Genomic DNA, 123,034 nt, shown 5'->3' with positions numbered 1-123,034 from the left:
CAAAGAGATCCTGTCTCTAAATAAAATTTTTTAAAAAGGCTGGGGATGTGGCTCAGTAGTTAAGCGTCTCTGGATTCAATCTCTGGTACAAAAAAAATATTTTTGTTTAAATATTTTATTCATTTATTTATATGTGGTGCTCACACATGCTAGGCAAGTGCTCTACCACTGAGCCACAACTATAGCCCCTGTGATTCATTCTTTTTGGTGCATGCAGTGGTAAAAATTCTCATTGCAGCATAATATTCCATTGTCCAAATATGTCTATTATGCTATATCAATGAGTATGCACTATTTTCCTATTGCTACTACAAAAAGTTACCCCAAATTTAGTGGCTTAAAATAATACAAGCTAATCTTTTTTCTTTCTTTTTTTTTTAAAGAAAGAGAGAGAATTTCAATATTTATTTTTTTAGTTTTCGGCGGACACACATCTTTGTATGTGGTGCTGAGGATCAAACCCAGGCTGCACGCACCCCAGGTGAGCGCGCTACCGCTTGAGCCACATCCCCAGCCCTAATACAAGCTAATCTTACTAAAGGATGTCAGCAGTCCAAAATGAGTCTCACTAAGTTAAGATGTCAGCAGGGTTCATTTCTTTTAGAGGCTCCAAAGAAGCATCTGTTTCCTTTCTTCCCAGCTTCCAGAGGCAGCCTGTATTCCATAGTTCTCGGCCCCTTCTCCATCTTCAAAGCCAGCAATAATTTTTGGAGGGTGCAGGGGGTACTGGAGATTGAACCCTCTTAGGACTGGGATTGGTCACACAGAGCCTCTAGCAATTCATCAGTTATGTTCAAATGTCTTATTCCTGTGCTGGTTCCCATCAAGGCCTCTGCCTTGGAGTGTCTTTGGTAAATTGTGATTGTGTACCTGTCTCTGATTGGGAGGACTGTACTTGTGATTTCTTTGACAGACCTAAGAAGAGTTGTTTGTGTCCTTCCTGTTTGTTGAGCTCCATACTTGTTAAGGTGGACCGATTATCTCTACCTCTCAAAATCCTTCATCACATTTGCAAAGTCCCTTGGTTTTAAGTCAGGTAACAGACAAAGGTTTTAGGATGTGGATAGCTTTGGGGATCTGTTTCTCAGCCTACCACAGGATGTTTGGGTAATTTTCAGTTTTTAAGTTGCTATTAAGAGTAGTGCGGGCTGGTTGTGGCTCAGTGGTAGAGTGCTTGCTCCGTGGTATAAGGCACTTGGTTCGATCCTCAGCACCACATAAAAATAAAGACATTTCATCCATTTACAACTAAAAATATTTTTTAAAAAGAATAAGAAAAAAGAGTAGTGCTATTGTGAATGCTCTTAAATATATCTTGTGAAAAATGTGTTTTCATTTCTTTTGGGTGCACAGGTTGAGCATCCTTAATCTGAAAATCCAAAATCTGAAGTGCTGCCAAATCTGAATTTTTTTGCATACTAATAAGACACTACAAGTGGAAAATTCCACACCCTGAAACTTTATTTTATGAACAAATATATTCAAATACTGTATAAGATTACCTTCAGGCCAGTGTAGTGGTGCACATCTAGAATCCCAGCAACTTGGGAGGCTGAGGCAGGAGAATCACAAGTTCAAAGCTAACCTCAGCTACTTAAGCAACTTAGCAAAACCCTGTCTTAGGGGCTGGGGTTGTGGCTCAGTGGTAGAGTCGCTTACCATGCATGAAGCACTGGATTCGATTCTTAGCACCACATAAATGTAAAATAAAAATATTGTGTCCACCTAAAACTAAAAAAATATTTTTTTAAAAAAATCCTTGTCTTGTAGCTCAATGGTACAGTGCTCGCCTAACATGGGTTGAGGCACTGGGTTAAGACTTCAGCATCACATAAAAAAAAATAAATAAAGGTATTATATCTATCTGCAACTCAAAATTTAAAAAAACAAACCATGTTTGTATAAGTATGACAAAATAGACTACTGTCGTGTACAACTAAAAAGAACAACAACAACAACAAAAAACGGGGCTGGGGTTGTGGCTTAGAGGTAGAGTGCTCGCCTACCATGCGTGGAACACCAGGTTCGATCCTCAGCACCACATAAAAATAAAGATATTGTGTCCACCTATAACTAAAAAATATTTTTTTTAAAAAACGGGCTGGGAATATAGCTTAGTTGGTAGAGTGCTTGCATGCACAAGTCTGTGAGTTCAATCCCCAGCACCAATAAATAAATAAATAAATAGATAGATAGATAGATAAATAAATAAATAAATAGAAAAATAAATAAAAAATAAAAAGTGTTGGCCAAAAAAAAATTCAGGTTTTGTGTATAATGTATATATGAGAAACAAATGAATTTTATGTTTAAACTTGGTCCTACCCCAAAGATATTTCATTACTGTATTTGTAAACATTTTTAAAATATCTGAAATCTCAAATGCTTCTGGTCCCAAGAATTTTGGATAAAAGATACTCAACCAGTATATGGTAGAGTGGATTGTTGGGTCAACAGGGTATATGTGTATTCAGCTTTAGCAGATAAAGCTAAAAGGTTTTTCCAGAGTGGTTATGAGAATTCACATTCTTGAGAAAACATTTCCAAGTAACATATCTGATAAGGCCTACTATACAGAATACTTTTAAAAACTCTTAAGAGTATAACAATAAGACAAATAACCCAAATTAGAAATGGGCAAAGGCAGGCTGGGGTGGCATGGGTGAGGCACTGGTTCGATTCTCACCACCACATACAAATAAATGAATAAAATAAAGGTTCATCAACAACTGAAAAATTTTTTTAAGTGGGCAAAGGATTTGAAGAAATATTTTTTTTCAAAGAAATTATGTAAGTGGTAAACAAGAACATGAAGTCTGACAGTTTTAGTCATTGGGTTTATGTAAATAAAACCCACGAAGAGTTACCAATTAATAGCCACTAGTATTGCTAAAATTACAAATGGGAAGTTTGGTGAGGATATGGAGAAATTAGATCCCCATATATTGCTGATGGGAATGCAAAATGGTACAACTGCTTTGGAAAACAATTTGATGTCAAGCATCCATAGCACATGCCTGTAATCCCAGCAATTCAGGAGGCTGAGGCAAAAGGATCCCAAGTTCAAGGCCAGCCTTAAAAACTTAGCAAAGGGTCTAAGCCATTTAGCCAGGTCTGTCTCCAAAGATAAAGATAAAAAGGGCTGGGATGTGGTTCAGTGGTAAAGCACCCCTGGGTTCAATTTATTGATACTGGGGATTGAACCCAGTATTTATTCATACTGGGTTCAATCCCCAGTATCAATCAATAAATAAGCAAAAGCAAACAGAATTTCCATCACTACCAGTAACATATGAAGGTTCCAACATCATAGTTCATCTGTAATTTATTTTGGATTTTTCTACATATAAGTTGTGTCATATGCAAATAATGAGTTTTACCTCTTTCTAATGCTTTGCTTTATTATGCCTGTACTCCAGTACAGAAAAGTATAGAACTGGTAAGAAGAAACATGGTTAATTATTCCCATCTCAGAGGGAAAACTTTTAATATTTCACCATTAAGTATGACTCATCTACAGTCATCTGATTATAAGTGGAACACTGTGTGTGTGAGTGTGTGTGTGTGAGTGTGTGTGTGTGTAGGAAGGGGGAGAGAGAGAGAGAGAAATATAAACACATATGTTTGGGGCAGAGTAGTGCCCTGTCCCATTGTATCACCACAATCTTTTTAAAATTAATTCGTGATTTCCCAAGTTTCATCATCTTCACTGTGCTGAAGATAACCTGCACACGTGTAGAGGATAAATGAGGATAAGTGAGATGGAGGATGCGGGGGCGCTTCTTAAACTATAAAGTGTTATGCAAATGCAAGCTTTTATAGCTACCACAGAAGGAATCTTAATTTTCATAAGTTTTTTAAATACTCATGCCATGAAGAAATTATTTCAGCACACATGTTTATTTATCTACTCTAAATGTTTTGTTGTAATCAGGCCACTTCTGAAAAGCCTATTACCCTGAATTCTTATTTCTGGAAAGAAAAATTGTATCTGGGCATGGTGGTGCCTGCCTATAATGCCAGCAACTTGGGAGGCTGAGGCAGGAGGATTGCAAATTCAAGGCCAGCCTTACCAACTTAGCAAACTCCTAAACAACTGAGACCCTGTGTCAAGATAAAAAATTTAAAAAAGGGTTGAGGATGGTTCAGGGGTTAAGAAACCCTGGGTTCAATCCTTAGTACCAAAAAAAAAAAAAAAATAGAGAAAAAGTTATATTTACATTATTATTATACCGATTGCTAGCTATTTGTACAGATAAAACTGGATCTGTACCTGACAAAAATCACAAGAATAAACTTCAAATATATCAGAACTAAATGTAAAATATGAAATCATACAAGTACTAAAAACAAAGTAAATTATTTTATACCTTAACAAGAAAGACTTTCTGAATTTAATTCAATCCACATGCAACAAAAGAAAAAATTTAAATTCAACTACCAGCCAGGGATATGACTGAGTGATAGAGCACTTGCCTAGCATGCGCAAAGCCCTGAGTTCAATCCCCAGCAAATCCAACTAACAAAAATAGTTGAAACTGGGGGTGCCCACTGTGATCCCAGCTACTCCAAAGGCTGCGGCAATAGGATCACAAGTTCCAAATTAGCCTCTGCAAGTTAGCAAGATCCTGTTTCAAAAGCAAATGAAAAAGAATTTGGGGTATAGTTCAGCGGTACCTCTACCACTTGCCTAGTATGTATGAGGCCCTTGGCTCAATTCCTACTACCCAACCACCCCAAAGTTGAAAGAAACATGATGGCAAAAGGCACCAAAAGCAAAGTCAAAAGACAACTATAAGATATTACAGATAAAGGGCTAATGTTCTTAATATATGAAGAATGCTCAAAAATAGAAAAGTAGAAAACCCAAGACCCTTATAAAGAATATAGATAAATAAGCAAAAGATGTATATAGGTAAAAAATACTATAGACGGCTGAAATATATTCAGCTTTCCTCCCAAAACAAATGCAAATTACTACTGTATTGAAATACAAAATAAAAAAAATTCAAAAGCTTGACAAAAAAAAAATTCAAAAGCTTGTTGGATAGGTGATGGAGAAATAGGGGCATTTATTCACAGCTCCTGGGATTGTATGAGAATACAACCTCTAGTGAGGGAATTTTGCCATGTTTAACAAAACTGCACCCACAAACTCGCATACCATGTATCTTTACCCTAAAGATACATACGTTCTCTCTGCTTCTTGATGGTCATTTCCTGAGCTGCTTCCTTTAACCGTGTCCTTCTGCCCTGATGCTCTGCCTCACCTGGGGCCCAGAACTATGGAGTTGGCCATCTATGGACTGAGACCTCTGACACCTGAGACCCCAGATAAACTTGTCCCCCTCTAAAACAAAGATACACATGCATCTGAGAATCTGAAAATAAGAGACACACAGTTGTACATTGTGGCATTATTTTGTAATTGCAAAATATTGAGAACAAACTTAAATGCCTGTATGCAGAAAATTGAATAAACTGCAGCTACACAATGTAGTACTATCCAATTTTTTTTCAAATATTTTTTAGTTGCCAATGGATTTTTCACTTTATTTGTTTATTTATATACGGTGCTGAGGATCGAACCCAGGGCCTCACACATACCAGGCAAGTGCTCTAACACTGAGCCACAAACCCCAGTCCCCTATGCAATTTTTTAAAAAATGAAATTGATTTTTATGAACTGATATGTGTATTTTCTAGGATATGTTGATAAATGCAAATAAAAAGTACTAGAATATATATGTGTGCACATGTATGTGTGTGTGTATATATATATATGCATTATATATATACATGTATATATACACACAAATATATAATACACTCTGACACACACACATATGCATTTGTCTCCACTGAAGATGCACAAGTAAGATAACCAGAAACTATCAAAATCTGTCACCCATAAAAAGGAGGGTTGGGCAGGAATGAGGTGGAACAAATAGAGACTGACTGACACTTGTCTAATGGACCTTTTTGAAGGCTTTTATTTCTGGAATCTTAATCAGTGGTTCACATTTTAAAAAATAAAATTTAAGCAGTAATAAGGAAAAACTCTAAGACTGATTTCTGTCTATAATAACACTCAGTTGGAGGCAAGACCTTGGGTTGCCTGGCAATGACAGGCGCTCCCTCAAATCCAAATCCAAATTCCAAACTGAACGCTCCTCTCCCTTTCCCCATACTCAGAAGCTTCCACCTCTATTGCATCTCCCACTCACAGGGTCAAACTGTCCAGGACTAAAGTTGCCCCAAAGGTCATGGGGGCAAGGAGGCTGAGTGACACACAGTGACACCCCTCAAGCCCCCCAAATCACGTAGGATTTAGCTTCCCGCACTGGTGAGTGTAGAAGCCTTAAAACAAAGGCATAATTAGCATTCCCGTGCCTTTGTGGCCCTCTGCTGGTGTAGATGAAACATGGCAGTTGAGGATGTCGCATATTTATCCTCTAGTCTGGTTATTTTAGGAGAGCTTTGATAATGCTATCATCTCTCAAGATCTCAGATTCAAGTTTTTTTGCCTATTTGAATTCCTTGTCCAGGCTGTGGAATTGTCAAATATTAGTTAAATGTCAGACTTTACCTTTCACGCCGCCTCTTCCTATGTTTTTATCCTGGTCCCTAATCGCTCCTTTATTTCCCTGGCTCCTCTTTACCTTCTCTTCCTCCAAAACTCTTTCTATAGGTTCATCCTTTTAACATTTTTATGGCTCTACTATTTAGTTCTATGGGCATTCCTCATATTGTTTATTTCCTCTAATGCTCCAGATTCATATTTGAAACTACTACAAATTCCATTTGATGCCCTCTGGCACCTCCATCTCAGTGCACCCTAATCTGAATTTCTCATCCTCCCTTCATTGAAACAGAGGACTCTCTCCTGAAAATAAGTCAAAAGGATTACTGAGTATATTTTCAATGTCACACTAGAACAGTTGTCCTCAAAGTTAAAGTTCCTAGATGAGCAGCAGCAGCAGCATGGGGGAACTTGTTAGAAATGTAGATAGATTCTCAGGTTCCACCCAAGCTCTGCTAAGTCAGCAACTTGGGGGTGTGGGACAGAAATCTGTGGTGTAATAAGACTTCCAGGTGATTCTGATGATCATTCATGTTTGAAAACTACTGAACCCAGAGCAGGGAGTGGTCAGCAAAGTATGGTTTGTCAATCCAGCCCACTGCCCATTTTTTATAAAGTTTTATTGGGTTGGGAGAACACCTGTAATCCCAGCAGCTCCGAGGCCTGAGGCAGGAGGATTGTGAGTTCAAAGCCAACCTCAGCAATTTAGTGAGGCCCTAAGCAATTCAGAGAGACCCTGTCTTTAAAGAAAATATTTAAAAAGGGTTGGGGATGTAGCTCAATGGTTAAGCACCCCTGGGTTTAATCCCTGGTACCAAAAACTAAATAAATAAATAAAGTTTTATTGGAACACAACCACAAACATTTGTTTATGTATTAACTATGGCTGCTTTCCTCAACACAAATGAGAAATTACAACAGAGACCATATGATTCTCATAGCCTAAAGTATTTAAAAATGATATCTGGCCCTTTACAGAAAGAGTTTTCAGGCCCCTGAACTACAGTATAGTCTACCAAACCTTTCTTAAGGTCCTCTGATGATTCAGGGAATGGTAATTTTATGGGAGTTACTATTTATTATCAAGTCGAGCCTAGATTCTATAGTTATTAATTATAGAAGACTGATAAATTGCAAATGAGTTTTGTTTAATAAATTAAAAAAATGATTTCTTTTGAAAGATAACAATTTCATTGTCCTGTAGACCATTAACCAGCTTTGGATTTAACATAACACTCTTATTCTGTCACACACATAAGCATGCAGGCATGCACACATATACCATGTTCTCTCATATCCTTCTTTTTTAAAAAAATATTTATTTTTTAGTGTAGTTGGACACAATATGTCTATTTTATTTATTTATATGTGGTGCTCAGGTTTGAACCCAGGGCCTCAGATGTGCCAGGCGAGTGCTCTACCACTGAGCCACAACCCCAGCCCTGTCTCTCATATCCTTCTTTAAATCAGTTTTATATTCCCTTTACTAATAAGTTAGATAAAACATTGAAGCATGCTTATTATATACTTGTATGAAAGTCATCTAATTTTTTTCTCCCTTTTAAAAAATTTGTGCATTATAGTTGAAAATAATGATGGAATTTGTTGTTACACATTTGTGCATGCATACAAGATAACAATATAATTTGGCCAATATCATTCCCCAGCATTTGCCCTTTCCTTCCCCTCCTCCCTCCCCCTGTGTCTTTCTCTACACTATAGATCTCTCTTCAGTTTTCATGAGAGCCCCCCCCCCACCACACACACCTTTCTTTTCCTTTTTCCTCTCTAACTTCCACATGTGAGAGAAAACATATGATCCTTAATTTTCTGAGTTTGGCTTATTTCATCCAGCATAATGTTCTCAAGTTCCATTTATTTTCCTGAAAATGACATTATTTCATTTTTTTTAATGGCTGAATAAAACTCCATTGTGTATATATACCACATTTTCTTTATCCATTCATCCATTCATAGATACCTGGGCTAATTCCATAGTTTGGCTATTGTGAATTGTGCTGCTATAAACATGGGTAAGCATGTGTCACTATAGTATGCTGACTTTAATTCTTTAGAATAAATACCAAGGAGTGGTATAGCTGAGTCATATGGTGGTTCCATGCCTAGTCTTTTGAGGAACTTCCATGCTGATTTCCATTGTAGTTATACTAATTTATGACCCCACCAATAGTATAATAGTGTGCCCTTTTCTCCACATTCTCTCTAGCATTCATTATTGTTTATACTCTTAATAGCTGCCATTCTAACTGAAGTGAGATGAAATCTCAGTGTAGTTTTTTTTTTTTTTTTTTTAACCACACACTGAACCCAGGGGCACTTTACCACTGAGCCACATCTCTAGCCCTTTTTATTTTTAAGACAGGTTGCTTAGGACTTTGCTAAGTTGCTGACACTGGCCTCTGATGAATGCAGCCTAATTCCATTTTAAGATTGGGAGCCATCTAGTCACAAAGTCATGAAAAGTTCATTTCTGTTTTATTATAAAATACTGCGATTTCTAAACTTGTTTGGAATTCCTGCCGGTGCTCTGAACTCACCCTTGACTGGCTCCCCCTGACCAGATAACAACCCTCTCTGAAACCTCAGCAGCACCTCATAAATTCTGATGTTGGGATCTGAATTTATTCCCTACCTGGAAATATCATGCCATATAGATTGTTAATCTGCTTTCTGACCTTGTATTACATTTGCCCAGAACCCTCTTAGCTATAAGTTCCCAAGATACCCCCGTTTGTAACTTTTTGTGCTATATAAACCTTTTCTTCCCTGAAAACTGGATTGTCCTCAGGCCCTGAAGTTTTGGGTGAGGAAGTCGCTGGCTAGCTCTGTTTGTGTAGACAATATAAGCTTGCTTTAATTTGGTTTAAAATTTGAGTTGGTGATCTTTGCTTTGTGGTTCAACAGCCTCAAACTTGTAATCCTCCTGCCTCAGCCTTCTGAATTGCTGGGACCACAAGCATGCGCCACTGTGCCCAGCTCAGTGTAGTTTTTTTTTTTAAAATATTTATTTTTTAGTTTTAAGTGGACACAGTATCTTTATTTTACATTGATGTGGTGCTGAGGATTGAACTCAGTGCCTCAAGCATGCTAGGCAAGCACTCTACCACTGAGCCACAACCCCAGCCCACCTATCAGTGTAGTTTTGATTTGCATTTCTCTAATTGCTAATGAAGTCATCTAATTTTCTAAAATTTTTATTTGACACAAACAAGAGTTAGTTCCTTCTACATTCCCTGTCTCTACCTTTACCCTCCTTCTATCTCCTAGTTTCATGAGCTTAAAACCTTAGCATTTGTTCCAAATCTTATTTTCCAAACAAAATTGTCTCCAAATGTCCCTGGTTTCATCTCCTCCATTCTCTTGGAGCCATCCACTCTAAGATTTCCATGACTACCACTAGAGTTAAAGTCCCTGTCCCCTCTGTTTTGAATGTGTACAATCGCCCCTACCAGATCTTCATAACCAATCTAATCTTCTCAAGGCAACTAGAAAAATATCCCCAAAGACAAGCTTCAGCCATTTCACTCCCCTATCCAAAATCTTTTTGTGGGTCCTCATTGCCCAGAGAAGTGGCCAAATGGGAAGGCCCAGTTGTGTGGCCAAATTTGACCTCAACTGTATCTTCCCTGACGGAGTCTTTCTCCCTGCCCAATCATGGTGGCTATGTGCACTTTCTTTGCTGTCTTCCATGTCACTGGTGTCCCATGTTTTCACCTCAAGGTTGTCTGACCCCAGTTTGAAGCTCCACTGTACTGGTTCTGTTAGTTGAAGTTCACTTCTTTCTGCTCCAAATTCCCAACATGTTTACTTTTTATCTTTTTTTTTTTTTATGGCACATACTGAATTCTTATTTTGTTACTTGGCCCTTTATGGACATTTATTTCTATGGCCTCATTTTAGGAAAAATCTGTTATTCAACTTTGTATCCATGGGATTGCCTAACTGCTACGAGAAATGAAAGAGCTGGTGACATTTTTTTGAGTAGGAGCTGTGGGAAAAAAAAAATCTCAAGTAGAAAAGTAATACCAAATTAGTTTTTGAGTGTCTAGCATTCCTTCAAATCATGTTTCCTCAATCTATCTCTTCTTGTGAATGGTTTCCTTTCATTAAAAAAAAAAAAAATACTGAAACTGGGTGTGGTGGCTCACGTCTATAGTCCTGGCTCCTTGAGAGGCTGAGGCAGATCACTGGAGACGAGCCTGGGAGACAGAGAAAGACATCATTTCCTTCCTCTTCAAAAAAAATCTGCCAAAAATTTTTAGTAAATATTTAATATTAAATTAAAGAGAAAATTGAATATTCTTCAGCACTTAAATGATTCTTCAGTTCTTTTTTTTTTTTTTGGTACCAGGGATTGAACTCAGGGGCACTGAGCCACATCCCCAGCCTTATTTTGTATTTTATTTAGAGACAGGGTCTCACTGAGTTGCTTTTGCTGAGGCTGGCTTTGAACTTGTGATCCTCCTGCTTCAGCCTCCCAGGCTGCTGGGATTATAGGCATGGGCTGCTGCAACCAGTCTTCTTCTTCTTTTTTTTTTTTAAAGAGAGAGTGAAAGAGAGAGAGGGGGAAAGATAGAGAGAGAGAGAATTTTTTTTAAATATTTATTTCTTTTTTTTTTTTTTAGTTTTCAGCGGACACAACATCTTTGTTGGTATGTGGTGCTGAGGATCGAACCCGGGCCACACGCATGCCAGGCGAGCGCGCTACCGCTTGAGCCACATCCCCAGCCCAACCAGTCTTCTTTTTCTATTTTTTTTATGGTGTATTGTTTCATCATGAATAATTTTTTCTCACTTTAGTTGTGGTGAGTCCTATCATTTGACTGTTCAGTGTTTATTTATTAATTAATGATGGAGTTTTTTTGTGTGGATGCACCCATCAAAAAAGTATGACCCCAAATAGAATTTGCTCATGAAACTCTAAAATGTTCATTGGTCTCTAATTCATTAAGAAAACAAAGGATCAGGCATAGTGGTATGTGCCTTTAATCCTAGCTACTTCAGAGGCTGAGGCAGGAAGATTACAAATTTGAGGTCAGCCTCAGCAACTTAGGGAGAATATGTCTCAAAATAAAAAAATAAAAATAAAAATAAAAAGACCAGAGAGGTAGCTCAGTGGTAGAGCACCCATGGGTTTTTTTAGGGAAAAAAAAAAAAAAAGACACACACCTCTAACTGGGAGGGATATTAGTCTCTAAACCATGGGAATCTCCCCAAATCAGGGCAAAGTTACCTACTGTAGTACATAATGGCTTTCACTCTTTCATACAGAAGAGTGTTCCTCCACGTGGGCAGATTTCCTCCCAGATTTGCATGAAGAGCTTGTTACAAACGTATACTTCCAAGTTCCACTCAAACTCAGAATCTTTGGTTCCGGATCTCCAATATTATTATTTTAGATTAACTTTATAGATGTTTCTTATGCACCCTGAAATTTACTAATCACAGGCTAAATTCTTATTTTCTAAATGCAAAGAGATCCCTAGAGAACTGCCCAAGTACATTCTAACCAATCCAATAGAATAAAAGACAGTCTGTCCTTGTTTCTTTGTAACTCCCCCACCACCAGTATTTTATTTAGAAAATGTTCATATGTACAAAAAAGTTGAAATCACTGGAGGGTGGATACCAGAACACTTTACTTAGATTCTATCATTAACATGTTACAGCAATTGCTTTAAGACAAGTCTGTCCTTTTGCATCTCTCTTGAGTCATCAACCCATATCATTTATTGGATGAATTTCAAAGGAAATTTCAGATATCAATAGGGTACAATTTGGGATAATTGAGACTTAAGACTAACAGGGCTATGAATCCTTTTAGCACTGGTGAGAATACAGTGGCCTACTTTTATTGGATAGAATTAGCGGCTATGGGCTGGTGGCGCAATTCAGGGGTACAGCACATACTTAGTAGCATCCCTGAAGCTCTGTATTCAATACCAGCACCAAAGGGGGAAAAAATAACTGGTGATTGGTTGGGAGAATAGATTTAATCAAAGACGTTAAGAATAGTTTTTTTTGCTGGCTAGACAAGGCCTTGGGAGAATACATTTAATCAAAGACGGAAGAATAGCTTTTTGCTGACAATCCCCGCACAGTCCTATCTACGTGTCTCTATTCATCTGAATGAGAGCTTTTGTTTTATTACTGTAAGGAGAAAGGAGGTTTGGGTCATGGATAAGAGATAAGTGTGGAAGCTGATGGCAGCAGAACCCTCCTCTCATCTGTGGGCTTTGAGACTTTAATGGGGAGATGAAGTAGAGGCTGTGGTTTGCTGGATTAGTGATGAGCAGCTAGGTTTTAAGTCAGAATGGTCAGAACTGCATTTCAGCTGCTCCTGGCTACTTAGCCTTGGATTTGATACACAGCCTCTTGACCTCAGCTTTTTTGTTTGTAAAATGAAGGTAATCGTAGTAACTACTTTATATTGTTGTGGAGAAAGTATGTGAGCTTGACATGTAACAATCAACTTTCGTTGCTAAAATATAATTATGTTTCTTGGTATTTTACACAAAACTGAACTAAACTAAACTACAGCAGTTGGTGCATAAGAAAGACACAAAATGTTTCTGTTGAAATTTTGAATTCTGAAGTGGGAATTCAGAGAAAAGTAAGAAGGGAAAATCCTGAAAGTCTTTCCAGGGAACCCATTCTATTTAAATAGAAATCCAAAACTTTGCCAGGTACAGTGGCACATGACTATTTTTGTTGTCATTGTTGTTGTTTGTTTGGTCACGATTGAACCCAGGGGCACTTAAACACTGAACTACATCCCCAGCCCTTTTTTGCATTTTATTTTGATATAGGGTCTGGCTAAGTTGTCAGAGGCTGGCTTTGAACTCATGATCCTCCTGCCTCAGTGTCCCCAGCCACTGGGATTACAGACATGTGCCACCACACCTGACTAATACTATTACTTTTTTTTTTGTTTTTTGCAGTTGGTGATTGAACCCAGGGCCACATGCATGCTAGGCAAGTACTCTCTTACTGAGCTACATCCCTAGCCCCATGGCACATACCTGTAATCTCAGCTACTCGGGAGGTTGAGGCAGGAGCATCATAAGTTCCAGGTTAGCCTCAGCAATTTATTCACACCCTGTCTCAAAAGATACACAGATAGATAGACAGATAGATAAATAGGGTTGGGGATGCAGTTCAGTGGTAAAGCTCTAATCCCTGAAAGAAAGAAAAAAGGAAGGAAGGAAGGAAGGGAGGGAAATCCAAATTCTTCTAAGATCTACAAGGTCCCTAAATTATCTAGTCTCTGTCTCCATCTCTTCTCCTATTCCCTTACTTGCTTCTAGTCACACCAACTACAAATCTAGCCAAGCTCATTTGATCCTCAGGACACTTGTATTTGCTGTTCCCTCTGCATGAAAGTCTCGCCCCAGATCTTGACCTGGCTCCTTCTCAACCATTGGGTCTCATTCAGCACAAACATTAAGGTTCTCAGAAATGCCTTCCCTGACCACTTATTTAAGTTCTGGACTGGTTAGTACCCAAACCTCACACGACAGTTTCTCCTCAATTTACAATGGGGTTATGTTCCAATGAACCCATTTTAGGCTGAAGATATCACAAGTTGCAATTTAGTACAGTACACCTAACCCACCAGACATCATACCTTAGCCTAGCTTAGCTTAAACGTGCTTAGAACACTTCCATTAGTTCACATTCAGGCAATATCATTTAACACAAAGCCTATTTTACAATAAAGTGTCGAATATCTCATATAATTTATTGAAAAGATCAAAACTCAAAATAAAAGTATGGTTTCTACTGAGAACTATCCATTTTGCACCACTGTAAATATCCTAAATTGAACTTTCATATTAAGTTAGGATTATCAGTATTTTCACATCATTTATCACTATCTGAAATTCGTATTGTTTACTTGTTTACTGGCTTTTGTACTAGAACAGGGCAGGGATCTTGCATCTTCCGTTGATACATGGCTGTAATCCCAACACCTAAAACCAAGTTCGTTGCACACTCAAAACGTATTGATGGAAGGAACAAATGAACGAGTGTCTGGAAGATAGAGGGAAATGAAAAATGTATTAAAATCTACGGTAGGTACATGTGACACATGCCTGTAATCGCAACTACTCCAAGTTTGAGGTCAGCCTCGTCAATTTAGCCAGACCATGTCTCAAACAATCAAAAGGGCTGGGGATGTAGCTTAGTGGTAAGGCACTAGTCTAGTACCTGCGAGGTCCCCTTCAGTTCCTCCCCAACACCTAAAAAAAAAAAAGTTCATTGAAAGTAACCAGTTCCAGCCCGCGCGGTGGCGCAGGCCTGTCATCCCAGAGGCTGGGGAGACTGAGGCAGGAGGATCAGGAGTTCAAAGCCACCCTCAGCAAAAGTGAGGTGCTAAGCAACTCAGTGAGACCCTGTCTCTAAATAAAATACAAAATAGGGCTGGGGATGTGGCTCAGTGGTTGAGTGCCCCTGAGTGCAAAAAAAGAAAGAAAGAAAGGAAGAAGGAAGGAAGGAAGAAAAAGAAAGTAACCAAATTCTTGGTCAAAAGCCAGAATCACAAACAATAACCAAGTTTGCGAAAGGTTAGGCCTGGGGCGGGAGGGGGCGTGGAGGGAAGGGGGCGTGACGAGGGCTGAGTCGCGGCGGGGCGGAGTCGGCCCGGAAGCGGGGGTGGAGGTCCAGGAAGTGACGCCCCTTGCTGCTCGGGGACTTTTACTGGACCCGGCCGAGTCAGACGCAACTCCCCCGGCTCCCGCGATCTTGACTCTGGGCGATGGAGAACGGAGCAGTGTACAGCCCCACCACTGAGGAGGATCCGGGTCCCGCCAGGGGCGCCCGGAGCGGCCTCGCTGCCTACTTCTCCCTGGCCCGGCTCCCTTGGTATCGGCGGGTTCTCAAAGGCTTGCAGCTGGTGAGTGCGCTGCCGGCGGAGGGCGAGCCGGGGCTGGGGGCTGGGGACTGGGGGCTGGCCGGGGGGTCGATGGCCTGCGGGCGCGGGAGGCTGCCAGGCGGCCACTGCTCAGTCTGGTTGTTCAGGAAGCAGCCGTTTCCACACCCTCAGTTCCTTCCCTCTCCACCTGGCGGAGGGGGCGTTGCCCCCTGCTTCTCGCTGCTGTCTCCGGGGCCATCCTTCATCCCCAAGTCTCTCTCCATTCGGGCCCGGAATGGTTCCGCGCGCCCAGGAAATGCGTCGTGGGAGACCCAAGTCAGCCACTTCGACGTCTTTCACTTGCCCTCTGTGGTGGCCTTTCTCTCTCCTCCCAGCTGCTACTCTCCATGGACACCCCATTTACTTGTGATTAGACTACGTAGTACTGCTTATCTTTCTCTGGTTCCTGTGGTTTTCCTGGTGCTAGACCATGGGGGCAAGTTGAACTTGTTGAACACAGTCGGACGGCACCGCGCGTGGCACTGAGATGTGTGTGTCTCCAGTAAATTGTCTCCCAGAAGTTGTTATTTATTTATTTAGTACTGGGGAGTGAATTCAGATGCTCTTCTTTACTGCTGAGCTACATCCCTAGCCATTTTTACATGTTTTTTTGAGACAGGGTCTCGCTAAGTGGCGGAGGCCGATCTCAAACTTGGGATCCCTTTGCCTCAGCCTCTCTAGTTGCTGGAATTACAGGCATTTGCCTCCCTGCCAGGCTCCCAGAAATTTTGTATTGACTGGAAAATAATTATTTCTGAATGAGCAATGTGTGTGTTCAAGGTAGGAGGTCAAAAGTATATGCAGATAGCAGAACTGGGAGGTGGGATGCTTTGTTTTTCATTGAGTATTTTAGGCAGTTAAAGTGTCATAAATCTATTAGTGAAAATATCAAAGCATCTTTGAAGTTTAAATTATAATTCAGTTAACACTCATAATGAGCTCCCCTGTGCTGTTTCAACCACTAATAGCATTATTTTTCCTGCACCAGGACCATTTTGGGAAAAATCAGAATGCTTAGAATGTTTATGGGTTTTGTTTTATTTATTTTTATTTTTAACTGTTCCAAGTAAAAAGAACTCATTGGTTTCCTTGGTGGGGGGTTATAACGCAGATGACCAGAATTTAAATTCTTAGAACTCAGATGACCTACTTTTGTTGAATAGAAAAACAGCAGTTAGGAAACTGGCAGGGCTTCTTCCCCACCCACCCCCAGCGCCTCTCTGTGTTTGTGTCTTTGTCTCTGTGTGTCTGTCTGCCCCCCTTCCTTCTTCCTCCGACTGGGGATTGAACCCAGGAGTGCTCTACCACTTAGCTACATTCCCCATCCCTTTTTATTTTTTATTTTGAGGTAGGCTCTTACTATGTTACCTAAGCAGAGTGTGGACTTAAGCATTCTCTTCTGGCACTGCTTTTATAAAGAACCAAAATAAACTATCTGTGGATGATTAGGAAATCACTTGAAGACAAGTGATAATGTTGCCCTATGGAACTCAAGATGTTGTGATCCTGTTTCTCTGGCCTCCCTTTAGGTAGTCCCACAGGGCCACTTTTAAGTTCTTACCAGGTATTAGAGGCTCCCTTTTGCCACTGTTCCTTTTCATTTGGTGTTCCTGCTGCCTAGAAGTGCTTCCTCCTGTTCTTTCTCTTATCTGCTCTCATGGGATTTTAAAATATTATCTATGCTTCTCTGCAGTAGAGCATAAATGTTTCTATGTGAATGGAACTCTTCAGAAGAGGATGATATTCATCTGAAGCATTCTTGCTGCTCAAAAGAAATAATGTATATTAATTTGCTGCCCGTTAAATCTTTTTCATTTGCCTTTAGTTTTTCTTTTTAATCAGAACTGGCAGAGCTAAAGTAGAATTTCTCATTACCTTATTACAGTTTAGTAAACTGTTATCCATATCTTCAGAATAGAACACAACTTGAAATTTTGCTAGTGGTAGACTTTTTACTTGGATGAGAGAAGAGTAGGTCAGTTTGCCTTCAAAGAATTGTTAGACTATTCCTGTTTGTTCTCCATTGTTCATAAGGAGAAATGAGGAAAGGTAAAAACTAATACCTTTTCATGAATTTATTTATTTGTTTATGGGGAACTTGTAATATTACAGAATGCTTTCTTTAGTATGGGGTGTTAAAAATATTGTTTCATTATTGCCTTTCACTTTGATGGTTGTTTTCTTGTTCTTGCTTTGTCTGTTTCAGTAATGTTTTATTTCTTCATAATTGCAGTGTATTACAGGAGTTACCCAGAAAGTCCCAGGGAAGTTATAGATGGAGTCAGTAGAAATTGTCACCTAGCCTGGGGCAGTAGACAAGATCTTCTTTGCCTTCACTCAAACTCTGCCTTTAGATTGTCTTATTTTGATGATTTATTAAAAAAAAAAGAAAAGAAAGAAAGAAATGCAGAGCTCCCATAAGGAAACAGTTGTAATGGAGAAACCCATAATCAGAAGAGGAAGTACAGTATTTTTAAAAGGAAACTTAAAAATGATGTCCATTTATGTATTTGAGTACATTTTTCTGGACCCATAAATCTTATCAGTTTTTGAAAGACCCCAAGAGAGAAAGGAAGCCTGTTCTAAAATTAAAAACTAGACATTGTGTACTTGGGAAATGCTTACATTGGGGTGCTAGGGATGTTGAGTTCGATTACCTCTGAGATTCTTTGCACATTTAAGATTTCTTCAAATCTCTTAGCCTCCATGGAGTTTTCTGTTACAGAACTGAGCTCTGAAGGGCAGAGGGTGGAGCCTACACACATGTAGGAGGAGATTAGAGATAAAAGAGCATACCTTTTCTAGCTTTTGGAGTCATATAACTAGCTATGTTTGTCATTCAGATATGACCTGAATTTTGTCAAAGGATTGTCCAAAGCATAAGCATCCTCTAACTGCCACACACCCTTCCAGAGATAATTAGAAATTCATTGAGATATCAAGGTGAGGAGTTACTGGAATCTTAAATTTATGCATACATTTGTTCTTATGCTCATATTTTGTGAGTTTTTTATTTTACTTTTTGAGGGAGTTGTTTTTTTTTTTTTTTTTTTTAGGGGAGAATCGACTTTGGCAACCTACTTACTTGCTAATTAGCTGGTGCAGTGACCTAAATATATATAATTTTCTCTCTTCAACAAGCTCCACATTGTGTCTGTGGTACCAGTTGAACATCCTGATGGCTGCACAGTACTGGGATTATAGTCATTCTTCAGGCAAGCAATTTGTCTTAGGATTCACCAGTAATTTCAGCTTATTAAATTATAATGTTATTCTGTCAGTACCAAGAAGCAAATCACTCACAAGCAATTTCTTATATTGATGTTCTTTTCATTATTTAAATGTGAAAATTGATATGTATTAAATTGGAATACTCTATTTTTATCTCAAGGAAGATCTATAATGTCAGCAATTATCTCATTAAGCTTTTGTAAGTAAATATTTCTTAAGGCAAGAGAGACCTGACAGTATTTCTTATTGGAACCTTAAGGTTTTTAGTAACATGTTTGTTAATTCATAAATTCATAGAATTTTATACATGATGTCTTATGATTAATGAAAAACATTCAAAAGTTCTTTAAAGCCAGGCCAGTGGTACACGCTTTTAATCCCAGTGGCTTGGGAGGTTGAGACAGGAGGATTGCAAGTTCAAAGCCAGCTTCAGCAAAAGCAAAGTGCTAAGCAACTCAGTGAGACCCTGTCTCTAAATAAAATACAAAATAGGACTGGGAATGTGGCTCAGTGGTGAGTTCAATCCCTGATACCGCCACCCCCTCCCCCCAAAAAAAATTTTTTAGAAAAAAATTTTTAGTAGACTGTTAAAGATAAATAATAGGGGTTAAAGATAAATGATAGGAGCTGAGGTTGTAGCTCAGTAGTAGAGTGCTTGCCTAGCATGTGTAAAGCCCTGGGTTCGATCCTCAGCACCACATAAAAATAAAAAATAAAATACAGGTATTATATCCATCTATAACTAAAAAAATTTTAAAGATAAATGATAGAGAATTAGTGTTAAACATAATAACAGAGTTTTAAGGAAGATTCGGTTTCAGAAAAGATGGTGAAATTGAATTGGAGATATAGGGTAGTCATTTTCTGAATGTTTAAATCACCAGAGCTGTGTTAATACCATCTTTTAGTCAGTGAGTGAAACTTCCCAAATGACTAGTCAATTTTTTTTTTGGTGGGGGGGTACTGGGAATTGAACCCAGGGCTAATTTACCACTGAGCTATATCCCTAGCCCTTTTTATTTTTTATTTAGAGATAGGGTCTCCCTATATTGTTTAGGGCCTACTAAATTGCTGAAGCTGGCCTCAAACTTGCAGTCCTCTTGCCTCAGCCTCCTGAATTGCTAGGATTATTGTTGTGTGCCACCACACTTGGCCAATTGTTTTTAATATAAGATTTAATAGCAAAAAAGGAAATATACAAAGCTGGCGGTTGTAACTTCAAAACCCTAGTCTTACAGGGTTGGGCATATAGCTGCAATGGTAAAGTGCTTGCCTAGACTACTTGAGGCCACATGTTCAATCCCCAGCACTGCAAAAAGCAAAAAACCCAATCTTCCAGAGAAAACCTATGCAAACATACATCATCATAAAATAAACTTTATAGATTTCTTTTTTGCAGGGGAGGCAGTAGGGGACAAGTATAAAGTGAGAGCCAAGGGACCTGGGTTCTTGTCTGTGCCTGGCTAACACAGAAGCTTGGTTTCATCTGTAAATTTGAGGTTGAGGGACTATATGTTCTCCAGAGGCCCTCCCAACTCTAAAAGCTTGATAATTCCTGTATTTATATTTGTGTAAAATTTTATCATTAAAAGGAACTATATTGGGCATAATTGTTAGATTCCTAATTTAATATTCACTCAGCATTATGATTTCATGCTATTAGGAGCAAGACTGTATACCATGAAATAGCAATTAAGCCTTTTTACTTATGGGTTATGTTCATCATTAACTACTTTTTTTTTTTCATCATTAACTTCTTGTCTATATGAGTGATATTATCTGTTTTCTAGTCCTTGACAATTGATATTTAATGCTGTTGACCAACCATTTCTTGAAATTATTCCTTCTCTAAACCATTACACTTTCTTCTTCATTTTTTAATACAAAAAGGGACCACTTATTCAAAAAATCAACTAAAAATATGATTAAAATAAAAATAATCCACATCCTAACCCCTCACCCCTCACACTCATAGGCATCTCTGTTTGATTAACAGTGTGGAGGATGTTTACTTGCTATGTAAGTTTTTGTTTTGTTTTGAACACTTCTTGATTTGCTTATCCTGTGCTAGTTGCTCTTTTCCTTCCTATTCTTTTTTTTTTTTTTTGGCAGTGCTGTATTCCCTCCTACTTTTTTTTTTTTTCTTAATTTTTTTTTGGTTGTTGATGGACCTTTATTTTATTCACTTATTTATATGTGGTGCTGAGAATCAAACCCAGTGCCTCACACATGTTAGGCATGCGCTGTACCACTGAGCCACAACTCCAGCCCTCCCTCCTACTCTTGAACTGTCAAGTTCCTTCAGGCCCCACCCAGTGCCCTCCTGTCCTGTCTACTAACCTACAAAACCAGGCAGGCGTTCCCTGGTTCCTGTAAAGGGTAGTTCTTCCCTGGTGCCTTCATCCATATTCCCTTGCACAGTCATAACACGACCGCACCCAACGTGCCTTCACCATTTTCCTCATCATCCACATCCAGTTAGGTCAGTTGCCTTATTAGCCTTTTGGATTTACCATGCAAATTCTTGCCTTCATGAATCTGTTCTTTTTTATTCTCTAACCTGGAATATCCTCTTCCTGTTCACAATCTGTGTCTCTCAACCTTGGTTTTGAGTCCTTCTCCTGCTATTCTGAACTCACATATAATGAATGCCCAATTATGTCGCATAAAACATTGTTTTCTTATTATTTCTTATACATTGATTTTATCACTCCATCATTTCATCTTCATGTATATGTTACAGTATTGGATACATAATCCTCATTCACACTTTGTACAGGAAACTGAATAGTGCTATGGTGATTCTAAAGGAAGATTAATGGTAGCAGCTGCCTTAGCCTCCTGAGCTGTTGGCATTACAGGGGTGGGTGCACCACCCTGCCTGGCTCCTGCCCCCTTCCCTTTTTTTTTTTTTAACCAAGAGTAGATAAGAACTGTATATCTATGCTAAAGGTAAGATTTTATTATCATGTAGCCTTCACAGATGAGTGGTCCTGATAATCTAATTTTTACAATAAGAATGATTCAAAAGCAACTGTTGGGGCTGGGACTGGGGCTCAGTGGCAGAGTGCTTGCCTAGCATGTGTGAGGCACTAGATTCGATCCTTAGCACTGCATATAAAAATAAGCAAATAAAGGCATGCTGTCCATCAAATAAATAAATAAATGCAACTATTTTTGAACAGTTACTTTTTAGGCTGGCGTCTTCTAATAGTTAACTTTTAAACACTTGAGTCATATTTTGCAAATTTCTCATAACATTTTTTTTTTTCCTTGTACTGGGGATTGAACCCAAGGGCACTTAACCACTGAGCCACATCCCCAATTCTTTTTTATATATATTTTTTAAACTTAGAGACAGGGTCTTGCTAAGTTGCTGAGGCTGGTTTTGAACTCACAATCCTCCTGCCTCAGTCTTCCCAGCCACTGAGATTACAGGCACGTGCCACCACTCCCAGTTTAAACTCTTAAAACTTGGAAAAAAGTTAACATAGAGGCAAGAATAAAGCAAATAAAACATTAGACATTTAGAATATTGTTATACTATAGACCTGTAAAAATTCATTGTAATTATACATACAGGAGATTAAGGCACTAACATTCATGATGACCTGGAATTTACCTTGTGCCATTTGATTTTTTTTTTTTTTTCTTTTGATACTGGGTTTGAGCCCAGGGCCCTTTACCACTGAGCTATATCCTCAGTCCCTTTTTTATTTTTTATTTTGAGACATGGTCTCACTAAATTGCTTAAGGTCTCACTCAGTTTCCCAGGCTGGCCTTGAACTTGCCATTCTCCTGCCTCAGCCTCCCAAATTGCTGGGATTACAGGCGTGTGCCACTGTGTATCCTTGTGTGTCACTTTAAATCCTGTTGTATGATAACTGAGAATGCCTTACTGTCCAAGGAAGTTGTTTGCGATGGGACTATTTCATGCCTTGCTAATTTACAGTAAATTCGAACAATGAGAGCTATTTGTGTCCTTATATAAGTTCTTTTTAGTTGTGGGGATATATAAATTTTGTATTGCCAGTAAAGGGGGGGAGGATCCTGTGGAGGCTTACATACTAATTTAGGTTGGACCCCTTTTTTTATTTTCAATTTTTATTTTGAAATACTTATACATTCATAAGAAATTACAAAATAAATTTAGAGAGGTCCCATGTACTTGTTTATGTGTGGGTGTGAATGTGTATGGGGGTGTTCTGTGCTATGTTGTCACATGTATAGCTTCCCATAGTCATCAACCTAGTCGAGATGCAAAACTGGTCATCACAGGCCTTCTTCCAGGCTATCCTGTTATAGCCATGCCTTCCCCCTTTTCTTGGCCACCACTAATTTATTCTGCCTCTCGATAATTTTTATTGTTTAAAGAATGTTATGTAAATAGTGTGTATAACCTTTTGAGACTAGTTTTTTTTTTTTTTTACTTTGCATTATTCTCTGGAGATACATCAGGTCATTTTGTATATTGTTTGTTCCTTTTTATTAATAATGGATTTACCACAGTTTAACTATTGACAACATCTGGATTGGTTCTAGTTTGGTGCTATTGTGAATAAAATTGTCATGAAAATTCATGTAGTGGTTTTTGCACAAACAAATTTTCATTTCTCTAGAATAAATCCCAAGAATACAGTTGCTGGGTTGTAAGAGATTCATGGATAGTTTTTGAAGAAATGGCTAAACTGTTTTTCAGAGTGGCTGCACCATTGACTTCTTTTTAATGAAAATGTAAGATAAGATGTTTATTATGTACTGTGAAATGTATCTGTTGATTTTTGGTAGCAATCTTATTGCCATTAGTATATCTGGTTGTTTCTGCTGGCCTCACTGAAGTCAGGTGGCATTTCCCTTTAGCCTTTGACTTGGGTGAGCCCAGTCAAATGCTCAACTCTGATGAGTCTTTTGGATGGTTTTGGCACTCAGAAAGAAACTCCCTCAGCTTCCACAAAACCCACATAAACTGCCCAAATGAACTTCTCTTTACTTTCTTCCCTCCAGTTTCTTGAGGATTGGCCCTGATGTGAGCCCTGAATCCTATCTTGAAAGAATTTCTTCATCACCCTTATTTATTTATTTTTTTAAAAATTTGGTTGTAGTTGGGCACAATGCCTTTATTTATTTGTTTGTTTGGTGCTGAGGATCGAACCCAGCACCTTGCTTATGCTAGGCAAGTACTCTACTGCTGAGCCACAACCCTAGCCCCCTTTCTTATTTTTTGATACTGGGGATTGAACCCAGGGATGCTTAACCTCTGAGCCATATCCCCATCCTTTTTATATTTTGAGACAAGGCCTTGCTTGAGTTGCTTAGGGCCTCACTAAGTTGCTGAGACTGGCTTTGAACTTTCAATCTTCCTGCCTCAGCCTTCCAAGCTGGCTGGGATTATAGGCATGCACTATTAAGCCCAGTTTCACTACCTGTTCAGACTCATATAATTGTTTTCTAAGCATTAAAATATGCACAGTGTGCTCCCTCCCATCTTGAAAATACTCTTCCTTTTACCTCATCCATTGAATCCCTATCTGGCCACTCTTTCCCAGCCATACTTCTTGACTGCAGTCTCTATTCCGCTGCCTTGTCTTCTGTTTACTTCCTAATGACCATGCTACAACCTAGCTTCTTTATTTGGCTAGACTTCCTAACTGGGATTTCCTTGCTGATGTCACCAGCAACCTTCTGGTACTCATTCTAATGAAGGCGTTTCAATGTTGTTCTCTCTTGGACTCTAAGTAGGTTTTAGTGCTCATGATTACTGTCTGTGGAAATACTTTTCTCTTGCCTGCTGTCTCTTGGGCTGCTGCTTCTAGTTCTTGTTGGGGTCTTCCCTTTGCAACTCCCTTAAATCTTGAGATTTCTCAGGGTTCTGCATAAGGCCATCTTCCCTCATCCTGGGTGATCTCATCCTTTCACTTGGCAGCCTCCACATCTTGATCTGCATCTGGACCTTTCCTCTGAGTTCCAGATGCATATATCCATTTGCTTCCAAACTATATCTCCACCTAACTCTTACAGACTTCACCAGTCACAACACATTTAAAATGGAATTCTCTCCCCAGCACCTTTGCCTCTTAAAAAGAAAAACCCTGATTCTTTCTGCAGGGAGGTACCAGAGTGTTAATACCACAAATCCAACAGTGGGAGTGCCATTAAAATCCACCTGCACTTAATTGAGTTGCTGGGTCAGTCAGAATTACCCATTCTCCATTCACTGTGCCAGGCATTCTAGCCCCACGATTGTTACCCACAGTCTTAGTGAATAAATGTGCCTTTTTAAAAATATTTATTTTTTAGTTGTACATAAACCCCTTTATTTTATTTATTTTTATGTGGTGCTGAGTAAGGGAACCCAGGACCTTGCATGTGCTAGGCGAGCGCTCTACTGCTGAGTTACAACTCCAGCCCGTAAATGTGCCGTTTTATTTTAACTAAAAATAATGTGTACATATGTATCATCTTGTGCCTACTTTTTATACACATACATACACACACACACACACACACAATTTTTATTTTTTGGCACTGGGAATCAAACCCAGAGATACTTAACCACTGAGCCACATCCTTAGCCCTTTTAAATATTTTATTTAGAGTTGTTTAGGGCCTCACTAAGTTGCTGAGGCTGGATTTGAACTCTCAATCCTCTCGCCTCAGCCTCCTGAGCTGCTGGGATTACAGGAGTGCACCACTGTGCCTGTCATTTCCTTCGCGTTATTTGTACTCGCCCTGTCTGATAAGGACTTCTATTGCATCCCTCAGTGATTAGCCGCTTTTCTCCATTACTGCTACCTCTGGTCACCATGTTCTCTGATTTCCTACTTCAGCTTCCCAGCTGGATGTCTGCTCCGAGTTTTGCACTAGCTCCAGTCCCTTCTCCATGGAGCTAGCAAGAACCACTGAAAGTACAAACTTGATCATTTTACCCTTTTGCTATAAACCCAATAAAATCCAGATCCCTTAAACTACTTGATAAGGAAACTTATATCTGGTTTCTGCTTATATCTCTAGTCCCATATAATTTTGTTCTGTCATTTCCTTCTCTCAAACTACACTGTAGTTATGTTGACAGGCTTTCGCAGTTCATTTGGGGTGGTGAGATATGTGTATGTGTTGGTGGGGGCAGCGCCATGCTTTCTCATCTCTGTGTCTTTATGTAGTGTTCCTCTGCCAGGAACTTCAGTTCCTATCTTTTACCCAGAATTGAACTTATTTTTTCCTGAATCCCTTCCTGTGTGTTTTTATAAAAACAATATCCTGATTTCCTTGTTCTAACATTTAGCTCAGTGTAGTTAATTGCCTGTATTACCTTTAAGACAAGTAGGCCGTAAGTTCTGTATAGATGAGGTTCACTCAGTAGTCTTGTTTACCATAGTCTCTATAAATACTTGAGTAAACAGATGGTATTTTTTGACTAGCAGTGGGCTCTCTGAAAAACAAGTAGAATGTTTTGCTTTTTTTGTAGTTGCTGTCTCTGCTGGCATTCATCTGTGAAGAAGTTGTATCACAATGCACATTGTGTGGAGGACTTTACTTTTTTGAATTTGTAAGCTGCAGTGCCTTCCTTCTGAGTCTCCTTCTGCTGATTGTGTATTGTACTCCAGTGTATGACAGAGTTGATAACACAAAAGTAAAATCATCGGTAAGTGTGAAAAAATAAAATCCCTGTATTAAGAGCTTAGCTGTTTTGATCTTGGTTTTGTTGTTCAAAGTAGGTGTACTTTTAAAACTCAGCACCATGAAAAGACACTGTGTGGGGCTGAGGGTGTGGCTCAGTGGTAGAGTGCTTGCCTAGCATGCATGAGGCACTGGGTTTGATCCTCAGAACCACATAAATGTAAAATAAAGATATTGTGTCCACCTAAAACTTAAAAAATAAATATTAAAAAAAAAGAAAAGACACTATGCATTATTCCAACTCTCTGTCTCTAAAGCAACTCAATTTTTCATGTTAGTGAAAGTGGGATTAGAGGGATTAGAATGACAGTGACAAACATTGCCAGTATTTTATAGTTATTGGTGGTTTAATCTAATTTACAGTAGACTTTTTTTGTCTGTGTGTACCAGGGATTGAGCCCAGGTGCGCTTAACCACTGAGCCACATCCCCAGCCCTTTTTGTTTTTTATTTGGAGCCAGGGTCTCTAAGTTGTTTAGAGCTTCGCTAAGTTGCTGAGGCTGGCTTTGAATTCATGATCCTCCTGCCTTAGCTTCCCGAGTCGTTGGGATTATAGGCATGCGCCACCACACCTGGCAGCCTTTTTTTTAAAAAAACTAGATTTGTCACTCTTTATTTTCCACATTTCAGAGTGTCACTCATTTGTTTACAGTTATGAATTGTGTGCCTGTTATGTTCCAGACATACGCTAACATTGGAGATAGAGTTATGAACTGATTTATTTCTTGAGCTTTTAAATAAAGTAAAATTTTATTTAAAACTGTCATTCTAATGTATAATCCTGTTTATATTTTGCTTTCATTTTATTATGAAGAAAATTGTAAGTGAATTTAAGAATGAGTTTGTTAGGTGGGTGTTGTGGCACACGCCTGTAATCCCAGTGATTTAGGAGGCTGAGGCAGGAGGTTCACAGGTTTGAGGCCAGCTTGGGCAACTTAATGAGAGTCTGTCTCAACATGTAGCTTAGTGGTAGAGCACCCCTGAGTTTAATCTCTAGTATGCTAGAGATGGGGGTGAATTTACTGATTCATTATTCAGAAATTACCCTTACAATAAAATTATAGTGGGAAAGTCTTGTTTTCCAATATTGGAAGTGCTTAACTTTCTAGACAGTCTACTATCCTTTGTTTTTATTTGAGTATAGTTTGGATTTGTGGGATGACAGATGAAATAGTTTACAGAAAGTACTGAATTTAAGAAAGAAATCATTGATAAATTTATTTCTTCAGTATGTTTGGGTTTGTGAAGAATTGTGCATGTCAGGGTTGAGGTATAAAAGGATATATATCTCTGAGGATAAAGATAAAAATTATGGTATATTTTAAATTATTAAGGCCAAGAGATAATGGTGTAAAAAGAAAGCAGCAAGATTCTATTGTTTTAAATTAATGAGAAGCAAGCACAGGGTCATGTATTGGTTATCTTAAGATATTTACCTTTTTTTTTTTTTTTTTCCTTTTTTGTTTTGCAGTGCTGGGGTTTTTGCTTTAGGAATCTGTTACCTTTTTTAAAAAATTTTTTCTCTTTTTTTAGTTGTAGATGGACCATGTGCCGTTATTTTATGTTTATTTTTATGTGGTGCTGTGGATTGAGCCCCATGCTTACACATGGTAGGCAAGTGTTCTGCCATAGAGCTACAGCCCCAGCCCAGGAATTCATTACCTTTTAAAAAAAAATTAAGTTAAAAAATTAGAAAAAGTTGATGTCAAACAGTTAAATATAACTTTGAATCAAGTTTTTGATTAACCCATACTTAACAGTTCTTGATATGACCAATATATGACTGTTCTATAATCATGTCCAGCACTTGACGTGCTATGATTTAGAATTCTTCTATTTGATGCTCCATTTTTATGTTGAGGATATTTATGTTCAGAGTGGTTAAGTAACTGTCTAAAGTTAACACAGCTAGAGTGAAGTGAATTTGAACTCAGGGAAAGCCCTTATGTTGTATATTCTCTCATGTGATCTAAGCAGAATCCTATTAGAACCAAGGTCCTGATAACTTCAGGGCTGTCATGGCAAATGCCATCACTGTAGGAATCTCTGTGTAACAATGGCAACAGACCCACTTTTAAATGAAATACATATTAAGAAAAATTTCGGACAAAATCTTAGGATTTTTGTTAATTGTATTCATTATAATTAATTGTATTAATTATATTATTTTAAAAGTTTTTATAGTTGTAGATGGACAGCATGTCTTTATTTTTTCATTTTTATGTGGTGCTAAAGATTGAACCCCCATTCCTCACACATGCTAGGCAAGTTCTCTGCCACTGGGCTTTGGCCCCAGCCCTAATTGTATTCTTTTTTATTTTTTTAGTTGTGGTTGGATTCAATACCTTTATTTTTATGTGGTGCTGAGGATTGAACCCAGGGCCTTGCACGTGCTAGGCGAGCGCTCTACCGCTGAGCCACAACCCCAGCCCCTAATTGTAGTCTTACAATTAAGAATTTCCTTTGAAAATTCTTCCTTTTCACAGAAAAGTATGCCTTTGGAGTGACTATCATATTACCAGTTTTCCTCTCTGTCAAGCACTGTTCTCAGTTGGCAAGTGAGAGCTTTCCTAGGCAGTGCCATAAAGAGCACTCTGCAACCCATGAAGCACCTCATGGTTCTAAGCGGTGTTATGATGAAATATGGAAGCTCTTAGGTGGAAGATAAGCTCATCACACACACTTTATTTTGGATTACCCACTTGGAACAGTTAAGGATAATATGTTATTCCAAAAAGCTCCAGTGTCTAAAACACTATTGACATAAATCTAATTAATGATAGATGGTTCTTTTGATTTTTCTCTTTTCCAGAGTGTTATTGAAGTACTTTGAGAGATGTCATTCTAGCATAGAATACTTTAAAAGGAAGGATTTTTTTTTTTCTTCTGGAAATGAAATGAAATTGCAACAAATTCTTTGATTGTGATAATTGTTTTTGGAGGAACTTTCTAATAAAGGATTATGTTGGGGGGACTTTCTGTTAAAAGATTATCTTTTGGGGGGACTTTCTATTAAAAGATTATCTGTACTCTTTCAGTATGACCAGTTCAAAGTGTGGGTGGTGTTTTGAATGCCAGGCTTATTGGAAAGTTATAAGTTAGGGTATGTAAATTGGGTCGTGTCAAGAAAAAAGTAAGTCATTCAGGTTTTTGAAAATTAAAATTTAGGAACTTTGTTTTTACGAATCTAATTATGTTGTCTTCCTTATGTGTTTTATATTTATGCATAGGATTTTTACATTACATTGGGAACAGGATGTGTATTTTTGTTGGCATCTATCATTTTTGTTTCTACCCATGACAGAACCTCAGCTGAAATTGCTGCAATTGTAAGTATTTAGTATTTTTTAACTTTGCTTTTTTTTTGTTTCCTTAAAAATATAGAAGTTTGAAAAAATACTTGACAGGTTTTACAATATGTGAGAGTAATTTGTCCTTTATTTTTTAATGTAATTTTGAATAGAAGATCTAAAATTAAATAAACATGATAGCCCTAAAAACCTAGAATTTAATTGAGTCTTGTTAAAAAAATTCCATCTACTCCACATATGAATATATTATGCTAATGGAAGTGGTAAAATTGATTTTATCATATTTTACCTCTCTTTAGTTCTTCAGAAGCGTAAATGAATTGGGGGGCTAAGGCAGGAGGATTGCAAGTCTGAGGTCAGACTTAGACCCTGTCTCAAAATACAAAATAAAAAAGGACTGGGGGTGTAGCCCAGTGGTAGAGTACTCCTGGGTTAAATCCCTAGTATCACAAAAAATAATCAAAATTAAAATTAAAAAAAGCATAACTACATTCCAGATGCTGTTCTAGGTGTAGAAAAATACTCAGGAGAAATGACTTAAAGGTTCAGCCTAATAAACGAAATAGAAAGGGAAACAAATTGTGACAGAATATGTTAAATGAACCAATAGAAGTTTGTCTAGACAGTACTCTTCAGTGGACTATGCCTGTACTTAAAATTTTAGCAAAACTTTCTGAGGAGTACTAGTTAGGAATAGTTTTTGAGGAAATCAGTTACTAGGATTTTAACCTTTACATGTAATTTTTCTTAAAACTAATATGTATAAGAATTCATCTCTGGAAGAGACTAGCCAGTTCTTTTCTACCTTCCCTTCTACAGTTACCATCCCCACTCCAAAAGAAAAATGTACTTGTCCCCAATGTTTCTATGGTACATTGCCCTGAGTTGTAAAACAAGCAAAAAATAAATAAATAAATAAAAAACCTTTGTGAACAACAAAGGGATGATTGAAAATAAAGATCTAGTATTGTTGTTGTTTTTTTTTTTTTTTTTCGGTACTAGGAATTGAACCCAGGGATGCTTAACCACTGAACCACAACCCCAGCCCTTTTTTTACATTTTATTATTATAATTGTTATAAGATAGAGTCTCATTAAATTGCCTAGGGCTTCTCTAAGTTTCTGAAGCTGGCTTTGAACTTATGATCCTCCTGCCTCAGCCTTCCAAGCTGCTGGGATTACAGGCAGGTATCACTGCACCTGGCAAGGTTCAGTTTTTATCTGAAATCATTGGGAGTAGGTTTGTTTTAAGAATTCAGAATATTCTGGATTTTGGAAAGTTAATACTCCTCCTGTACTATGTTACCCTTTAGAGGGCCTAGTACAGCACTCTATAATCCAACATTAGTATTTCTGAAGCAAAATATGAATATTTACAATAAAAGGAGTAAGAAAGACTGTAAATAATCTTATTATGTGTCAATTTTGAGTCAAGTGAATCGTGAAAGCTTTGAGTTTTTGTAGCTTTTGGGGTTTCAGAATTGCAAATCAAGGATCATGGACCTGAATTGGTACCAGTGTTGTGCATGTGAACGACTAATGATGGGATAATACATCCTCTTGCAAGCCATCTAGTTTCTAGTTAGTACTTTGTTTTTAATGAAATTGAAGTTGCAATTAGTAGTTGTCAGCTAATAGATCATTAAAACCACTTTTTATGACAGAACAGTAGAAGAGGATTTCAAAGAATTGTATGGCTATATCTACCTATTCATGTGATCATAATTTCTTAGCTCTTTACACCTATAAAAACAAAACAGATAAAATTATTGCTGAACCTTGACTCATTCTAGCAATTAATAATATCTATCCAAGGATACACAAACCATTTGGAGAGAAAAACCAAAGTTTTAATAGGGTCTTATGGTTAATTTTAGTTTGTATACATATTGTCATTGCAGAGAAGTGTGATAGGGTGATTAATAATATACTTATGAGTATAAAAATATATTATCGGGGGCTGGGGATGTGGCTCAAGCGGTAGCGCACTCACCTGGCATGCGTGCGGCCCGGGTTCAATTCTCAGCCCCACATACAAAGATGTTGTGTCCGCCGAAAACTAAAAAATAAATACTAAAAATTAAAAAAAAAATTAAAAAAAAAAAAAAAAAAAAAATATATATATATATATATATATATATATATATATATATTATCGCCTAGCAAGTGTGAGGCCCTGGGTTCGATCCTCAGAACCACATAAATAAATAAAACAAAGGTATTGTGTCCAACTAAAACTAAAAAATAAATATTTTTTAAAAATATATATATAAATTCATAAAATTCTGTGGGGTAAGTGAAATGAAGTTGAGGAATACTTGAGTTCTAAGGGAATATTAAAAAAGCATGACATAAAATCCTCAGCTGTTAAAAAAAGTTTATTTTTTATTTAGATAATGCATTAGAATGTTACAGTAGTTAGATTTCACTGGGCATATTTAATAGTTACTCGTGGTTTAAAAAGTCAGTATTTATAGTAAACTGAAGTTACCTTTTGCAATTATTTTGGGGAGGGGTTACTGAGGATTGAACCCAGGGATGCTTTACCACTGAACTACATCTCCAGTTCTTTTTGATTTCTTTCAAGGCAGGGTCTGGTTCAGTTAACCGAGACTGGCCTTGAATTTGCGATTCTCCTGCCTCAGCTTCCTAAGTCATTAAGATTATAGGTGTGCGTAGTCACTCCTATAATCTCCTGGCCCTTCTGCAACAATTCATGTTATGAATAGACTTAAATGAGTGAGAGAGACATTAAAAATAAAAAAGGGAACTATGTGAACAAAGGAGCTGGCAGATCACTTGTCTGGATTACATAATATAGAGGCCCCTCTGTGGACTAGAGCTTTCTGAGGTGGTCAGAGATAGTTTGACAGACAAGGGGACATCCTTTATGCATTTGAAATATTCAAAAAGTTTCCTAAGCAAGTAAGGGAATAGATGTTATCAAATAAAAATAAAGACTTCAGAGTGAGAAAGACTTGGGATTGAGGGTTGGGTTGGGTTGATAATTTTTTTTTGTACTGGGAATTGAAAATAGAGGGGCTTAACCATTGAGCTACATCCCTTTTTTTTTTTTTTTTTTGGATACTGGGTCTTGCTAAGTTGTTTAGGGCCTCACTAAGTTTTTGAGACTGGCCTCAAACACATGAATCTCCTGCTTCAGCCTTCTGAGTTGCTGGGATTACAGGCTTGCACCACCATGCCTGGCTTTGATCAATAGATTTAGGTTGAATATGTTGGCTATATCCAGGTGAATTAATTTGGAGTTTAATAATTTGCTATATGGTGAAATGGGACAGAATGCATATTCATTTAAAAAAAATTTTTTTTAGTTATACATGGACACAATCTATTTATTTATTTTTTATTTTTATGTGGTGCTATGGATAGAACCCAGTGCCTCACATGTGTGAGGCATTCGATCTGCACTGAGCCACAATCCCAGCCCAGAATGCATATTCTTTAGAGTGGAGAGGGGTTGAGGATGGTGAGGGTCAGGAGATGGCAACATATAGTTAACAGAATGTTAAGAATTACTGAGGTGGAATGTTAGAGTTGCAGGAGACATTAACCATCACCCAATGCAATTTCTCTTTTACTTTTAGGCCCCTGTTTCCATAAGGGTTTTGCTAGGGAAGAAGCGAAATTTGAGCATGGTCTGACTCTTGACAGAATTCTCAGAATGTTTGATCATATGTTAGAAGAGTACAATGAGGAAGTGATTTTAAGGAAGAGGAAGTAGGTAGTGGCATCATGTGTTGTTGTCATTTTAAGATGGGACAATTAACTGGAAGTTAGATAATTTAATCTCATATCTTCAAAATGAAATTTGTTTTAATATTAATTACTTTATCCATTTTTACCTAGGTTGAGTTGTCTACTCACATATTTCCCTAATCATGAATGTGGGTTAGTCTAAACACTGTTAATAATCCTTTATTTTGTATCATTTTATGGGTTCCTCTACTCACCTTAGTTTCATAGATTGTTGCCCCACCCATATACATACATATATAAGACATGCATTTGTATTTTGTGGGACTTTATCTAATAGCTGTTATTCTGGAAATTCTTCTTTTGTAACTTCTTTCCTTTTTTTTTTTTTTTCCTTTTTTTGGTACCTGGGATTGATTGAACCAAGGACACTTAACCACTGAACCACATCCCCAGCCCTTTTTATGTTTTATTTAGAGGTAGGGTCTCATTGAGTTACTTAGACTTTTGCTAAATTGCTGATGCTGGCTTTGAACTCATGATCCTCCTGTCAGCCTCCCAAGCTGCTGGGATTACAGGTGTGCACCACCATGCCTGGATTCTTTCCATTTTTTGTTAGTTTTAAAAAGTTATTTTATCATTAAAAAGTAGTAGGTATAAGAAAAAATTGAAAAAAAAAGATAAAATTGATAAATCATCTTGCTTATATGAAGCACTCTCAGAATCATGTGGGAAATGTGAAATTGTATTCCACAAGTTCTTATTATAACCTTTTCTCCTTTTTTCTCCTCAGGCGTTTGGATTTCTAGCAAGTTTTATGTTTCTGTTTGACTTTGGTGCTATGCTTTTTGAAAAGCTACAGGAGTCCCAGCTAAGAAAACCTGAGAATACCACTCGAGCAGAAGCCCTCACTGAACCCCTTAATGCCTAAAGACTCTGGGGAGCAGGTGTTACACAAGATGGTGACTCTTGGTGGTGATGCCTGAGCTCTGGCAGAAGGTCCTGTAGAATTTGTGTAATTGCTTAAACCACTTCTTTGGAGAATTGGGGGAATAGCAGGAAGGCAGGTTTATCAATATTAGGCTGTGTTTTCAGTCACCACAGTCTAGAGTAGAGGGTTTTTTATTTTTAATTGTAAAAAAAAACCAAAAACCTTAAAACTTGTTGTTATGGAGTTTGTCTTTTTTTTGAGGAGAAGGACCGTTGTTTAAATCACACAGCTCAACTGAAGATAAATGATTCTGTCCTTGTGTTACAGGGCATTCTCTTATTAGTCTTAGCTTCCAAATTATGCTTTATAGCTGTATAAACAGCATGATTATATTCATTTATTTAGAAATTATTTCATTCTTAAATTAATTTGCTTAGATATTAATATTTTTATTAGATTATGTTCTGTTAATGGAAATTTAATGTATATTTTAATAGACCAATATTTTAAATGTTGGTCTAGGTTTTTTCTTTACTATGTGATACTTGGCTTTACTGTATCTCACTCAGCCTTAAAATTATATGGTAACATTTTAGGATAATTATTAACTCTTTCTGAGACCTTTGTATAGCTTAATATAAAATATCTGGGAGCTGTTGGTATTTTATGTGTAAAAGCAGCAGCAACCTCATGTTTAAACTGCACTTTGTTGAGATCAGGTTTAAAAAAAAATGATTGTTATATAACACAGAAAAATTGAAGAAACTGATATTATACCTAAGGACCAAAGAAAAGAAAGGTAGATTTTTTACTTAGTACAATAATTATAAAAACAGGCTTCAACCACTTCCCATGTATGTGAAGAAGTGAATTTATACTATGGGTTAGAAAAAAGGGCTGTTACCCTGTTGGCATGTGATCATTTCTATTTAATGCAGCTCTGTGGGTCCTTTTAAGATCACTTTGAGCAAGTTTTCTTTTTAAAACCCCAGTCTTTGATTTTTCATCTGTTTGAGATGCTTCCTTTTCTGTCTTATCAGAATGGTCCACATGCTGCTTCATCATCTGACAGAGGTGGGCCTCTTCCTTGTTAGTTTTCTTTAGGTGTGAAAGTGTGTAGCGGGAGCCTTAGGGTCCTCGTTCCCACATTGGCATTGCTCTAGCTTCTTGTAGAAGAAGATATCCTAAGAAAGTGAATGTCCAGGAACTTGACCAGGTGAATACTGTCGATGATGTAAGGGAGTAGTCAAACCATTCTCAAGAGATTTCGGTTCTGATAATTTGAAAGAATTGTCTTTTGCTCGCTGTCTTATAGTCATACACACAGGGCACTTGAGATAGGACTTTGTTGAGATCAGTCCTTTCTGCCCAAGTCATACAGAGTAGACCTTTCTTGTTCTCGACCAGAGACTCCAGTATTAAGGTCATGAACCCAGAAGTCACATCCTTTCGTATTTTGGTGGAGGATTCCTAGGCTAGGTTTTCTCTCTACAGCAGTGGAATCTTATTTCCAGTGATTCAGTTAATGACCACATTCTTTTTAGTTTCTCAGCTGCCATTTGAATGTTGTAGATAGGTTTTAGTTGCATGCACGTGGCTATTGTGGTTCTCAAAAATTGGTCAGACTGGGCAGATACAGCCTCTGCTCTGTTATAAGGTCAGTTTCTTATTCATCTGTATCCTATTTTAGATGCTAGTGTTAGTGATGATATCACTACTACCTACTTGGGAGATAATGAAATCAATCATAGATTCTGTTTTTATTGGGTATGTCATCTAAAAGAGGAGAAATAGCTGGGTCTTAGGTCCAAGAATGATGACTGATTCAAAGATAAAAAATTTATGGTAGGCAGTTGTAGAATTTCAGATCACACTGTGTACTCTTGTCATTTTAAATGTCATCTATACCCATATAGAATTCACAGCAAATTGACTGGGCTACCTCAGTTTTACCACCTGTGTTAGTCATCTTTCTGTTGCTATAAGAAAATACCTGAGAAAATAAACTGAAAAAGAAGAAATGGTTATTTGGGATTACAGTTTTGGAGGTTTCAGTCCATGTTGCTTGGTTTGGAGGTTTGGAGGTTTCAGTTCAGTTGACCCTGTTGCTTTGGGGTCTCTGGTGAGGCAGAACATCGCACTGAGGAATGTATGGTAGAACAAGCTGCTCACCTTATGGCAGCTGGGAAGCAAAAAGGAAAAAAGAGAGCAGCAAAGACAGAAGTCCTATAGTCCCCTTCAAGGGCACGCCCCCCCCCCCCCCAAATCTCCCATTAGGCCCAACCTCTAAAATTTCCAGCACTTCTTAAATAGTGCCATTCTAGAGAACAAGCCAGCAATGCCTGAGCCTTTGGGGAACATTCTGGGTATAAATTATGGCACCAACCATGCTTTGGGCTTAGTTAGAATTGACAGACTTATTCCCAGTTGGCTTCACTCATTCAGCATGTTGGGATTGATTATAACTCTGCTTATTCTGAAGTTTTACCTCCATTGTTTCATTGGTGCAGAAGTGGGCTGCTTAGTAGGCCACTTAATCTTTTCTTTTTCAGAAAGATAATTTGTTCACTTGTATTTTTGGCCACTCTTAGAATCTTCTTTCACATTATTTTTTTTTATGGAACCCATTATTAGTTAGCTTCTCTCACCTGGAAGGAAACGAGTAAAAAGATCATGGTAGTAAATAAGTTCAAGGAGAATTTGGGACCAGAAACTGCTGTTATGTATAGAAAAGGGCAACCTCAGTAAATTCAAATTTAAAATAATTTTATATTAACAGCTATGGCAAATTTGTATTTTATAAAAACTGTTTAAAATGGTTTTTAAGAATTATAAGGGAAAGGTACTTATAGTGCAAAAATTTTGTAATTATTAAATTATGCTTTATTTGGGGACTGGGAAATGTATTTTTACATTGTTTATAGCCAATCATTTTTGTATTTGTCAATGTAAATCCTGTGGGTCTTTTTTATCTCTCTCAATGTCAAATTTTATAGTCTTCTTTTTAAATAAATCCATTTAATTAAAATGTTCACACCTTTGTAGTTGTTCATTATAGGAGCATGATAGTTTGTCGAACGGTTTCTCCCTAGTTGTGGGAGTTGGCTCAAACCTTGTTGAGTACCTGTGTAGAATACTAGAGTGTGCGCTATCCAGGGGCAAGAGGTGAGGCTAGGAAAGAAGCCAGTCCATTTCCTATACCTGAACTGTTCCTCTTGATGAAAAGTTAAAATACACATTTAAACATTTTTAGGGGTGAAAAGTTATAAAATAGTGTTACAGATTAAATGCCTTTATAGAAGCAAATTTGGGCCCTATATCACATTTCTAGATGTGGCTAACAGTGCTTAAAAAAACAGGCATATTCTGTTTGTGACTGTTTAACAATTGGGAAAGTGCAAAGGAAAAGTAGGGTGGTTCTGGTAAATCTACAGCTATTTGTGTAGTTTGCAAAATTCCTGCCTCCAGTCTGTATGAGAATAACAAGGTCTTTATAGTCATCAAGAACTCACTGGAATTCATACATTCTTCAAAGTTTATTGTTTGGTTTTGATAAAGAGCATTCTATCAATATGCTGTAAGCTGCAAGGAGAAGAAAATATAATCAAATGTGTCTTAAATGGTAAGAAAAACTTTACAAGAAAGTTGGGTAGGTCTTGGTGGTGCAGGCCTGTAGGTAGCCTGCAGGCTCAGCTACCTACACAGGAGGGACAGGTAGGAGGATCACTTGAGCACAGGAGTTTGAGACCAGCCTTGTAAATTCAGTATTTCAGCTGTGTCGTCATGGACCCAAGTCCTTTTCTGTGATTTTCTGACCATCCATCTTGTGCTGTGAGTTTTGTCCTTAAAGTTGAACCTTGGGGGAGGAGGGCAGTGCTGGGGGTTGAAATCAGGGCTTTGCAAACACTAAGTGTTCTATTACTGAGTTACATTCCCTACCACTACCCATTTTATTTAATTTTGAGATGGGGTCTTGCTAAATTGACCAGGCTGACCTTGAACTTGAGATCCTCCTCCCTCAGCTTCCCTAGTTGTTGGGAGTACAGGCCTGGCTCAGGGTTGAGCCTTTATGGTGTAACAAGACATCTACACAGTGGTATCTAAGAAGAAAAGGAATTATTTATTCTCCTGTATCTCTCAAGATGTTTCTTTTCAGCTGGGTGTGGTGGTACATGCCCTACTTTATAGTTTTTTTTTTTTCTTTTTTCAGTCACTAAAATGTACAGAGAATAACACTTGGAGACAATACCCAGCTTAAGTAGATTTTTAACATTTTGCTATATCTGCACTAAGATCCTTTGTTGAAACAAAAAAGAATTTTAGCCAGGCATGGTGGTGCACACTGAATCTCAGTGACTCCAGAGCTGAGGCAGGAGGATTGCAAATCCAAGGGCAGCTTAGTTTGACCTTGTCTCAAAACAACAACTAAGGAGTTGGTGATGTAGCTCAGTGGAAGAGTGTTTGCCTAGCATGCAAGAGTTCATTTCCTAGTACTGCCAAAAAAAAAGGAAAAGTTTTTTTTTTTTTTTGGAGTGTGTGTGTGTGTGTGTGTGTGTGCTTTTTGTTACTGTGTTTTGTTGTTGTTTGTTTTTGTTTTTAGTATCAGGAATTGAACCTAGCTAGAGGTGCTTAACTACCAAGTCACATCCCTATCCCTTTTTTTATTTCTTATTTTGAGAGAGGGTCTCACTGAGTTGCTGAGGCTGTTCTCAACTTGTGATTCTCCTGCCTCAGCCTCCTGAGCCACTGGAATTGCAGGCCTATGCCACCATGCCCAGTGAAAAAGTTGTAAAGTACTACTACGTTGAAGCCCATTATTATATATAATTAAAATGTACTACCTCTAATCATATTCTTCCTTTTTGTTTTTGAAATATTTATTTTTTAGATTTAGATGGACACAGTATCTTTATTTTATTTTTATGTGATGCTGAGGATGGAACCCAGTGCTTCAGGCATACTAGGCGAGGACTTTACCACTGAGCCACAGCCCAGCCCCTCTTCTTCCTTTTTTTAAGGGTAAACATTATATTAAATTTGGTAGATCTCCATCCTTCTCTGTTTTTATTGTCTGTACCAAATATGCATAGGAATATGCATTGGAATAACATGGATATAGAAAAATAGCCCAAGAAAGCCAGCATCAGACCCATATAAACATTTGGTAAACAAGAGAGGTAATCTTGTGTACCAAAGAAAAGGTTTCTCATTTAAATAAACGAGATCACAAAAATCAATGTAGAATCAGTATAAAATATAAAAGGCAAATCTTTAAACATTTTAGAAACAAAGGAGAACATTCATGACTTTGAGGTTACCACAGAAACAAAATATAAACCATAGACTGTAAGAAAATATTTGCAAGACAGATTTTTTTCAAAAAAATTATTTTTTTAGTTGTAGGTGGACACAATACCTTTATTCTATTTAATTATTTATTTTTATGTGGTGCTGATCGAACCCAGGGTCTCGTATGTGCTAGGCGTGCTAGGCAAGCTCTCTACTGCTGAGCCACAACCCCAGTCCTCCAAGGCAGATTTTTAACTAAGGATAATATTCAAGTATGTCAAGAACTCTGAAATGAAGGAAAAAACTCAAAGGGAAGACACAGGATGTAAACAAACAACTCACAGAAATGTGGAACCCAAAACAAATGAAAATGATGATCAAATTCATTGGAAATATGAGATAGGAAGAGGCATCATCTCAGTCCCGGACCAGCAAAAATGTTAGTTCAACAAACATCAAGTTCAGAATAAGAGTAGGGAAACAGCGCCCTTAGCCCTGCTGATGGGGGACCCACTTGAAAATATTTAGCCATGTTAAAATGATGCATCTTTTTTTTTTTTTTTGAAATGGGGTTCGAACCCAGGGATTTGCAAATGCAAGACAAGAGCTTTGCCACTGAGCTATATCCCAGTTCCCCAAATGATGTATACTTTTGACCCCAGCGATTTAGCTTCTAAGTCCTTGCCCCCACATATAAACTCACATGGAGACATTCATGTATGTTTGTTCATTGTAATATTGAAATGGTCAAAAGCTGAAAACCACGTTAAAAGTTTTCTTTCATCTGGGTTTGGCTCAGGAGGCTGAGGCAGGAGGTTTATGAGTTCAAAGCCAGCCTCAGCAAAAGCGAGGCACTAAGCAACTCAGTGAGACCCTGTCTCTAAATAAAATACAAAATAGGGCTGGGGATGTGGCTCAGTGGTTGAGTGCCCCTAAGTTCAATCCCTGGTAGGAGAAAAAGAAAAAAAGTTGCAACAGAGGGTATGTAAATTGTTTCATTATCATACAAAATAATATCAAATAGCATTTTCAAAATGAACCAGGGCTGGGGATAAGACTCAGTGATAGAGCATTTGTGAGGCCCTGAGATGTTTCCCCAGCATGCAAAAAATATAAAAGAACTGTAGTTTTATGTATCAGATAAACTTAAAATACTATTAATTTGATAAAATCTTAATAGCTGAGAGGGCAAGTTCAAAATTGTTCTGTTCTTTTTTTTAATATTTATTTTTTAGTTATAGGTGGACACATATCTTTATTTTTATGTGGTGCTGAGAATCGAACCCAGTGTCCCACAGATACTAGCTAGGCGAGTGCTCTACCTCTGAGCCATGACCCCAGCCCAAAATTGTTCTGTTCTATTCTACTTTACTTTTTGTTATAATTTTAAGGATGGATTTGATAAGTTCCCATCTTTAAAGAATTTTCTTTAAGAATTGCCTTGAATTTAAAGATTAATTTGGGGAAGAAAATGACATCTGACTGCTTGAACTTCACTTTCACGAACATAGAATGTTGATTTAATTAACTTATTATTTTTCAGGAAGATTTTATGGGTTTCTTCATAAAGGTCTTATTCATCTGTTGGATTTATTCTGGATACCTTATTTTTAAAGCTACTCCAAATGTAATCTTAATTTAAAAAATTAACATGTTCTGATTAGTATATTGGAGTAGGAATGCAGTTGAATTTTGATCATTGAATTGTTTTCCATAACGCTGCTGACATCTTCTGTGTTACTGTGATAGTTTTTCTGTGTCTTCTTGTCAGAATCCTCACATTCTGGGTTTATCTGTTTATGTTACATGGTGACTTATCTTGTTCCTCTATCCCCAGTATTTCCTGTAAACTAAAAGATAGCTCTGAAGACCTCCTTGAACTCTGGGTAGTCAGTTCATTTTTCAAGTCTTTCCTGTATGTGATTCGGCATCCTTCATCAGCAGGTGTGTGCTCTGGTCATACCACACTTAATACCCATGTGTTCAGCAGATTTGGGGACTGCAATCTGATCCTCCCACTGTAAAGTTCCCACTTTTTAACTCAAAAAGCTTCCATCCATAGCTCTTACCTAAATCTGTTATTTTGTTAGGGATCCTGATTGGCAACTTCATAATTCTCTTACTCCTACCACTCTTTTTCTTGGGGGGGAGGGGTTACCTGGGATTGAACTCAGGGGCACTCAACCACTGAGTCACATCCCCAGACCTATTTTATATTTTATTTAGAGACAGGGTCTCACCGAGTTGCTTAGTGCCTCGATTTTGCAGAGGCTGGCTTTGAACTCGCGATCCTCCTGTCTCAGCCTCCCAAGCCACTGGGATTATAGGCATGCGCCACCGTGCCCGGCCCTACCACCTTTGTTTAGCTAGAATTCTTCAATATTGCTCTTATGATTTAGCATGCATACTTGACTTTATAAAGATTATTAAAGTTAATCAGCATCTACCCATCTCTTGGACAATATTAAGACCCTACAAATTAATGGCCCATCAGTTTTCCCATCTACTGTTATTACTGCCCACTATTTTAAATCTGTCTTAATACCTTCCTCAGAAGATCTATTGGTGTGGTTCTTTTATGCAGTCATTGCTGTTTTTGATTTACCAGCATGTTTTCATTTTCATTCACCATTGCTTCTTTCCAGCCTACTCCTTATTTTGGGATTGTTTTCTTCTAACTCAAGTGTGGGTCGTTCTTTCAGCAAGAGTTTGGAAAGGAGTTTAATTTGCCTGGATTCTTAAAAGCAGCTAAGGGTATAGAATTCTAGATTAATATTATTTTTCCTTATAACTTCAAAGATATTATTCCATTGTCATCTGGCCTCTGATGTTGCTGTCTATTTACATTTATAGTAGGTAATATGTTTATTTCAGGTTTTATCTTTGTATTTGGTGTTGAGTTTCACTGGAAATATCTAGGTGAATTTATTTTAAGTTGCCAAGGATGTGGAATGCTGTTTTAGTTTGAGGATTGATGTTCTTAATATCTGGAAAATTCTCATCTGTTTGCATCTTTTTTTTTTTTTAAAGAGGGGGGGAGAGAGAGAGAGAGAGAATTTTAATATTTATTTTTTAGTTTTCGGCGGACACAACATCTTTGTTTGTATGTGGTGCTGAGGATTGAACCCGGGCCGCACGCATGCCAGGCAAGTGCGCTACTGCTTGAGCCACATCCCCAGCATCTGTTTGCGTCTTGAGATTGTGTTTCCTTATTATCTCTCTGGTTCTAGATCCCCTAATAGATGTATGTGGGACCTTCTCATTTCATCTTCTGTAAGATTTAACCTCTACTTACTTACTTTCTTTTTTCCTTTCTTCCTTCTTCCCTCCCTTCCTTCCTTCCTTCCTTTGAACTGGAGGTGAACCCAGGGATGCTTAACCACTGAGCTACCTCCCAGCCCTTTTAAAATATTTTTTATTTAGAGATGGGCTCTCTTTGAGTTACTGAGGCTTGCTTTGAACTCTAGATCCTCCTGCCTCAGCCTCCCAAACTGCTGGAATTACAGGTGTGTACCACCATGCCCAACTTGGCTTTGAACTGTTAACCTCTATATTCTGTCTCTTGGTGCTACATTCTAGATGGTAGGCACTAATTTTTCTTAAGACATATTTAACCAATTTATTGAATTTTAACCCTTTTTTACTGTTTAGCAGGTCCATTGAGTTTCTAACTTCATTTACTCATTTTCTTTCCAAATATTCTATTAAAATCTTAAGTCCTTTGGGTGCCAATTTCCTGTGGAGATTCACAGAATTTGCATTTATTGAATCCTCTTCATGGTGATTCTGTCTTATCATTTGTGAGCGTGAGCTCTAAGTTTCCAATGGCTCGGTCTTTTTTATTTGGTCTTGTGTCTGGACGCCTCACCCAGCCACCTATTCCCTCCTCTCATCTGTATTCGGAGCATTTATCTGTATTTAGCACCTGCAGGAGGATCGCTCTCCCGGAAGCAGTTTGGGACCTGCTGTTTGCACCAGACAAACCAATGTTAACCCATTGCTCCTGTCTTTGGAATCATCTTAAATTGGATTGAACCGAAAGTCTATATGGGCAGTAGGAGAAGAAACCAGCTTTTAGTAAAAACAGCCTCTGTACAGTAGGTGATGGACGGTGTTTTAAGCCATTCTTGGTGCCTTGGTGCCTCCTGTGTTGGTCATCATAAACAATGATGCCTAAGTCACCCCCAAACTCAGTGGCTTAAATGAAAGCTATTTATTTAGCTCTCGAACCTAAAGGTCAGAGTTCAGGCCACAGGGCTCTTCTGCTCTTAGCAGGCCTAGCATATATTTACGGGCACAGGCTTGCCAAGGCCTGGAAGCTCTTAGTCATTAGGAAAATTGGTCCTCTTCCTCTCTCCTCTCTCTCAGACGGGCCTGGGCATTTTTTTTTTTTTTTTTTTTTTTTTTGCAGTGGCAAAGGAGGAAGACAGACAAGCCCCCAAAGTCTAAGTGTTTGTCAGGCTTCTTTGATCCCCCTTGCTAGCATTCTCACACCCAGAGTCAGGTGGAAGGAGAACGGCGGTGCCTCTGCTGGGCCAAGAGCAGGGTAAAGGGCAGGGGGAAGAATTGGGGCCAGCCATGCACTCATTCTTACATCCTCTCCACCCCTCAACCTCCTTGAGCACATGTCATAATCAAGAGTGGTAGCTCCTGCCATCGGTGGGCATCTTCTAATTGATTCAAGTTATGAATCAACAGGGGAATCTAGAAGTTTTCTGTTGATATGGAAATCTGTCCAACTCAATAGGACTTTGTGGGGCTGGGGATGTGGCTCAAGTGGTAAAGTGCTCGCATGGCATGCACAGGGCGCTGGGTTCGATCCTCAGCACCACATAAAATAAAAATAAAGATGTTGTGTTGGGCTGGGGATGTGGCTCAAGCAGTATCGCGTTCGCCTGACATGCATGCGGCCCGGGTTCTATCCTCAGCACCACATACAAACAAAGATGTTGTGTCCACCAATAACTAAAAAAAAATAAATAAATATTAAAAAAAAAAAGATGTTGTGTCTGCAGAAAACTGAAAAATAAATATATAAATATATATATATTTATATATATATATTTTAATATATTTATTTTATATATGTGTCTTCATGGTACAGATGAAAAACTTAATGGGGAGAAACAAGCAGAGGCCCCTAAGCCCAGGTCCCTAAGCTTTCAACACCCTGTAATTTGTGCTGGATGTGAAAGGACTACAAGCAGAGAGGGAACGAAGGCCCAGGATACTACACTTGTTTTATGGGGAAGTTGGAGGAAGCCGTACAGTAATTATGCAACTTTATAAAAATGAAAGTGCACTGGTAGGGGAAGTGACCTTATTTAAAAAAAAAAAAAGAGGGGGCATTTGGGGCCACTTGTCCATATCTATAATAAAACAAAAGAGTTATTCACTTCCCCTTGGCCTCCATGCACTCCTCAGGGTCAGACATGTTCATACCTGACCAGTTGAGATCTGCCATCCCCTCTTAGTAATGAGCTAGATTATCCTTTTTTTTTTTTTTCCTGGACCCAGGAGTTGACATTTTGTTATCCTAAGGAGATCACAGGCAAAGAAATGTGTCCAGAGAACATCCATCCTAAATAGTGTTCAAGTTTATCTATGTAGATCTGAACAAAATCAACCATCCATCTGTTAATCTGTTGATATCAAAGCAGGTATAAAAGCCAAGGAGCTCAGGTAAGCAGAGGGGATTATCAGCTTGTGCAATCTGTAAATAGATGAAGATAAACCAACTGGCCCTGTAGAAGTCACCATTAAAGAGCCTGACATCTGGCAGATGATAACAATCTTTGCAGTTAAGAGTGGCTTCCATGGGACTGGGGATGTGGCTCAAGTGGTAGCGGGCTCGCCTAGTGTGCGTGAGGCACTGGGTTCTATTCTCAGCACCATGTAAAAATAAAATAAAGATATTGTATCCATCTAAAACTAAAAATAAATATTAAAAAAAGTCGCTTCCATAATTTCTCATTGGACATCTCAATCCTTTATGGTGGTTCCATACATATGGTGAATTTGAGCATGGGTTCATTTGTCTGTAGTAGAGATAATCAGGTCATATATGTTTGATTGAATTTTTAGTTTAAATACTTTTATCTATTGAGGTTGCTTCATATTTCCATATATATAACAGATACTGAGTTTATAATTAAATAGTTAAGTGTTCCCATATTGAGGGACACCTAATAGATGGTATGTCTCTTCTAGTCCAGTCCTGGTTGGCCCAAAGAGCTGACCATAAAGCTAGGTAATTAGTGACAACTCATATTTTTCAGTAGATATTAGGGCAGTGCATTCTTTGGCTAGGGATCCTATGTGAAGCTCAGCCTGCATACAGAGTGTCCATTTACCATTACTGGATGACTAGAGCCTTCCAAAGAACATTCTCATCTTGGAGGTAAGTGGGCTTTTTCATTGATAGTTTCTTGTCAGATGGTTTATTTTGCAGATAAGATCTTTATTAAACCAATAGTTTGGGTAAAACAATGGGAAGGACACTTTTTCTGCCTAATGCATGGGCAACTAACTACCTGTTTGTGAAGAAGGTTAAACTCACAGGGGCTGAGTTTAACCCATCATTGGAAGATCCATTTCCTGTCATGATGAGACTTCCTGGAACTTGTCTCATCTGTGGAATTCAGTTTCGAATTGCAGGAGAAATGGCATATCCTGAAAGAAGTCAGGACAAGAAGATGTCAAGTTAAATTGTTTAGATTTGGACTCAGTATTGTTAGCAATTGCCTCTCAGGACAGGAGAGGCAATGGCTCAAGGACCCAGAAAGACCTTCTGCCAGACCCTAATGAGCTATGCAACCAGTCACAGACACTTGAAGGAAATAGAAGGTCTAGAGCAAGGCTGTTTATGCTGCCTGGACTACTGATAAGATAATTTATGATTATGGCCCTCACTCAGGTTGACCATGTCTGATTAGTTGGGGTGGAGGCTGTATGGATAGTCCTAGGTTTGGGGTATACTATGTTCAGTAAGCAGCCAGTTTTGCTGTGGGACCACGTTTTCTATAGTTGATGGTACTACCAAGTTTTACCTCATTTGATTATGAAATATCTCTGAGCTGTGGCATAGCTCCCAAGATGGTCACTTGGAAGGCAGAACACTTAGATTTTGTCCTTGTTCAAGGTCATCTGTCATTAGCTATGCTTGAGTGACAAGTGACACAGTGGAGGCTGCATTCTCGGTGCAACTATTGTGTAAATGCCAGCACTTCCACCAATAGTTCACCTTGTGCTATGTTTGCCCTGCCCATTGATGCTGTGTCACTGGAGAATTTAGGATAATAAGAGTGTACTTAGTAGGCTGTGCCAAACTAATTTCTCATCCCCAGGGTGATTTAAAAAAAAAAAAGCACAAAGATATTACAGCAATATCTTAGACTGCAAACCCGGTACCAGATATGATGGTGTAGCCATCATATGTTTTGTAGAATTGAAGCCAGACAGGCTATAGATAGACAAGGGTCAGATCCAGAGAATGGAAGAATTGCAATGTTAATTCCTTCTGAGCCTTTCCTCCACCCTTATCAAGATAACCTGTCCCTGCTCCAATCTGTTGCTAAGGTAACCTGTCCCAGGGATTGTCCCTCCCTACAGGAAGTTGTTAGTCACGTCCCTTCCTACCCCTTCCTGCGTGGATCAGTCCTCCCAGGGCCCCTCCAACCTACTTGTTTCCCACCTTTTGGCCATCCCACTGAGCATTTCCTGGGCAGGAAGGAGAGATAAGGGGGAAGAGAGCAAGAGAACAAAGGAAGCCTAGGACATGTAAAAAGGCAGAACACCTTCACTTCCTGGGATATCAGGATACCAGCTTTGGCCCCCTTCTCCCTCCCAGGAGAAGTCTATGTTATCCCTTTTTAAATAAACCTTGCTTTATATGCTTGCCTCAGCGAGTTTCTCTAATGTTATATTTCAACATGTGAGGGAGCAGGACACATGACCTGCTGGGTCACATTCATTCCTTTGCAGAAACATTCATTCACTTTATGATGTCAGTCACTATCAAAATGTAGCTAAAAGTTTGGCCCCTGTCCCCAATGCCAATTTAATAATGAGGACACAGTTTTGAGAAAAAAGAAAAAGAAGGTTTATTGCTTTGCTAGCAAAGGAGAAACACAGGGGACTCCTGTCCCAAAGACTGACTCTCCCCATCAAGGGGGTGGGGGTGGGCAGGAGGGAGTAGGGATGGTGTTGTGGCGTTAAAGGAACTGTTCAAGGGTTACATGCCAGGTGTGCTCTGGTGGGGGGGTCGCAGTGTGTCCTGTTGGTGTTAGGATTCACTTATTAATTTGGGAAGTGAATTTGTTAATTCACTTCCTAGATTCTCAGCAGGCATCTGCTTCCTGTAGTGGGTGTGTTCCAGGGCAATTAACTAGGGAAAGAAAAGATAACACTGGCTCCATAAGCTTGTTAGGGAGGGTGAGAGGGGAGAAGAGAGAAAAAAACATTAAAAAAAAAAAAAACTTAGAGCAATGAGGGCTTATATTCAGAAGATGAAGGTACCCCTGTTACAAAAACAAAGGTCACCATGTTATTTATGCTTCTGCAATGGACAGTAGAGCTCCCAGAATTCATTGGCCAGACAGGATGTTCAACTTAAAGGAAGTTTTGCAGAGCATCTGTGTCAGTTTAATGCCTCACCAGTACTTGTTTTTCTCCCAGGAAGAGGCATTGTTTAAATTTTTATGCTTGGCAAGCTTTATGGGTAAACACTAGCCTTGTCTATGCATCTGACCCCTATATAGAGAGCCACCAATAAGGGTCACGATGAATGTGAGCAGATTCTGTTCAGTGAGCAGATTCTTGTCAAACAGCAGCAAGTACAACCCAGGCGACAAAACCCTCACAAAACCACAGCCTATATCTTGTGAGTTTAGGAATGTTTGGGACTTCCTCCTGTGTGGGATTGAATTCAGGATCCAGTCCCATACCTAGTTCCTTTTTTGGGAGGGGAGGGAAACTAGGGATTGAACTCAGGGGCACTCAATCACTGAGCCACATCCCCAGCCCTATTTTGTATTTTATTTAGAGTTGCTTAGCCCCTCACTTTTGATGAGGCTGGCTTGAATCCACAATCCTCTGGTCTCAGCTTCCGGAGCTGCTGGGATTACAGACTTGTGCCACCAGGCCCAGCCCATACCTAGTTCTTATTCTTCTGCTGTAATTTGTCCTAGTCTGCATTGTGTCATTTCAGATTCAGGTCTTTGCTCCAGTAGGGCTGTGGAATCCTGTCCAGGTTTTGCATCAGCTCCATTCAGAGCTCCTCTCCTAGAGTGTAGTCTGCCCTCCATATCTACCTCCATATTTGCAGCTTCTGCATCCATGGGTTCAGCCAATTGTGAAGGGAAATTATTTGAGGGAAAAAAAAAAAAAGACTTGTGTCTGTACAGAAGGTGTATGGATTTTTCGTTCTTATTTTTCCTAGAACAATACAGCATGATAACTATTTGTGTAACATTTACACATTGTATTAGGTAGTATAAGTAATCTAGAAATGATTTAAAGAATACTGGAGAGGTGCTTTAGCTATATGTAAATACCACAGCATTTTACATAAGGGACTTGAGCATCTGTGGGCTTGGGGACATTACAGGGGGATCTTGGAACCAATTCCTTACAGATGTAACCAAAAGCTCAGTCCTTGTCCCTAATGCTAATTAATGCCAACTTAATAATGAGGAAACAGTTTTGAGAAAAAGGAAAAAGAAGACTTATTGCTTTGCTAGCAAAGGAGAAACACAGGGGACTCCTGTGACTCTCCCCATCAGGAGGGACAGGGGGGTTTTAAAGGAACTCTTCAAGGGTTACATTCCATGTGTGCTCTGGTTAGGGGGTCCCAACTTGGGAGATATTCACTTCCTAGATCCTTAGAAGGCACTTCTTTCCTGTAGTGGGCATGTTCAAGGGCAGTTAACTAGGGGAAGGAAAGATAACACTGTCTCCCTAATCTTGTTAGGAAGGGGGGAGGAGAAGAGAGAAAAACTATGTTCTTTTAAACAATAGCCTTAGAGGGTTGGGGATATAGCTCAGTTGGTAGAGTGCTTGCCTCTCATGCACAAGGCCCTGGGTTCAATGTAACCAAAAGGTGAAGGTGAAGGGACCACTGTCCACTGTTCCATGAATACTGAGGGGATGCTGTTGTCAGGGTGATACCACCAGTTATCAGTGACAAGTCCTGCTTCCCCACATGTTGAAGTTTGAAGCACGCTGAGGCAAGCATATAAAGCAGAATTATTTAAAAAGGGTAACATAGACTTCTCCCAGGGGGCCATAGCTAGTACCATGGTATCCCAAGAAGCGAGGTGTTCTGCCCTTTTTATATGTCCTAGGCTTCCTTTGTTCTCCTGCTCTCTTCCCCTCATCTTTCACCTTCCTACTTATGTGACTAGGCCCAGGAATGCTTGGTGGGACGGCCCAAAGGTGAGAAACAGGTGGGCTGAAGGGGGAAGGGCAGGATGGTGCAACCCAGGGCACTTTATCAATCTTATAGCTTCCTATAGGGAGGGGCAAATCCTGCCATAGGTTACCTTAGCCACAGGTTGGAGCAGGGGCAGGTTCTTGGTAAGGGTGGAGGAAGGGCTCTGAAGGAATTAACATTTCATTCCCTCAGGGGACAGTCTCCAACTGTGGACACACTCAAAATTGGCCTCCTGGATCCAACCTGACTCGATTTACCTATCTATACTGACTGCCTGTCTAATTCTGGCTTCAAGGGGACACAAAATTCTGCCTGGGAGATAACTCTCAAGCTCCAGAAACATTCAAATTGGTAGGAAAACAGGTTTTGTTCAAAGCAAGCTTTGAAGGAAAATGGAAGAAACTTCATTGTTTGCAAAGTTTTATCTCTCAAATCCCTGAATGGAAACAGAACTTTTAAAGGAGAAAAGGCCAGGAAGTGAAATACACGTAGCTTTAGCTGGCCTGTGGAAGGCCTGAGGCCCTGGGCCATCTCCTCCCAGCTGTTTCCACACCTCTGGGTGGGGGTTTGCAGGCCTTTAGCTTCCCTCTGAGTCTGTATACCCCAAAGGAATTTTTACAGGTTCAGCCTCTTCCTGGACCCTCCTTATCATTCTCAAAGAAGCCTGGACTTCTGGAGCCAGAATCTGCATCAACCTATTTTTAGAGGTGCTACGCTTTCAAATTCATTCTGTTTCCGTGACTGTATTTCTCTTCCTTACTGTCTTTGAAGGCCACCCCTGACTAAGACTATCAGTGCAGCCACTATTTTCAGCTTGTACCCATGCATCCAATTGAACCTTCCTTGTCAGGAGTGAAAGCAGGGAAGAGGGGAGAGCTGATGAGAGGATGTGCCGCAGTCTGGTAGGGCACAATTCAGGAGCCACTTGTCAAAAGAAACGAACTTTATTTTTAGAACCACACACGGCCAAACAAAACAGCTCCTCAGGAAAAACCTTCAGAGCCCAACTGCCACCACCGGCTTCCCACAAGCCTCTCCACCTCCCCCACTCCTCCTGCTCTTGAGGCCCATTGGCTGGGTCGCGTGGGCGGAGCCAAAAAAGTCCCCCAATGAGCAGCTCCATGGTCTGAAAGGGCGGGGAAACAGCCTAATGAGCATCACCACAGAGGAGCCAATCAGTTGGCAGCTAGAAGTTGCTGGGGCCGCTGTGAGCCAATCATCAGCTGGCAGCTGGAAGTTTGCTGGCAGCTTGGAGTTTGCTGGCAGCTGGAAGTTTGCTGGGGCCCCTTTGGCTGTGGCTCTCAACATCTCCCCCTCTCTGTTTAAACAACAAGCATGTGGCTTAGGGACCGTGCCTGCCTTAGGTTGTCCAATAGTACATATGGTTCTTACCCGTTATGGGATGAGCTGACCTCAAGGCGTCAGTCTCCTGTCTTAGGTTGGTACCATCGCAATTGGATCTTACCCATCACTGACTACCGGTCTAGTATACAGACACACCTGTGGATAGGTCTTTGTATCAGCGGGGGTGGGGGGGTGGGGGGTGGGTGAGGTTCTTTGCCTCACCTCTGTTGGCCCCCAAATTTTAGCTGAACGACCATGACAAGCAGAAGGGAGGAAGATACACCAAGCCAATTGACAGCTCCTTTTGGAAAAATTGTACCACCAATGACATCATCAGCAAAAATACTCCAACACTACCACAAGTCGCTGCACCAACAGATAGTTCACAATGCATTCAGGTGAGTTCACAATGCATACAAGTGATACATAGTCCAGGCAAGTTCTGCAAGCAGTTCAGTGATGGCTATTGCAGAAGCTGTAGATTGGTTTTATTTTTGTCTTCACCAGCACTGGGATGAAGATAGGAATGCTGGCAATAATGGCTAAAGAAAAAATTATTATAACATTCCAGAAGGCACTAAAAGAAAACAATTTTTTTTTTTTTAGAAAACAATTTTCTTAACAATGTACCTTATCTTCAACAGAATTATTAAATATAATGAAAAGGAAAGGTGAAAGTAAACAAACAGATCTGTTAACCTCCTTTTTTGTTCATATATTAAAACAATCCTCAACAGCTGTTTACCCAATTTAAATTAAACCATTTAAATCACGTGAAAAAAAAATTTGGATCCATTTTTTCATAAGCGCTCATCATATATGATATATGGACATACGTACATTCAAACGTATAACACAAAACACAAGTGTGCACACATAATATAATACATACAACTGGCCCCAGCAAACTTCCAGCTGCCAGCAAACTTCCAGCTGCCAGCAAGGATGTGCTACTGAGTTGGTTGCCTCTGAGTGACTGCCCTCCAAGAAGCTGTGTAAAATGTGCCTCCATCCGTCAGTCCCAGGACAGAAGGAGGAACTACATCTGATGACTTCTGGGTCTCATTGGCCAATATTCTCCCACAGGGTATGACCTGCAGGCTGCCGGGTATAGTTCCATAGACAGTCCACAGGAAGCTCCCAGATGATAGCTGAAAGGGATAACCATACCAGAAGCACAGCTCTCAGGTTACACCAGCATGAAATGGTCATCACCCTTGCAGGGCTGGCACTGCAGTGGTGGCTGAGACCAAGAGGATGGGGAGGAAAAAAAAAAAAGTGTGCATAATGGCAAGTGAAGAAAGCCCCCAAAGATTACATACAGGGTGGTACCCTCATTTAAATATAAACTGTCATAATTATTGCACTGTTTTTGTTTTGCAGCGCTGGCAAACAAATCCAGGCCTGCAAGTGCTCTACCATTGAGCTATATCTCAATTCTAATTATATGAACCCAGGGGCGCTTAACCTCTGAGCCACATCCCTGCTGAGTTGCTCAGGGTCTTACTAAATTGCTGAGGCTGGCTTTGAACTCTGGAGTCTCCTGCCTCCGCCTCCAGAGCCACTGGGATTACAAGCATGCTCCACCATACCCGGCTCTAATTATATGTACATTTAAAGCAACAGATGTTATAACTACAATGAAACTATAAGAAGAGCAAGCCGCTTGTAATTCCAGCTACTTAGAGGCTGAGGCAGGAGGTTGGCCTCAGTAACTTTGAGAAACTGTCTTGGAAAAAAAAAAAAAAAAAAAAAAAGGTCTGGGGATGTTGCTGAGTGGTAGAGCGCCCCTTGTGTTCAATATCCAGTACCAGGAGGAGGAGGACAGGATGGGGGTGGGGAGAAAGGAAGGAAAAAAGCAAAAGCAGATATGCTGTGAATGGTGGATTGGAGAGGGGAGAAATGGGGGTGAGGATGGTGAGATGGGGAAGCATATAATTACAGTTAACTGCAGATTATTGTTGTTACTGTAGATTGTTGTTATGATTCTTGCTTCAGTGTTAACTACATTATAACAAACTAATCGGAAGAAGGAGGTCATACATCGACCAATAATCAAAGAGTATAAAAATATCATGACCCGAGGATTGCGATTAATGTTTGCACAATTTGTGTGTAAAACATACAAATTGGTGCTTCTAATCTGAACCCTGGAATCGGAAGAACTTGGCTTTCCAGAGCGTTTGCTAGACCAAGATCCGGGACGCGGTGCCCCCAGATGGCCGCTAGAGGGCGTGCGCCGCTAGGCGTGGGCGCGTGGCACCGTCTGGGGCTGCCACCTGCGCGGTGGGTTTTTGTTTTTGCAACAGAAGAATTGTGCCCAGCTGGGAGGTGTGGCCGCGCAGTGAATAGGTGCAGCTGTTGGCAGGGGACCCGAGGGCGGGGCTCCCCGGGGAGAGCCTATGCCCCTTGCAGCCCCCAGGTTTCTGGAGGAAGCAGCTGGCAGTCAGCCGGGCCTCTGTGGGTCTCTGGGCCTCAGCCCTGACTTTTTTCTGCCACACTCCCCCAACTTCCCCCAGAACTGCCAGCACTTTGAAGAAGACAAGGGCTTCATGTCCCACTGCGGCAGGGTCTCAAACTGATGACCCGCTGGCCGCTTCTAGCTCTCCCCCCCACCCCCCAGGTTTTGTTTGGCCTGAAATGTATCTTTAAAACGTTTCTTTTACAACATTTACAAATCAGAAGATATTTAGCCTGAAAATCCATATTTCCATTTCTCTGGGTCACCAGGGCATCTGGCAAGACCGAGCTGTCAGCGTGGCAGCTCTCCCCAGATGTACCCCACCACGTGCACCACGCCCAGCTGAGTGGTCAAATCAGTATTCAGTGTGACAATTATTCTGGCTGTTATCTCTGTTCAGAGCAGAGCCAAGCAGCAACTTTTTTCCCCCTTTTTTGCACAACTTTATATGGAGTTTTTTGTTTTTTTTCTGCATATATAGAAAATGACAATAAAACTCTACCAATCCACTATGTCTCAATTTCCTTGCAAGGGCTGGGGCGCTTGTTCTCTGGTAGTCTTCATAAGAATGCCCCTCTGGGGTTCTGCACATCTCCATCTACCTGGTGTCAAGTGGTATCCTGGCATCTCCCTACAACTACAGTGGTTTCCGAACTTTTAAAAAAAAATTGTTTTTAAGCAGGATAATCCTCTTTTCAATATAAATCATTCCTGAAACTCTGTTATATCAAATAGAAAATTTATAACGTTTACTTATTATAAAGTGTGTCCATAAGAACAGTGAGATCGTTGTGAAAATCCCACAGTGGAGTAAGAGGTAGAACAGCTGTAGCCCGTCTCTGGATTCCTTCCAGTGCTGTTGGCTGTGTGGCCTGGAGGACTCTGGGCTCACCCAGAGAGGAAGCAGCAGGTTTCAGGGGTTGGCCTCACACTCTTGGCCAGGGTCCCCTGAAGCCTGCACGAGGGGAGTCATCCTACGTGGAAGGGGTTCCCAGAGCCAGTGTTCGTTCGCTATTGATGACAGGATGGTGTGTGCTCTAAGACGTTAACATATTTCGCACATGCAGTCGGATTTCTGTGAGCCCCTTGGAGCAGCTCTGACAGTTCACAGGAATCAGTACAGAAACCCTCAGAAGAAGGGGAAGTGGTGGTTACCGAGGGGCCCCAAGGACCTGCTGTGTTTCCATGGCCTAGAGGTTTACTTTTCAAGCTAGAAAAAAGGCCTGGGAGCTCTGGGTCTCTCGGCTCCTCCACCTTGGGCCTGTCCGTGGACCTTAGGGCCACTGCTCATGAAGGAAGACAGCTGGCACAGTCTGGGTGGAGTCCTGCTTTGTGTCCCACAGGCTCTAAGTAGGACAGTTCCAGGTCTGGTCCAAGAGACAGCCCAAACTGGGCTCACCCCTGGCTCACCTCCAGTCAGCTCTCTTCTTGGGCCTTTCTGCCACACTGCAGTGCATCAGGGTAGGTGGTTCCCTCACAAGACCCTCTAAGATAGGGGCCACATCGCTCCATAGAGAGCATCACAGCCCCGGTGTTCCCAGCGCCGGCCTTGGCAGCAGTCTTTCTGTCCATCTTTCAGGTGGTGAGAAAATAGCTGTGGCAGAGGCTTGCCAGTAATGGCACCGCCCTCCACCTCCCATCCCTTTCTTCCAAGGACCAGGCCAGGCTCAGGGAGGCTCTGCTGGCCAGAAGAGGCTGCTTGTGGTGAGGAATGTGGGCAGACAGGTTGTGGCTTCATGTCTCAGTGTCTCTTGTTGCCACAGGGGCCAACACCCTTTCTTAGGACCTCAGGTCGCCATGATAGGCCAGGGAGGGCTCTCGGTCTTTGGGGATAGCTGGCCTCAGACCCCCTACCCCTCTTCCATGGGCCCAACCCTCCCTCTCACATCCTCACAAGGATCTGCCTGGGAGCTGGGTATAGAGTTTGTATTCCACAGGGCACTGCCCCCAGAGGGTGCAGCTCCAAGAGGGCCTGGTTTACAGACGACAAATGCACCAAGAAGGTCCTATATCACTTTTTTAAGAAACCATGGGCTGGGTGCAGTGGAGCACACCTGTAATCCCATCAGCTTGGGATGCTGAGGCAGGCAGGTCACAAGTTTGAAGACAGCCTTGGCAATTTAGCAAGACCCTGTCTTAAAATAAAAAACAAAAAGGACTGCAGATATAGCTCAGTGATAAAGTGCCCCTGGACTTAATCCCCAGTACCCTAAATAAATAAATAGGGTTGGCAATGTAGCTCAGTGTTAGAATGCTTCTGGGTTTAATCCCCAAAACTGGAAAGAAAGAAAGGAAGGAAGGAAGGAAGGAAGGAAGGAAGGAAGGAAGAAAGAAGGAAAGACACAATTAAGCACATGTGACATAAATTTGCCATCTTAACCACTTTGGGGTATACAGTTCAGTGTCCTGAATACATTCACACTGTTGTGCAGACATTGCCATTACCCATCTCGGGGACTCCTAGATCTTCCCAAATTGAAATGGTACCCAGAAGACACTAACTCCCTGTTCCTACTTCCCATAGCTCCTGGTCACTACCCTTTCTTTTTGTTTGTCTGGCTTATTTCAGTTACCATAATAGAGCACACCAGTTTCCTTTTGAAGACTGACTGTATGTTTTTGTTTTTTTTTTTCCCAGTACCAGGGATTGAACCCAGAGGTGCTTAACCACTGAGCTTCATACCAGCCCTTTTTAATTTTTATTTTGAGATAGGGTCCCACTAGGTTGTTTACAGCCTCGATAAGTTGCTGAGGCTGGCTTCTAACCCATGATCCTCTTGCCTCAGCCTCCCAAGCCGGTGCTCTGCCATGCCTGGCTCCCTGTGTGGCTTTTGAGTACGGCTTTATGTCTTGTGTGAACAGCACTGGCTTCCACATTAATGTGATTCATCTTCTGCTTCCTTTACTCTTCAAACCTTCAGTGGGGTACACAAACTCAGTGGCCCCAGGTTGCATCAAGCAGCTCCTTGGCAGCTGGAGCACAGCTGCCCTCTTGCCCATGCACTCTTTCTGGTTCACAAAGCTCTGTGACATGTGGCCTCTCACGCGAGGTGGGTGGAGCTGGTTAGAGTCTCACCTGTCTCCTGGGGCTGGGTGCAGTTGTACGATTTGCCCTGGGACAGGGCTCCTTGCTCAGCCTGCACAGCAGGCTCCCAGCATCACGGACAGTGCTGCTCCTCACAAGCTTCACCCTGTCTTTGCATCCTTACAAGGAACACTGGGGTTCAGAAATGCCAAGGCAAGAAGCAGTAGAGTCACCCTTAAAAGAAGTCTTTTTCCTAACATAGCCTTGGATCCAGTAAGCAGAAGTAGATTTTACTTCAGACAACTGCCAACTGACACCACTTTATCTCTCCCTCCACCAGATCTGCCCCAGCCCAGGGCAGCTGGTTCCAACAGTGCTTCAAAAAGGTTGAAGCAGGGCGTAGCAGCAGGGACCCAGCTACAATGCAGATGATGATCCTGCTTTGGTGGGCCTCTGTGGGACCTCGAGCCTGGGGCCTGCATTTCTAATCTGCTCTAATTATCAGCAGATAGACCACTCTGTGGACAGGGCTGAGAAGATACCTGGCTCCCAGTGCAGAACCATTAGATCTCAATTTCTTGGAGGGAGGCATGTCGGCACTTTCAAGTCATGGGGCACAGTGATGAGTCAACATTTGGGTCCAGGGGCTGCATCTCCATGGGACAGCTGAATGTCACTGCCCTGTTGGCTTAGACATCCAGACCCTGGGGTGTGGTCCAGGGACAGTGAGTCACGGCTGGGTTGGCTTCTCCCTACTGTCAACAGCGTCCTCAACTGCCAACTAAGAGCCAGATCCGTATGGAGATTGCCAAGATGTCAAGAACTCTAAGGCACTGGCTCTGCTTCTAGAATATTCCTGAGTGGCTGGGGAGCTACCAGGGCTCAAAGAACCAGAGGGCAGAATGTCTGAAAATCCCTGCTATCTGTGCTAAGTGAAAGCCAACATTCCTTCACTGGGCTAGGAGGGAGTCAGTGGGCTTTGGGTAGGAGATGATCACAGGACATGCCCAGAGCCTACCTCCATCACTACCCGCTTTTTTCACCCCCATCCCCACTGCCAGTATCTCCACGTGCTGAGAATGTGTTGACTTTCTTTGACTCCTGCAAGGGTTTCATTGCTTCCCTCTGTCCACCATGTATTCCAGAGTCCTGCTGAAAATGCTCTTGGCCCCTCGCCCTGACTTTAAGAGTTTAAGGTCCAGAAAAGTAAAAGTCAAGATGTTTTCCTCTCTCCTCCCTGCACCCCTCCAGTCATTTCTGCAATATCAACCTGCTCAGTTTCCTGCCACTCTGGTACCTCTTTGGGGATCAGCATTAGAAAGATCACTGTCACATGAGCACACTGCTATGTTGCTGAATTCCCAGAGGGTCACAAGGCAGATGGCATAGGCTTATTCTCTCCATTATACCAACATGGAACTAAGGCTCAGAGAGACTGTCTATTCACTGTCACGGGGCTAGTGAATGGCAGAGGGGACACAATCAGATTGGACTCCAATCTGTTTTTCTCTCCCTTTACTGTTTGCTTAGACATTTGTTCCTTGGTGCTTGTAGTGTGGCCACCTTTCAAAGAGTTTATCAGTTTATTGGGGGGGGGGCATGGAAGTCTGAGTTTCCACAAAGGCCCCATGACCTAAAACCCACCGCTCCTGCCCCTCCCACCAACACTTGGAGCAGTTTCTTCTCAGCCAAGTCAGGGCCAAATGCACTCACTGCTCTCCTGGTCTGTGGAGATCTCATCCAGCTCTGAGCTTCTCTTTGTGTCTAAGCAGACTCTGGCTCTTGCTGTTTCCCATTCTGACCATCCCTCACCTTCCTCAGTCTCCCTAAGAGGATACCCACATGGTCAAACCTGGGTCCTTATTTCTCGGGGAGGCCTGCATTGTCACAACACAGGCAGGAGCTTCCAGGCCCCCTGTCCCACCTGGACAGTGCCCTCTTGGGCCAAGTCATCTCCATCCTGTTGCTCTCGAGGAGCTGACCAAGTCAGGGCCGTGAGCTATGACCCTGTCCCAGCCCACCTGAGCCATGGGATGCCCTCTCATGAGAAGCACTGGGCCTGGACATAGTGGGAGCTGTTTCCCTTGAGAATCCCAGACAGATCTCAGTGTCCCCAGCTGACCAGCACCGATGAGAGCAGCCCCAGGAGCTGCCTCTGCTTCATCAATACTTTGCACAGGACAGGATGGGGCCCAGGAGGGAGCCAGGCAGAGCTGGAGTGTGAGCCTAGCTCCCTGCTGACTTGCCCTGTGCCATGGGAGAGGAGCACCACTTTCCTCATTTCTAAAAAGTGGGTGCTATCGTAATCTCTCGCCTGCGTCCTGCATGGGTGGTAGAAATGGGGTTCCTTTCAGTGGAATGGGCTGGTTGAGAATAAAAGCTTGGAAAAAAAAAAAAAACGCACAGAACACAGGAAGTAGTTTCAAAAACCAGGGCAGGATGGGCAAGCCGATCAGATGGATGGAGCTTCTAGACTCTGGCAAAATGGAGCCCACACCTGCTTTATTTATATCGGGAAACATCAAAGGCCTTCCATAGAATGTTCTTCACCAAAAAAGGTTACAGTTGGGCTGTCCAGTTCCCAGCAGGGAGCTACTATGAGGTATCTTCCTAGCAGAGCAGAGATAAAGGTCATGTGCAATCTATTACCGAGAGAGAGCTGTGGATAGTTCCCACTGCCAAACCTAAATCTCCCTGGCTACCACCGAGAGAAGACCCTCAAGTAATTCACGGATGGCTTCCTGCAGTAACCTGCCCAGCAGTACTGTAATCGCTCTTCACGGTGGCTACACATGTTCTCTCCTTGCCCATAGCACCATTCAACAACTCCCTGGTCCTCTTTCTAGCCAATCAAGCAGCCCAAGCCCAGGGAAGTGGCAAGTTCAGGATAAGTGTCAAGTGTAAACTGGACCCTTAGCTTCCTCCAAAACCCCTTCCAAAATGAGCAGGTGCATATCACAGAGAAGGATGCAAATATAAATTTAGAACTGCATATACTTACCTAAAACCCAACTTTACTGCCATTGCCCTACCCTTCCCCCCACCCAAAAAAAAACAGTAGAAAATAGAAAAAAGATTCTCCTTTTTTTATGAGAATTTGAGTATATACACAGCACTGGGTTTAGGGTCATGTGCCAGACATAAACTCAAAGGCAAAGGCCTAGCTTTACAGGCTTCTTCTAGTTCAATAAGAAAGTCTTCTGCACTTGGCTAATATTTTATTTAAACACACACAAACACACACACACACACACACAACCGTAACAAAGGCAGAGAGAGGGGAGGGAGGGAGACAACAGGCTGACCACCTAGTGTTTGTGTAGGCATGTCACCTTAAGAAGGAGGGCATCTTCAAGATCAGATTGACAGGCTAGATAAATTAGGAGGTGGCTTTATTTCTGTGAGGATCGAGGCATCTTCGCTCCCCCGAGGAAAGTGAAGGAGAAGCAGACCTGGGAGCCCACTGTCGTGTTCAGTACCTGAGGTGCTGCTAAAAGCAGGCAGGAGAGACAGGCTGCCCTTGGAGCTGCTTCCTTTCCCAGAAGGGGAGGAAAATTCTCCAGGGAAGACTGGAGACAGAGGTTCTGGCCAGCCCAGGAGCTGAGACCTGGTGTCTTGGGGAAGCTGGAGGCCAGGGGGGCCTGCATGGTGCCTATCAGCCTGCTTGCGACTTTGGCATAGGAACAGTCCAGAAGCCGTGCCTGGGGTCACTGATCCTCCTGTCTGCCAGGCCCATGTCCTGCAGATCCTTTTGAGGCACCCAGAGGCTGAAGCCTTGTCAAACAGCTGCATCTTGGGAAGGAAATGGCAAAGTTAGATCAGTTTGAGAACTGACCCAAGGGCTTCAACCAGAAGCCACAGCTTGACTCCCCAAGTTTTTCTCTGTGCAATTCTTTCTTCCACCCAGCACCAACTTTCATTGGAATTATTTTATTGTTTTTAAATACATTTTTTTAGAGACAAAAAAATTAAATAGTATGGAGGGGCTCTTATTCCTACATCTCTCAATCCTATTCCCTAGAGGTAGTAACCCCTTCGACTCCATTAACAATTTCTTTCAGCAATTCTTCCATGAGCTTTTTTTTTTTTTTTTTTTTTTTTTTTTGTGCATGCTGGTCTTGAGCTCCCAGCCTCAAACAATCCTCCTGCCTCAGCCTCCTGAGTAGCAGGGCCTACAAGTGCATACCACGATAGCTGTCTCTCCCTGATTTTCAATAATGTATTTATACAAATATTTATAGATTTATTGTTTTAAGGCATCACTTTTCTTATTTACCACATTCGCCAATGTGTTTTTTATTTCTTATTTTTTTAAATTCCCCATTCGTTTTTTTTCCCAAACAGCTGTCCTGGGACGTAATTCACATGCTACACAATTCATCCATCTAAAGTGAACTATTTCAATAATGGTTTTCAGAATATTCACCAAATTGTGCAACCTCCTCTACAGTTTTAGAGCATCTCCATGGCCTCAGATAGAAACCCCAAGCCATGAGCAGTCACTCTCAAATGCCCCTCCCCTGCATTCCCAGGCACCGACTGGCCTACTCTGCATCTCTGGATTTGCCTGTTCTGGGCAGCTCTGCATGAGCCCTGCACTGCGTGGGCTTCCATGGCTGGCTCCTTTCCCTGGGCGTCCTGTGAACTTCCTGCCAGTGAAGGCTGGAGCAGGTTGAGCTCTGCCGTGGCCCCCTTTCTGTAAGGTGCAGGCTTTGATACTTCTAATGTGATTTTTGAAGACGAAAGAAAAAGAATAAAGAAAGGAAGGGATGGCTCAAAGAAAGAAGTGTATTAACCAAAAGTTGGTTCAGGTTTATAGTCATCTGTTACTAAGAACTTATTCTAAAGATTAAAAAAACATTAGGGCTGGATGTGGTGGTGCACGCCTGTAATCCCAGGGGCTCAGGAGGCTGAGGCAGGAGGATGGCAAGTTCAAAGCCAGTTTCAGCAACTTAGTGAGGCCCTAAGCAACTCAGCGAGACCCTGTCTCAAAACAAAAAAATGAAAAAGGGCAGGATGTAGCTCAGTGATTGAGAGCCCCTGGATGCAATGTGGTGCTAAGGATCGAACCCAGTGCCTTCCACTCTACCACTGAGCTATAATCCCAGCCCGACAGATAATTTTTATTAAAAAAAATTCTCACTCAGTGTGGTGGTGCACACCTGTAAACCCAGCTCCTTGAGAGGCTAAGGCAGCTTAGCAAGACCCTGTCTCAAAATAAAAAATAAAAAGGGCTGGGGATGTAGCTTGGTGGTATAGCACCCTTGGGTTCAAACAGTAGTACCAAAACAAAAACAAAAACACTTTCATTTGTACTTTTTTTTTTTTAATATATATATATTTTAGTTACGCATGGACTCAATGCCTTTATTTGTTTTCATGAGGTGCTAGGATTGATTGGATCCAGTGCCTCCCACTTGCAAGGCAAGTGCTTTATTTCTGCCATTAGGCAACTTATTTTTAAGAAAATGCTTGCCATCAGAAGCTGAAATGTCAGGGCGCCCCTGGGTGTATGGAGATGGGAATGACAGCAGGGTCTCATGGGTTCCCTCTTTCTTTCTGCCAGGCCCTGAGCTCTGATACCACTTCTGAGCTGACAAGGGTCATGCATGGCCTCCTCAGCACAGGGGCATTCCCGACCACCAAAGCCAAAGCCAAGCTGTCCTGTTCCTGAGCGGGGGTCTTTCGGAGACCTCTGCATACAGATAATGGGAGCTCACCTGTTGACTGGGTCACGCACGAGATCTTGTAGGACAGCCACACACTTGCCAAGCACAGAAAGGTAGCCACGAATCCAAAGATCTGCAAAGGAGAGAGAGGAAGTTCACAGGCCACAGGCCCATCCCTTGGGCATTCCTGTTTCTTATCTTCCTGCTTGTTCCCCGAACTGTCCACCACTGAAAGGAAGCTTGGGTTATCATCTGACCTGACCACTTCAGATACAGAGATGAAGCCTGGAAGGGCCAGTCCCTGGCTTTAGTCCTCCTGGGTTCAGCCCCAGTCAGGCCTGACAGCCAGGCCTCTGGGTCTCCACTCTTGGCCCTAAGCAACTCCAGTTCCCAGGCTGGCATTCATATGTACAACCAAGTTGGGGGTCAACCACTGGACTTTGATTACTCTGGACTAATAAAGAAGAAAAAAGTGGAAATGTAATTATTTAAATGTATTATTAATAATTAAATTATTTAAATTTAATTTGGGTTTTACAATTTTTAATGTTCAAATGGATTTGATTGATGTGTTGGCATCGTTTGCCTTTCATTCATACTAGCTTTCTGCTCTGTTGTGGCTTTATCGCTGTGTGTGAGCCAGAAGCTGAGGCCTGTGGACCTGGTTTCATGTGTGCACATATTTAGATAACATTAGATTAAAACAGCTTACGGCAGTGCTCTGTTCTTCTCAGGGCCCAGCCAGTGCTCAGGTGTGAGCAGGGCTGACCTAGGCCCAAGCTCCTCATTTGCAGGGGAGGAACAGGGTGACCGGACAGGAAGAGGACCTTGAAAAGGGCTCATGGAATGGTCTAGAGGGTGCAGGCCCCGCCCTGGTGTCTTGGACACCATGAGGTCTGCAGTCATGTTCCTGGCTTGTGACCAACCTTGGCAGCTGCGGCAGCTGAAATCCACTGAGCACTAACTATGCAGCTGCTTGGATTTAAGCTCTTAAGCTGAGCAGATTCCTTGCACCTCACAATTCTGCGAGGTGGAGGGTGGTATCACATCTCTCATCATTTCACAGCTAAACAAATGGAAGAACGGGTGAGTCAAGGGTTTGCCTAAGGTTTTGCAGAGCAGCCAGAGTCAGGACAGGGTCTGAGACTTGAAGTCTGACTCTAGAACCCATGCTCTGCCAGTCGGTGGTCTGGGTGTTCTCAGATGCATATTGAGGCCTCGGGGATGCCATGCTACCACTAGTTCACTACTGAGGTCACCGGCTGATGTCCCACAGGTACTGTCCACGAGCAGCCAGATGAAAAGTAGGCTTTTCAACAAGGTTTGCTTTTCTTTTCCGGACAGCTGCTGGTTGACATAAACAGCTGCCCCCATCAGCCCACTCCCACTCGCACCCCCAGTGCCTTCTCCTTGGCTCCCTTTGTACCAATTGTCTGCACCACATAATTAGCTTATTAGAGCCTGTCCTGGCCTCTCATTGTCTGTTCTGCACAATTAGCACATTATATAGCATCCCGGTCCCCAACTGTCTGCACTGCATAATTGAACAGTTTATTATTATGTCACTACAGAATGCTATTCTAGACGACAATGCCTTGTTTGCTAATTGTTTCATGGGCCCTGTCCTCATCTCTGAAGCTTGATGACCATTTTCTCCTAAGGAGGGACCATATTTTTTACATTTTTTTCTGGTTTCTCCATGATCCAGGTTTGGCCTTAGGTACAAAGCCAGTGTATGATAAGTATTAGCTCTTGGGACTCCTGAGCTAATGTGGTTCTTTGTGATCTGCTTATAAAGCCCAGCAGGACTGTCCCTGGGTGCACCCTGGAGCACAGAGTGCCTCTCCCACCAGCTTGCACTTGTCGGGCAAATGCTGACCTGCAAGGGATGCTGCTCCTCTCCTCAGAGACAGCACAGAAAGGGGCCTGTGGAGGTGTATTAGGGGGCATAGGTGTTTAGGATCTTGGCCACCGTATGCAGTGATGTTGGGTCCCTGTGCTGACCTTCAGAGGAGACCCTCCCTCTCTAGAGTAATTCCAGGAACAAACCCAGCCCCAGGCCAGACTCCAGAGAACCTGGTGATGTGTATAAGTGAAACTCACACACAGAACTTATCTTAGAACTCATTTTAAAAAATTTGCCTTCTTTTTTAAAAAAACAAAAAAAATGGTGGACACAATATCTTAATTTTATTTTTACGTGGTGCCGAGGATGGAACCCAGTGCCTCATGCATGCCAGGCAAGCGCACTACCACTTGAGCCACATCCCCAGCCCCTAACAAATTTGCCTTCTTGCTGAGGGTGGTGGCGCATGCCTGTAATCCCAGCAGTTAGGGAGGCTGAGACAGGAGGATCAAAAGTTCAAAGCCAGCTTCAGCAACTTAGTGAGGCTCTAAACAACTTAGTGAGACCCTATCTCTAAATAAAATATTTTAAAAAGGGGCTGGGGATGTGACTCAGTAGTTAAGCACTCCGGGGTTCAATCCCCAGTACCCCCCTCCCCTCCCCGAAAAAATTACCTTTTTCATTAGGGAAGCAAATCTGGTGATTTTTTTTTTTTTTTTTTTGGTAGTGCTGGGGATTGAACTCAGGGCCTTAAGCATGCAAGGCCAGCACTCTACCAAACTGAGCTATATCCCCAGCCCTAGGAAAGCAAATCTATACTGGCCCATAAGCCACTGCACTATAAAGTTAGTGAAATCATAAGTCAGATGACAGAAATTTATGAATCTTAAAAAAAAATCATACCTCCCTATGTATATATCTTCCACTGCACTGTAGTGTGTTTTTTTTTTTTACATTTCCAGCTACTTCTACTTAAGGGTATCAGGTGGATCAATTTTTGACTCCAAAAGGTACAGGAGTATTATTTCCTGGCCTGAACAGTGTTAAAAATATAAAATGGCAAAGTTAAGACTCAAGGCAGATATCACTGATGGATCATAGTACTCTTCCTCCTGGATCCAAAAAAGGCCACCAAATCTTTCTCTGCACAGGCAGCCAAAGCAAATGTTCAGAGTGGGCTTGTGAATTAAAACCCTGCCCCTCCATTTAAGTAGTGGCTGTGAGAAAGAGGCCAGGACTACTGGGGCCATTAGAATTTGCTAACAGCCCTGACAGTCCACTGTCGAGGATCATGTGCTGTGAGTCCAAGTGTCAGGCTCTTTGGAGACAGCTGCTGGCTGGCTGGAGGCAGTTATCAAGCCTATGAAGTTGGGTCCTAGGAAACCAAGCCCTTCTCTGTCCCCGTCCAGAAGAAAGGAGCAACTAAGCTATGACTTCATTCCTAAAGGTTCCAAGAGCATCCTCACCGCTCCGGCTACCAGTCCGCTCTGGCTGTAACTCTTGGAGGCTGCCACGATGGAGGCGATGAGGAGGAGCAGGGTACCGATGACATAGTGCAGAAGTTCCTGGGGGTGAAACAGAGGCAAACAGGTGGGTGATGTGCGCCACTCCTGGTCCCTGGGGAGCAGCTGGGCCTCAGAAGAGATGACAAGAAGAAGAGAGAGCCATGCTCCCTCTATTCGCTTGCCCTGGCAGGAGGAGTAGCATAGCATGCCAGCAGCCAGAGGGAGGCTGGCCAGGAAGAGGCCAAGTACCAGAGCAACGAGGCCCGGCAGGCAGGAGGGGAACAAGACAAAGGAAGGAAGCTTCTCCAGAAAGCAGAGGTATGCACTGAGGATGGTTCCACTCCCGGGGTCCTTTCGCAGACAGTACCTTGACCTCTGGCTCAGGCTATTAAAAAGCAAAATGAGTAATCCTGCAACTCCCAGGCTTCAGAGTCTAAACAAAACTCCAGCTCTGAAAAGCAAAGCACCTTAAAGAGACTTGAACCTTTCTCTCCTGCTTTGGAGACATTCTGGGCTAACAATGTGCTGACTTTGTGTGGCTGACCACAGCACCTTCCCACTCTGGACACTTCCAGGTGTGGACTTGAGGGGTGCTTGTTCCTGGGGATCTCTCAGACTCTGAGTCAAAGCCCAGCATGAGGTCGGCAGCTCTTCTGTGAAGTGTCTGTGGGGGTGTAGTGGCCGCTGGCTTTCTCCCAAGTCCTGCTGGTCTCTCCAGTGTCCCTGGCTGAGCTCTACCAGAGGGGTCTACTAGCGGGTCTGACTCCACCTTCCCTTCTTGCCTCAGCCCAGGAGGGTCCATTTCTGTTTAAATCAGCACCTTTGCAGGCCCTGGCAGGGGCTGGACCTCTGTCATTCGTCAGCATAGGATGAATGACACCTCACCCTTCCTTCTTCCTGAGATCCAACACCAGCTCAGAGGAGAACTTAAGCATGGGGCCATTTACAGTACTCCTCGAAATCCAGAGTGCCTCCACATTCAGTTCTCTTCGATGAAAATTTAGAAATTATTCCTCAATGGAATTCTGCCCATCAGGGTGACAGTTATTAAATTTTGGAAAACCTTTTCCCCTAATCCACTTTCAAGCTGCAGATCCTCTCAAAACTGTGTAAAATCAAAGACCTGGGTTTCTCCTTAGTGGAGATCCTCCTTAGGAGGATCACAAGGGAGACCACAGAGAATCTACCTAAGAGCAGATGAACAACTGGAAGTTCCCCACCTCCAGGGTTCTCACCCACAGAGGAAGAGGAAGATGGCAAGGGACAGAGAAAACGGACTGGAGAGAATCCTAAGCGCAAGGGACCTAAAGAGTACTCAGCCAAAAAAGTGTGGTTGAGCCTGTCCTTTGAACATTCCCCTCTCAGCCTTCCTTTGTTCCTGTCCTCTTGCATTTCTTCTCTGCTTTGCTTGTTCACTGTCAGCATCCAGATGCCCAGATAAGCTTGTTCTCAAAAGAAGCGAAAGGGTGTCATCACTTGAAAGGGGCTTTATAGTATGAGCACAAAGGACTTTCTCTCAAAATAACAGAGTGGATAATCAAGAGGCAGAGGCTGTCAGACTGGAATTTTTTTTTTAAAAAAGCATGATCTGATACCCTTTCATGATAAAAACACTTAACAAAGTAGAACTAAAGGGAACTTCCTCAATCTGATAAAGGGCATCTATAAAAACTCACACCTAACATTACATTTAATGATGAAAGATGAAGTGCTTCCCTCCTCAGACCAGGGAAAAGAGAACGGATGTCTGTTTTTTGCCGCTTCTATCTGACAGTTAACTAATTTGTTCGACTAATTTCTTACAATAGGGCAAGACCATGCAGTAAAAGGCAACGAGTTAGACAGCAAGCAGTGAAACCGTCTCTATTTGTAGAGGGCATGATCTTGTATAAAGAAAGTCCTAAGGAATCCACTAGAAACCCATTAGAACTAATAAAGGAGTTCAGTAAGGTTCAGGTTACAAATCAACAGACAAAAAATTATTTATATACTTGCAATGAACAATCTAAAAATGAAAGTAAGAAAAAAAAAAGTACATTTGAAATAGCATCAAAAAGAATAAAATACTCTGAAAACTACAAAACAGTGTTGAAAGAAATGAAGGAAGATCTAAATAAATGAAAAGATCATCCATGTTCTTGGATCCTAAAATTTAGTATTGTTAGGATGGTTGTACTCCCCAAATTGATCTACAGATTCAATGCAATCCCTGTTAGAGTCTCAGCTGATCTCTCTGTAGAAATTGAAAAGCTGATTGTAAAGTTCATATGGAATTGCAATGATCCAAAATAATCCTGGAAAAGAAGAAACTGGGAACACTACATTTTCTAATTTCACAACTTACTACAAAGCTGCAATAATCAAGATGGTGTAATCATGACATAAAGATAGACAGACAGACCAACAGAATAGAACTGAGAGTTCAGAAATAAATCCATGTATTTATGGTCAACTGATTTTCAACAAAGGTGCCAAGGCCATTTAATGGGAAAAGAACAATCTTTCTGCCACATAGTTCTGGGAAACTGGATATCTACGGGCAAAATGATGAAGTTGAACATTTACCTCTTGCTAAATGCAAAAATTAACCTAGGGCTGGGGATGTGGCTCAGCAGTATAGCGCTTGCCTAGTGTATGTGAGCCCTGGTTTCAATTTCAAGTACCACACACACACACTCACACAGACACCAAGCCAAACCAAACTAAAAAAACCCACTCAAAGTGTAAAAACTAAAACTATAAAAACTTAGAAGATATGGGGTAAAAATGGGAGCTCATAACCCACTTGAATCAAAGTGTGAAATATGATATATCAAGAACTATGTAATGTTTTGAACAGCCAACAATAAAAAATTAAAAAAAAAAAAACTTAGAAGAAAACATAGAGGCAAATCTTCATGATCTTGGATTTAGTAACAGTTTCTTTAATATGGTACCAAAACATGAGGAAAAAAAAAAGACAAATTAGACTAACCAAATTTAAAAACTTGTTCTTTAAAGGACACCAACCAGTGAGTTAAAAAACAAGCAACAGGATGGGAGGAAATATTTGCAAATCATATATGTATAATAAGGGACTTTTCTCTAGAAATAGAAAAAATTCAACTCAATAATAAAAAGATAAATAATTAGAAAAAGATCTGAACAGACATTTATTTTAAAAAATACAAACAATCAACAAGCATGAAAAGATTGCTGACTTTGTTAGTCATCAGAGAAATGCAAATCAAGACTACATGAGGGCTGGGGATATAGCTCAATTGGTAGAGTGTTTGCCTTGCATGCACAAGGCCCTGAGTTCAATCCCCAGCACCACAGGGGGAAAAAAAAAAGACTACATAAGGTACCACTTCACACCCATTAAAATGGCTAGAAGCAGAAAATCACAAAAGTTGGCATCAGCAAGGAGAAATTGCCACACTCACACACTGCTAACAGGAACATCCAGCACTACAGCCCCTTTGGCAGAGTATGGCAGTTTGCCAAACTGCCCGACTATTAGCAGCATGACTCCTAATAACCAAATGGTGAATCTGACCCAATGTCCACCAATGATGAATGAAAAACAAGATGGTGTATCTATATGGTGGAAAAAGAGTTGGTTATAAAGAGGAATGAAGTCCTGATAATACTACAGTGTGGATGGACCCGGAAAACATTCTGCCAAGTGAAAGCAGCCAGTCACATACATTATTCCATGCAAGAGAAACATCCAGAATAGGAAAATTGTACAGACAGAAAGATTAGGGCTAGAGGAACTGAGAGGTAAGGAGGTGGTAGCTAAAAGGGAAGGAATTTCTTTTTGAGATAAAATGTTCTAAAATTGACCGTGGTGATGGGTTGCACACTCTGGAAATATATCCAAGAGCTACAGACTTCTTGTAGCTGGAAAGTGAGTTCTAGAAACCACTAGGACATCAGAGATGTCCACCAAATGGATGGAAAATCAGGGCTGAAGCAGCAAAGGATGATTCAAGAGGTGGACTAGGAGATGCAAGGGACTCTCTTGGGTCCCAACGCCCTGGCTGATACCTTGTCTGGTACATACTGAGGACAGTGCTAGCTCTTACCGACAGGGGCCAGCTGATGCAGGTGAGCACACGGTAGAAGCGGAAGAGGTGGACCAGGTAAAAGGCCAGGATCATGATCAAGTCACAAATGGTGACGACTTCAAAGTAGCTGAAGGCACTGTAGTCGATCCACACGGAGCTCCGCACACAGATGAAGGCGATCAGCAGAGTGACCTGAGACATAAACACAGCAAGTTGACATCAGAGAAATGCCTGCCCAAGACGGGCACCTGGGGAACAAACAGCAGAACAGCCACCCAAGGCTCCCCTGACAGCCAGAATTGACAGGCTGTTCCAATTCAGGTTATTTCCACACAAATTGGCGGGAAGGTCAGAAAAGTGCCCTTTCATGTAGTACAATCTTTTAAAAACATATGCTGGTTGTGAGCAAGGACGGCTGCTGGGACAGACTTTGGCTCTCTGAAGTTTGTTATATTGTGCTGGCAGGATGCCTTCTTTTCAGAAAGAGGAATATAGGAAAATAACAAAGCAGAATTGTTTCATTCATTTGCTGGACCTTCTCAGAGCAAAGACTAGAGTGATGTTAGACCTAGGGTTACATGTTGGGTTGAGCTGTACCAAGCTGCCCACATTTGATTGTTTCAGACCGACAAAGATGGTGACTCACACCTTATGACGTACCGGTCGGCAGGCACTAAGGGACCATTTACTGATGTGTGACAAACGTGATTGCATTGAGGCTTTGTAGAATCTGCCAGATTGACAAAATCATTCCTATTTTCATATGGGGGGAAAGGAGGCATGCAAATTCAGTAACCAGTCCAGGTCTACCCAGCTTGTAAGCAGTGGAGCTGGATTTGAATCCAGGTCTGACTCTAGGGACCATGTCCCTCCATGTTGGATGCTGTTCTGCCTACCCACATCACAAAAGAGGCGTAGCATCAAACATACGGGAATCCTGTTTAGGAGGCAGTGCTTGCTCAGTCCTAAGTAATAATGTTGCGTAAATGAATAAGTTATTGTGCAGAATTATTAATGACCTGTTACTGAATTAACAGGTCAGGTAAACGTTGTTACCAGCAACATATGAACATGTTAGGAGATAGACTGGGATGAGGGAAGAGGAGATTCTGAGTTTCTGTGAAGACCAAAGAGATTAAAACCTTGTCCACTCCACACAGGGAACAAACCAAACCACAGATATTAAGTGTATATAAACTGTTAGGTTGTATCTTAAGAGCACAATCAATTTAGTACAGATTATTTTATACTACCTCTTTCCTATAAAGATGGTGATTCTCAAAGGCTGTGTATACATGTATGTTTGTGGGCCCGTGTGTGATCTCTGTGTCCTCTGAGACATCTGGCAATGTCTGGACACATTTTTGGTTGCTGTAGCAGGTGTGCAGGAGGTTGCTGCTGGTATTTAAAGGGCATGATTTAAAGATGCCAGAGGTTCTGCTAAAAAACATCACCATGGGTAGGACGGCCCCTATAATCCACAATGGTCTGGCCCCAAATGTGGCCCCTTAACTATTGAACTGCTGTTGAAAAACCCTAGTGTAGAAAATGTTAGTCTGCAATGAGAATTAGGCCACGAGAATGGATCTAACTCCAGTTCAAGTGGTCAGCGCTGCAATCACTTTTATTTTCTAAAGTCCTCATTCATAGCACTCCATCAAGATCCTCGGTGATAGGTACAAATAGGACTCTTGGCTTGAAGCTTGGAGTGGGGCTGAGGAATGCTCTGCTTAACAGATGAAAAAAAGCAGAGTGTGGCCCTGACATGAAGGCACCCTCAACATTTGCATATTTCAGTTTGCTAATGAGCAACGTGAGTATTTTCATTTTCTCAGTTCCTCTGCAGCCACCCAGCCATGGTAATAGAATGATTCACACCTGGAGGCTGTTTCAAGACTTCGAAGGGAGCCTCTGCCAGATTCGGGTGTGCAGGATTGTCAGGGCTTTGCTGCCTCATCAGTGCCAGTTCCAGGCCTCCCTTACTTGGGGATGTCTATGGGCCTCCCCAGACCTACACTGAGATCCTCATGCGCTGGGTGATTTTTATTCCAAGCCTGCTTTAAAATGCAGATAATCTGGGATTAGGCAGTAAGATGCCTAGATGGAGAGGCAATTTTTGTAACTAATTTCATGCAAAGATTTTTTTTTCCAGCTCTTCATGGGGGTAACAGAGTCAGCACTTTTTCATGGTGATACAGGGATGTGGAAGTTTCCCAAAAGACAAAAGAGGCCTGGGAAGGTCTTACTCCTCTAAGCTCCCAGGATCAGAACTGGCAGCACCTTTGGCCTCCTTAATAGATTTTGATTCAAGAGTGTGAGAAATTATTGAGGGGTTTTATGTCTTAGGCCTTTAAGGTGCTTTAAAGTTGATGATTGCTTTGTAGACAGTAGATTGATACAAGTTGGTGTTCACATCAGTAGGGGAAAGGTTGGGTTGTCCAGTAAATAATGTTGATGCAGTTGACTGACTAATTGGATTCAGTTAGAAACCTATTGTGTTCCCCAGGTCATGCCTTCTACAAAAGGAAATCCCAGATGCTTAAGAGCTAGAAGTGATATATTCAGTTGGCCATCCTGTCTGCTGGTTCTGCATTTGTGGATTCAACCAATAATGGATTGAAATACTTGGAAAAAAAAATTGTATCTGTATCAAACATGTACAGTCTTTCTTGACATTATTCACTAAGTAATACAGTGTAGCGACTATTTACATAGCATTTACATTGTGTTAGGTATGATGAGTCATCTAGAGATGATTTAGAGTATATGGGAAGGGGCTGGAGGTGTAGCTCAGTGGGAGAGCACTTGCCTAGCATGGATTCCATCCCTAGCACTGTGTATTGGGAGGATCTGTGCAGGCCATATGCAAACACTACACCCTTTTATATAAGCCACTTGAGCATTTTGTGCAGCAGGAAGTACTGACTTCTCTGTAACAAACCATCTCAAATCTCTCTGGGAAATGTGGTTGTAAAGGGAGACTTCCTGAATTCCGTCCACTTGGCCAAAGGCCACCTACCATGCACCCTTCTCTGGGAAAGCCCACTTTAAGAAAATCTCACTGGCTTCGCACATGATGTGTGCTTACGCATACTCCTAAAAGCTTCCTTTTGGCCAAGGATTTATTTATTTATTTAATTTTTACAGTACTGGGAATTGAACCCAGGTTCACTCTACCACTTAGCTATATCCCCAGCCCTTTTAAAGAATTTTAAAAATTTGATAAAAGGGTCTCTCTAAATTGTCCAGGCTGGTCTCAAACTTGTGATCCTTCTGCCTCATCCTCCTGAGTCACTGGGATTACTGAGGTGTGCCCATTATGTCTGGCCCAAGGATTTATTTATCCCAGCTTTAAGCAGCCAGTGTCTTAGCTAGTGTACTAAACAAAAGCAAACAAACCCAAAAAGGATTTGATTGAAATCAAACTTTTTAGAAATTCTAAGGCCAGTAACTTCTGCAAATGCAGGGGACCCTGAATCATTTAGATCAACAGTCAGGACCCAACCAGAAAGATGAAAGAAAGAAAAGACAGTAGTGGAGAAAAGGCTGTTAATTTCCCCCTACTTCTCAGCCCTCTCGGGACCGCCTGTTTCCAGACAGAAAAGGGAATCAACAAACACACTGAAGTGGGAGATGGCTGAGGCAGGAGTTCTGCACAGGACTGGTGCAGAGGCAGGTGCTCTGGAAGACAGATGTGCTTCTGATGGAGCAGCTTCACCTGATGCTGCCAAAGGACTAACTAGTTTCTTAACAAGCTGCCTAGCTCCCCTCATAAAGGTTTGTTCTTATATACTGAACTGTCATGAGAGTTGAAAGTAAACTATTGAACATAGATGCCAGGGGGTTAAAAGTAATGTGCAAGAGCCCTCAAATCAAAGCAAGGTACCAGGTGATTTACTTTAATCCCAGCAACTCAGACGGAGGCAGGAGGATCACAAGTTCAAGGCCAGCATCAGTATAGTGAGGCCCTTAGCAGCTGAGTGAGGCCCTGTCTCAAAATTAAAAAAAAAAAAAATCAAAGCCAGGGTTCCCTCAGGCTGGCTGTGACATTGTGTGGAGTCAATGGAGTCACCTCAGATTAGATGCATCCATTCTCCAGAACTAATGTCCTTTCAGATTCCATCTTATCTGAATTCTTACTCAAGGAAGAGAAGATTTTGTGATGGCACCATGTGTTTCCAATTCACAAGAAAAGGAGGAAACTGACTTTACCTGAGAGAATCAGAGCCAAGCCAGTCTTTGCCACACTCAGGTGAGCACGCACTGCCGGATGCCGTGCTCTCACTCAGGCCCTCAGCCTGGGTATCTCTCTCCAGGAAGAAATGGCATTTTGAGGTCTACGATAAGACCTTTCTGGAGAGTTCAGGAAGCAGTTGTCAGATGCCCGATTCCAAGCTGGGCAGAGGAGATGTGTGATGGTCTCTGGGGCCCCTGTCCCACACTGACGCATTGACTGCAGCCCTCCCATCCTGGCCAGGCCTGCTCACTGCACCTACCTGTGTCTGGCTGAAGATGGCACCAGATGTCTTTATTTGGGGAGCCACAGGCTGGATGCCAGCAGGTCACCCAACTCCACCCTCCCTGGCCTGACCTTAGGATGATGTTTTAGTGAGACAGACAAACAGGCGTAAGGGGAGGGGGGTGGAACAGGTGAAAGCCAGCATCAGAAACTCTCAGACTCGACTCTGAGAGGCTTTTCTAGAAAAGCCCAGGAGATGAAAGCCAGGTTTGTTCCCAAAGTCAGAATGCGGATGATGATTTGGGGACTGGAAACTGCATTCTAATGCAGAAAGGCTCACAAATGACTTGCCTTGGCAGTGGGCAGGCACAAGAGGAATTTGATACCTTCCTGACTTTGGCTGAATTTTGCCCTGGTTCTAAGGAAACTAACTGATGCCTCCCTGTTAAGACCTCCACTATATCAGCATCTTAGAATAGTTTTAGTTCACTCTCATGAACAGACATGTAGCTGGGAGCCTCACCCCAAACTCTCAAGGGTTAGTCCTGCCCCACCCCTCCCCCATGCATAATTTAATTTTGTAGCTATAAATTAAAATGCCATAGAGATTCAAGAGAGGAGTGGGGTGTGGTGGTGCACATCTGTAATCCCAGCAACTTGGTTTCTTCATTTAATCAAGCAGTAAGGTCATGGGTCAGTATAATAAAAGCTAAAGTCTATGTTTGTCCATGCTGGGAGTAGTTCTAGAAGAATTTATAAGAATCTGGTTACAGTGGTTGCCTCTGGGCAAGGGAAATGATATTTAGCGTTTTTTTAAAATTCACTTGTTTTCTTCCATTATAAGGATTACATAGTAAGCTTCATAAAAACAATTTCTTAACGACACATCTTGGAGCTCTTTAGTGTCATATACATAGATCTAACCTTTTCTTTCAGTTGGCTGCACAGTATTCCCCAGTACGTCTGCAGCTTTATTTAACCCAGAGTTTCTCCACTTCGGCTCTGTGGACATGGTGAGCTGGTTATTCTCCATGGTGGCCGGTTGTCCTGCAGGTGGCCCCATGACAGCATCCTGGCCTACTAGATGCCAGTCTCTACCCACTCCTCTTGCCACAATCTAAACTGTCTCCAGCCATTACCCAAAGCCTGCTGGGGAGAAGACTGCCTTTGAGAGCTGCTACTGACACCATCTTTTCTTGGTGGGCATTTAGTGCATCCCCAGATTTTTTACTAATGCAAATAATCCTGCAAAGAATTGGACGTACTTGTTAGTAGATGTATGTTTACTGAGCAGAAGCACATACACGTTTAAGATTTTGTTGTTCGGTGCCAAAATGCTATCCCCCAAATACTTGAGTTTCCCTACACTGGGAAGCTTGCCAACACAGATTATCAGTATTATTGGTATTTGAAAAGGATAGAAATATCTTGTTGCTTTAATTTTCATTTCCCCAATTACTAGTGGGTTGGATATCTCTTCATGTTTTATTGGTTCTGCTTGTTTGTGTTGTTGGTCTATTTTTCTATTGCCTATATTTTTATTGAAAATTTGAAGAATTCTTTGTAGTCTGAACATTAACTTATTGTCTATTATAGATTTGCAAATTATTCTCTCCATCTCTAATTTCCCTTATGTTAGCCTTTTAACTAAGTTTAATTTTTTATACATTCCAATCTGCATCACTTAAAAATATACTTCTGGGTTTTATTTCTTATTCTCTACTTCAAGATTAATTTTTTTTAAAAAAGTCTTCTACAGAAATAAATGTGTTTTCTTAAAAAAAAAAAACAGTTGTCCCTTGGTATCTACAAGGAACAGGATGTCCCATGAATACCAAATTTCGAGGATGTTCAAGTGGCTTATACAAAAGGGTGTAGTGCTTGCATATGGCCTGCACACGTTCTCCCATACACAGTGCTAGGGATGGAATCTAGGGTCTCATGCATGCTAGGCAAGTGCTCTCCCACTGAGCTACACCTCCAACCCCTTCCCATATACTTTAAGTCACCTCTAGATGACTTATCATATCTAACACAATATAAATGCTATGTAAATAGTCGTTATACTGTATTGCTTAGTGAATAATGTCAAGAAAGACTGTACATATTTGGTACAGATACAATTTTTTTCCAATTATTTCAATCCATTATTGGTTGAATCCACAAATGCAGATCCAGCAGACAGGATGGCCAACTGAATGTATCACTTCTAGCTCTTAAGCACCTGGGATTTCCTTTTGTAGAAGGCATGACCTGGGGAACACAACTGGTTTCTAACTGAATCCAATTAGTCAATCAACTGCACCAACATTATTTATTGGACAACCCAACCTTTCCCCTACTGATGTGAACACCAACTTGTATCAATCTGCTGTCTACAAAGCAATCATCGATTTTGGAGCTCCTTAAAGGCCTAAGACATAAAACCCCTCAATAGTTTCTCATATTCTTGACCTAGAATTTATTCAGAAGGCCCAAGGGAGCTGCAAGCTCTGATCCTGACCCCTTCTGCTTCTCAGGATATATGGGGATCTGGGGTTCTTCACTTAGCCACCTCCCAGCAGGGTCCGATATTCTCTTGGGGCACCTTTCTCACCCACACTGTATCTCTATGCTTGTCGCTTAACTTGTTTACCACTGTCCTCTCCAACTGAAATGCAAACTGCCCAGGGACAGGGACCCTTGGCTGTACCCTCCCTGGGCCCTGCACCATAGCAGGTGCTCAATTCAACACAGGGTGAATAAAGTCACCTGGGTCCTCCTGCCATTCTCTGTGACACTTCCGTGGCACTCTACCACACTTTAAAAACATTCGTCCTTCCCTGACTGGCCTCTATAGCCCTTTGAGGAGTGGACAGTGATATCTGCTGTTGAGCATCGTTTTGGGATGGGGCACGGTGCCTGGCATGAAGAAAGGGAGAATGATTTGAAGACGCCTCTGGAAACACCTCCAAGCTGGCAGATTCCTCATCAACCCCCTCTGGAGGCCTGGTGTTGAGGCTCTCCAGGCAGAACATCGTGGTGGGCCTGCGACGGAGCCAGAGCACTCTGCTTGGTCCTCAGGCCAGGCCAAACACCCCGGGTCTCTAACCATCTTCCCACTGCAGTTGTGGTCCAGAGGATCCATGCAATGATTGTGTCACCTGTATCAAGACTGCTTCACTGCCAAAAGTCATCAGGATCACGGACTGGGCTAGAACGCCCAATTTATCAAAAATGTCATCACACCCACAAGAGCAAGAAGCCCCGCTGACATTTCTTATATAGTTGGTGGTTTCGGGTTTTACGTTGGACCAAACTCAAGTCAAAAGTTTTTTTTTAAAATATTTATTTATTTATTTATTTTAGTTCTCGGCGGACACAACATCTTTGTTTGTATGTGGTGCTGAGGATCGAACCCGGGCCGCACGCATGCCAGGTGAGCGCGCTACTGCTTGAGCCACATCCCCAGCCCCGCAAGTCAAAAGTTTTTGTTTGCAAGGAGCAGTGGTTTCTCTCTAGCTTACTTCTCTTTTAGCATCTGACCCAGTTTCTCACTCTTTAGTGGTAACTGAAGTTCAAGGCAATACAACAAAGCATCCTCTGCCTCGCAGTCTTGCTGTACTGTGGGTGGATATTTTTGTATTTGTGCAGAGTGAATGAACAGGGTAAGGACAGTCACCTCCACAAGGAGGCCCTTGGAGAAATGGGTCATCAAAGAGGACCAGGGGCAGCTGGTGCAATGTGGAGACACCCCAGGAAATACCAGGGTGAACCTCATAAAGAGAAGGACATCTGCTATGGATATCAGCGTGGCTCCTGGGACGACCCAAAGAGCAAAGGTAGTCTCCACGATCCGTCCATTGCTCACTGTGCACCAAGCTCTGCTCCTCTGCGTTGCGCTCTTATTCTGTCCTCACAAGAACCTACGAAATAGGTACAGTCACTTACACTTTACAAAAAGAAAGCTGGGGCACTCAGACATTAAGTGATTTGCACCAAGCACACGAGTGTTGCCAGGGTTGGGACCCTGGTAGCCTGGAGCTAGCAGACTCTCACTTCAGCTGCAGCATCTTGTTGCCATGGTAATGATGGTTCCCCACAGGGTTCCACAGCTTCCACACTGGCTACCTGGTGTGTGTGTGTCAGCAAAAATGGACGGGACTGAGAGGAACAGAGAAAGATGTCTGAGGTCAACCCCTGAGCAGTGAAGGAACTGGCTGGGTAGAGGCTCAAAGAGCAATGTGGGAGCCCATGGGGCGAGGGAGCGAGAAAGGCAGTGGTGAGAACCCTCTACTGAGCACCCACTAGGTCTCAGGAAGCTTGATGCTGGCTCAGTGATTCCTTCCTTCAGCCCTGATAAAGTGGGGACCCGGATGGGCCATCTGCCCAAAGCAGCTCACACAGATGGTAGACAGAACCTGGAGGCAAAGCCAAGGTCGGAACCCTAAGACTCTGTGCAGAGTGAGCATATTCCTGAGGGTTTGGGTTGACCAGCTTCCCGCCCAGCTCACCCAGGGCAGGGGCATCTCCTCCAAAGCCAGCAACAAGAAGAGTCCCACAGGGGCGTGTCAGAAGGTAGTGACTAAGGGGCAGCAAGGAACCAGACCCGGGCCTCCAGAACTCCCTTTCTTCTTTCATGGTTCGTATCTGCCCAGCATTTGCCTATGGGAATCCAAATTGCATTGATGCTTAGCAGGGGGACCCGCCAAAGTGGTGGCATCCAGGGAGACCCGCCAAAGTGGTGGCATCCAGGGAGAAGGGACAAATCCCTGGAGCTTAAGGGGAAGAGGAGAAGGATGTTGACCAACCAAAGGCTGTGAGGGCTTGCCAGAGGTGTGCTTGGTCGCTGCTGCCTCTCCCCTTCTCATTTCCCAGGGGGAGTTGCTCTCTGCCATGTTTTCTTTGTTCAGTCACTGATGTCCCACTGGCTCTCCCTGACCCTACGCTCCACAACAGATGGCCGCTTCCTTTTCTGAGCACTAACTAGCTCCCAGGGCCTAGGGTTTGACAGTTTCTAACCCGGTTCATCCTCACAATGGTCCTGGGGACGTAAATACTACCATCATCTTCCTTTTACAAGGAAACAAAGGCACAGAGAGTTTACATAACTTGCTGAGAGTCACACAGCCAGGCTTTGGAGCCAGGCCTGGGACTCTGGATCATTGCCAAGGCTGTAGTCTCGGCTCCTAATCACTGTGCTACCTCTTGTTTCCCTTTAGAGCCCTCTCCCAGCTCTGCTCTTATTTTCAGCTAAGGATGGAAATTCTCTGTCCTGTCCATCCTGGGAATGAGTGCTGAGCAGCCCTGAGACTTTGGATGATAGAAGGGGTGTCTGTGGTTTAACCCTGACTCATACTCCCTCCTGCTGGGAAACAGGCTTGGGGTCTCCAACTCAGAAAGGTAGGCCTGATAGAAAAGTGGTTCAGTCTCTTGCTTAAAAAAAAAAAAAAAAAGTGTTATTCTAATTACGCAATAAACACTTGTTCATTAAAGAAAACTCATAAGTTCATTCAAGCGAGTGTCTTTCTATGAAAACAAAAATTACCCATAATGCTGCTTCTCAGTGGTAACCCCACCCCTGGCATCTGGAACATTTCTTTTTCATATATATATATATATATATATATATATGTTTTAAGCAAATATGTATCATTTTTCCTTTTCAAAAATCAGATCACACTGTACATGTAGTTTTATATTCTTTTTAAAAAGACAAATATTTTATACCTTATAGATGCCACTCATTCAATCATTCTGCTTCAGAGCCCTTATCACTGCCCAGCAAGCTGTATATCACACTTATCTATTTGTTTACTGTCTGAAGCTTCCAGAGTGAGGCTCATGATCATGGGGTTTTATCTGTTCTGTTCACTGTTCTTTTCTCAGTGCTGGGATTCCTGAATAGAATCTGGGCTCTCTATAATATTTGTTGAATAAATGAATAGGCAAATGAATGCATGAATGCAATTTTATATATTTTTTTCTGAGGGCCTTTAACATGCCAGGCCTGAGAGTTTGGATGATCTAGTCCCAGCCCTTCCTAATGCATTCTCCCAACTGTGCACGCAGTTGGCCCTTGTTGTACACACACACAGGGTCCACAATGAATTAATGGTTGTATCCCCATGCCCAGTACATAGTAGGCCTTCAATAATCTATGTAAAAGAGAAATTGGGTTTAAACTGAATTATCAACAGCTCTCTGACATAAAATGGCTGGCAGGCCAAGTGCAGCCTCTTTCCTGTGATAATTTCCCTGGGCTATAGCTATGAATACAGGACTGGGTTTTTAGGCATAAGTGGAAGAGGTGGTTCTTGAGAAGAAACCACATGACAAGTCAGCAGAATGCCCAGCAATTCACCCACACATGGAAATGTTTGTAGGTGAGCTGGAGCACGGTACAGGGTCTGCTTCCCAGTACTATAATGGCAAATGGGCACAATGGATTTGGGGGAATGATGGAAATGTCTTACAGCAGCTTGGATTACAGTGACGTGCACAACGATCGATTTACCAAAAACAAAGTTTTTAAAAAATAATATGGTGGCAAGGACCGGAAGTGTGGCAGACAGTTGCAGCAGGGTGACAGGTCAGAAGGCTTGCTGTGTCATGCTCAATAGTATTATCTATGTTTGAAATTTTCCACTAATAAAATACACTGCCCAATAGGTTCAGGGGAAAGAATGGAGACCAGGGAAAAATTAATTGAGTTTTGCAGTCATCACTCTTCCCCGAAGGGCATGAGAGGAAGATTGGAAACTGTTCTTATTTGTAAAACTAAAAGTAATAATTCCATTTAATAAGCAAACCGGGCAGCATGACAGTATGGGCCTTCATCCAAGAGTACGTAACAATTTTTGGTTCCCTCTGATAGACTGAAAGTGCAATAGTTCCCATTCTGACCACAGCCAGACCGAGCAACAAGGTGCTCCATTCACAAAAGTCATCAGTGCAAAGACCAAGGCTCCCGCAGAGCCTTGGCAGGCATGTGTCTGACGCAGTCAAGCAAACCTTGACTGAGGCCAGGTGGGGCGCAGGTGGAATACAGGTGGGCAGCTGGTGTCTGTCGCTTCCTACGGTTCACAGGAGCAAGGTGGGCTGACACAACTTGTCTGTGTCTCTGCAAAGAACAGAAGGAATATTCTGGGGCAATGGAGACCTAGACTGACAGGGAAAACACTGAGCTCTTGGATCATCTTGGCAGGGGATGTGGAGATCATCTCTAAGGGGCCCAGATGTCTAACATGCTATAATTTTATGAGGCAAACAAAGAGCTTATGTGTGCAGAAGGAGCAAGAAACCCCACACTAAGCTGAGATGGAATCCTTACAGCCAAAACCCAAGGCCTCACAGGGTGGCCTCCTTTTTAACCCTTCCCTGCCTGAGTCTCAGACACCCTTGACTTCCTGGTCTTTCAAGACTCAGTGGCCATTTAAATCCCTTCCTGACAATTCATCAAAACTCCTGTTTATTTGTTTTGCTCCTCCTCTTTGAGGCACCCAAGGTCAGGCAGTTGAACTCTGGGGTGGCAAAGAGCAGGTGCCTTAGGCACCTCAGGTAGTGGGGTAAAGGGCACCTCTCAGGCAGACCATGGGGAGATTGGTGGTCTTTCCTCATAACACAAGGGTACAACCCCTAAGCAGGCATACTTGGGTTATTGGTGCTATAGGAGGCACCAAGGAATAGCTCCAAGAGCCCTTTCCAATATCCTTTGTACAACCCATGTCCAAATTAAAGTGGATTTCTAGCCATTCTTTACCCTTTTCTTCCATTTCCCCTGGCCACACTCCTGCTTCTAGATCAGGTGTCCAATAGACCTCTCTGTGATAACAAGCATTCCTCACCCATGCAGTCCATTATGGTGACCAATGGTCACCTGTGGCTACTGAGCACTTGAAACCTGCTGGCTTAACTGAGGGACTAAATTCTTAATTTAATTTTAATTACTTTATATTTAAATAGCCACAGGGGTCCAGTAACTGCATTATAGCCACTAGTTAGACCCTTCCTAAAGCACTCTGCCCTCTTGGTCCCCAGACTGCAGAGATATCTCTCTCCAACACCCATCTTAGCATCTGCCACATCTCCTTCCAGGTCTCATGTTCTTCATGAGAATAAACCTTCCTTGCAGGTACAAACAGGATCTGGGCTCTGGATTTCACAAAACAAACCTCTCAGTGAGAGAACTCACTACATGTTTGTCCTATGCAGTTGGACCAGACCCGCATCCCTCCTAGGTTTAAGTACCAGGCTTCTGAGAATGGCCAGTGGTGCATGCCTATAATCCCAGCAACTGGGAAGAGTGAGGCCAGGCTGGGCAACTTAGTGAGACCCTGTCTCAAAATAAAGAAATAAAAAAGGGCTGGGGATGTGGCTCAGTGGTAGAGCACCCCTGGATTCCATCCCTCGTACTGCCAAAGAAAGAAAGAATGGCCAGAGAGGTTGGCAACTGTCTACAGACACTGGCCAACAGAAGGTTGTTCCATGCCCTGGTTTCCCTTCCACTTCAATGGAGTTTTATTTCTAAATGCAACCAGCTCGGTTCAAAGGCTGGTGCCACCTTGGGGTGGCCTTGGTTTTTCATGCCTCAGTTTCTTCATCTGTATCATAATGATGATAATATACCCCACAAGGATGTTATGAGGATAAAAATCACTTAACACATGTAAAGTATTGTGCAGTGAAATCATATTAATGGCAAACTAGCACATAATCATTGACTGTTGAGTTTGGTTCTAGAAGGTGCCTTTAACTTAACACTAAGTTATCAAATGTCTAAAAAAAACTGAAGGGGCTGGGGATGTGGCTCAAGCGGTAGCGTGCTCGCCTGGCATGCGTGCGGCCCGGGTTCGATCCTCAGCACCACATACAAACAAAGATGTTGTGTCCGCCGAAAACTAAAAAATAAATATTAAAAATTCTCTCTCTCTTAAAAAAAAATAAATAAATAAAAAAACCCGAAAACCATGTATCCTTGGACACAATGACATCACCTGTAATAATTCATCCTAGCAAAATTATTCATGGATATAGGCCAAGATTTATTTTAAAAATTAGTCAACCCAAAGTGTTCTAAATGTGGAAAAATTAGAAAACGCTAAATATCCAATAGTACACATTGATTAAATAAATTGTAGTTTATCCTTATAACATTATTATCAAAGAAAAAAGTATCAGGCACAAAGTTATAATTCCATCCTCCCTTCCCACCACCCTAATAAGTACAATAGACAATGTATTTCAAGAAAAATACTGCTGGGCTGGAGTTATGGCTCAGCGATGGAGCACTTGCCTCGCACGCGTGAGGCACTGGGTTCGATCCTCAGCATCACATAAAAATAAATAAATAAATAAAATAAAGTCATGTGTGGGGCTGGGGTTGTGGCTCAGCAGTAGAGCACTCGCCTCGTACGTGCAAGACCCTGGGTTCGATCCTCAGCAACACACACACACACACAAATAAATAAATAAATAAATAAACAAACAAACAAGTGAAATAAAGGTGTTGTGTCCAATTACAACTAAAAATAAATATTAAAAAATAAATTCATGTATCCATCTACAAATAAAGAAAAATATTTAAAAGAAAAATACTGTAGATGAAATGTTAACTATGAATATTTTGTAGTGATGGCATTAAGGTGATTTCTCCCCTTTTTGGGGGGATTTAAAAAACTTTTACATTGAAAATATTTTTACTTTAAAAATCATAGACCACAGCTTTAAACACTATTGTTGCTATTGGTAACTTAGGAAGATATTCACAACATAGTAATATATAAAAACAAAGCTCCATGGGGCTGGGATTGTGGCTCAGCGGCAAAGCACTTGCCCCGCGTGTATGGGGCACTGGGTTCTATCCTCAGCACCACATAAAAATAAATAAATAAAATAAAGGTAAAAAAATTAAAAAGGCTCCAAAGAAGATTTACAGTGTGAAAATGTACTTGCATGTATACTGATAGAAAAGATGGAAGCCAAGTCCCCAGCAGGGTAACAGTGGTTAAATCTGGTTTAACTCTTTAACTCATGGTTTTAGCTTATGTTCCAGTTTGTTTGGGATAATCCCAAACAAATAACCATGTTTTACGCACATGAACAACAGGCAGACCTCTGTCCCCCTTGATCTCAAAAGTATCCTACACGTAGCTGGGTGTGGTGGTGCACGCCTATAATCCTAGCAGCTTGGGAGGCTGAGACAGGAGGATCGTGAGTTCAAAGCCAGGCTCAACAATTTAGTAAGGCCCTAAGCAACTCAGTGAGACCCTGTTTCTAAATAAAATACAAAATAGGGCTGGGGATGTGGCTCAGTGGTCGAGTGTGCCTGAGTTCAATTCCTGGTACCTCCCCGCAGCCAAAAAAGAAAAAAAGTATCCTATTCTTGACCAGAAAAGAAAAAAAAGTATCCTATTCCTGACCTAACCGTAAGAAGCTGTAATTTCCCTGTTTGTTTTCCATATTTCGAAATTTTAACGAACAAAATGGGCTTCCTTAATTTTGACTTGTACTCTTCTCTCCTCATGTTTTAATGTTGAGATGAGTTTTAAAGTCAATGGTTACATATAATTGGTGGCATCTTAGAACAGAGGAAGCACAGTGTATCAACTTAGAAATGGTGAAAATATAAACACTAAAATTTTTTGATAAGATTCTAAGGCCTAGCACACTGGATAAAATCAGACAGATGAGACTCCTACATGCAGCTAGGGTCTTAGTGGGATTAGAGCTAATGCTTCCCAGCGGTTCCCTGATGAGATGATTAATACAATTAAAGTGTGACTGCAGAGGAATCTTCCAGACACAGGAGCAGGGCAGGATTTACAGAACATGCCGAGGTGTGAGCTTGAGATTACACTGATAACTGTTTTCATGAATGACTGATATTTATTAGATATATATATTTTTTTGTATTGGGGTATTGAACCCTGGGATGTTTAACCACTGAGCTACATCACCAGTCCTTTCCATTTTATATTTTGAGACAGGGTCTCTCTAAGTTGCTGAGGCTGGCTTTGAACTCCAGATCCTCCTGCCTCTGCCTCTGAAATCACTGGTATGACAGGCATACGCCACTGTACCAGGCTCTTTTTAAAAAAATTAATTAATTAATTTTTTCTAATTTGTTATATATAACAGTAGAATGCATTTTGACTCATAGTACACAAATGGAGCACAATCTTTCATTTCTTAGGTTGTACACAAAGTACAGTCACACCATTCGTGTCTTCATACATGTACCTAGGGTAATGATGTCCATCTCATTCCACGATCTTTCCTACCCCCATACTCCCTCTTCCCCTTTACCCAATCCAAAGTTCCTTCATTCCTCCTTGCCCCCCACCCCTGTTATGGATCAGCATCCACTTATCATAGAAAACATTCTGCCTTTGTTTTGGGGGGATTGGCTTACTTCACTTAGCATGATATTCTCCAACTCCATCCATTTACCTGCAAATGCCATGATTTTATTCTCTTTTAAGCTGAGTAATACTCCACTGTGTATTTATATCACAGTTTCTTTATCCATTTATCTATTGGACATCTAGGTCCCACAATTTAGCTATTGTGAATTGTGCTGCTATAAACACTGATGTGGCTGCGTCACTGTAGTATGATGTTTTTAAGTCCTTTGGTTATAAACTGAGGAGTGGGATAGCTGAGTCAAATGGTGGTTCCATTCTAAGTTTTCTAAGGAATGTCCATACTGCTTTCCAGATTGGCTATACCAATTTGCAGTCCCACCAGCAATGAATGAGTGTGCCTTTTCTCCCACATCCTCGCCAACACTTATTGTTGCTTGTATTCTTAATAACTGCCCTTCTGACTGGAGTGAGATGAAATCTTAGAGTAGTTTTGATTTGCATCTCTCTGATTGCTAGAGATGTTGAACATTTTTTTTCATATATTGGTTGATTGATTATCTTCTGAGAAGTGTCTGTTCAGGTCCTTAGCTCATCTATGGATTGGGTTATTTTTTTAGTTTATGTGTTTTGATTTCTTTATATAGCCTGGAGATTAGTGCTCTGATATGCATTTGGTAAAAATTTGTTTGTACCAGGCTCTTAATGGACACGTTCCATGTGCCAGGTGTAGGGTCATTGAATCATTACAGCCTTAGGGACTAAATGCTATTATTCTTCTCATTCTACAGATGAGGAAACTGAGGCACAGCCCTAGGCCATTGGGCTGCATGTATAGTGATGGGCCTAGTCCCCTTCATCCACCTCTAGAGTCTGCTTCTTGATCTATGCTTCTGGTTTCTCTTGTGTTTTCTCCAGGTTGTGAACTTGGGCAGATGTGCAAAGCCCTAGCTGGAAAGCCTTCCTGAGGACTTGATGGGGTGAGGGGCAAGAGGTTAAAACAAGCTTTCTTCAGCCAGGTATTCTGGTTCCTTTGGCCTTGGTAATGAGGCATAAAAAGAACCCCACTGTCTGCTAATGTACTGTGGTTGACCGCGTTTTCCAGAAATGGCCACAGAGACAATTCTAGTCTCATATGCTCTTGCAAAACAGTGCTGCTCCCCATCAGGAAGCAGAATCTATTTCCTGTCCTCTTGAACTTGGGCAGGACTTTGTGGCCACTGACAATGTGGCATGACTGATAAGATTAGGTCAGAGACCAAGACACAAGTTCCTCTGGCCCCCTCTTTTGGGATGCTCACCCTAGGAACCCTGCCACCATGCGGAGAGGAGAGGAGGCTTAGATAACTTGGAGAGGTTGCATGCAGGTGTTCTGACTAACAGCCCCAAGGCCAAGGCTCCAGCCAGCATCCGCTGCCACAGGTAAAAGAGCCTGCAGATATTCTGACCCCACCTTTTACATCTTCCCAGTTGAGGCCTCAGCATTGCAGAGCAGAGACAAGCTGTGCCCTCTGAGCCCTGCCCAAACTCCTGCTGCAGAATTTATGAGAATTTAAGTAGATGTTTTACACTATTATATTTATCAGTTGTAAACAAAAGTAGCTGGAATAGCCACTTTTAAGAAAGTTCCTGTGTGGCCTGTTTTTTTTTTTTTTTTTTTTTTTTTGGTACTGGAGATTGAACCCAGGGGTACTTAAACACAGAGCCACATCCCCAGCCCTATTTTGTATTTTATTTAGAGATAGGGTCTCACCAAGTTGTTTAGTGCCTCGTTGTTGCTGAAGCTGGCTTTGCCTCGTGATTCTCCAGCCTCCGCTCCCTAGCTGCTGGGATTATAGGCGTGCACCACCACACCCAGCATATGTGACCTGTTTTGAAAGTAACATATGAATTGTGCTGGGTTTCATGTTTTGATTCTTTACACAGGGAAGTTGAGAACTGTCCAGAGGACAGTGATGGGCAACAAGTGAGGGAGACCCAACATCTGTGACCTGCACCTGTGTCTCTGGCTTAAAATATCCCTATAGCAGAGATGCTCTTGGGACAGGCTCAGCTGAGAACCTTGTCACTGACTATCATACAACAAAACCATGGTGGCTGAGATGATTTGAGAATGGCTTGATAAATCCTCACCTCTGAGCTACGTCACTGAGTGGATAATTATTCTGAGTCACCTGCAGACTAGAGGCTCTGATGGGGACAATACTGCGGGGCCTGGAGGAGCCAAGCTGTGCTCTAGGTAAATGAGGAATGCCAGTGACAGTCAGAGGCAGCTTCTGAAACTCTTGGATTTGCTCCTCGGTAGCTATGGAAGCCAAGAGGAAGCAGGAGGAAGACACAGAACACCTGTCCCCACCATCCACTCGGACCCCACCCCTGAGAATCATTTATTTATGCTTCCTGCAAGATTCCACTGAAAAGAGGTGTCTACTTCAAATATGTCTACATATTGGTTTTCTTTCATTTAAACGTGGCCATTATGGGCTGGGACTGTGACTCAGTGGTATGGTGCTTCCTTTCCATGCCTGAGGCACCAGGTTTGATCTGTAGCACCACATAAAAAAATAAATCGATAAATGTGGCCACTCTTCGCAGTGCCATAGCCAGAGACTGGCCCTCTTGAGCTTTCTGCTTACACCACTTGAGGTGTGCTTTGTGACAGTGCACTTCTCCCTCACTTTTCTCTCCTCAGGCTACCATCCTGCTGGGCCCAGAAAGATGAAAGACACATGCACAGTGCCAAGCTACTCCAGCTACCCCAGCTGTTGCCAGCCAGGGGTAGATGACAGTAGCAACCACTAGACATGGCAGCAACCCTGTCATGATTGGCAGAACCAGCCCTTAGCTAAACCCCGTCATGTGAGCAGTAAAAATGTGTTGGATAACATCAGGGTTTTGTAACTATTTGTTATGCAGCAAAAGCTAACTGATACACCTGTTTACAGAATATCCCTGGCTTCCTGGTCATACAACTCTAGTTTTAAAAAAGAAAACAAGAACAGCTGGGTGTGGTGGTACACACCTGTAACCCCAGTGACTCAGGAGGCTAAGACAGGAGGATTGCAAGTTTAAGGTCAGCCTGGGCAACTTAGCAAGACAATCTCAAAGTAAAAAATGAACTGGGGATAGAATTCAGTGGTAAAAAGCACTCCTGGGTTCAATCTCCAGTACCTCCCTGAAAAAAAAATTCTATTTATGTGATGATTATTTATTGATAATATTATTATTATTTATACCCATTCCTGCGCTTGTCACTAGGGATACAAGACCACACTGGTTTCCATTTTGCCAAAGAGAATCCTAAGGAAACCTTGACACAGAGGAACTAGTTCTGCCGCTCAGTACTTTGGCCACTATCCTGAGGAAATAACTACTTGAAGAAGCTCTGAGGCCAGACAGTCCCAGCAAGGGGGCTGGCATCCAGCCTTGGGCACGCGCCAGAACCAAGTGCCAGCTGAGTTCCACAATGTGGCCGCAGGATGCCTTGATTAAAAACCCAGGCCGTCTAATGCCAAATCAGTGCCAGCCTGGGGAGAAAGAAATTAGTCTGGGATAAAAAAATGACAAAGCAAGTACACAAGAACCAGCAGGGGACGGTAAGCCTGCCACAGATGGAAACCCACTCGTGTTTAGGATGTGGGATCATCCAGCGAGGAGTGGAGGAGGAGTCTGGGGATTGGAGGAAGGCTGATCGCCCATCAGAATACCTAGAGCGGACGGGAGGCAATTAAGCCAGCAACCCCACCGGTGGGACAGTCATTTGAGAAGCATCATTTCCAATGGGCCAGTAAACCTCCCTGGGCCTCAGTTTCCTTACCTTTTGAATGGGGACAATAATAAGACCTACACACCAGTTAATACAAGGATTAAATGAACTGATTCAGGCAAAAGATTTAGGGCTGAGGTGGTGGCTCGGTGGTGGAGCACTTGCTTGGCATGTGTGAGGCCCTGGGTTCGACTCAGCACTATATATAAATAAATAAAATAAAGGTCCATGGACAACTAAAAAAATAAAATAAAGAAGATTTAGAATAGCCTGGTACTGCTCAAATAAATACTCAACGTATCACATACGCTAGGTGTCAAAACTCCTGTGTGAGGTTTATTGGGAGGAAGAGAGGGGATGATGTTTGAGATGCTCTTAGCACAGAACAGCACATAAATGGCGATTCTTCTAAGTGCCATGTGTTGTCACCAGATGAGCACAACAGGGCAGCTTAAACACGGGCTCTGTCCTGAAGGGAGGAGCTTAAGACGCCAGACCCAAGAAACTACAAGGAATCAGGACACCAGAGGGGTTCCCTTTGTAAGGAAGGAAGCTTGGAGGAGGGAGGTCAGGCTTGTCCTTACGATGAGCAGATTTGGTCACACGAAGAGCAGGCGTGGAATCCACAAGAGGATTCAAATGCAGAGAAGGGAGACCGGAAGCTTCTGAGAGGGAGACCAGCAAGGGGCCCTGGAATGGAAAAGCACGAGGCCTGTCCACGTTAGACAAGCTGCACACGTATGTGAAGGAATGTGACCGGAAGCGAAGCTCAGAGGGAAGAGCGGAGCATCAGATTCTAGGCCAAGGAGGCAGACATACCAGTGGGCCACGTGGAGCCAGTGGAGGTCACAGAGCAGAGGAGAGCCATAGGCAGAAGTGAACGTTAGGAAAACCGACCTAGTGGCAGGTGGACCAGCAGGGAAAAAGAGACACAGATATCAGCTAGGAGGAGAGCCTGCCAGTCCCAGCAAGGTCCTAAGGTTGAGGTCAGAGTGGCCATTAGAGGAAACAGGTGGGAGGAGGGCAGCAGGTGGCCCCTGTGCTGCTGCCCATGGAGACCACAGGGGGCCAGGCTGCGTGGTGATGCAGGGAGCAGCCTCTCACACACACACAAATGACAGACAGTTGGTGGCCACCCCCGGGAAAGTCCCCTGCCAGCTCAGCTGCCTCCATTCCTCAGATTCTGGTGACTGCATCTGTCCAAATGCTTCCACAAACCAAAACACTGGATGGAGGGCCGTGGAGGGGCCCCTCACCCTTTCTTCCTCCCTCTTCTGGCCTTCTTGACCCCAGTCCACAGGCACGATTGTTCAAACCTGCAGCCCAAGTCCCACAGAAGTCATTTCAGGAGGTGACACAGGATACCAGTGTTCTCCTTTGCTCTCTCATCTGTCACCTGAGTGCCAGGTGAAAACAAAGACCTCCCTTCACAAGTTCTGCACCTCCTGACCCTCCACTTGCTAAAGACAATCGGGCTCTGAGGTCTCCTTGTCACTGTAAAAGTCACCTGGTAGTTGGACAAAAAGGTCTTTCAGTTCCCAGAGGCAACTCCGCCTGTGCCCTGGGCTTATACCTTAGTGGGCCACAAAGAGACCCAACAAAAGGTTTGTCCTCAGCAATACTCGCTTGCTCACTTGTTAAGGTGAAACTGGAGTCAAATGAATCAAACATAAACTGTCCTTCTAGGGTGACAAGGGAGGGGGTGGCCATTCAGTAGGAACTCAGTAACTTGAGGCAACTTTAGGTGGACTTGAATCTAGCTTTTGGACTCAAAGCTTCTTCCTAGATCCTGTTTCGGAATTGAGTTGCATAACTTCGTACTTTTCTAACGTGGGCAGAATTGAGAAACAGGCAAAGCCAAAAAAGAATAGCAACCACAGAAAGAAGTAAGCGAGACAAGGATTCAGAAAAGGCTGCACTGGGCTATTAGTATGTGGATGTCTCAATTGGAAGGACTGAACGTGGGTTGAGTTGTTAATGAGCTTATGGATAAAGTTTCCAGTCTATCAATCCTCCTCAATGGCCAGGCGTGGTGGTGCACACCTGTAATCCCAGCGACTTGGGAGGCTAAGGCAGGAGGATCCCAAGTTCCCTGCCAGCCTAGGCAACTTAGCAAGACCCTGTTTCAAATAAATAAATAAATAAATAAAAGTGCTGGGGAGTATAGCTCAATGGTAGAGCAGCATACATTTAAAAAAAAAAAAAGATAGTATGTTTTTGATGAAAGCAAAGACACATAGATCAATGAGTACTGTATAAAAAGATATCCAGGGGAATACAGCAAAGTTCTGGAGCAACTGGACACTCAGAATGGAAACCACAAACCTTGAACCATTCTTCACTCCTTATATAAAAATTAATTCAAAATGGATTATAAACCTTCTTGAGACTATAAAAATTCTATAAGCAAACACAGGAGAATCTCTTTGAGACCTGGGTCAGGCAAAGAATTTTTAGAAAAGATACCAAAAGCCCAATCCATAAAGGAAAAAAAAAAAAGATAAATTAGACTTCATCACAATTAATGACTTTTGTCCTGTGAAAGAGATTGTTAAGAGAAAAAAATGAGAAGCCAGGGCATTGGGAAAATTTTGCCAATCACGTTTCTGACAAAGGACCTTTATCCTGCATATATTAAGAATACCCAAAATCCAACAAGAAATTCAAAAGCCCATTAAAAAAAATCTGAATAGATACTTCATCAAAGAGGCTACACGACTATCACATAAGCACATGAAAAGATACTCAGGGATATGTAAATTAAAACCACAATAAGATATCACTCCATAACTGTTTGAATGGCTAAAATTAAACAAAACCCAAACCAAAATATACGGATAATACTAAATGTTGGTGAGTATGGCGAGCAACTACAATTTCTCATACATTTCTGTGGGAATGCAAAATGGTACAGCCACTGTAATCAAGTTTTTGCAGTCTCTTTTATTTTATTTTTTAAAAAAATTTTTTGTAGTTGAAGATGGACAGCATGCCTTTATTTTATTTGTTTATTTTAATGTGGTGCTGAGGATCAAACCCAGTACCTCACACATGCCAGGCAAGCACTCTACCACTGAGCCACAGCCACAGCCCCTGCAGTCTCTTTTAAATGTGAATATATGCTTAGCATGTGACCCAACGAAACCACTGCTAGACATTCAAGAGAAATAACAATTTACACTTACACACAAGAAGAAGCTGAAGGTGAATGTTTATAGCAGTTTTATTTATAATTGTCGAAGCCTAGAAATAAACATCCTTTCCTTGGTGAATAGATGATTCCATATGATGGAATACTACTCAGTAATAAGTAGGAACAATTGATTAATTCACGTGACAATGTGGATGAAGAACCCATGTTGCTAAGTGCAAGAAGCCAGTCTGAAGACTGAACACTGTATGAATGATTCCATTTATAGAACATTCTGGAAACAGCAGAACTATAGGGATGGAACAGTGGTGCCAGAGGTTATGAGGGAGAGAAGAGTAACTACAAAGGGGCAGCACAGGGGAATCTGGGGGTGATGGGTGCATTCTGCATCACACTGGGGGATGAATACATGAGTCTATGTATTTATCAAAACCCACAAAACTGTTCCAAATATTCTGAAGTTGGTTGCAATGGTTGTAGTACATACTCTGTAAATATACCAAAAAGCATTAGATACAGCAATTGAACTGTATGGTATACCAACTGTATTTCAAGAAAGTTGATATTTAAAAAGCCTGAGAAGCAAGACATCTGCAGGGAGACACCTGAGAAGTGGGGTGGAAGTTAGGCAGTGGAGAGGGGACGAGATGCAAAGGCCCTAGAACTCTCTACACTTGGTAAAAACCTCACCACAGCATTTCTTTTTTTTAAAAAAAAAATTATATATATTTGTGTGTGTTGTTGTTGTTGATGGACCTTTATTTAATTGATTTATTTATTTGTGGTGCTGAGAATCTAACCCAGTGCCTCACACATGCCAGGCAAGTGCTCTACCACTGAGCCACAACCCCAGCCCTTACTACAGAATTTCCACAGGATTTTCCAGAACGCTTTCTCTGCCCTGACATTTCTTGATACTAACAGAAAACCTTTGCAGAAACGCCCCTGAATCAGGGATGCCACAGACCTCACCATTCAACGGCTCATGTACACCAGGGCCCAGACTGTTTTTGAACTTGCCTAGCAGTTTGGACCCAGTACATGTTTACATGAAATGACTGGAACAGCAGTGACCTCATAAAATTCACCCATACCTCACAGGAGAGAAAACACTATACGAGAGGGTTTGGTCACCTTCTCTTTAGGGTCAGAGGTGATTGACCCAGGATTACCCATCTGGTGGTAGCAAAGCCAAAGCCAACCCAGTACTTTTTCTTCACCACTTTGAAGCGTCTCTACTCAGTCAAAAGTATAAGCTTGGCACAAATTACATGCTCTACATGTGATAACTGAGTGCAAATCAATTTCTTTCTCTTTGTCTTTTTTTTTTTTTTTTTTGGTACCAGAGATTGAACCCAGGGGTACTTAACCAGTCCTTTTTGTTTTTTATTTATCGCTGAGTTGGTTAGGGTCTCGCTGATTTGCTGAGGCTGGCTTTGAACTTTCGATCCTCCTGCCTCAGCCTCCCAAACTGCTAGGATTACAGGCGTGTGCCACCCTGCCCGGCTGCAAAACACAAGTACTCCTGAATGAAGACCAGGTGGGCTCTCTCCTCATTGAACATGGACCTGGGCCAGTCTAACATCTCTATCAAAGGGACCAGTGTAGATTTGTGAAGATACGTTGCAGACAGGCAAAGGGGAAAAAGGAATTTGGACTTTGTAGGAAATATCATGATCATGGAACAGCAAGAACAGACCCCGCTGACTTCCAGGGAAAGGATTAAAGATCTCACTAGAATACCAAAAGGAGGTAACAGAATAATAACTCACATTTTCTCAGAGCTCAAATACTTCATAGAAGATCTGCAGGGTAACCCTAGGAACTTGGAAATACTATTACCTCCATTTCACAGATGAGGAAATTGAGGCACAGAGAGGGTAGGTGATTTACCCAAGGTCTCACTCAGCAATGAGGCTGCCTCGGTTTCCCTTTCTTGACCAGCAGATGATGAGCAGCAGGGAGGAACCTAAGAGAAAGCTCAGTGTCTAACAGGAGGGGCTCCTGACAGGCAACACAGCCATGGAGACGTGACCTGCAGGAGTCACGAAGGTGTTCACAGACTATGGTCTCTTCTGCTTTGCTTAAGACACAGGTGAGGGAAGCTAAGCAGGGGTCATGTGGTCTGCATGGTAGTGAAGTCCATACCTGCCATTCTCACCCACAGAGAGTGGCCTCTCAGTAGGAGTTTCTGATCTAGTGGGCCTGACCAGGAGTCCAGGAATCTGCATTTCAAACAGGATTCGGTTCTACCTCCAGCCAAAGGACTGTGTGCCTGGTCTACACTGTGGGCAGTTCTGGTCCCTACAGAAGGGAGGCAGAATAATATGAATTAAGATGTTGGCTTTGATGTCAAACAAATCCAGGGTCATATTTCCATTGACTTTACTAGCGATGTGACTTAGAAAGGTTATATAACCTCCCACAGCCTCAGTTTCCCAACTGGAAAGAGAGCTCCTCTAAGACCACACCTGAAAGGCGCTCAGCAGAGCACCTGGCCCCTGTTATACATGAAGACGAAAAGCTACCCAAACACCTCACTGGCCCACAGAAGACTCACCTTGCAGTAGACAATCTGCAGGATCCCTATCATAACACTCTGGGGTTATCATTTCCTTTTCCTTAGCTGAATTTTCTGGAAGGAGTCTCCTTTTCACGTGTGAACTCAAAATTTAATAGAAGCTACCACTTCCCCGGCCCACGTCCCCTCCCTGTGGAGGGCCTTTCCATTTCTTCACCTCTCCCGGTGCCCCGAGGAAAACAGATTGATATTGACTTGAAGTGGACATCTGTTTGGGGGCAGATGGTCTGTGCAGTTTGAATATTTATTATCTCCGTGATTTGTACTTCACCTCTTCCTAGAGCAGTGAGGCAATAAAAGGAAGTTTAATAAGAAATGTCAGAAATGAAAGGAAGAGCAGAGGCTTGTGCCAAACAGGAACTGGGAGTTCAGGGCTGAAATGTCATTTTGAAGGGCAACGTTCAAAATCAATGGAAAGTTAAGAAAGAAAACTAAACCAACCAAGAAGGCTCAGGTTGGTCATTTGGGGTGGGAGGAGGTGGGAGTTCCCTGGAAATCTACTCTGAGAAAGAGACTGGCTTGCAGAAAGTCTTCTGAGAGGTATTCAGTCCTCTCCTGAAAATAACTGCGGGGGCATGAGCAAGGCAGGATGGGACACAGGGAGGAGCTGAGCCCCAAACAGAACAGTCATAGAAGTTGTGGAATCTTTTTTTTTTTTTTTGTACCAGGGATTAAACTCAGGGGCCCTCAACCACTGAGCCACATCCACAGCCCTATTTTGTATTTTATTTAGAGACAGGGTCTCACTGAGTTACTTAGCGCCTCGCTTTTGCTGAGGCTGGCTTTGAACTCTTGATCCTCCTAACTTAGCCTCCCAAGCCGCTGAGATTACAGGCGTGCGCCACCGCGCCTGGCTAAAGCTGTGGAATCTTCAGAACTTCTCGATTTAGTTATATTATTGTTTATCTGATCATATCTGTGTAATAATTTTGCAAAAATAAAAATGCTACACCTAAAATTTCTTTCGGTGGAAGACCCAGATGAGACAGCGTGAACTTAACCTGCTCATCACTGCATCCTCATTTCTCCAGCAGTTTCGATGAGACAGAAGCTGACAGTGATGAAGAAATTAAATTAAAAATGGAGTGGGGCTGGGGATTCAGCTCGGTGGTAGAGAGCTTGCCTGGCATATTGAGGCCTTGTGTTCAATCCCTAGCAATGCGCGCGCACACACACACACACGCATGCACAGACAGACAGACACACACCCCAGTGAAGAAGATGGCAACATCTAAGAGAACCACTCCTGGCCTACTTTCATGGCTGGCAGCTCTACCCTACTTTATCACTTGAAAAGCCCATTTTGAAAACTGATCAAGAAGATTTCAAACCCTGAACCTTCTCTCAACTCTGGGCCTTGGCAAAGGCTATTCTCTCCTCCTTCCCATCTCTTCTTCCTGCCTCACCCCTTTCCAGGCACTAGGTCTCAGTCTGGCTTTTCCTTCCCCAGGAAAGTCCGACTACCAACCGGGGGCCCTGTTAGCTGAGATCACAGCATGAACTACTTCCCCCTTCGTGGTGTTTCGCAACCCATACTAACCACACTTCACAGATGCTCTTTCTTTCACATATTTACTTCCCTTGTCAAGTCAGGGGTGTATCTGACAGTTGCTGCTGGCCAAAAGCAGTTGTGGAGTAGTTGACTTTGCCTGTGCACATGCTGATATCCAATGCGCAGGCATCAAAACTTGTAGAATAGGTGCCAGTGGCATGGAAGGAAGTCCCTGAGACAAGAGCAGAGCTCTCGTAACCCCTGGGAACCCAAGGGTTATGGGGCTCAGATGACAGGGATGGTGAATCAGACACATTTTGGACCATTTCCAAAGCGGCAATCAAAAGTCAGCTTAGGAACCCAGCACCAATGGCTTCTAGGTCTTTCATGAATTCTAAGAAATGCTGTGTGGAGCTGGGCACAGTGGTGCACATCTTTGATTCCAGCTAGTTGAGTGGTGAGGTAGGAGGATTGCAAGTTTGAGGTCAGCCTGGGCAACTTGGACCCTATCGCAAAATAAAAAATAAGGGGCTGGGAATGGGGCTCAGAGGTCGAGTGAGTGCTTGCCTAATCTGTACAAGGCTCTGGGTTTGATCCTTAGCACCAAAAAGAAACAACAAAAAGAAATCAAAATTTAAAAAACAGAAAGGTCTGGGGATGTAGCTCAGTGGCAGAGTGTTCAATTCCCAGTACCAAAAAAAAAAAAAAGGAAAGAAAGAAATATGTCATGGCTCATCTTTTTGGTGGCACAGAGGACAACAGGTCAACAGTGTGTATGAAAATATTCTATAAAAGGGCTTTAGAAGGGGCTGGGGCTGGGGCTGAGTGGTAGAGCGCATGCCTTGCAGGTGTGAGGCCCTGGGTTCCATCCCCAGCACCACATAAAATAAATAAACAAATAAATATTTTGTGTCCATCTACAAGTAAAACAATATTTTTGAAAAAGGGGAGGGGGGCTTTAGGAGAGGAAGGCTCTGACTGCAAAAGCATTTTAGGAATATCTTAATCAATTTATTTTCCTTCACCAATTTTTCTTATTACATATTCACAGGAATATATACAGTTCATATTTAATTTCTAAATGCTTTCAATAACATAAAATGAAGATGATCTAAATGATATGAAAGATTTATATCTTTGTATATTTTTTAGTATTTTGGGGGGGGCTGGGGTTGTGGCTCAGTGGTAGTGTGCTCACCTAGCACATGTGAGGCACTGGGTTCGATCCTCAGCATCACATAAAAAAAATGAAATAAAGATTGTGTGTCCACCTACAACTAAAAAATAAATTAAAAAATAATAATAATTAGCATTTTAAAAAATATCTTAGCAGTGCCTGAAACAATGGTGTGTCAGCTGTGCTGAAATATCATAGATGGTTAGTGTCTGGATTTTTAGTCCACAGGGGAAGGGCTAGATTTGCTTCCTTCACCCCTGGGTCCCCAGCAGCTGGCACCCAACTGAGCTAGTGTGGGCACTAAATAAATGTCTACAAAGAAACTTGAAGTGGAGCCCCTGGCAGGCAGAGAGCCACGATGAGGACCATGCCACAGGGCTAATGCCTGAGCCAGACCTGCAAATTTGAAAGCCAGCTTGCCACTTCCGGCGTTTGACTCTTTTGGCCTTCATGTGACAGCACTGCCACTACTCAGTGTTTCCTGGTATTGCTTCAAATTAGGAACCCTACTCTGACAAACACACAGGTCCTTTTCTCCCTCCTCTGCCTGTCTCTGCCTCGGTGTAGGGACCCACTGTTTGACAAGGTGAGTCAGTGGAAACCTGTCAAGTCAAAGTCAACTAAATAAGAAAGAAAGGTGTTATCCTAGAAGCCTACAGAGACTGCATGTGTTAGCTTTTCCTCACTGTGACCAAAATACTTGGCATAAACAACTTAAAGGAGAAAAGATTTATTTTGGTTCCCGGTTCCAGAGGTCCCACCTGATGATTAGCTGGCTGCACGGCTCTGGGCCTGAGGTAAGGCAGAAGACCCCAGTGGAAGGGTGTGGCAGAAGACAGCTGCTCAGCTCGCAGCAGCCAGGAAGCTGACAGTGACAGAGTCACAGAGAGAGAAGAGAGGGGAGAGGGGAGAGAGGTGAGGGGAGAGGGGCTAGGGACAAGAAACACCCTTCCAGGCATGTCCCCAGTGACCTACTTCCTCCAACCATAACCCACCTTCGACAGTTTCCACGGCCTACCAGGAGTCCTTTCAGCTGATGAGGTCAGACAGAAACTTCATGATTCAATCATTCCCCCAAATTTCCATCTCTGAGCACCACCTTCAACATATCAGCCTTTGGGTGACACTTCGCACCCAAACCACAACACTGCATCTATCAGAGACCTGGGAGGCTGCTCCAAGACAGGCTCTAGCCTCTCCTTGCTAGAGTCCCCCTGGGCCTTCTACCTGCTGCAGGCCTCAAGTTATGTGGCCCTGCCTCATGGCCTGGTCTGGGCCTTCAGAGGGGTGCTTCCCACAGCTGGGCCCATTACCCAGCCCTCTCTCTCTGCAGGCTCCCAAAGACATGCATTATTTCATCTCAAGCACTTTTTTTTTTTTTTTTTTTTTTTTTTTGTGGTGCTGGGGATTGAACTCAGGGCCTTGTGCATGCAAACCAAGCACTCTACCAACTGAGCTATATCCACAGCCCTCATGTTTATTTTTGAAAGAAGTGATATTACCAAAAGTTTTGACAAAGAAAATATGCATATAGTCTTTGAGAAAGAGAGATTGGGAGCACCTTCTAGTTCCAAGTATCACCTTGCAGTTCAGGTCCTGGTGGAGAAAATTCACCATGATGGAGGAGCAAGACCAGAACAAGGGGATTTCAACTGGCAAAGTGCCATGATGAGACCAGAACCAGGCAATGGGATGGGGTGGTGGCTGCAGGGTGGAGTGTTTAGAGGTGGGTCAAGAAAGGCCCTTATGAAGCAGGACAGGATAGAAGCAGCCTTGCCCTAGACCTGGGCTTGATGCTCTTTCCTCATCTATAAGGTAATAATACCAAAATGGTCCTAAATGTTTGAAGATTAAATGTAATTCATAGAAGGACTTGTTTGGGGATAAGACTTTGATACATTTTAGTCACTATCCCAAGGTCCTAATAGGGTCTCTCTCTCTCTCTCCCCAGCTCTCTCCTCCATTGTAGTTATAAAATGCTTGAGAATGAGAATCAAAGGGTCCCTTCAAATTGGCTTTAATATCCAATGATGGGGCTGCTCTGTCCTGGACTCTTCACAGTTTTCAAGGTCATGAAAGACAACAAACTGTTTCAGATGGAAGGAGATTACAGAGACTTGACCGCTGAATGTACCGCGTGATCCAGGATGGGATCCTAGACCTGAATAGGTAGTGGGTCAATGGTGAAATCCAAGTCAGACCTGCAGATAATAGTACTGGTGTCACTAATTTCCTGATTTAGGTAACTGTTTTGCAGTTATGCAAGAGAAGGTCCTTCTTAGGAAAGACACACTAAAGTACTGATAGACAAATGCATGATGTCAGTCAGGTGGGGTGGTGCACACCTGTAATTCCAGCCTCCTTTACTAGGCTGAGGCAGGAGGGTCACAAATCTGAGGTCTGCCTCAGCAACTTAGTGAGATCCTGTCTCAAAATAAAAAATAAAAATGTAGTTCAGTGCTACTGTGCCCCTGGGTTCAATCCTCAATAACCCACACCCTCCAAAAAAAGAGCATGCATGGTTCAAGCAAAAAACAATATTACATACATAAATTAAAAAAAGATTTACCCAAATGTGGTAACATGCTAATTAGAGAATCAAGAGAAGAAGCCATGGGAAGTTGTATGTACTTGTTTTTGTAAAATTCCTGGAAATCTAAAATAATTTGTAAATAAAAATTACAGAAGTGGGAGGCTAAGGCAGGAGGATCTCAAGTTCAAAGCCAGCTTCAGCAACTTAAGGAGGCGCTAAGCAACTTATTGAAACCCTGTCTCAAAATATAAAATAGAAAAGGCTGGATATGTGGCTTGGTGGTAAAACACCCCTGGATTCAATCCCTGGTACCACTGGTACAAAAAAAAAAAAAAAAAAAAGGAAAGAAAAAAAAATCATACACAAATCATCCAGCATGTCTACAAACATTTTTTTTAATAGCAAGTATCTCATATATAGTTGATTAAACAGCACTAACTTGACCACCTTCAGACATATATTTTTGAGCTGTAGTAGCTTATCTTGAAAGATTCCACTAGAATGCTGTGAGATTTATTTGGCATCCTGATGGTGCGGAGAATCTGAGGAAACTTCTTTATTCAATGTCTGTGGAAAGCCAGAGCAACACTTCTTTGGAATATACTTCTTATCTTTTGCCTTCAGCCTGCTACCTGAGAATCGCTCTCTGATGTTCCATCTTTCTTGTTCTGTTTTTCTCAGCAGAAATTCAAGGACTGCTTCTGTCTTTGAATGAGCTATCAAAGAGAAAGATGGACTCAAAGAGGGCTGAGATTTAATTACCACTCAGGGGCAGAGAGGGTGGCCATCACCTCTTTGAAGGTTTATTCCTGGAAATGAGCAAAGGGTATCAAAAAGGAGAAAAATACTAAATGCCTACAGTTTGCACTGCTGAAGATACTTAGACTCTGACCACAATGGAAAGTCTTTAATTGGTTGTATTAGTTTCCTGTGGCTGCTATAACAAATTACCACAAATATGGTGGTTTAGAACAATAGTTATTATTCTCTCACAGTTCTGAAGACCAGAGTCTAAAATCAGTATCACTGGGATAAAGTGAAGGTATCAGCAGGACCATGCTTGCTCCAGACCCTACAGCAGCAGAACTTGCTTCTCTTAGTGTCTGGTGGCTGCCTTGGAAAGTCTGGGCTTGTCACAGCCCCTGACTCTTCTCCACATACCTATCACCTTCTCCTCCTCTGTGTGTCTCTTACAAGGACACTTTCATTGGCTCTAGGGCCCACTCAGCTAATCTCCTTATTTCCAAGATTCTTTTTTTTTTTTTTTTAATTTTTATTTTTTTAGTTGTAGGTGGACACAATAGCTTTATAGAACTTATTTTTATATGGTGCTGAGGCTCGAACCCAGTGCCTCACACCTGCGAGGCAAGCGCTCTACCACTGAGCCCCAGCCCCAGCCCCCAAGATTCTTAACTACATGTGAGAAGGCCCTTTTCCCCCACAAGGCATCATTCATAGGTTCCAGGATTGGGATGTGGAGGTATATTCTGAGAGCCATTATATCACCTACTGCATCTGGAAAGTGATTTTTCATTCTTTAACCAGAGTAAGTTAAAGTAGCAATCAGCTCTCTCAAAACAGGAATTGATGTCATCATGAACTGGGTGTGAACTGGGTCAGTAGACCAACCGTCAGCAAGGAGACCCCCATTGGGCCCACGGGATGGGTGCTGTGTTAGAGTTCTTTCCTCTGCCCAGAGCGGCAGCCAGAAAACATGATGTACTGTTCGATAATAGGAGGAGCCCTTGTAAAACCAACACCACGTTATCAATATGGGAGTCTGTGGTGCCTCTTTTTACCTTTGCAAGTGAAACCCACAAGAGTAGGTGTCAATAAGGTCCCCATGCCGGAAATCAAATATCTGCTTTCCAGGAAAATTTGTCTGTGGCTACATACTTAGATCCTTCCAAGGAGTTAAAACTGATACAGTTATTTATATTACCATGTCATTGCTTGCAATTCTCCTTTAAAGGGTAACAGAAATAATTACCCTACCTATTGAATATATTTTTCATTCAGTAAACATTGATGTTTTTCTCTTCCTGTTTCAAATTAAAGTTGAAAAAAAAATAATACAACTCTTTAAGTAGACAGCAAAAAAGTAATATCAAAAAAAGTCCTGAAAGGTCTATCAGGCAGCTGCCTGGGACTGAAGATCCAGAGGGACACTTAGGGAGAATACAGACGGGTCAGGATTGCAGTTAGGAGGAAGATGCAGTCAGGTTTGCATGTCCACAAAGAATATCAGCTTAGAGGCTCAGCAGAGATCAGTTTGATTGGAGATGATTCCAACACACAAGCCGTGACTGCTGCCCAGATCCCCAGGGCTGTCTTTGCCAGGTCAGAGCATCTATCCCCAGCTCCTGGGGTGCTGTGCTAACTCTTCCCCCTGCATCCTTCTGCAAACGATTTCCCTTGGATGATAGGAGCTGTCTGGCTCATGGGTTCTTGGGAAGTTCATCCACCCTCCTTTCTGACCTATAGCCAATGAAGAGAGTCTAAAGGCCCAGCTTCTTGCTTCAAATGACAATCTCGGTGGTGCACCTGATTCTCCAGAGTTCCCAGTAAGATCTAGCTGAGGCTAGGTTTCAGAAACTCACCTGTGTTTAGCTAGCTATTCTGCCCTGGCTTCCTTTCCTCACTCAATAAACTAGCTGCACATTCTTCCCATCCACTCTGTTCTCCCAACTCTCATTGTGATGGAGAAATTTTAAGAAAAACATTGGCCACACAGGTCTTCTTGTCCCCTACATTTTTCTGGTTCTAATATCTTAAATAAAAGTGGCATTATTAGAAAAGTGGATCTCCAAACACATTTGAACCCAAAGTAGAGTCCTTTGCAATGACAAAGGACATGGAAGACCCCTAAAATCCTCAGGGGAAGATCAAAAGGTGATGTTCTAGAATCTGAGTTTCAGGGCAGATGAAAAAAATTTCTAAGGGCATGTAGCATTTGGTCCAGGAATTTTCCTTTAAGGAATTTCTTGTATACACACAAAACTATATGTACAAAAGCAGCCACTATAGTTCCATTAGACGATAAAAACGGGAATAACCAAATGCCTGCCAATGGGAGACTGGTTAAACTTATCATAGTAAACCCATTTTCTGGGACACAAAGCAGCTTCAATGCAGGGAAAGAAGAAAGAGGACACTCTTTCTGAATAATTTCTGATAGTCATATAAGAAACCAGTATCACAGGGAGCCTCCAGCAGCCTCCAGGGAGGGAAAATGGGAATTGGGGGATTTTGGTTACTTCCCGATTCTTGGTCACGTAAATGTTATCTATTTCAAAAGAGCAAATATAACCTCAACAATGCAAAATCATGGTTACTGTTTGGATCAGAAATTTTAACACTTTTTAGACTGGACCATGGGGCGGGGGAGAGATTGACAGCTGGGAAATGGAATTAGTTTTTACAGCTGAGTGACTGCAGACAAGATATTTAAGCTCCACTCATCAGTTTCCTCATCTATAAAATGAAAATATATACTAACACTTCATAAGGTTGTTACGATGATGAATGAGCTCTTGCATTAAAGTATTCCACACAATGCCCGGATCAAAACCTCAAGAAATGGATCTACTCCACAGAAATCCAATGCCATGACCACAGCCCAGTTATACAGATAGCCACTGTAGCTTCTTGCCTCCAGCACTAGTGTTGCTCCCATCTTCCTTTGGTAGGGAACACCCACAGGCACTCTGATGTGGGATACACAGGCTTCTGTGGATGGGTCAGTTATCTACAGAAGCAGTCGATAAATGCCCACAAACTTAGGAGCTAAAACAACAGACATCTCAGAGGGACAAAATTTCTCTGCTACAGGATCTCGAAGGCTGCAGTCAAGATGCGGGCTGGGCTGCGGACTCATCGGATGCTTGGAATTCTCTTCCAAGTTCACATGGGTATTGGCAGAATTCAGCTCTTTGCAGCTGTAGCCAAGATCCCTGCTTTCTTGCTAGCTGTGAGCTGGTGGCTGCTCTTAGCTCCTAGTCACCACCCATTAGTGCTCATTATGAGGACTCTGTACCAGGACCTCCTAATAAGGCAGTTTCCTTCTTCAGAGCCCTCCCTCAGAGAGGACACAGTACTTTTAAAACTTTTGCCTGATGAAGTCAGGCCATTTGGGGAAAAGCACCTTTGGATTAACTCAGAATCAACTGATTGGGAACCTTAATTGCATCTGATATAACATGAGATTGACATCCCATCACCTTTGCCATCTTACATGGTTTAGAATAAAGTCAGAGATTCCAGCCACAATCAAGAGAATGGACTTACATCATGGGGGACGCACAGGTGCCTGCCACAGTGGGCTAGGCTGGGAGTCTGTTCACTACACATGGAGAAGTAGCATGCCCTGTGGGAGAAGGTGACCTGACTGGCCCTGGATTCAAAGGCACAGACAGAGTTTAACAGATTTTTTTTTTTTTTTTAAACTTTGGGCAAGTTACAAAGTTACTTTGCAGCTTCTGGTCAACCAAAAGAATGGGAAAATAATACACACACCCACACACATAGAGAGTGATTAGAAGGGTTAAAGAGGAGAACTTCAAGTGCCGAGGCCTGACATAGAACAGGAACTTAAATCTTTTCTACCCTTCTGGACTCTCTCTCTTCCTAACCCTTCCTGGAGGAACTTACAACTCAAAAGCAAGAATGATAATGGCGGGTATCCTATGAAAATGCTTTCTAAAACACAAGGCACATTCTGTCTGTTCAGCACCCCAGGGAGGGGTTTTCCACATTCCAGATGACTTCATCTCTGGCCAAAGGCCAGGCCATCATAGCACCTGCTGCCATGTCTCATAGCACCTCCTGCTAGATGGACCACAGCCTGCCCATTTCTGTGGACCACATGGGTCAGTTTTGGTAGACTTGAATGCAGTATCAGTACATCATTTTTCTTTTGTTTTCAATATTTATTTTTTATTTGTACACAATATGTTTATTTTGTTTATTTACTTTTATGTGGTGCTGAGGATTGAACCCAGGGCCTCGCACGTGCTAGGCAAATGCTCTATGGCTGAGCCACAACCTCAGTCCCATGACATCATTTTTCTAATGTTTAATGATCTGGCAAACTGCACAGAGCAATTCATCTGGGGTGGAGGGGAAGACCCTACTTGACCTTTTAAGAGCTCAAATTCTAAGGCTAGGCAGATAGCTCAGTGGTAGAGCATTTAATCAGCATGCAAGGCCCTGGGCTCAATCTCTAGTGCTGCAAAACAGAAACAAAAAGAGCTCAAGTTCTAGACCCCAACCATCTGGTTCAAAACCAAGTTTTGAACCAAGATTTGCCTTGGATAAATCACCTAAGCTCTCTGTGCCTCAAATTCCTAGTCTGTAAATTAGGGGTTTGGTAGGACCCATTGTGTAATATCATGAAAATTAAGCAAGGCAACCCATGTAAAAATATAGTGCCCAACGCTGTTTAAAAAAAAAAAAAAAGGTGGGTGGTTTGAGGATGTGGTTCAGTGGTTAAGCATGCCTAGACTCAATCCCTGGTATCAAAAAAAAAAAAAAAAAAAGAAAGAAAAAAGGGGTGGAAGGAGTGGGGAGCTCAATAGCTATTATTTAGTTTCTATTTTTTTTTAAGATTTATTTTTTAGTTGTAGTTGGACACAACACCTTTATTTCACTTGTTCATTTTTGTATATGGTGCTGAGGACGAACCCAGGGTCTCACATGTGCGAGGCAAGCGCTCTACCGCTGAGCCACAACCCCAGCCCTAGTTTCTAATTTAAAAGAGAATTTTAAAAAAAAAGACGATCATGAATAATTTAGAGTTGTGATTGCCTTCTCCGGGGGGATAAAGAAAATATAAGTGGAAGAAGGGAATACAAATAAATTGAGGTCATGCTATAGCATTTTTATTATATATTTTATTATATATTATAATATAAAATATTATATATTTTATTATATATTCCTCTCTGCTGTCCAGAAAGTTCCACTTTACTCTGTACCCAAAACTGATTTAATTAGTCTCTTTTTCCTGTTACCTTTGGAAGAAACTTTATTTTCTCCATGTTAAAAAACAAACAAAAAAACCCACTTTCAGAGTAATTCCTGAAAACTGCTCTTTAGGGACAATGGCTTTCTCTTTATCCATCCATCTATCCTAACTATCCCGCAGGAGTCGCAGCGGTTTCCGCCGGGAGCAGGGCGTGGGGAGCGGGAGCGATTCCGTCCCATCCTTTCCCCTCAGACGCCCCCGGGCGGCAGAGCAGCCAGCAGCCAGCCAGCGCCCGGCTCGGAGCCAGGGCCCCCGCAGTGACCCGGAGTCACAACAGGCCCCAGGGAGGAATGCCAGGGAGTGAGCCGCCAGCGAGGAAACCTCTGAGCCAAACTGGTGACAATGAAAGCCGGCATGTGGCGGCCGGCGGGTCACCGGGAGACTTCCAGGGATGCAGGCTGGGGCAGCGCTGCACAGCATGGCGGGGCAGATGGCAGGGGAGGAAACAGATGGATGTCCAGTGGACTGAACTGGAAGCGCCAGGGCTGGGAGGAGGGGGAGAAAGGAGGCCTTCCCTGAAACAGGAATTTAAATAAATATTAGCTCACACACAGAATCCCCCATGCCAGGCCCGGGAGAGTCTCTGGTGCCCACTATAGTGCCAGAAAACCTGTGGAACTCTCCAGGCTCACAGGGGGTCTCCCCCCCTCCCACATGCTCCCTCACCTCCATTTAGGATCCTGCAACCTGGTGGACCCTCTGGGTCTGTATTCATCAGTATCAATTCACCTCTGGCCAGTGGTTCCTAACTGGTGGTCATTTGCAGCAGGTGCTCATTTGCGGTGCCCAGGAGGGTAATTCTCACCAGTGACAACAAAAGCCTTTTTGTTCTGTAGCCTGCCTACCTAAGGTCTTCTGCCTGTGTGGTACCATCATCCTTCAAATATCTGCAGATGCCATGACATTACATAATACAAAATGCATTTAAAAGCCCGACTGAACTTTCTAGTCTCTGTCGGTATTCTTTTCCCAAATCATCAGACACCAAAAATACTATTACAATTTAAAACTATTATTACTATCACACTTGGCTCCTTGAGTTTCCTGGATGATAAAGGAACATCCACTAATTTGTAGACATTATAGCCTAGAAAATTGTTTAATGCCAACCACCTCAGAAAGGCAAGAAGCACTTCATTTTTCTCTCAGCAAAAGGTCAATGCCATTTATCCAGAGGAAGTATTTACAGGTTTGTACACCAGAACTTCTCAATGAGGAAATTCATCACAACCTTGTTTGTACATGAGCTGAACTGGTTGCTCCTGAGCCACAGGGGCTGGGGTGTTGCATAAACCATGGAACCCACGTGACTGTACACATAACATTGCTAAAAATCAAACTGCAGGTGAACACTATGAAATAGGAGAAAACACTCATTACACATCAAGCAAAAATAAACATCTTATAAAACATGTATAGCATCATCCTAATTAAAAACAAGATTACATGTATCCAATCTAAAATACTATAGTTACTTTATTTATTTTTTTTAAATATTTTTTTAGTTGTAGATGGACACAATACCTTTGTCTTATCTATTTGTTTTTAGATGGTGCTGAGGATCGAACCCAGTGCCTTACACATGCCAGGCAAGCACTCTACTACTGAGCCATTATTACAGCCCCTAAAGTTACTTTAAATATTAATTTGGGGTAGGGGAAGGAAGGTATTATGTCCATATTTTTAGTTGTAGATGGACACAATACCTTTATGTATTTATTCATCTACTTCTTTTTATGCGGTGCTGAGGATTGAACCCACTGCCTCACATGTGCAAGGCAACCATTCCACCACTAAGCTACAACCCCAGCTTCTATTTTTATTTTTTATTTGGCCATTGGCAGAAAGTGTTTCTTGTTTTTGGATTCAGGATTGGGTTGAGGGCCAAAGAACCTTGGCAGTGAGGTTCTTTTCGTTAATGAATGCTCTATATTCCAGGAGGTAGGACATGGATGTGCAGATCACACTTAGGAACTATATTAGTGCATTTTACATTACTATAATAAAATACTGAAGGCAGGCTAATTTTAAAAAGAAGAGGCTTAATTAGTTTTTGGAGGATGAAAATCCAAACAGCATGGTGCAGGCTCTGGCAAGGGCCTTAAAGCGCATAGTAGAGTGTGTGCAAGAGGAAGAAGTCACATCTCAATAAAGGAAGCTGATGCTGGGACCCCATAAACCTTCTGAGGACATGACCCCTCATATCTAAGGTCCACCACCTCCCACTGCCAAACTGAGGACCAAACTTCCAGCACATGAACCTTTGGGGGACAAATGACAGCCATGAACCAAGCCAGAGCCCTTCCACCCTCTACCATATAGAGTTAAGTCAGAACACAAAGGGGTGGCCCATTCTGGGTTATATTAGGCCATTTTCCACTCGCAGGTCTATTCACAGCTACATCAGAGGCTGAGATCCCTCATGGTATAATTCCATTTGGTACCTGTACTGTGAATTCCTAAAGTGAAGCCCAGAATTGCCCTGACTTCGGTGTCTTTAGGACCCACCTTTCTGCCAGAAAACTTTGTATACTCTCTCCCCAGACTCACATCCAAGGTGCCATCCAAATTGAGTAATTTCCTTTAATCTTATTTCAGGCAAAAGAAATTTTTAGAAAACAAAATATTCTGCAGTATTCTCATTACTCTTCTGAAATTAATAAAATGTATATGTAATATGACCCTAATATTCCTGTGACAACCAAAAAGTTTCCATAGAATTCCACAATGACCTCTAGGGGGCAGTACAACCACTGATTGAGAACTAATCAATGGTGAGTTGATCTGAATATTTCCCTGATTTTCATAGAGTAAGAACAATATCTTCACCATGATCTGGCAGACCTGGGGTCTGATCTCTGCATACTTCTCCAGGCTCATCCAATCTGACACGATACTCCTTCCTCCAGACTCAGGACCACTGTCCACACTTTCTTCTTCTTGTAATGCTGTTTCCTTAAATTCACATCAAATATCCTTTCCTCAGAAAAGTATTTCCTGGACTCCCAGAAATACTCTCTACCCACTGAGTAGAGAGCAGCTCTCCTCTCCAACTTTTGTCCCAGCTTCTAATTACAGGGGGTAACTTGGTCTCAACTGTACTGAACATGAACTAATTTTTTTCTTGTCATTATTCTCTAGACAATACCTATAACTATTTACAAAGCATTTGCATTGTATTAGGTATTATAAGTAAGATTTAAAATATCTAAGAGGATGTGTGGAAATTCCTGGTAATTATGTCACTATTTTAATCAAGGGTCTTGAGCATCTGTGTATTTTAGTATCAGAGGTGGGTCCTGGAATCCACCCCCACAGATACCAAGGGATGAATGCATTTGCCTATAGTCATTTGATTAATGTTTGCTTCCTCCATTGCAGTATAAGGAGGGCAGGGGATGATCTGTTTTGTATAGTCTTCTTTCTACAGCACACAGTAGGTGCTGAATAAATATTTGCTGAATAAATAGATGAACTTCCTAGAAGATACTGAGCTTTTTATCTTTGCTACCTATGAACTACATCCTCATTCTCCTTCCATATTATGATTGTGCAAAAAAGGGCTTTGTTTTCCTACACAGGTCTACCTTGCTAACAGATATACTGTGCACAATTTGAATAGAGTTAAAGTATAGCAGATGCTCAATGAAATAAAACCAATTTCGAAATGTCTGCAGTGGGAAGATTAAAAATTGTCTCTTAGAAAGAAATGATAGCCAGGCGTGGCAGTGCACAACTGTAATTACACTGGCTTGGGAGGAGGAGGCAAGAAGATTGCAAGTTCAAAGCCAGCCTCAGCAACTTAGGGAGGCCCTAAACAACTTAGCAAGACCCTGTTTCAATAAATCAATCAATAAATAAAATAAAAGCTGAGGATGTTGCTCAGTGGTTAAGCACCCTGGGTTCTAGCCTTGGTACAAAAAAAAAAAAAAAAAAGATAAATGTTTGAGGTGATGGATATGCTGATTTGATCAATACACATATGTGTGTATTAAAATATCACTCTATGCCCCACAAATAGGTACAATTATCATGCATCAATTAATAAAAAAAATAATTGACCCAATACTGGCTTGTTTCTTCCTACATCTTTTTCCTTCTCACCACCTCCAACATATCAGAAATCTCCAAATCAAACATACTGTATAAAGAAGTGAATGGGGACTCCCAACATGATCATCTGTCAAGATTCACCTCTGACCCTCTTCCCTTAGGTGACCAACTATTAAATTTTATCTTCCTGGCCAGGGTCTCTTCCAGCCCAGGCCTCTTGGTGATGATAGGAGACCTGGTCCTTCAGCCCAGACTCTGTGAGGCCTGCAGTGAACACTCCTTCCTCTAGTGGTAGGTGTAGTGGGGATTCAAAGGGGGTTTCCTCTAATATAGTTGTGCTCCCCACATCTTGTGGCTGCATGTAGAGCACTATGCCCCCTCAATCTCCTCTCTAGATCTCTCTTTTTAGTGGCTAAGTAGGACATAATTCAATTACTATACAATTCACCCGTTTAAAGTATAAAGTTCAATGATTATACAACCATCACTACAATCAATCTTTGAAAATTTTTCATTTTGCCCCCGCAAAACCCTACCTATTAGCAATCACTTCTGCTTTCCTATCTCCAACCATGTCCAACCCTAAGCAACCACTAATTCATTTTTTTGTATCTATAAATTTGCCTATTCTCAATCGTTTATACAAGTAGAACCATATAATATGTGGGTTTTTGTGACTGACTTTTTTTACCTGCACAATGTTGTCAAAGGTCATCCATTCAGTTGCATATGTTGGTACTTCAGTCTCCACTACTGGGGGCTCTATAATTTTCCACTGTATGAATGTATCACTTGCCTTATTGTTGGTGTTATACATTCATCATTTGATGGACATTGGTGTTGTTTCCACTTTCTGACTATAATGAATAATACTACCGCAAACATATATGAACATATGTCTTTGGGCATGTGTTCATATCTCCTGGATGTAGCTCACTTTACCTTCCCATCAACAATATTCCAGAGTTCCAATTTCTTCACATCCTCCCCATTCTTACTTTTTGTTATTATCTGTCTTTCTCAGTTAATGTCATTTTTCTGAGTGTAAAGTTATCTCACTGTGGTTTTGATTTCGCTGTATCCCTAACAAGCAACGAGGCCTGGGTAGGCTCTACTGCTGTTGCTGACTGCTGTGTGGCTTTAGTAAGTCTTAGCCTCCGTTTCCTCATCTGTCAAAGAGGCAACTCCACAGGTTTCTTAAAAACATTTAATGAGAAGATATATATGTGGTATATAGTACACAATTCCTTGGGCTTTATCAAGAACAATAGTAGGGCTCAAAAAACAGCTATATTTTTTTTAAGGTTCCTTTAAGTCAAGAACTGTGACTATGTCTCTGATCTAATAAGGAAGATGAAAGAAATGAAGCCCTCATGGCCACAGAATTGTAAGAATTATACATGGACAAAGGACATGACAAGTACCAGCAGTCACTTAGAGAACTGCTTTCTCCCTATTTTCTTCCCTTTTCACTTTCTGGTAGTGGAGAATTCAGAAGAGGCCCACCCAAGGTAGAGGAAGCTGTTCTCTAAAGACCCAGCCTCTGCAATTCCTTCTTAAGGGAACACATGGAAAGGCTGTTGATCAGCCCACGATGAAACTACTTCTAGGGAAGCCAAGGACAAAAGGGCCTGCATACAATTGAGACATCTGCAGTCAAAATGAGATAACCACTGGGAGTAGTGGTGCATGCCTGTAATCCCAGCAGCTCTGGAGATTGAGGCAGGAAGATTGTGAGTTCAAAGCCAGCCTCGGCAACTTAGGGAGGCTCTAAGCAACTCAGGGAGACCCTATCTCTAAATTAAATACATAAATATTTTATAAAAGGGCTGGGGATGTGGCTCAATGGTAAGGTCCCTGGGTTCAAGCCCTAGTACAGAGAGAGAGAGAGAGAGAGAGAGAGAGAGAGAGAGAGATCCATGGATAGAGTGCCCAAAGGGTGGCACTATTTTAGCTGCTTCTGTCTTTCCTCAAAGTTAAAACTTGGCTAATTGAGTGCTGTCCAGAAATGAAGACAAATGAATGTCAAATGCCCAAGTAGGAATCCCAGAAAAGAGAAGAACAGGGAGGAGTTCGATAGGAGGCCCCAGCAGACAGTCCTAAGTTGTCTATAATATAGTATGACCACCCTGGAAGGGCAACTTCACCCCCACAGGGTTTGATCAAACTAGCCTGTAGCTACCTGGCAATCCTGCAAGGGTGGCATGGTTTTAAGGAGAGCACACAGAAAAGCAGCAGCCAGATAAAATTATTGTTAAAGTCTTTGTTCTCTTCTTTGAACAACAGGCTCCATCATCGATTGTCACCTGCAACCTAGCACAAGGGCCACAGGCAAGAGGCACTTGTAATAGAGATGGAGGTCTCTCATGCCCCAATACCATTGTTCCTCAAACTCATGGGCCAGCATGACAGCTTCTCACCTCCACTACCTTTGTAACCAAAGTCCAGACCAACAAGGAGTTTTTTTTCACACCCCAACATCTTTGTCCACCAAACATATGGGCCAAAGCAGAAGTTTCTGCTCCCCATCCGTGTGCATCACTTCCAAAGCTCAGACAGGGTCTGTCTCACCCCAGCCTCTTTTAAGGATGGAGGAGGTGGGCTGCCTGCTCCATTTAGCTGATCAAATCTCTTATCAGCTCCCCCCCTCCATAATAAAAAGAAGGAAGGAAAAATAAAAATGCTCAACACTGCTCAGCACCAGGCCTTTTTTGGTAGTTGCTAAAACGCCTCTACTTCCTAATTTTGGGTTTAGCTAGGCACTATCTTAGAGAGGAAGGAACCCAGTCCAGGTCCCTCTAGTCTCCCCAGACAGGGAGCCACTATTTTTTTTTTTTTAAACATTCAGCATTTGCAATAAGAGCTACGGAAACATAGAGGATTCCCACCCTGTGCCCAGCTCCGGAGAGACCGCTCCACTTTCGCAGGCCCCAGCTTCTGGTTCCAGGAGCCTATACCTCTCCCCACACTTCTTTTCCCACATCTCAAAAACTACCACTCCCCTCTTTACAGTTCTTGCTGAGCTCCTTACAGTGAGGGACGAGTCGTGAACAGCCCAACCCAGTTTCAAAACGCATCATACAAACGGAAAGGTGTTTAAGATCAAATATTTTCAAAGAAAAACATGGGAGGGAGAAAAGATCAGGGAACTAGAGAACAGATAGGGCAACTTCCTGTGCTGCGGTGGTCACTCAGAGAGCCCGCAACCTCGTCCCGCCTGGCTCCAGATGACTCCATCCAGGAGACTGACTTCCCCAAACAGGACAAGCCTCAGAACCGGCCTTTCCCAAACGATCCTCTGCCTTCCAGGGCCCTCCCTTGGAACTGGAGAGCGCAGGGGACCCGGAGGCGGTCCCAGGGTCCCCATTCTCCCTGGCCATCCTCACCACCTAAGGGAATGCAAAGCCCTGCGCCCTCATCGTGGGGGACAAACTGCCCCCGGAGCGGGGAAGCCCCGCGGCGACGGCCAGGGAAGGGCCGGCTGCGGGTCGGGAGGTGGGGCTTGGCCGGCTCAGCGCCGCTGGCTGGGCGACTTTTCCTCCCTGGCGCGGGTTCGAAGCGGCGCGGCCCAGAGAAGAGGAAGGAAGGCGACGAGGAACTCGGGCCGTGGTTTCTGTCGGCAGGCGGGTCAGGCCCGCAGAGGGGGTTGGGGAGCCCCGGGGCCCGGAGATCGAGATCGGGCGGGCGGCGGCACCGCGGGCACCGCTGGGGGCCGGGCTGGGCGCGGGCTGCGCCGGCAACTTTCCCGGGGACTCGGCTTCGGCGGCGCGGCCCCCACCCTACCCGCCGCGCGAGGCTGGGGACTCCGGCCAGGTCCAGCGGTCGGCGCGTGCGCTCCCCGGCCCAGTCCTCCCCGGGCGATCGGAGTGACCCCGGCCCCGCGTCCGCCCTCTCTTACCATCTGCGCCACTTTGAGCAGGGCCCCCTGGGTGCGGGGGTAGACCGAGTCCAGCAGCCCCTCCGAGGGCTGGCTTGCGCCCACCCCGGGTCCCAGCGCGCCGCCGCTGCTGCACGTGGTACGGACGAGCCCCGATCCATGCGACATCGCGTGGCCCCAGCCCGCTGGCCGCCTCCCCGGCCCGGGACCCCGGACCAGATAAGGAGGGGCTGGCCAGGCAGGCGGGCGAGCGGGAGGGAGGGCGGGGCGGGGCCCTGGGAAGGCGGGGCGCACTCGTCCGCCACCCCTGCGCGCGAGACCCCGGCCAGCTGTGGCGGGACCCAGCGCGGGATCAGCTGGTCGGCGCTCTCCGGGGAGGCTGCAGCGGTCCCGGAGCTCAGAGACGCACGGAAGTTGGACTGGAGCGAGGAGGAAACCGGACGCCTGGGGCCGCGGCCTCTCCCAAGTGGGCAAGACCCGGGTCACAGCTGGCACTGAGCCTCCTGGGCTTTTGTGTGGGTTGAGGCTGCGGATGTGTGCTTCGAGACTTTACTGAAGTTTAACTTACAGACGGCGGAATGTCCAGGCCGTACCGTGCAGCTCCACTAATTTTTATGAATGTGTGCACCTGTGTGACCATCACCCAACGACGAATGGAACATGCCCATCATCTCAGAAAGTTTCCCCGTGCTTCTTTTTTTCCTCTTGCTGCCTCTCCTCAGCACCCTCCTCTGACTTCAGGCAACCCAAGTGGTCTGCTTTCTGACACTGTTAGATTAGTTTTAGCTGAACTTGGACTTCATACACTTGAAACAATGCGGAATGTTCTCATTTGTGTCCAGTTTCTTTCACTCGACATAACTCACTTGAGATTCATTCTGTTGGGAATACCAGTGGTTTAGATCAGTAGTTCCTTCCTTTTTAATGCTGAGTAAACGTTCTACTGTGTCACGTTTTAAAATTTTAATTTACCTGTTGATGAGCACCTGCTTATTTCCTCCCTCTCTTCCTCTCTTCCTTCCTTCTCTCCTTTCCTGGATATTATGAATAAAGCATTGATGGAACTTTTTCTTTTTTGGTGGCTATAAATTCTCATTTCTCTGGGGTAAACATCTACAAAGAGGTTTGCTGGGCCACAAGGTGAGCAAATGTTTACTTCTATTAGAAATTATCAAACAGTTTTCCAAGTGGCAGGACTCTAAATGAGTTATAGTTTTGAGACACATCTCCAACTCTTTTATTTTAGAGACAGGGTCTTTTTTTTTTTTTTTTTTGTGGAAGTAACATCTCGCTGTGGTTTGGATTTTTAGAGACAGGGTCTTGCTGAGTTGTTTAGGGCCTCACTATGTTGCTGAGTCTAGGGTCCTCCTGCCTCAGCCAGTGGATCTTGCTGGATTGCTCATGCTGGCCTCAAACTTCTGGGCATAAGCAATCCTTCTCCCTTAATCTTCTAAGTAGCTGAGACTCCAGGTGTGTACCACTGCACACAGCTCCAAAGAGTTATGTTATTAATGTTCCCTGTGGCTCATATTTACTCATATAGAGAAAACAGCAAAAATAATCTATCTTCCTGGGTTCAATACTCAGCAACACACACGCACAAGTGTTCATGCACGCATGCACAAACACAATAAAAAAAAAAAAAAAAAAGCAAACAAAGCTTGCTTCCATGAGCTTATTAGGTACCAGCACTGTCCTGGCATCAGAAGATTTTCCAACGTGGCAAAGTCTTAAAAATTCTAGAGGGTGGATAATACTCTTTCATTCTCTGTTTTGACAGGTCTCCTAGGTGATTCTGAGGCACATTCAAGTTCAAGAACCACTGTCATGATCAGATACACTAGAGTTGAGACATTACATTACTTTTTTTCTACTTTGATATACACTTTTTTTTTTTTGTCTTCAGCATCTGTCTTCTCTTTAAATAACATGCACAGCTGCTTGATACCTCTATTTCTTTCTCTGTAAAACAGGTATAATTGCAACTAGGGGCTGCTGTGACAATGTGACAGACATGCAGACGTGCCAAAGCATGAAGATGGCATGAAGTTGGTATTGCTCATCACTTCTCATGTAGATTTACGTTTTCACTCCTGCACTTGTCCAAGTCTTTGAAACCCACAACAGAGGTGACAGGAGATCTCTGTTAAAGTGAAGGCTTCAAAGAAGCAGAAAACACAAGCGCTGGATAATTTCTCCTTTGAAGAGTCTTCGTGCAAATCTCTAGGTATCGTCTGGTGATTTTTCAGTTTAATGGCTCCCAGTCCAGAAGCACCGTTATCACCTGTGTGAAATACAAATTCTAGGATGCCATTCTGGTCTGCTGGATCAGAAGCTCTTGGTATGGGGCGTGGCAGTCTGTGTTTGAATAAGTCCTCCGTGTTTATCCCTACCCTGCATGCTCCAGGTTGAGAGCTGTTATTACCCAGGAGAGCTTGCTGACACATTACTGGGTTTCTCTGCCTGGTGTTGACCATTGTGCAACCCAACCCTGATTGGAAATAATCACCGATGCTGGCCACTGTGCTAATCATTTTATCATAATCATTTAAGATACTTGCACTGCAAGAGACTTTCACTGGCCTGATGTACAAGAAAGGGCTGCAGAGATCAGATCTTGCCAAGTACAAGGAGATGTCTGCACCCTGCCCTGCCTGCTGGGTGTTAATGATTGCCACTTGAGGGAGCAAGGGCTTGGACAAAGGACTTCATAGTCCTCTAAATATGTCACACTATAAGAGGGAGCCAGATGGGTGGTCCTGAGTAGCTGTTGAGAATTCAGGAATTTCCAAGTTCTCCTTTTCTCTACTCTGAGGGTTTCAGGTGCTTATCAACAGTTCCAAGACTTCAAGTGGAATGTCAGTGACTGCAACTGTTATACCAACACAATTAAGATGATATATCTGGATCAGATATAAGGAAAAAATTAATAAAAACAAGAGTTGGCTCTGTATTTGTCATAGTGATTTTTGTTGCAGAAACAGAAACTTAACTTGAGCAAAAAGAATTTATTGGCTTTGTGTAACTGCAATATGCAGAGGTGAATTCCTATATCAGGCATGGTTTGATCCAGGAACTCAAATCAGACCTGGTCAGGACTTCTGTTTCTAGCTTAATAAAGAAATAAAAGACTTTTTTTTTTTTTTTGATTTAGGCAATACAAGAAATTGAGGGAGCATCTGAGGGAAATTTCACTTCTCCAGTGTCTGGGAGGTAGGAAAAGGCAATTCACCTATGCACTCTTCAGTACTTCAAAAGCAACAAAAACAAACAAACTTACTGGGTAGGCAAGAGGGAATGGCCCACCTCAAGGAGGCATAAATAGCAACATGGAACCCAGGAATTACCAGTGGTTTGGGGTGGCTAGAGTGTAAGGATATGTGGAAAACTGACAGGGGCTGGACTGAAGAGGTAGTCCTGTGGGGATACTGCAGGATTGTGGATGCCAGTTTTAGGATCGGGTTTTATATAGGTAGTGGAAGCTGAATGATCTAATGAGTTAAAACATGTCAAATACTGAGAACCCTTGCTGGCCCTTATGATGGAGATGATGATGATTAGTTTATTATGATGAAGAAAGTTTCATGAGTAGTTTTTTTTTAATATTTATTTTTTAGTTGTAGTTGGACACAATACCTTTATTTTATTTATTTATTTTTATGTGGTGCTGAGGATCATGCATGTGCTAGGCAAGTGCTCTACTGCTGAGCCACAACTCTAGCCCTCATGAGTAGTTTCAATGCCTTCATGAATCTGGTTGAAAACTACTGACCTGGCAAAGTTCCTGGCAATTTAACTAAGTCTCTTTAAATGTCACTACCTCTGTGAGGCCTTCTTTGAGCAATGCGAAATTCTCCATGCCACATATTAAGCCAATATTTACTGAGCATCTAGAAAGTGCCAGGCTCTATGTTAGGATTGAGAGCTATGTTCTTTTCCCCTGGGGCTTCCTGACATGAAGGGACCAGACTATTTTATTTTATATTTTTTTGGGTACCAGGGATTGATCAGGGACACTCAACCACTGAGCCACATCCCCAGCCCTATTTTGTATTTTATTTATAGAGACAGGGTCTCACTGAGTTGCTTAGTGCCTCACTTTTTGTTGAGGCTGGTTTTGAACTTGTGATCCTCCTGCCCCAGTCTCTGGGATTACAGGTGATGCTTCACGACTGGCTCAAAAAATGGCAATTTTAATACAATATGAAAACTAAAAAGTAGGGTTAAAGTGAAGTGCTAGGGGGGCCCCGGGGTGTACCTCACCTTGTAAGGGAAGTAATGGGAACGTCTGGGAAGGCTAAAAAGCTATTAATCAGCCTCAGGTGGGTGGAAAAGAGAGTTTTAGGCAAGTGCTAGATGAGGCTGGAAAGGTGGCAAGACAACATGGCAAATATGGTCCCCTCACTCTTGTATGTGCACCCACCCTGCACCCACGCTGGAAGTATGTGGCCTCTCACACTTTAGCCTTGCTGTCATCTCTCTTCCCAGATTGGGAGTTCACACAGGGAAAAAAATCACCATGCAGCATCATGCTTGCTTGAGTTTATGTGTTGATTCTGTCACCTACCAGCTCTTCGAAGGTAGTAAATTTATTTTTTATTTTTTGGGAGTGCTGGGGATTGAACTCAGTGGCAGTCGACCAATGAGCCACATCTCCAGCCCTATTTTGTATTTTAATTTAGAGACAGGGTCTCACTGAGTGGCTTAGCACCTCACTTTTGCTGAGGCTGGCTTTGAACTTGCAATTCTCCTGCCTCAGCCTCCTGAGCTGTTGGGATTCTAGGTGTGCACCACTGTGCCCAGAAAGTGGGAAATTTCTAACCCCCTTTGGGACTCAGTTTCCATCTGTCGAATGGATGTGAAAACGCATACCTATACTTCCTAATCCAAATCTCTTCTGCTAGCTGGGTGTGATGGTGCATGCCTGTAATCCCAGCGACTTGGGTAGCTGAGGCAGGAGGATGGCGAATTCAAAGCCAGACTCAGCAAAGGCAAGCTGCTAAGCAACTCATTGAGACCCTGTCTCTAAATAAAATACACAAATAGGACTGGGGATGTGGCTCAGTGGTCGAGTGCCCCTGAGTTCATTCCCTGGTAATCCAAAATAAATAAACAAACAAACAAACAAACAAACTTCTTCTGCTGCATATCAAATCACCACAAAGTTTAGTGACTTAAAATACTTTATTATTCTCTCTCATGGTTTTGTGATTTGACTGGGCTCAGCTGGGTGGTTCTTATTTGGGGTCTATGACACTGTTATAGTCAGATGGCAGATAGGGCTAGAGTGGTCCGAAGCTCCCCTGGGGTGGACATCTAAGATGGCTTTCTCACATTGCTGGCAGTTGATGCTGGCAATTGGCTGGAGCTCAACTAGGCCTGGGACTGGGGTGTCTACATGAGGCCTCACCGCGGGGCTTGGATTTCTCAGAGCCTGACAGCTGGGTTCTGAGAGGGAGCATTGACAGGGGCCCCATTCCAAGAAGCAGCAAGAGGAACTGCAAACAGTTAGGGGTATCCCTGGAACGGGACCATCACTATTTCCTCTATGTTCTAATAGTCAGAACCTTCAAGGCCCCGCCCACATTCAAGGGGGTGCTGAAATAAACTTCACTGATTTAAAAAAAATTTTTTTTTTAGTTGTTGATGGACCTTATTTACTTACTTATTTTTTATGTGGTGCTGAGGATCGAACTCAGTGCCTCACACATGCCAGGCAAGTGCTCTACCAGTGAGCCACGAACCCAGCCCTATGACCATTTTTAAAAGTACAATCTGCCATACCTGTGTGAGGATTCAATACAGTAAGGCCTGGAGCGCTCAACACAGAGCCTGCCAGCAGGCTTTCAAGTGTGCTGGCGCTTCTTGGCCTTCATCCCAACATCCTTATCACCATCCAAGGTGCCTGGTACATGGTAGTCCAGATTTATCATGTCCAAATCTGATAGTGGGAAAATCGTTTACCATGTATTCATGGTTACTGACCATAGAACCCAAGAATAATTATGCATATTAATAAACAGTAAGATTGACTTCACTGTTTTATTAAACTAACTCTAAACATGAAAGCTCAGTTTGCATTATGTCTTGTGTGTGCGTGTTCGTGGTGTGTGCGTGTGCGTGGTGTATGCATGCACACAGAATAATCTTTTGCTGGAAAATGGGGAAATACATTTGGAGATTTAAGAAGAGTATAATGCAAAGAGCATCAGATGAAGAGCCTGATCTTGCTCAACTGAAGGGACAGGGGAAATGGCTGACACTTGCTTCCTGCTCCTGTCCTCTGCTAGTTCCTGCCTGTGAGAGGTTTCTGGCCTTGCACACACCAGAGGTCCCTGCATCTCTTCCCCCCGCCCCTGCATGGGTCTCTGGAAAGGCCACCATAAGGTAGAATGCTATCTGGCAGATTGGCACCAGCTGTTTGCTTCAAAATAGCTAGCCAGGAGGGAAGTTTGACCCTGGCCAGTGAGGGCAAGTTGACTTTCGATTCAGACAGTGAAGCCTTTGATACTTTTCTTTCATTTTCTAATTATTTCCTGTGTTTGCCCTATCTCCCCAAGTAGTCTGCAGGCTCCCGTGGACAATCCACTTTATGAATGCTCGTGGGTGTAACTTGGAAGTCGGGTTTCTAGCCCATGCTTTGGGCTATGTCAAGGAGAGGACTCCCTAATTCCTTAAGCAGTGAAAGGTCTGCTTACAGGGCCTGCTTCTGCTTAGTGGCCCTTTGGAAAAAGCAGGTGGGACTCTGCTAGCTGGTCTGCCTGCAAGTGAGGCTGTCTGGACCTCAGTTTCCATTTGTGAAATGTTGAAGCAGATAGATGTGTGAAAATGCCAAGGCAGCATCGCATGAATGTGAGGATACACAGCCGTGTGTGCCAACACTTTCCACCAGGACTGCTAGTTCTTATGCAGAGTTACCAGCAGAGAAAGAAGTGTGGATGTGTGTATAGGGATGGGGGTGGGGAAGGCAAGACATGATTCTAGGGTCAAGAAACTCTTGCTATTTGTTTTGGTCTGAATTCACATTGTGAATGTATTTGGAGACAGGGTCTTAATAGGTAATTAAGTTAAAATGGAGTTGTGAAGGTGGGCCCGATCCAACATCACTGACGTCCTTCTAAGAAGAGTCTAGAACACAGACAACACACACAGGGAGGAGACCACGTGGAGACACAGAGAGCCACCTACAAGCCAAGGAGAGCAGTCTCTCCTAAGAAACCACACCTGTCAACACCTTGACCTTGAACTTCTGGCCTCCAGAAGAGGAACTAAATTTTGGTTGTTTAAGTGACCCCATTGTGGCACTCCGCTATGTCAGCCTTGGCAACTAATATGCCATTTATGTTTTAATTCAGTATCGGGGATTTTTTTAAAAAAACAAATCTCTTAATCATTGCCCAAAACATCGATAGCATACTTAATCTTTTAAATGAAAAACTTGTGTTTTTATTTAATCCTTAAAACTTGTGGGGGCTGGGGATGTGGCTCAAGCGGTAGCGCGCTCGCCTGCCATGCGTGCGGCCCGGGTTCGATCCTCAGCACCACATACAAAGATGTTGTGTCCGCCGAAAACTAAAAAATAAATATTAAAAATTCTCTCTCTCTCTCTCTCTCTCTCCCTCTCTCACTCTATCTTTTAAAAAAAAAAAACAACTTGGGAATAATATTTCCTTGCCTTACAAACATAATATGTGTTTATTATAAAATGTAATCATTAAAACAATCATTTAAAGTGAAACAAACAAAAAAAGATTTTTAATCAAGGCCTAAAGTCCCCCACATCTAACTGAAATTTCTCTCCTTTGACCAACACTTCTCTCTGCCACCCTCATTCCCACCAGTAACTCGCCACCATTGTGAGTGTTAGACTTCACACTCCAAATAAGTGAAATCATGCAGAATTTGTCTGTGTCTGTCTTCACTTAGCATAATATTCTCCAGGTTCATCCATACTGCAGAAAGACAGGATTTCCTTCTTTTTAAAGGCTGAACAGTATTCCATTGTATATAGCCACATTTTTTTCAATCCACTTATCAGTTGATGGACATTTCGGTCGCTTCCACTAATTAGCTACTGTGAACAATGCAGCAATAAACTTGGGGGTACCGAGGTTTCTTTAACACACTGACTTCATTTCCTTTTGATATATAACCAGAAGTGAGATTGCTGGATTATAGGGTAGCTCTATTTTTAATTTTTGAGGAAATCACCATACTGTTTTCCATCTACATTTCCATTAACAGTGCACCCTTTTAACCACATACTAATCGTTGTCTTTCATCTTTTTGATAATAGTCTTTCTAACAGGTGTAATTATTGTGGTTTTAATTTGTATTTCCCTGATAATTAGTGAATTAATTAGTTGTAAGTTTTTTAATTTACTTGTTGGTCATTTGTGTATCTTCTTTTGAGAAATGTCTATTTAATTCCTTTGCCCATTTTTAAATTGGGCTATTTGTTTTTGTGCTATTGAGTTGAATTCCTTATATATTTTGCTTACTAACCCATTTTTAGATGTGTAGCTTTGCAAATATTGTCTCTCTAAACTTAATCTTTTAACTAAGACCAAGTTTA

At 42.3% G+C, this 123,034-nt stretch overlaps 2 protein-coding genes across 3 annotated transcripts; one reads left to right on the top strand and one right to left on the bottom strand.

Moving 5' to 3' along the window:
• Window positions 1-15,270: 15,270 nt before the first annotated feature.
• On the top strand, window positions 15,271-37,414 carry Cmtm6 (CKLF like MARVEL transmembrane domain containing 6). The gene is made up of 4 exons (XM_027932545.3): window positions 15,271-15,500; window positions 26,215-26,391; window positions 29,656-29,754; window positions 34,243-37,414. The coding sequence occupies exons 1-4, from the start codon at window positions 15,363-15,365 to the stop codon at window positions 34,378-34,380; spliced, it is 552 nt and encodes a 183-aa protein (XP_027788346.1). The 5' UTR covers window positions 15,271-15,362; the 3' UTR covers window positions 34,381-37,414.
• Window positions 37,415-59,996: 22,582 nt separating this feature from the next.
• On the bottom strand, window positions 59,997-114,715 carry Cmtm7 (CKLF like MARVEL transmembrane domain containing 7). 2 transcript variants are annotated; one of them, XM_027932547.3, is made up of 5 exons: window positions 114,481-114,715; window positions 70,022-70,195; window positions 65,913-66,011; window positions 62,652-62,733; window positions 59,997-60,717 (listed from the first exon to the last, which is right to left on the bottom strand). In XM_027932547.3, exons 1-5 carry the CDS (start codon window positions 114,625-114,627, stop codon window positions 60,710-60,712), a joined length of 510 nt encoding a protein of 169 aa, XP_027788348.1. In that variant the 5' UTR covers window positions 114,628-114,715; the 3' UTR covers window positions 59,997-60,709. The 2 variants fall into 2 exon arrangements, with proteins under 2 accessions (XP_027788348.1, XP_027788347.1); XM_027932546.3 differs by having other exon boundaries at window positions 59,997-60,723; window positions 114,481-114,711.
• Between the last annotated feature and the right edge of the window lie 8,319 nt (window positions 114,716-123,034).

This window comes from Marmota flaviventris, chromosome 1, assembly GCF_047511675.1.
Source record: "Marmota flaviventris isolate mMarFla1 chromosome 1, mMarFla1.hap1, whole genome shotgun sequence".
Taxonomy (NCBI): Eukaryota; Metazoa; Chordata; class Mammalia; order Rodentia; family Sciuridae; genus Marmota; species Marmota flaviventris.
Note: the sequence above shows the minus strand (reverse complement) of the source record. Positions and strands in the feature narration are given on the sequence as shown.

Coding starts and splice junctions, on each gene's coding strand:
- Cmtm6 (XM_027932545.3), top strand. CDS start 15,363: ATGGAGAACGGAGCAGTGTACAGCCCCACCACTGAGGAGGATCCGGGT. Junction 15,501..26,214: donor TTCTCAAAGGCTTGCAGCTG/GTGAGTGCGCTG, acceptor CTTTTTTTGTAG/TTGCTGTCTCTGCTGGCATT. Junction 29,755..34,242: donor CAGCTGAAATTGCTGCAATT/GTAAGTATTTAG, acceptor TTTTCTCCTCAG/GCGTTTGGATTTCTAGCAAG.
- Cmtm7 (XM_027932546.3), bottom strand. CDS start 114,627: ATGTCGCATGGATCGGGGCTCGTCCGTACCACGTGCAGCAGCGGCGGC. Junction 70,196..114,480: donor TGCTCAAAGTGGCGCAGATG/GTAAGAGAGGGC, acceptor TTTATGTCTCAG/GTCACTCTGCTGATCGCCTT. Junction 62,734..65,912: donor GCGGACTGGTAGCCGGAGCG/GTGAGGATGCTC, acceptor TCTCCTTTGCAG/ATCTTTGGATTCGTGGCTAC.